The 114,942-nt window shown below is 43.8% G+C and overlaps 1 protein-coding gene across 3 annotated transcripts; it reads left to right on the top strand.

The window, feature by feature from the left end:
• Positions 1-51,581: 51,581 nt before the first annotated feature.
• DCLK3 (doublecortin like kinase 3) lies at positions 51,582-108,933 on the top strand. Of its 3 annotated transcripts, none has more exons than XM_055321712.1 (5): positions 51,582-51,592; positions 81,668-83,487; positions 103,105-103,237; positions 105,946-106,113; positions 108,331-108,933. In XM_055321712.1, exons 2-5 carry the CDS (start codon positions 82,093-82,095, stop codon positions 108,522-108,524), a joined length of 1,890 nt encoding a protein of 629 aa, XP_055177687.1. In that variant the 5' UTR covers positions 51,582-51,592; positions 81,668-82,092; the 3' UTR covers positions 108,525-108,933. The 3 variants fall into 3 exon arrangements, with proteins under 3 accessions (XP_055177687.1, XP_055177685.1, XP_055177686.1); XM_055321710.1 differs by lacking the exon at positions 51,582-51,592 and adding an exon at positions 57,534-57,616; XM_055321711.1 differs by lacking the exon at positions 51,582-51,592 and adding an exon at positions 58,796-58,830.
• Positions 108,934-114,942: the final 6,009 nt, after the last annotated feature.

Below are 114,942 nucleotides of genomic sequence, written 5' to 3'. Positions count from 1 at the left end.
GTTTTGTCAGACTTTACCTCTTGAGACTACCCCAATAAGAAAATAGCCCAGGGAGGCAGGAGACCAGCAGGGAATCATCTCCTGCCTGCATTGGGGGGCTTAAGCTGGGGTGGGTCAGATCACTGAGTGCCTAGATGCAGCACCCCCTTGGGGGCTCAGAGTCTGCTGTGAGAGGGAGGTGGAGACATGGAAAAGCAGCAGTGATAGAAATGCATATCCCATGGCGAGGCAGAGTGGGGGGCAGCAGCTGCATTTACATAACCCAGCAGGGCCTCAGTTTCCCCTTTGGGGGAATTGAGTGGTCCAAGAGCCTTTGTGCCCTGGTGCCTAGTAGTCCTATAGGTTGTTGCCATGGGTTTGAGTTCCCTCAGGCCTTAGGTCTGTGATCTCAGGGTTTGCTTACATTGGGTGAGCAGGACAACTGAATCTTAGGAAACAAAGTGTTCTTTGATCCTAGACTTTGAGGTCCAGGAGGCTCAGGCCAGATGAGGCTGCTGTCTTCTATATCAACACCATCTGATAGAACTCCCTGGAGAGAACCACTCCCAAGATCCACCTCCTCAACTTGTAGAGGGATTTAGAGTGTGGGTGTGGAGGTTGGGAGAGAGGAATGAGTTTCAGCATGAAGCACCAATGACTTCAATTCTCAGGCCTTCCTAGTAGCAGGGACTTTGGTGTCCCAGGCCTTTCCTGGAAATCCAAGACAGGGTGTGTGTGTCAGAGGTCCTCAAGACTACTCTCAGGTTCAGTAATTCACTAGGAGTGCTTGAAGGACTCTGCTTGTGATTGTATTCATGGCTCTGATTTGTTACAGCCCAAGCATACCAAGCACCATCCAGAAAGGGAAAAGGCACATGGCCAGTTGTTGAGTAGGTGCAGGCTTCTGAGGGTCCTCTCCCAGTGGACTCACACAGGATACGCTTGGTTCCCCGACCAATGAGTGTGACAGCACACATGAATTGTTGCTGATCAAAAATTATTAGAGACTCAGTGCTCAGAGTTTTAAATGGGGTCTGGTCATGTAGACATCTTCTGCCTAGAACACCAAAGTCACAGAGTATCCGGAGGAAAGCAGGTGTTCAGCATAAACGACATTGTTTGTACAGTTTGAGCACTGTGAGCCACGGTTATCAGTTCTGGAGATGGCAGGAACCCTCCAGAAATTCAAGTTTCCAAACACCAGCCAAGGGTCAGCCTTGAAAGGAAGCCTTTCAAAAGATATCCATCAGGCCTGCTGTGTTAACTCTGTTTTGCAAGAGGGGTGCCCTCAGGCTGGAGCTCTGTCGTGATCACCCCCCACCCCGCCCATGTACCCAGGTGCTGGACAAGCACGTACACGCTAGTGTCTATATCCCGAGCTGAGAGGGTGAATTCTCAGGTTCAGTTCCTCCTTAAAAACTGATCATGAAGAATCAGCTACTTTCCTAACTGTCTCAGTCATTAATTCTACTTTTTTGTAGTCAGCATTAATCATTCGGAATGATATTTCAGTCCCTTGAAGGGGGGAGGGCAGATGGCTCCTACCAACCCCCACAAGCTTTGGCCTGACTGTTCTTAGCTAAGAGCCCTTGTTCTCCTCAAATTTTCCCTGGGGACAATGATCCAGTATTCTAGTGATTGGAGGAAGGAAAGACATTGACATGGGAGCTGACACCTCAGTATGTCATCTAATCCCTGGCGAGGAAACAGGCCCAGGTGATGCATCTTACCCTGGGTCACAGAGCCAGTCTGAAGCGGGGCTGAGACTTGGACTGGGTTATCTATCTGAGGGCAGCCAGCACTCTCTCCATCAGTACATAGAGTGTGCTGACTAGCCCCTGGGGACTGACGCTGCTCCCCCACTTCAACTTCTCACCCAAAACAAGTATTTTCCTATAGGAAAGTGGAATGGCTGGCAGGGAAATGAATATATCTTCTCCTGCTATCCACTCAGGGTGGCCTGGCCTCTGAGCCCCAAGAATAGAACAAAGCAGCTGCCCAAGGTCATTCCCAGTGGATAGCAAAGCACAACACTGCTCCCAAAGCTGCCAGCTTTGCTGTCTCCTGAGCGTGCCCACCCCTCACCCTGAGTACTGAAGTTCACACACGGAATCACATTTCATCCTCTTCCTCCAAACCCAGAGCTGTAGATATCGTGTTCACCTTTCCCTTGCTAGCCTGCCTCAGTTGCCCCAGAGAGGCCACTTGTAGCTCAAAATGAACCCCATATTTGCTGAGCACCCTGGCCAGCACTGGCAATGCAAGAGCACCTGCTCATGGAGCTCAGTACAATTTACAGCTTATGTCACACCTGCTCTCAGCACAGAAGGAAGGAATAGTAATGCTTACAGGTCCTGGCTGTGCCTAAGGTCTCCTGTTAGCTGGAGTGCAGCAGCTGTTAATTTCTCTAGAACCATGACCTGGGCTCTTCTAGGTTCCTTCCAGGGGGCTGATTCAGTGTTGCTGGATGGGCACATGGCTTGTGGGGATGTGTAAGGGATGCGGCCAAGAGATGGATGAGGCTTGTACTATGCCCTCTCTCTGGAGCTCATAGGAAGGGTTCTTCAGGCTCAGATGGGGAGATCACTCCCAGGGCCCAGGAAAATGACCAAGGCTATAAACACTCAATGTTAAATTCCCAGCAAAGCAATTACCAGGTTTCACCCAATATGTGTATGAGGTATTTCATTTTAATTTTTGAACGTGAATAACAATCAATGTGAATGTCCTGTTTCTACCTGATTTTAGTATGGCATTGATAATCCTGGGATTTAATGATCTAGCAATAGTGTGATACATGAATTTCAGTTGTACAAGAAGTGTCACATTTATTTAAATTAATTAAAATGCTATTCTGAACTCTCTTTGGTGGTAAATTCAGCCCAAATCACTATGAAGGACCCTTTGCTATTTGGGGTCTCAAGTCTTAGGAGACCTATGTGGCATGGTTAAGAGGAGGATGGCTCTCTCTCTTTGCAGTTCATAGTGGCCAACACCTGACACACCAAGCTGGCAGGGGGTGTGAATTGATGGGTGACTTTTCTCCTTCTGAGCTGAGCTTCATAAGGCGAGGAGCCCTGGGACATCTGGTCCAGCATCTGTAGATGAATCGCTCAACCATCATCTCTGAGGTTTTCTCATCTTCCCATTGCTTTGCAATGAGTATGAGTGCAGGTCCCAATTGGTCATGACATCCTCTGGTCCGGTGTGTCACTCCTGAACAGAGGAGTCCTAGCTACTGCCTTGGAAAAGAGGGTGGAACATACTTACAGAGAGGAGTCACAAATTCACAGCTGATTAAGAGTTGAGGGCTATGGTAGGTAGATTTCAAAGACAGCCCCTGTCTATTTCTCCCTGTCCTTGCATGCATGTGTCATTCCACCCATCAAGAGGTGGAGTCTGTTTCCCTTCCCCTTATGACTTGCTTTGGCCAATTGCTTGCAGCAGAAGTGACATTATCTGATCTTGGTCTTTAAGAGGTCTGGCAGCTTCTCCTTTTCTTTGGGATAATCCAGCTGCCATGTAGGAATTTAGCTACACTGAGACCACCATGCTGTGAAGAAGCCCAAGCTAGCCAGGTGGAGAGGCCATGTGTAGGAGCTGCATGCAGGAACCTGGGGCACCATTCACGTGAGCAGAGCTTTCTTGGATGTTTCAGCTCAGGGCCTGCTCAGTGAGGCCAAATCAGTGACCCTAGCACCACCACCACCAGCTGAGACTTGCCCATATTAACTGAGAAATAATGAAGCATTATGGCTTTAAGCTGCTAAGTCTTGGGATTGTTTGTTACCCAGAAATAGATAACTGAGACAAGGTCTTACTCCACATCAGGATGTATTAGGCTTGTTACATCTGCGATCTCCAAATCTTACAACTACCCAAAATATAGTGGTTATCACAAATATGTGTCAAGTGACAAGGGGGTTTGCCTGAGGTCAGTGAGCAGATCTCCTTATTGGAGCTCTTGCTATTATATAATCTGATCTAGGGAGGAAAGGATTTCATCTACCTGTTTCCTTGGCCTAGAGGGGATCCTAGAACCCTAGCACCCTGAGGAATCCTAGAACTCATCCCTGGAACCAAACATTTGTTGTCTTAGCCACCTCCCCTCTAGATGCTGATATCTGGCTGGCATTGCAGCCTTCAGCAGCAGCTAACACTTGTTTGCCAGGGCAACCTGCAGGGGGAGTTACTATGACCAGCCTTACAGAGTTCTTGTCAATCAGCTCCTGGGTTCCTTTCCCCTGAGACACTGGCAGCCAATACTGTTGGTTGTCATAGAAATGCAGGTCAGCCCCTAATATTTGTGAGACCTAGGGTAAGAATACAAAGACAGACGTCTCTCCCATCCCTTCTCTTCCCAACCCTTTGCTTCAGTCTATACCACAAAGGGTCTCCTGGCATGAGTATGGGCATTCTGATCATGCAAGCTCATGACATATTTGTACCCCACTTCCCCTAACAGTCACTCTTGGCTTCCCCCTTGGATCCAGCATATTGATGGGGAAAAGGCTCAGGGAGATTTGAACAGGATGCTCCAAGTACTGGAATATATACTGTGCATATGTATTCTTTTTGCAGGTTTGGGGCAAAGTATGTAGCTAACAACAGAACTTCATGCCACTTCTCTTGGTCATTTCTCCTCATGCATTTGTCTCATTCAGGGTCCTTGCAGGATAGAAATCCAAATTCATAGATTCTCCTGCCATAATAACCATCTTAATCTTCTCAATGCCTAACGTCTCAATCTCTTTCTGTCTCTGTCTCTCTCACACACACACAAAACACACACACACACACACACACACACACACGTCCCTGCTGGAGGCTGATCTGGAGTCTGGGATGCCTTGAAAGTCCTCCTGGATCAATACTGTATAATTGTCAGACATCTGTGTCCTGGGAGTCATGCTTAAGGTTATGATCCAGAGGACAGGTAAACCAATGCAGAGGGTGACTACTCTTCCTTCTGCCACAAATATCTTTCTAAGCAGTTGAGGCTGGCTTTGCCTGATCTTGTCATTGTAAATATGCTTTGGAGCTCCTGGCTACAGAGCCCAAGGTCAAGTAGGTAGCCAGAGGCCATCTCCTCACCTGCAACCCCCATAACATCACAGAGGTTAAGAGCTCATGGGAAGCTTCCTTGTTTAACCTGATAAACTTTCAGTTCTTACCACAGCAGAGAAACCAGGTCTGCCAACAACAGTAGACAGCTGATCCTCACTCCCACCCACCACCCAGGAAAATGTGTCTCCCCACTTGCTAAGGGGGAGGGAGAAGCCATCAGCAAGGTACCGGGCGTTCTTTAGGTGGGTTGTTGTCTAGAAATGTCTCCTGGTGCTGCAGAATTCTAACCCTATTCAGAATTTTGTTTTCTGTGTAAAACACATCATCTGGACCTCCTCAGTGGTGGTGTGACCTGAATACCTGATAGGACCTTTTTAGGGGATGGATTGCACTGGGGAAGCAGGTTACTGTCACTGTGGTTTTTGAAGTGAGACATAAGATTGAAATTTGGCTCTTTGTACCAGTTTGTGGGAATTCAGACACGTTATTTAAAGTCTCTGAGCCCATTTGGGCTTTTATAAAATGGAAATAAGGACATGAGCTTATAGCTTGTTTATAATTGCATTATCCTTCCTTTTTCCCTACTTTTCTTCCATAGATGGACCAAGAATGAGAAAAGACTTCAGGCAGAGATCCGTTTCCAGGGCAGGAAGGGGTGGTCACAAGAAGAGACTAGCTCTGGGGACAGAGCTGGGTCAGCTATTGTGTGCCCTTTACGGAGGTGGGGACATTTCTAAGAGGGCTTTGTTTCCAGGGACTCAACCTTCTTTAGAGACTGAGGCTATTTTTAACCCAAGTTTTAGTGATTCTGCAGGACAGCTGTTTCAGGGAAATATGTAGGCCAGTCCGTGATATTTGGAGTCATGATTTTAAGGTTAGGGAATGGGATGGGTGGGGGAAGAACTAGAATAACTCTGTAGTTTCCGGAGGCACTCGAAGAGATCTACACCTTTCCTGTAGAACTCTGCAGCCCAAATTCACTTTGTGGCCACTCAAGTGTCTAGATGGGCTGAAGAGAAGGACATTCTCTTGTTACACTTTGGGGTAAGTGTGAACTTCTGCCCTCTTTCTGTCCCCATCTGCCATTACCAAAACCTGATGGAGGACAGATTGTCAATGCCTGTGTTGGAGAAGCTGTGAGAGAGGAGATTTCTCACATATGCAGTAGAAATAAGACCAGTGCAGCCCTTCAGGAGGCAGTTTCCCAGTATCTATTAAAATTAAAACTGGAATCACCTTTAGAACTTGGCATTCCCACTTTTCGTTTTTTGGGATTTAAAAAATTATTTATTTTTAAATTTTAATTGTGGTAAAATACACATAATGTACAATTTACTATCTTAAACTTTTGTGATGAGAGCTCAGTAGTGTTAAGTTACATTCACATTGTTGTGCAAACAATCTCCAGAAGCTTTTTGTCTTATAAAACTGCAACTCGCAGGGCACCTGGGTGGCTCAGTGGTTGAGCGTCTGCCTTTGACTCAGGTTGTGATCCCGGAATCCTGGGATCGAGTCCCACCCACATCAGGCTCCCTGCAGGGAGCTTCCTTCTCAATCTGCCTCTCTCTGTGTCTTTCATGAATATTAAATAAAATCTTAAAAAAAAAAACAAAACAAAACTGAAACTCTCTACTTGTTGAACAATACTTCCCTATTTTCCCTCCCCTTAGCCTCTGGTAACCACCATTCCACTTTCTGTCTCTACAATTTTGACTACTCAAGGTGATGCATTATAAGTGGATTAATGTAGTATTTGTCTTTTTGCAACTGGCTTACTTCACTTAGAATAATGCACTTGACAGGATGAGCTTTGGGTGTTATATAATGTTGGCGTATGAATTTAAATTAAAAAAATGTAAAAAAAAAAAAAGAATAATGTCCTCAAGGTTCATCCCTGTTGTAGCATATGTCTGAATTTCCTTCCTTTTTTAAGGCTGAATCATATTCATTTATATGTAAATCACCAGCATACCTACTTTTAGGGGCTTGAGTTAGAGAAACATTACTGCAAGTGTTCAAATAAATGGTCACATCAGGAGCATCTGGAAAAGTGCAGAACTAGAGACAACTCCAGTACTCAGCAGGGGCATGGATAAATACCATGAAGATGTATTTCAAAAAGTTTTCAAAAAGAGCTAAGTGTCCTGGCATGGAAATATGGCAAACATCATTTGTTCACTGAAAACTCAAGCTCAATAGGATCTGCGTTTGTAACTGAGGTGTTTTCCTGGAAGAACACTAGTCTTCTTCCTATCTAGGGCTTTCAAATAAAAATTTTAAAGCAGCAGAAATCCTGTTAGAACAAAAGTAGGCTCTGGAGATGCTGGGCTGTCAGGCTGTCTATGCCGAGGAGGAGGAATGTGGCCTGGGCCCAGAGGGCACAGCTTTTGAGTAGGCAGGACACTTACCAGGAGAAGAGAATAGCATCTCTGTTTGCATGCTTGAAAGTGTGTGTGTGTGTGTGTGTGTGTGTGTGTGTGTGTGTAGAGGGACTGGGCATAAAGAAGAAGGTACATGTGGTTGAATTTCTCATCCCGTCTGTTCCTCTGCCTTTAATTGAAAGGAAAAAAAAAGTGCACAGGCTGCCTGGGGGTGTCCAGGTGGAATTAAGCCACTGCTGTTTAGTTCAAGTGAACCTAAATCCACAAATATATCTTAGAAGGAGTTTTTGCCAAGGGACAAACACTGTCTTGTCTACTCCTTTTACAGGAGACTGTTTAAAAAATGAAGTGGGAGCCAGCAACCTGAAGGATCTATGAATCCCTTTCTCATCCTGCAGGGATGGGAGCAGGTGTGTGGGGGTGGGGTAAGCAGGGAGGCAGCAGGGAAGCTCTGTGCAGCAGTGGGGCTGTCTGCCCGGAGAGAGCTAGAGGCCTTTCCAAGAAGGCCCGCCCTTCCATGATAACCGAGTCAACTACTTGGCCAGGGCCCCCATGACAATGTACCACAGGCTTAAACCAACAGAAATGTATCTTCTCACAGTTCTGAAGGCTGGACGTCTGAGATCAAGGTGTCAATGGTTGGGTGTTTCTGGAGGCCTCTCTCCTTGCCTTGGAAATGGATGTCTTTCCTGTGGATCTTCACATGGCCTTCCCTCTTTGTGTGTCTGTGTCCGAATTTCCTCTTTTTCATGAGAACACCAGTCATACTAGACTAGCGCCCACCCTAATCAAATCATTTAGCTTAATTACTTCTTTCAAAAAGACCCTATCTCTAAATACAGTTACATTCTCAGGTAGTGGGGGTTAGGACCCCCAACCTATCAGCTTTAGGAGACACAGGTCAGCCTGTAGCAGCAGATAAAGGCATCAGTTTTCTGAGCCACACTTGAGGGAGAACAACTTTGGTTGGCTCTATGAGCCCCAGTTGCCCAGGGGCAGGGAGCAAAGCCTGTTATGGGGAAGTGTGCACTGAGCAGAGGGGACCCAGGAATGATGCCAACTGGTTGACCATAAAACGCTGAAGTTGAGGTGTGGACTCCTGGCCAGCTGCAGGGGGCCTAAAGGCTGTCTTTGAGCGTTGTCTTCTGCTTCTGTTTTACCTTTTCTGATCCTACTACCTAGACATCTCCATCACTCCTGTAGCCTCAGTTTCCCTGCTGTGCTCATGGCTTCATAGTCTTCCCACCCCAACATCTCTCCCAAGGATGTGCTGACCTGTTCTACCTTGATGTCTCACCAGCACATTGAACTCAAGTGCCCCTCCCCCCAAAATTCTTTGCCCCCTTGGGATACTTTTTTGTTCTGACTTCTCAATTTCCATTAAGGGCCATCTTCCCTGTCAGTTATGAGTTTCAGAAGAAGCTGGTTGCACCTCTCGACAAGACTGATCTCCCCAGGGCAGGACTTGGGTTGTGTCACTGTGGCATCCTCCTTGCCTCTGTGCAGCCTTTAGGGGGCTTATAGTAGCTATCTGGAGACTTCGGGAATGAATTTATCCCCAAATCTAATTTATAATCCATCACAGAGCCCGAGAGATTGCTCAATTTCATTTGTCTTTCTGCAAACAACTCTTGGACACCTACTATGCACAGTGACAGTCTGTTTTATGGGCTGAAATGTAGCTGGGTGCTAGGGAAGCAGGACAGAGTAGGAGGTGCTAGGAGTGTCATCAAAGGATAAGTTCACACTTTCCCAGGCCCCAGCTGTTTCCCCTGTCCCTACTCAGGTCTTGGCTCTCTCTCATCTGGACCATGGCACCCTGTTGGAGGAGGTCATGGAGAGGATGACTTGCAAGTTGGACCTGGGGAATTGGAGGTCCCTCCCGTCTCCCCTGTCCTTGGAAAGCCTGTTCCAACCACCTTTCCCATGGTCGGAGCTGTTTTCAAGGACACAGCCTTGAGAGAGCAACATGTGGTTGAAATCCTCCGGACACTATTTGTCACTGAGCCCCTTTAAGTCCTCTCTATAATCTTCTAAGTTTCTAGTGGTGGGTGTGGGAGCCACTCATCTTGCCCCTGCCCAAGACAAGCCTGTAAGTCAGTTGCCTTGCCTGTGAAAACTGCCACCTGCCAACCTGCACGTCCAGCATCTGAATTTTGCCCAATGCTAGTTTCTCCCACAATCCCTTTCCCAGCCAGATGCACCTTGTTGAAAAATTTTCCCTCCCTTAATCTTCTTCTCCCAGGCTGCCACCTCCAGGAAGACTTCCCCTACTGCCCACGCATAGTGGGCATTCATTTATTTTTTTCAGGTGGTCTCCGCACCTCCACTGCGGCATTTTAGCAGAGATGGAATAGGGCTTTGGTGCACATGCCCGCCTCCTTCTAGTCTGCACTATTCCATAGAGGAGTCACTAGCCACTTATGATGATTTAAATGAAAATAAGCTAAATGTAAATGCAGCTGAAAATTCAGTTCCTTGGTCACAGCAGCCACATTTCAAGTGCTCTGTTGCCACATGTGTCTGGTGGTTCTGTAGTGGACAGCACAGACCTAAAACATTGCCATTGCCACAGATTGTTCTACTGGACAGCACAGCTCTAGATATGGACCTTCTAGATGTCTATCCTGGTGGTAAGCATGTGCTTGGGCCACAGCAAGTGCTCAATAAATGTTTGTTGAATTAAGTTGGGCATATACTTTGGATGAAGTAAAAGAATCAGAAGACCATTAAAAGAAAGAAGAGGGAGAATCTTTGGTGTCCTTGAACCAGCCTCGCAGTCTTTCAGAAAGAAGTGGGAGTCGTCCCTGACGGGCAGAAGGATGGGGAGAACGGAAGGGAAGGCTGGGGAGCTGAGCTCCTACTACTTGCCAGACCTAATGTACAGCCCCAGAATTTGGTGGGGCTGATGGGGTGTATGTGTGTGGGTGCAGACAATTGCTATTCTAGATACATTTTCCCATCTGGATGAGATGCATTTTTGGCTCACAGCTTAAAACAGAATCGGGGCCAAGACTGTGCACCCGAGCATGTGTGTCTGGGACTGCCACAGTGTGTGAGTGCTGCCTTCTTTGTTCCCTGTCCTACTGTCCTGCCCTGCCCTGCTCCACCCCCGCCAGCCAGGGCTTGCAGCAGAGTCAGGCCATCCTGAGCCTAAGCCCCTGAGAAAGGATGGGGGGAGAGAAGAGAGAATGCAGGGAGGCCCATGTGGTGGGGGAAGAGCAAGCCTCCTGGATTTTTTCCAGCCTGAATCTGGGGCTGTGTGTCAGTCTTCGCTTCAAACAGAGGCACTTCCCTTGCAGCAACAGTGAGCTGGTTTCTCTGGGAAACCCAGGCTGCAGGCCCTCTGGCTGTGAGTGGGAGGCTCTGAGCTCTGTCAGGTGCAAATCAAGAACGGGGCCATCTCCCTTATCGGACTTGATTGCCTTCGCCCTAAATGCTCCCAGGCATTAATATCATAAGATCATTTTGACACCTGGGAATCAATCTATATCTGGTCAAGGAATGGACACTTCATTCCTTTTCCTTCAAAAATGTTCATGAGCTATCCAAGCAGAGCAATTGTGGCCTCTGTGTTGACCAGCCAGTGACTGGCAAGTGTCTCATTGCTATCATTGTGCTTAATCTTCCTGGTTACCTTGAAAAGCAGGCAGTGTCCACTGTGCAGATGTAGAAACAGAGGTGTGAAGAGGTGAGGCTGCACGCTGGTGCCATTCGCTCAACCCCCTCCCTGAGCATGGCTCCGCACCTTGTTAGCGCAGTATAGACACAAGGGATGTTATGGGCTGTCCCATGTCCTTGGCAGCAATCAGATTTGCCTCTCCTGCCAGCCAGCCTGAGCTATGCACCCCATCCAGGACCTGATCAAGCACTAGGTATCTCTGACTCCCTCATCTCCTGTTAACCATTACTCCCCACACCACCACATCATTAGCACAGATGCCCCTAAAGAAAGATGATGGTGTCAGGCAGGACATGAAAGCTTTTAGCGCCTACCATGTCTCCCAGGGTTGTTTCCATCATGTGTGGGGTGCCAATTGCTCGCTTCTTCTCTTGGGCTCTTTGCAGCTGAGCTTACTCATGCCCCTCATCAGGTTCACACCTAGGAGACACCCCCACCTCATCTCTCCTGTGCTCCTCTATCGTCTTCAACTTTTCTCTCTCAATCCACCCCCATGGCAGATTATGTTTTCCAAAAACTGGCACAGAAGTATTTCTGCTAGTCCACGTGCTCTACCAGCACTTTGACATTCTTCACCAAGAGAAGGGTTTATTTCTCCTCTCTTTGAACCAGTGGGACTGTGTCACTACCTTAAAGAAAAGAATATAGTCGAAGGAAACTTACTTCTGAGGCTAAGTCATAAGAAGTGATATGGCTTCTTCCCGGCTCTCCTTCTGAGAGCCCAGCCACCATGCAGTAAGGAAGCTTGAGCAGCCATATAGAGAGGCCATTTGTAGGTATTCCAGCTAACAGCCCCAGCTCAAGTCTCAGCTGACGGGAGATACCCAATCACTAGACACGTGGGTGAGCAAGCCTTCTGATGATTCTAGCTCCTAACCTTTGAGCTGCCCTACCTGATGTCAAATAAAGTAGACAAGCTATCTCACTGAACCCTACATAAACTGCAGATCTGTAAGCAAAATAAATGCTGTTTGAAGGTACTCGGGGCTTTGGGGTAGTTTGTTCTGCAGCCATAGTAACTGGAAGAACTCCAATGGACTTTCAGTCCCAATAATTAATAATAATTGTGCAGCTTTTTTTCTGATTATTTTTCCCCTCAGGATTCTTGCTTCTGGTTGCTTCTTAGCACATATCCTATACTTAAAGCCCAGAAGACCACAGGGACTATGGCTTTGTGTGTAGTAATTTTGGTTTTTTTAAAATATTTTATTTATTTATTCATGAGAGACACACAGAAAGAGAGAGAGAGAGGCAGAGACACAGGTAGAGAGAGAAGCAGGCTCCATGCAGGGAGCCTGATGTGGGATTTGATTCCAGGACTGCGGGATCACACCCTGGGCTGAGGGTGGCGCTAAACTGCTGGGCCACCAGGGCTGCCCTGTGTATTGTAGTTTTAAAAAATATTTCCCTGATCCAATTTTGAAGTCCTTCCTAGCTGGTAAGTTCTCCTTCCTGATTAGCTAAGTCCACACCCCACCCTATCAGGTTTTTACACCTAGACAATCACACACATGGGTTACCATACAGATTCCCTGATCACCCAGGGCCAGGTATCAAACAACTAAGGATAGCTTCTATGCCCCAGAAATTATTCATACTGGCCAATCCTAAACCTGCTCATCCTGCCTATCCATTCTTTCCCTTGGAAGCCACAGTAAAAACACTTGCCTACAGTTCCCCTTTCCCCTTCTGCCTCCTGACTAACCCTGGTGCTTCGCTGAGTGGTCCTGTGTGATGTGCTATATTATTTATTATTCCAGGAAACTGTAAGTAACAAAATTGTAAAAGTCTTTCAACTCTCTCTCTCTCTCCATTTGCTTCTGGTCTCACCATATATAACCCAGGGTAATATTTAAAAGACCTTGACCAGCCCTATTGGTTAGAAGTTGTTGTGTAACAAACCACCTTAATTTAGAACATTTAGAACAGTAGTCATTCATTATTAGAGTTCACAGGTCACGAGGCTGGTCTTAGTTGATCTTAGCTAGGCTTGCTCATGTGTCTGTGGGTCACTCGGGGTCTCCGATCCATGCTGAGCTTGGCTACTCAGTCTTAGCTCGAATAGATCTGCTTCATATGTCTTTCATTCCCCTCCTGGGACCATTGGGTGAACCTGGGCATGTCCTTTTCATGAAGAAAGCAGAAGCACAAGGAGCAAACTGAAACATAGAGAGTTTCTTGAAGCCCAGGCTGGGAGATTATACCCATTCCTTCAGTTTCATTGTATTGGCTAAAGCAAGTCGCATGGATGTTAGGAGTGGGAAATTATGTCCCACCCACAGTAAGAGATCTCCAAACAAGTTACCTAAGAAAGGCAAAGGACATGGATACAAGGAGGAGTGAAGAATTGGAGCCTTTAGGAAAATCTACCATTTTCCCTAAACAGTGCTGCATCTGGAGAGTTAGATGGGTCCTCATAAAACCACCTTTTATTATTTATCATTAAACAGAAAATAGCTATTTTAGATAATGTATGGTGAAATCAGTTGTTTTTGACTAGGTTTTTACCTATAAACACAACAATTATACACACAAGGTAAAACATTAAAACTGCACAAGAGTATACTATGAATGTTAAGTCTTCTTTCCTCCTAACTTTTTAGTTTTTTTCAAACACTATTGCCCTTTCTCTTTTTCACTTAATAACATACTTTATATGTATTAGTAGATAATAATATGTATCTCTCTCCTTTTTTTTTTTTTTAATAGGCTCCGTGCTATGCTATGTGGGGTTTGAACTCATGACCCTGAGGTCAAGGCCTGGACTGAGATCAAGGGTCAGATGCTTAACTGACTGAGCCACCCAGGCACCCCTCTTTTTAAATAATTACAACATATATAACTTAAGTCTCATATTGATGTTTAGATTTTTTTCCAATCTCTTTCCATCATGCAGTTGTCCATGAATTTTCATACATATGAGAGCATGTCTGTAGGACAGATTCTTAAAAATGAAATTGGCGTGTTAAAGCGTGTGTGCATTTGAGAGTTTGTCAAATTGCCATAAACTGATGGTTAATGTATTCTTCCTTTTGCAATGTCTGATAAATGTATTCTCCTATATCCTTATCAATGTATTATTATACTTTATGGCCTTTGTCAATGGAATAGTTATATCCAGTAATCTGAGTTTTAATATTCATTCCTCATATTACTAGTAACTTTATGAGAACTTTTTCAAATATTTAAAATCCACTTGTGTTTACTTTTCAGTGAAATGTTTATTCATAATGTGATAACTTTGTGTGGTGGCATATAGCAACTATCCTTATTGTCATGAGCATTTTGTAATATATACAGTTATTAAATCAATATGTTGTATACCTGAAACTAGTATAACATTATGTGTCAACTATATTTCAATTTAAAAAAAAGATGCAGTAATGGACTGGGTTTGCCTTTCTGCTTTAAAACAGCAATAACAAATGGGCAAAAATAAATGACACAATGGCACTTAAAATTCTAGTCATTAGGAGAGCAATTTTTGAGAAACGGGAAACAAATAGGGGTGAGCCCTATAATGGCCACAGCTTGCCTGGAGGATGTTCCCAGGACATGATGCATGGAGAGGGAATCTAGGCAGAGACCCACAGTTTCCCCAAGTTGAGATGGAGCTGGAGTCTGGTGAAGCCAAAATGGTTAGAAGTCTCAGGGTATAATGCCAGAGAGAAGTGAATTGCACAAAGAGAGAACTTTGTGCAGTGGGCGCTGATCAAGTATTCAGCCTAGAATTGTATATGAGGAAATTACCAGAGGGATTTCCATTCAAAAGGAAACCATTGAAAAGAATTGGAGAGGATGGTGCAGAAGTTCACCCAGGGCTTGGAATAGTGCCTGTTCTCAAAAACCAGAGTAGAATACCTCATAATTCAAAACACATCCTAAAAGTACTAAGAAAGGTCTTGCCTTAGCAGTGAGAAAAATTAATCCTAGACTAGATGAATCTCCAGTCCCACCTAACAAAGCTTAAAAGCAAAACATGAAAGGATCAAATTGTTTCCAGTTTACTTAACTGTGTTCCAAAACAGTGTTTGAGGGCATTTGTAAGAATGCAAAATGTCTAACAAATTAAATTCATAATGTGTAGCATTCAATAAGAAATTATCAGGAAGGCAAAGAAGAAGAAAAACACAGCCCATATGAGGAGAAAAATCAATCATTCCTGACCCAGGAATGATATGGTTGACAGCAGTAGTAGATGAGGACATCAAACAGTAGTCATGACTATATATGTTCAGGAAACTAGAGGAATGATTGAATATGCTAAGTAGAGGCACAGAAGATATATTAAAGATCTGAGTTGAAGTTCTAGAGATGAAAACTACATTGTGTGAGATGAAAAATGAACTGGATGGGATTAACAGCAGATTAGACATTGCAGAAGAAAGATTAGTGAATTTGAAGGTATAACTATCAAAACCCCCCAAAATCAAATGCATAGAGGGAAAAAAGAATACCAAAAGACAAAGACTAAAGCACCAGTGAGTCCATTAGTGGCACATATTCAAGTAGCCAAATGTAACTTTATTTGGAGACCTTAAAGGGAGGAGCAAGCCATATATGTATGTATATGTATATGTATATCTATACACACACACACACACACACACACACACATATATATATAACTAACAGATGAAAGATTTTCTAAGTTGATGAAAATGATAAACCCACAGATCCAAGATGTTCAATGAAGCCCAAGTAAGCACACACACACATACACTCTTACTCCTCTAATCAAATCAAGCCAAGTCAAAAATCAACTACAGTAACAACAAAAACACACACACACAAAGAAAACCACACTCAGGTACATTATAATGAAATTTCTTAAAATCAGTGATAAAGATAAACTCTTAAAATAACCAGAGGGAAAAAGGACACATTGTGAACAGAGGAACAAAGATAAGAATGACAGCATATTTCTTGCTGGAAACACTGCAAGCTAGAAGACACATCTCTAATGTACTGAAAGAAAAAAATATCAGGCTGGAATTCTACATGTTGCAAAAATATCTGTTGAGAATATGGTGAGGATATCAGCAAAACAGTGGAGTAAGGAACTCTAAATTCCCTCTTTCTATAAAAGCAACACAAAATGGGCAAAATCTGTGAGAATCAGTTTTTTTGAAACTCTGGAAATTAACCAAAGGCTTATAGCCACTCAGAAAATAGTTATTCAAGAAAAATATCTGGGGGCACCTGGGTGGCTCAGGTGGTTAGGTGTCTGCCTTCAGCTCAGGTCATGATCCCAGGGTCCTGGTGTCCAGCCCCACATCAGGCTTCTTGCTCAGCAGACAGCCTCTTCTCCCTCTCCCCTACTTGTGCTCTCTGTCAATAAATAAATAAAATCTTTTAAAAAAAGAGAAATGGCTGATTCTCGGTAACAATAGTAAACTTTGTGGTGTTTTAACTTATCCCACCCCTATTTTTTACTCCCCATTTCAGTAGTACCTATTCTTAGTACCAGAGGGAGTGGAATAGACCTCATCCACAAATAATTATAATTCATTATCTGTTCTGATTTTATAGTGGTTTCCTGGAAGTCTGGCTCAAAAGCTTGTTTTTATTTTGCCTTACTTGGACCTGGCCCAGTGCTAAATCTGCTTCCTGAGGCACATTTGTTGAAAACCTTTATAAACTAACAGGCTAGTGTCTTAGTTGCTGCTTAAGGTGATAGGTAACAGTTGGAGACAACAATGGATTCACCTAAAAGTTTGGGAGAAAAGACTGGGTAATGAGATAACTACAAGGATTATGAAAAACTGTGATATATCTCTGGAGGGATGGAAATCTACATGCATGCTTAGGTGTGTGCGCATGCTCTTAGGAATGCCTCAAGAGAGTCCTAAGGATTCACCATCTTCTGACCTTGAGGTTCTGAAGAGGCAGGAAGTGAATGTTAGAACAGGGTTGTATGGCTGAGTGTTAAATGTATGCCTCAACACACACACAGAACTTCTCAGCAAACATTAGAGACTTAGTGGTTCTAGCAATTTAAGGAAATCTGTCTTATCATTAATGGATTGTTGGAATGGAGAACTCAGACCACACATGACAAATATTACAGACTTAAATTAGTTCATTAAATGAAGAACTATAATAAACAGCAGCAACAAAAATACTGGTGAGGGGAGAGGATCAGATTTCCAGGGTTATCAATTATAATATTAAAAATGTATGGCTTTCTATAAAAATTAAAAGACATGAAAAGAAGCTAGAAAGTATGGCTTATTCATAGGAAAAGAGAAATTAATAGAAATTGTCCCCAAAGAAACCCTGACATTGCAATTACTGGGCAATGAATTTAAACCAACTGTCTTTTTTTTTTTTTTTAAACCAACAGTCTTAACTATGCTCAAAGAGCTAAAAGAAATCATGGACAAAAACCTAAGGACAACCAGGAGAACAAAGTCTCATGACATAGGGGACATTGATAAGAGATAGAACTTTATAAAAAGGAAACAAATAGGAATTTTGGGGTTGCAAAGCACAACTGAAAATGAAAAATCACACTTAGACATGTCATATTCAAACTGTCAAAAGCCAAAAGCTGAAGAGAGAATCTTGAAAGCAGCAACAGAGAACTGGTCACATACAAGCCATCCTCAGTAAGATTTAAGACCTGATTTCTCATCACAGGGAGTTGATTGATTGTCAGTAGGAAGAGATCCTCTGAGTTGTATGCTTGTACCTTCCTCCACTGGGGCTAAATAAATGTAGCTAATGCTTGTGGTTGGGGAGTATCAGAATGGGGCAGGAGAGACATCCCTCCTGCCCTATACAGGTGTCCACATCTCAGAGCCCTTTGGCTTTTCAGGGACAGCTCCTGCTGGTAAGTGCCTATCCTACTGAGTGTCAGTTTGCCAGATGTATGGTGGAGCCAGGGAGAGTAGGGAAGACATAGGCCAATCAACTGAAAAGGGGAGACAGTGTAATCAAAAGTGATAGGCAGTAATCTTTTTGGCCAAGATTTACTTAGTTCACTGCTAAGCATTGTTGTTGTTGGCATTGTCCTTTTTGAAAAGATGTTTCAAGCTTGCCTCTTCCATGGACTAAGAGTTAGGACCTCTAACTCTGCCCCCTCAAAATAGCTTCTCTTCCTCTCTCTCTTTCTAGGACCTATAGGGAAAAGCCACCTAGATACTAAGATGCTTTGGGTGAGAGCTTTCTTGCTTAGCAGCAGTTGACTTTGCTTACCTGTGTTCTAAACTCATGGCCAAGTTTGCTTGTGGCATGGATGGGTTGTCTGGCAACAGGGTTCAGATGCCAATAATCTGCTGAAGTGACAGAGGGATCCACCCCCACACCACCCTTACTCCCCCAAGGTGCTTCTCTTCTTTCCATGGTGGATGAGGACTGCAGTCTTCAGTTGCCACCAGCATATTAACCCAGAAGCCACTGAGAGGCCCACCTTCCCTAGCCCCTTAATCTCTTTCCATCATGGCTCCCTGCTTTACTCTCCTTATAAAATTTCCCACAATTAGGATTTATCTTGTTATCTTCCTTAAGAGTTGGAATTATTTGCTTTATTCTCTTTTGCCTCTTCTGTACCATAGGGCTCTAATTCATATTTCTTGAACAAATTAAATGATTGAAGGTGCAGAGGTGGGGTGATGGGCCTCCTGGAGCCTGTCTAGGCTTCCCTTCCTCCTTTCCCAAGGTGGAGAGAGACTGGATTGTCAAGGCTTCAAAATGAGAGAGAAGGGGGAGGAGGTAGGGCTGAGGAGTGCATCCTAGACCAGCCAAAGGGTCTGGATTGGCCAGGATGTGAGGACCGCTAGGCACAAGGGTCACAACCATGGCAGTTGACATTCATGCAAATAATTCTGTATTAGCTCCTCAGAGAGCTTACTTTTCTAAAGTCCCCATTTATACTTGGTCCCCTCCTGCTACTTCTGATCGCTTTCCATGGGAATAGATTAAGCCTGGACCTCAGGAACACACACATCTCTACATTTTTCCTGAGTAAGTTCTCATAGAGATTTTAGTGCCTATACTTGGCATGCTGGCCCTCCAAGTCCACTGGACTGGGACCCTTCAGATAAGTATAAAGGCATTTAGGGTGGTAGGTCTATCACAGCTAACTTGGGTATGGCCCTACATTTTAGACTGATTTCTCATGATCTTAACTAGGCACCACCTAGCATTCTAGCTGTATCACACTTCCATGTATGCAAGGCTCTTCTTTAACATAGCCTTGTGGGCGGGAGCCCACTCAATCCCTTACATTTGGGATAGAAAGGAGGAACATCTTTCCTCCAACCTACAGGGACTCAGGGTTCTTTTACAAGCTCTGCTCCTCTGAGATGTTGGGGTAGATACTGCTTGATCAGTCCCACCAGTATACAGTATATAGTCTCACGAGTATAAATTGCTTCTAGGCGGCCCCAATGGGTCCAGCCCAATGTCACACCTAACAAAAAAACTCAGATGGCCTTGCTGCTGTAGAAAAAGTCATTCAGTCTTATCTTCTTCCACTGATCAAGGGTTAGGACTCTGTGCCTTAATGCAAAATGAGGCCAAGATCCTATAACCTGGGTTGCAAGATTGCCCTAGGCATGCTCCAAGCAGAGAAAGGCAATTTTAAACGTAGGTAGGACATCTAAAAATCTTGAGTTTATGCTGATTCATGCACAATTAACTCCTTAGATTCATTAAGCTTTAACTTATTTCACTACAAAAAAGTATCACTTATATTACTAGTCTCTTTCCCAAATAGCCCTGGCTCTTCCTTTTTGAGTTCTTTCACATTTGAGTCTCTGTAACATCGTCTCAGCACAGAACCTCCTAAACGTCCAGTAAAGCACAGCCTCCATGGGAGCAATATTTAGGGGAGCATGAACACCAGTAAGCAGGTCAGTAAAAGCCAACTGAGAGGCAAACGTTAGATAACTGCCTTGTTTGGTTGTTGTCATAGCAACTATTTATAAGGCATTGCAGTTAAATCCCCAGAGTTCCTGGGATGCCTTGCTTTGTCACTTTTGGAAGATGGTTTTTGGTTTAACACCCATGTCCACCTCCATGGGATGGGAGAAAGAGTGAGTCTGCTTTATTGAGGGTTGAACAGTACCTGGAGAGACATCTCCAAAGGAACATCGTTGCTCTGCTCAAATGCTTGCCACGTCAGAGTGTTGATTCCAGGAGGGGCTGACATTTTAGCATTAACTATCCCTTGGGTCAGATAACACATGAAACATTTTAACATATTCCTGCAAACACTTCAAATCGCCTTCCTTTCTGGCTTTTTGCTCAGTTTCTCTTTGGATCTTTTTCCCTTTGGGAAGACTACATACATCATCTCCAAAATCTGGGTTTGAGCACTTGTTGAATGCATCCATTAAATATGTTGCTTTTGCCTTTTTACTTGTCTATAACCCCAGCTACCTCACTGACTTCTGTAGATGGAGGACTGTGCCTATTTTGCTCACTCTGGTATCCTCAGGGCATAACATTGACACAGAATATATTCAGACATAGGGAATATTTATTGTATGAATGAATTAATGTAACCTAAGCAGACTTCCTTCCATTTTAGCCAAACCACTGAACACAGAGGTGGCCTCTAAGAGCAGGTGTGGTTCCCCTTTATCCCTTTTGTAAATCAACATGCTGTGATTTTTTTTCCCTAGCCTTCCTCACTCTGGCTTTATTTTTCACATTTTTTATTTTGAACAATTTCAAACTTATAGAAAAGTGAGGATCAGGTCAGTCTCCCCCTAAAAGAGCCAAAGTGGCATATTGATTACTTTCAATTAAAACTACTTAAGAAACAGCTAAGGTGAAAAAGGACACTTAGACTTTCTTTTGTCTCCCGGAAAGCAGGACATAAATTTCCCATGTGGATGGTACCCTCCCTGCACTAGGAGCAAAGGAGACACTCTTATTGGCAGAGATGGGGAATTAAAGGCCAAGAAGGCATAAAACACAACTTGCTACTTCTTTACTAATTTACTACTTCCAAGCCCAAACTTCTTTTCTTGGCAGGTCTTCACAAATTTATTGTGTCTTTGTCTAAAAAAGAGTAAAAGCTACTCACCTACTTTGGTCACTTCTTTAGTTGCACACCTATGAGACTTCTGTATGAATACATTTAAGAGGTGTGCCTGGGTGGCTCAATTGGTTAAGTGTCTGCCTTCTGCTCAGGTCATGATCTTGGGGTCCTAGAATTGAGCCCCAAGTTGGGCTCCCCACTCAGTGGAGAATCTGTTTCTCCCTCTGCCTCTCCTCCCCCTCACCTCCACTCATGCTTGTTTTCTAAGAAATAAATAAAATCTTAAAAAAAAAAAGAATGCATTTAAATTTTTTTCTACTGTTAATCTATCTTCATCAATTTAATTATTAGACCAGCCAAAAGAATCAGGAAGGGTAGAGAGAAATTTCCCTTCCCTGACAGTTTGGGCACAGTTGCAGGACCTGCACTGATTAGATATTGTTTGCTCCTGAGACTGCTGCAGACAAAGAGATCCTGGGGCCTCTGTCACAAAGCTGGCAGAAGGTAAAAATTCTGACTATATCAGCCTCCTGAATCTCTGTCTGAAGGGGCTGATGGCACCAAAAATGCCAGAGTGCTTTTTCTTTTTTCTGAATTTAGATCAGCAGGAGAAAATATTTGTGCAACTAATTCCTTGGATATGGTGACTCTGCTAAAGTTTTGGTGTGAGTACTCTTGGTTTTTATTGATCCTTTTACTCCCAGAGAGAGTTGCTGTTTTTCTTTATCTCTGTCTGTTGTGTCATTTGTCATAAGGAAAAAAAACCCCAAAGGGTAGGGTATAGGCATAGGACCTATCAGCCTTGCTGTTCAAACCAGTCTACCAGACTAGTGAGTTCACCATTCTCATCAGACGGACGTTTGTTTAGACAAACTTCCTGGGGAGTCCCTCATGTAAAAACTGGTTGGGGTTTGAGCACTTGTCCTTTTGTCTTGTTCTGTGTCTTGAGAGCTCGGCTTTGTGACCACTGAGAATATTTTCCCTGGCCTCTGCCATTAGAAAGGCTCAACTATTGGTATGCACTGGTAGCCTGTCACATAGATAGGGACTCGGAGACTCTCAGTTACAAGCAGCATTCTCTTTGTGTGGCTGTGCCAGCTTACAGAGGAGTTTGTCATAAGAGGTCTCAGCCCATAAGGGACCTTGTCATCTCAACCTTCGTGGTCTTGTTAGTGCTGGAAATTCACATTCCAGTAGCAACTGCCTGGTGTCACAGATTAGTGGTTCTGTGACTAAAGACGTCTTGAGCTCCGGTGAGAGGCTGGAGTCCGTTTTTCCTACACAGTTCTTCCCACCTGTGACAACAGAGGGTTTTGCTTCTCTGGGTTAACTCTGGGAGTAAACTTTCTGCATCTTGTAAGAGCTGTATCTTTTGCACCCTCTCTTGGTTTACCTCTCATGTCCATAGTCCAGTTATAAAAAGGCCTGAGGCACTATGGAAGTTTGCAAAACCCAGGAAACCCATCCTTTTATGGGATGGATTAAATAATGTGTCAGTTGGGGTCGCTGAATTGACACTTGTTGAGAATAATGAATATGGAAAAGTGGAGATCCAATAAGAAAAAGGCCGAGTGAAGAAGCTAGAAGCATTCATGGGGACCATCCCTCCGGAAAAGGTCAAAAACCCTTTCACAACCCCATGGGAGCTTCAGGTGAAGTCTGAAACAAGCAGAGGGCAGGGGAGTCAGAAGAAAGAGGCCAGCCACTCTAGGTTGGCAGGTGGCAGGTTAATAAGGAAGGGAATTTTATATACAAGGCTTGTCTTGGGTAGCTCAAGACAAATGTATCCCTGCACCTGCTGCCAGAATCTTAGAAGTTCATAAAGAGGCCCCCACTGGGCATAGTCATGTATATTGTGCGGGTGTTCTCAACACCACATCGCTATCTCAAGGCTGTGTCCTTAGAACAGCCTCTAGGAGCAGGAAAGGCAAATTGAACCCACATTCTAAGGATGAAGAGGGAGTAAGGAGTCTCTCTGAGACCTTGAGTTCAGCTCATGGGCCAACCTGTGGCTACATCTTTTCGATGACCTTTCCCAACACCCTGCTCTGTTTCTCCTTCAAGTTTCCACTACTTTGAGATTGTCCCAACCATTTGGCATAGAAACTTATATGTGTATGTTGTGATGCTGTGGTTTGGTTTGGGTAGGGGCTAGCAATTCAGGATGACTCAAGGATAGATGGATAGAATTCACCCTAATTATATTGTGGGGTTCTGGAAGCAATGGGACTGGAAGAACAAGACTACCCTGCTTCCTTCCCCATCCACATACAAACTAACACACAGCTGCGAGGATTTCAAGGGGAGTCACCAGTAACTATCAGGGACAGTGGGTGGAACCAGGAGTGGGTTGTGTTAGCAGGGCAGACACATATGAGTGAGAGACAGTAAGCCTGTACTTCTTGACTGCCTCCATAAAGGTGAGGGACACTGGTGGGGGTGCTCTGCCACTTTGGGTCATATGTACAATCAATAGCCTATCTATGGAAAACTGAGAATGGTATATTGTGCATGGAAATTGTCAATCTTAGGGTAAGGGGGCGGAGATACTGAAAATTGTTGGTTTATGTTATGTATCCAGTTTAGTAGGCTAAGAGGGATTGAAGTTTCTGGCTCTAAAACCCAGATGGACCAATAAGAGGGTAATATAGAGATTGGGGTGCGACTGCCAAAATAAGTATCAAAACTGGAAAAGAACTTTAGAGGCTCAGTCCTCCCACTGCTCTTCCTCACCCCTCATCTACACACATATACACACAGACACATACACAGAAACACACACTTTATGGCAGAGGAAGTGAGGTCAGAAAAGGAAGAGCTGAGGCAGAACTAGAGAACTAAACACCAGTTGTGGTATATTTTATCATTCCCAATTGTTAGTTCCTGCTCTTCACCGGGTGAAATCTGAAACAAGCAGAGGGCAGGGGGATGAGGGAGGTTTATCATTTGGGTGATCAGGTTTATCATTTGGGTGCTCCTCCCTGGTGGATGCTCCTACACTGTGGATGGAGTACATTTCCACCAACGACATCGAAGTTGGCCATTTTGACTTGTTTTGGCCAATGTATGGTGCCATTTACCACACGTAATCATAAGCTTTAAAGGCGTCAGAGTTCCATCATTGCCTTTTCTTCTTCCATGAGAGTGGTATGTCACAGGGAAGGGCTGCCCTTTCAGCCTGGATCCCAGAATGGAGGAGCTATGTGGAGCAGCTCTGTAGCTGACACAGTCCACATGTAACATGAACAAATAATAACCCTTTGCTGCTGTAAACTATGGAAATCTTCAGGTGGTGTTGGTGTTTTCCATGGCTTTCCATGGCTAAGTTAACCAGAGTTGACTGGTACAGGCATGATATGTTGTATATTTAGGGGATGGTCATATCAAGAGGAATCACCTAGGAATCTGATGTAGAGACTATCCTCAATTAGCTTTTGCTGTATAACAAACTACCCCAAAACTTTATGGCTGAAAACAACAATCCTTTACTGATTTATTTATTTATTTATTTATTTATTTATTTATTTATTTATTTATTTAAAGTAGGCTTCATTCCCAGCGTGGAGCCTAATGTGGGGCTTGAACTCATGACCCTGAGATCCAGACCTGAGCTGAGATCAAGAGTTGGTCACTTAACCAAGTGAGCCCCTGAGGCACCCCAACAATCCTTAATTTAATTCATGGTTGTTTGGCTCCACAGTTTGGGCTGTGTTCCGGTGAGTATCTGCATTCAGCTGGCAGGTTAATTGAGGGCTAAATGGTCAAAGATAGCCTCACTCACATGTCTGGTGTTTGGTTGGTTGCTAGCTAAGGCAGGGATACCTGAATTATTTACCTCTCACCATCCAGTAGACAAGCACAGGCTCATTCACATGATGGTCTCAAGGTTCTAATTCAAGTGCAGTAACAGGTCAAACCCCAGTGGTCAAGTTCTCTTGAAGCCTTTGCCTGTGTCATGTTTGCTAATGTCCCATTGGCCAAAGCAAGTCCCATGGCCAAACCCAGATTCAATGGGTGAATAGATAAACTTCTCCTTTAATGGGAGCATCTGTGGATCTGCAATATCCCTTTGCAAGGCTGAACATGCAAGGAGGGGCAATTTTTACAATCTGCGAATGAGATCCGAGACTCTGAGCCTGGTCCTTTGATTGGAATGGGTTTCTCGCTTGTTTTGTTTTTGTTTTTTAGAGTATCTCTCTCTCTCTCTCTCTCTCTCTCTATATATATATATATATATATATATATATATATATATACACTCTTTATATATATAAATGCTCCCATGGCTTGACTATCAACACCTCACAGCACCCCATCACTCTAACAACAGCTCAGCTCTCAGGAATAAACACCTGCTGCCCACTGGACTCCCTATCTTGGTGGCTTATGGCCACTTCAGACTTAACACCTCCAAATTCAAGTGTAATTCCTGGCCCCAGGTGGCCTTCCCTCATCCTCCGACCCAGATTTGGTGGCTGGGATCACCATCTGCTAAGGCTGAAAGCTCAGCTCCTACTGTGCTGCTTCTTGTGAGAACCGAGATCACTTTCATCCATACAGCTTAGCAATCAGGGCAGAGAACTAGATCACTATCCACTCCAGAAAATTCTTGCCTGGGAATTAAGGCTTTGAACCAGTAAGTAGCTTCCTCATTTGCTTCAGGAGATTCCTATGACCCGACTTGTTCACTTTGCAAAGAGCTCCCTTCTCCTGACCATGTATGCTTCACCCAGGCAAACATTCACTTGTCTAGCTACTATTTATTTATCAAGATTATTTGAAGACCTTCATCTTGCTGTGCTCACTGCAGGTAGCAGAATATGACACCCCAATTATGCCACATTGGGATAAGGACTATTTTGAGCCGGAGGCAACTGAGTAGAAGCAGATTTGAGAAAAGCTCTTTGACTTCCTCCCATATGCCTAAATGCAGGACATAAGTGACTGTGTCTCCTCTCCCCTCTGGACCAGGAAGGACAGAAGTTAATCACTGGGGTCAACTCTAGATCCTTTACAGCCCAGAGAGGACACTGGAGTAACCTGCATAACAAACCTTGCTAATTAGCTCTAGTGTACCATTAGTTTCCCAATATATTCGCCTTCCCACAATTTGCTGCCTTTAGAATTCAAAATCCTTTTCCTGTCTTGCCACGTCTCTAAAAATGTATTATTCCTTTTTTTAAGCCCAAGTTCTAACTGTTCCTTTGAGCTGCTCATCACTGTGTATGCTCATCTGTATGAGAGATACATATGTTAATAAACTTCTGCTTATTTTTCTCTGGTGGATTTGTCTTCTATGAGTCCACTTTATAGGGCCCCAGGGGAGAAGCCATGTCTGGTGGAAGAGAAGGATTTCCCCCCCTTTTTCCCTTACACTACCAAGTCTAAACTGTAATGTGTTGGGAAAATAGATCAAAACCAAAATCTTCTGGACCAAAAATCCTCTCCACAAGGATAGTAGAGAAAGAAAACATTGTTATTCTTTAAGCAAAAGATGATGGAATAACCAGAATGTGATACACGTAACAGGCAATTTGCCACGGGATTACAAAGGCAGAAAGAAATCACAACCCTTCTTCCAGCCACTTAGATGCAACCCATGACATACATGTTTTCAAGATAAATGCTAATTAGTCCTCTGGTCAGGAGACCTGACAGCGTCTTGTGCTACACACAGTCGTCCTAACTAGCATGGTCATTGTGGAGACTTCCAGGGTTGGCTTTATTAAAGGAGAAACAAACTTCTTAAATCTTTATGACAGGAGATTGTTTTGCAAATTGGAGCAAGATGCCCACAGAGCTTATGAACTTAGTCACCTCAGGAATTGGGAGGCAGGGGTTGCTTTCTCCCTTGATGTTTTTGCATTTTAAAAAAATGGCTCTCAGGCCTTTGAGGAAACACCCCTGTGCTGTGAGACTGGCAAGAGGCTTATTTAGCCATTATGAAGTATGTACACATTTGAAAAGCACAGAGAAAGAAATTCTGAAAGAAAAACAAGAAGGGCAGAAGTCTCCTTATTTTTGAAAAGGAGAATTAAGCCTCTTTAAAAAAATTTGTATTTGCCTTTACAAAGTCACAAGCTTTGCTCAATTCTAATTAGCTCCTGGCCAGCCCTGTGGACCCCTCCTAAGCCATTGACCCCAGACCCAAACCCTCTAAATATCTGTCCCTGATCTCCTGCTGACACACTAGTAAGAATATGTTCAGGTGGCAGTCTCCCTTCCTGCAGTGCTGCAGTGGTTTTCTTGCTTATCAGCTTATCCTGAAGGGCTTTGTAGGATGTTGGCGTTGCATTCTATAGTCTGTCATTAAGTCCTTTTGATGTCTACCTTCAAAGCATGTCCAGTGTCTCCTCCTAATCCCAAGCACTTGGGTCTGTTTTTTTTTTTTTCTTTCTTTTTAAGGTTTTATTTTTAAGCAATCTCTACACTCAGTGTGGGGCTCAAACTCACAACCCCAAGATCAAGAGTGGCATGCTCCCCTGACTGAGCTAGTCAGGTGCCCTGGTCTTTCCATCTTAAAGGCTTTCACCACTTGCACTTACTGAAAAGTTACCCTAACTTTCTAAATTGACTTTGAAAGGATTCTTGTTAAGATCAGGATAGGCAGGCCAAAGACAGGATGAAGGTCAATGTTGAGGCCTAGTTGAAAAGAGGGCTCAGAGGAGCCTGACTAACATTTGGTTAAGGGCAAATTCTTTATCATTTTATAATATAACAGTAAGAAAGACAGCACAGACACTATCATTGCAGACATTGCTAATCAATTATGGCACTTTTCCTCCAGAGTCTAGATATGATTTCAGAATTCTTAGTGAATTACATATTAATCAGTGTTTCAATTATGATTGAAATATTTGTTAAGGGCATGGACTCTGAGGTCAGACTGCTTGAGTTCCAATTCAGACTTTACCACTAACTAGCTATGTGTGTTTAGGCAAGTTACTTAGCTTCTCTGTGTTTCTGATTTCACAGTTATAAAATGAGGACAGTAGTAGTACCTACTTCCTAGTGTTGTTGTGAGAATTGAGTTACTATTGTCAGGGTGCAAGAATTTCTGTCCTCCTCAGGGTCCTTCTGGCTAGAGTAAGAATCAAATTGCCATATGACAGATTAACAGGAGAAAATCAAATTTTATAGTGTACATATGGGAAATCCACACAGACATGGAAATTCTGAAGACAGTCAGGCAAAATGAGGTATATATGACATTCTGAACTAAAGAGAATTGGGTATGGGTCTGGATCTTTAAAGGGAAGGAATGAAATCCTCAGTAAGAATGAAAAAGAATACATGTTTGGTAAACAAATATTTGCTGGGCCATTCAGAAACACTGGGGCAAAGGCATTTTGATCAAACAGGCCTTTCTAGGCTCCTCCCTGTCTACCATACCTAGTTCATATCATAATGTAGTTATCTATGGCAATAGCTCTCTTCCTGGAGCAGGTCTTCTATCTAAATTCTTTTAGGCAGTTCTGGGGGTAAAGAGCTTTCCCCAAATCTGCTGGGTCTTGATTGCTTTTACCTCGAAATAATCTTTATGCCAAAGTGGCTCATCTTGGAGCAGCCTGTTGTTGGTCTCTACAAAATATAAGTTCTTAGAATAATGTCTGGTACAGATAAGGGCTCTGTGATGTGATGATGATGATGGTGATATTGGTGATGATGATGGTGTTGATGGTGATGATGGTGATCATGATAGTGATGTTATGGTGATGATGATAAATCAGAGAAGAAGGAACTGAGACCAAGCCATTGGCAGAATCTGGCCTGGCTGAGTTGTGGCTCTCTCCTATCCTTCCTACTCATCTTGTTAGCAAGGGGTGCTGGGCAAAGCCCAGGCAGTGAGGGAGAGGTGGTCCCCATACTACTGTGTCATAGCTAAGGACAGTTAACAAGGTCAGGGAATGATATGTAGGCCTAAATATAGTGAATTAAAATCATTAAACCAAGTCAGGATGATACCTAGAATGGATCTTAGTTTCCTCAGCCTCAATCTCTCCCCCTTCCCGGAGCCATCTTTTCAGGTTGAAGTCTCCTGATCCACTCTAGTTATCTGTCATTTAATAATACAAGTGCATCCTCATTTCCTCATCTCCTGGTCCTTATCTCCAGGCTCTGTATTAGTCTCTTGACACCTGTTTTGCCTGCCCCTTTGCTGCTCAGGCTGAATCTGCTTATTAGTCTCCTACTGGTGGAGCCCACCAAAAAGCACCCACAGCTTGAGGGAATGACTTGTGGACAGCAAGGCACTGCATTTTTCCCAAGGGAGAAGCAGAATCCCCTAGTGATGCAGGGGATAAAACAATGCAGGTGATGAAAGAACTGAGCCTGTAGGCGTGCTCTTCTATAAACTTTCCAGGCTTTGATTGGGAAACTATTGTCTGGGTCTGTGTGGGAGCCACCTCAGCCCCTGGGGAGAGGTGAGGTGGTGGCATTTGCTCTTATTTTTCTTTCTTTAACTCTGCTCTTTTAGGAGTGGTAAATGTGGAAAGGTAAATATATGGGGGAAACTACTGGAAGATAAGGATTATTTATTTAGTAAGATGCGTTATGCAGATTCAAGTCCTCACTTCTTCTACTGATAAGAGTTGGTGATTAAGAATCTAAGGCTGGAGATGCCTGGGTGGCTCAGCAGTTGAGTCTCTGCCTTCAACCCCGGGCGTGATCCTGGAGTCCCAGGATCGAGTCCCACATCAGGTTCCCTGCATGGAGCCTGCTTCTCTCTCTGCCTCTGTCTCTGCCTCTCTCTTTCTGTGTCTCACAAAATAAATAGATAAATAAAATCTTTTTTTTAAAAAAGAATCTAAGGCTGTCCTTTTCTTCTTAGTAGGGGAGGAGACACCTGTACAGAGAGAAATTTTTGTTACCTTAACAAAGGTAAATTGATACCCTGCCTTTAGGCAGATAGAGGGAGGGTAGAGAGCTTCCTTTGTGTCTTTGGTCTCTCAAATGTTTTCAGCTCAAAATAATCCTTATGCCAAAGTAGCATATTTTAGGGTGGCATATTCTGACCCCCTTCTAATATTATTTTATTTCCTATAAGATTGTCTGTTTTTGCTTGTGTAAAGAAATGAGATTATATATTTTAAATATACCATACAGAGAAATGAACATATCATAAGAGGACAACTCAATGAATTTCTACTAACTGAGCACATCCATGTAACCAGAGCCCAGATGGAGAATCTGGACATGACCAGCACCTGCCTGTGCCTTCTTGGAGTCACAACTCCCTCCGTGATAACACTATTGCCTTGACTTTTAACTTCTTATGTTAGTTTTGCCTATTTTTATACCTTGTACAAATGGAGTCAGACAATGTGTATCTGGCTTCTTCTTTTCAGTTTTGTGTTCATGAGATTCATATATATTGTAGCTTGTGGTTGTAAATCATTCATTTTCATTGATTGTAGGGTATTTCAGGATGTGAATGGGTCACCATCTATTTAGTCTTTTCAATTATTGATGGGCAACTGGATAGTTTGTGGGCTATTGTGAATAACGATGCTTATAGACAGTTCTGCACATATCTTTTGGTGAACATATGTACATATTTTGTAAAGTATACACCTAGTTGCTGAGGTGTTCCATCATAGGGTTTGCATATGTTCATTTTCAGCAGATACTCAACCAAAATGATTGGATTGCTATTGATTTTTTTCAATTTTTAAAAATATGGTAAAATACACATAGCATAAAGTTGATCATCCTAACCATTTTAAGTGTACAGATCAGTGGTATTAAATATATTCATACTGTTCAACTATCACCACCCTCCATCTCCAGAAATCTTCATCTTGTAAAACTGAAACTCTATATCCATTAAATAATTTCCCCCTGTTCTGTCTCCCCCATTACTGATTTTTATGTATTAGCTGCTTCTGAAAGCATGATGAGCTCTGTTACTTATTTTAATAGTTGTTTCTGTTATATTTTGTGCATGGAAACTTCCCCTTCATTGAAAAGTTTTTAGATTAGAGAGCAGGAACATTTTTGTGTTCCTATATGATTTGGTGTGTTTGTTACATGATTTTTTTTAATGTGGATAATTTATTTTTATTGGCAAAAAGCAATGCAATAATAAACTCTCAATGTAAAATGTTCAAGCACATAGAAATACATAGAATCTCTTCCTTAGAGCAAACCATTGTTAAACAGGTGTATAATTAGCTTCTTAGAACCACCATAACAAGTTATCACAAAATGAGTGGCTTAAAACAACAGGATTTTTTCTCTCTCACAGTTTAGGGGGCCAGAAGTTCAAAATAAAGTATTGGCAAAGTTGGTTTCTTCTGACACCTCTGAGGGAGAATCTGTTCCATGCTTCTCTCCTAATTTCTGGTGGTTGCCAGTAGGCCTTGTCATTCATTGCTAATGTCATACGTCTCCATCTTCACATGGCCTTTTCCCTGTATGTCTTCATATGACCTTTGTGTATCAATCATTGGAATGAGGGCCCACCCTAATCCACTGTGACCTCAATTTTACTTAGCTGATTATCTCTGTGAAGACTGTTTCCATATAAATTCACATTTTAGAGTTCCAGAAAGACATGAATTTTTGTGGGACACTATTTAATACAGTACAAGGTGTGTATGTCAACAGGCTGTTTTCTTTTTCTTTTTTTTTTGTATATTTTTTTATTGGAGTTCGATTTGCCAACATATAGAGGATAGAAAATGAGTGCGAAATATCAGAGAGGGTGACAGAACATGAGAGACTCCTAACTCTGGGAAATGAACAAGGGGGGGAAGGGAGATGGGCAGGGGGATGGGGTGACTCCTTATATGATTTGGATGAGAATTACCTCACCTTTTAGAGTTGTCCATCAGTCTTTTAATGATCTCTAAATGAATCATACTTTAGATTTGTGAGAAAATAAACCATGCTAAAGATATCTTTGCCTTAACTGACTCAAATGTTGTATTTCCTTAAGGTTCTTCACAATTTTCCAATTTTCTTGTTTTGTTTTCTGATTTCCATAGCGCTGTTATTCACTACGTAGTTGATACCAGAGGCTTATGGCGGGTGGGGGGGGGAGAACCTGGCATTTATTAAATGCCAACTAAATATGAGGCACTATACAAGGTATATGACCAGTGTATCTGGTATGCTAAATTAGCATAGCTCATATTTTTTACTGCTAATGTAAAGTTATGCAGCCGAGCTTGTTTTTCCCTATATTGGTCCTTCGTAGGTCAAGGAAAATCTGAAGTTCAGTGTTACCAGTCTCATAATAATAAACGAAACTCTCCTTGCAAGAAAGCGGCTATTCAGTCCTTTTTAAATTATTTTTTTATTGGACTTCAATTTTCACATATAGCATATCACCCAGTGTCACTCCATCAAGTGCCCCCCTCAGTACCTGTCACCCACTCACCCCAACCCCCGCCCACCTCCCTTTCTACCATCCCTTGTTCGTTTCCCAGAGTTAGGAGTCTCTCATGTTCTGTGACCCTCACTGATATTTCCCACTCATTTCTCTTCTTTCCCCTTTATTCCCTTTCACTATTTTTTATATTCTCCAAATGAATGAGACCATATAATGTTTGTCCTTCTCCGATTGACTTACTTCACTCAGCATAATACCCACCAGTTCCATCCACGTTGAAGCAAATGGTGGGTATTCGTCCTTTCTAATGGCTGAGGAATATTCCATTGTATACATAGACCACATCTTCTTAATCCATTCATCTTTCAGTGCACACTGAAGCTCCTTCCACAGTTTGGCTAATGTGGACATTGCTGCTAGAAACATCCGGGTGCAGGTGTCACAGCGTTTCACTGCATCTGTATCTTTGGGGTAAATCCCCAGCAGTGCAGTTGTTTTCTGTCTTGTCAATTTTCACCATTCTCACTGGTGTGAGGTGGTATCTCATTGTGGTTTTGATTTGTATTTCCCTGATGGCAAGTGATGCGGAGCATTATCTCATGTGCGTGTTGGCCATGTCTATGTCTTCCTCTGTGAGATTTCTGTCCATGTCTTTTGCTCATTTCATGATTGGATTGTTTGTTTCTTTGCTGTTGAGTTTAATAAGTTCTTTATAGATCTCGGATACTAGCCCTTTATCTGATACGTCATTTGCAAATACCTTCTCCCATTCTGTAGGTTGTCTTTTAGTTTTGTTGACTGTTTCTTTTGCTGTGCAGAAGCTTTTTATCTTGATTAAGTCCCAGTAGTTCATTTTTGCTTTTGTTTCCCTTGCCTTCATAGATGTATCTTGCAAGAAGTTGCTGTGGCCAAGTTCAAAAAGGGTGTTGCCTGGGTTCTCCTCTAGGATTTTGATGGATTCTTCTCTCACATTTAGTTCTTTCATCCATTTTGAGTTTATCTTTGTGTATGGTGTAAGAGAGTGGTCTAGTTTAATTCTTCTGCACGTGGCTGTCCAATTTTTCCAGCACCATTTACTGAAGAGACTGTCCTTTTCCCAGTGGATAGTCTTTCAGGCTTTGTTGAATATTAGTTGATCATAGAGTTGAGGGTCCATTTCTGGATTCTCTGTTCTGTTCCATTGATCTATGTGTCTGTTTTTGTGCCAGTACCACACTGTCTTGATGATCACAGATTTGTAGTACAACTTGAAATCTGGCATCGTGATGCCCTTGGCTCTGGTTTTCTTTTTCAATATTCCCCTGGCTATTCGGGGTCTTTTCTGATTCCACACAAGTCTTAAGATGATTTGTTCCAACTCTCTGAGGAAAGTCCATGGTATTTTGATAGGGATTGCATTAAATGTGTAAATTTCCCTGGGTAACATTGACATTTTCACAATATTAATTCTTCCAATCCATGAGCATGGAATATTTTTCCGTATCTTGTGTCTTCCTCAATTTCTTTCAGAAGTGTTTTGTAGTTTTTAGGGTATAAATGCTTTACCTCTTTGGATAGGTTTATTCCTAGGTACATAATGCTTCTTCGGTATAATTGCAAATGGAATTGACTCCTTAATTTCTCTTTCTTCAGTCTCATTGTTAGTGTATAGAAATGCCACTGATGTCTGGGCATTGATTTTATATCCTGCCACACTGCCGAATTGCTGTATGAGTTCTAGCAATCCTGGAGTGGAGTCTTTTGGGTTTTCTATATACAGTATCATGTCATCTGCAAAGAGAGTTTGACTTCTTCTTTGCCAATTTGAATGCCTTTCGTTTTTTTTTTTTTTTGTTGCCTGATTGCTGAGGCTAGGACTTCTAGTACCATGTTGAATAGCAGTGGTGAGAGTGGACATCCCTGCCGTGTTCCTGATCTTAGGGGAAAGGCTCCCAGTGTTTCCACATTGAGAATGATATTTGCTGTGGGCTTTTCGTAGATGGCTTTTAAGATACTGAGGAATGTTCCCTCTATCGCTACACTCTGAAGAGTTTTGATCAGGAATGGATGCTGTATTTTGTTAAATGCTTTCTCTGCATCTGTTGAGAGGATCATATGGTTGTTTTTTTTTTCTCTTATTGATATGATCTATCACATTGATTGCTTTGTGAGTGTTGAACCAGCCTTGCATCCTGGGGATAAATTCCACTTGGTCATGGTGAATAATCTTCTTAATGTATTGTTGGATCCTATTGGCTAGTATCTTGTTGAGAATTTTTACATCTGTGTTCATCAGGGATATTGGTCTATAATTCTCCTTTTGGGTGGAGTCTTTGGTTTTGGAATTAAGGTGATGCTGGCCTCATAGAACGAGTTTGGAAGTACTCCATCCCTTTCTATCTTTTGGAACAGCTTTAGTAGAATAGGTATTGTTTCTTCTTTAAACATTTGATAGAATTCCCCTGGGAAGCCATCTGGCCCTGGACTTCTGTGTCTTGGGAGGTTTTTGATGACTGCGTCAATTTCCTCCCTGGTTATTGACCTGTTCAGGTTTTCTATTTCTTCCTGTTCCAGTTTTGGTAGTTTGCAGTTTTCCAGAAATGCATCTATTTCTTCTAGATTGCCTAATTTATTGGCATATATCTGCTCATAATATGTTTTTAAAATCGTTTGTATTTCCTTGGTATTGGTGGTGATCTCTACTTTTTTCATTCATGATTTTATTAATTTGAGTCTTTTCTATTTGGTTTTTAATAAAGCTGGCTAATTGTTTATCTATCTTATTAATTCTTTCAAAGAACCAACTCCTGGTTTTGTTGATCGGTTCCACAGTTCTTCTGGTCTCTATTTCATTGGGTTCTGCTCGAATCTTTATTAACTCTCTTCTTCTGCTGGATGTACGTTTTATTTGCTGTTCTTTCTCCAGTTCCTTTAGGTGCAAAGTTAGCTTGTGTATTTGAGTTTTTTCTAGTTTTTTGAGGGGTGTTTGCATTGCCATGTATTTCCCTCTGAGGACTGCTTTTGCTGTATCCCAATGATTTTGAGCAGTTGTATCTTCATTTTCGTTACTTTCCATGAATCTTTTTAATTCTTCTCTAATTTCCTGGTTGACCCTTTCATCTTTTAGCAGGATGCTCTTTAACCTCCACGTGTTTGAGTTTCATCCAAATTTCTTCTTGTGATTGAGTTCTAGTTTCAAAGCATTATGGTCTGAAAATATGGAGGGGACAATCCCAATTTTTGGGTATCAGTGGAGACCTGATTTGTGACCCAGTATGTGGTTTATTCTGGAGAAAGTTCCATGTACACTTGAGAAGAATGTGTATTCAGTTGAGTTTGGATGTAAAGTTCTGTATATATCTGTGAAATCCATCTGGTCCATCTGGTCCAGTGTATCATTTAATGCTCTTGTTTCTTTGGAGATGTTGTGCTTAGAAGATCTGTCATTTACAGAAAGTGCCGTGTTGAAGTCTCCCAGTATCAGTGTATTATTATCTAAATATGCCTTAACTTTGGTTATTAATTGATTGAGATACTTGGCAGCTCCCACATGAGGGGCATAAATATTCATGATTGTATGATTGTTAGGTCCTCTTGTTGGCTAGATCCTTTAAGTATGATATACTGTCCCTCTTCTTACTACAGTCTTTGAGATAAACTTTAATTTATCTGATATGAGGATTGCTACCCCTGTTTTCTTTTGAGGACCATTTGAATGGTAAATAGTTCTCCGACCTTTCATTTTCAGGCTGTAGGTGTTCTTAGGTCTAAAATGAGTCTCTTGTAGACAGCAAATAGATGGGTCTTGTTTTTTTATCCAGTCTGAAACCCTGCATCTTTTGATGGGATCATTAAGGCATTCATGTTCAGAGTTACTATTGAAAGGTATGAATTTAGTGTTATCATAATACCTATTCAGTCCCTGTTTTTGTGGATCATTTCTTTGGATTTCATCATTCTTTTACAGAGTCCCCCTTAATATTTCTTTCAGAGCTGGTTTGGTGGTCATATATTCTTTCAGGTTCTGCCTATCTTGGAAGCTCTTTATCTCTTCTTCTATTCTGAATGAGAGCCTTGCTGGATAGAGTATTCTTGGCTGCATGTTGTTCTCATTTAGGACCCTGAATATATCCTGCCAGCCCTTTCTAGCCTGCCAGGTCTCTGTGGAGAGGTCTGCTGTTAATCTAATATTTCTCCCCATATAAGTTAGGGATCTCTTGTCTCTTGCTGCTTTAAGGATTTTCTCTTTATCTTTGGAATTTGCAAGTTTCACTATTAAATGTCGAGGTGTTGAATGTTTTTTTAAAAAGATTTATTTATTTATTTATTACTTATGATAGACAGAGAGAGAGAGAGGCAGAGACACAGGAGGAGGGAGAAGCAGGCTCCATGCCAGGAGCCTGACATGGGACTCGATCCTGCGACTCCAGAATCGCTCCCTGGGCCAAAGGCAGGCGCCAAACCACTGAGCCACCCAGGGATCCCCTGTTGAACAGTTTTTATTGATTTTAGGCGGGGATCTCCTCTCTATCTCCTGGATCTGAATGCCTGTTTCCCTCCCCAAGTTAGGGAAGTTCTCAGCTATGATTTGTTCAAATATGCTTTCTGGTCCTCTTTCCCTTTCGCTGTCCTCTGGAACCCCATAGATTTTTCCTTCTAAGGATGTCATTTATTTCCCTTAACCTTTCCTCATGGTCTTTTAATTGTTTTTCTCTTTTTTCCTCAGCTTCCTTCCTTGCCATCAACTTATCTTCTATGTCACTCACTCTTTCTTCTACCTTGTTAACCTCGTCGTTAGGACCTCCAGTTTGGATTGCATCTCATTTAATTGATTTTTTTTTTAATTTTTAAAAATTTATCTATTTATGATAGTTACAGAGAGAGAGAGAGAGAGAGAGGGGCAGAGACACAGGCAGAGGGAGAAGCAGGCTCCATGTACCGGGAGCCCGATACGGGATTCGATCCCAGGTCTCCAGGATCGCGCCCTGAGCCAAAGGCAGGCGCCAAACCGCTGCGCCACCCAGGGATCCCCATTTAATTGATTTTTAATTTCAGCCTGATTAGATCTAAATTCTGCAGTCATGATGTCTCTTGAATACTTTTTGCATTTTTCCAGAGTCACCAGTAGCTTTATAATTGTGCTTCTGAATTGGCTTTCTGACATCGAATTGTAATCCAAATTCTATAACTCTGTGGGAGAGTGGACTGTTTCTGATTCTTTCTTTTGTAGTGAGTTCTTTCTAGTCATTTTGCTCAGTGCAGAGTGGCTAAAAACAAGTTGTACTGGAAAAAGGAAGAAAAAAAAAAAGGGAAAAAAACAAAAAAACCCAAAACCAAAAAACAAAAACTAAAAAACACAGAGGGGAATCCTCTGGTTCTATATACTGTAAATCTCTCAATTTCCCCTGGAGATTTCCAGCACTACTTGGTCAAGAACTTGCTCTTCCCCTGTCCTTCCAGCTGGTCTTCTGGGGGAGGGACCTTCTGCACTGATTCTCATGTGTGTGCACCTGGGGGAGCTGCCCTGCCCCCTCCCAGGTGCATGGCTCAGTGGGAGCTGTTTATCCTGTGAGGCCCTGTTCTTCTTTATTGTTCGCTCTGCCTGGAGCTTCCTCGCCCCTCCCCCTCCGACTTCTACACACTGTTTCCATCACCTCCCTCTGGACTTTGCTCAAATGTCATCCTCTCTGGGAGGCCTTTTCCAGACCACTGTTGGTTCCTTCTACCTTTCTAGATTCGCAGCTGGGTCTCTCTTGGACCTTGTCCATCTTCTGATTCCAAGCCACAGGATTTGAAACTGGAGAAATCATCAGTCATGCTGCCAACACACTGATCAGTAGCATCGCAGGCCTTCCAGATCCTTCTACAACACATAAAAATGACTTGATCCAAGCATTTGATAAGCAGAGGTTACTTCCACCAGGTTATCCCCAACCAACGTTGCCCATGTACATTCTCTAGTAGCTCTCAGAAAACCCCCAGCAAGAATATGCTGCCGTCCTTCCAACAGATAATTGATTTTTACTTTTAGGAGGGGGATCCAAAGTCACAGGACTCAGTCCTTTTTTAATACAGGTTTATTGAAATATCATTTAGGTATGGTAAATTTTCCGTCTTCTAGGTATAGTTCTGACAAATGTTTTCAAATGTATAACCACCACCACCACCACCACCACCACTATTTGTGTCAGGATACAGAATGTTTCCATCAGCCTGAAAACTTCCCCCTTTGGAGCCAATCCTGCCCTCCATTTCCATCCTTTATATGGTTTCTGTTCGTACAGTTTTGCCTTTTCCAGAATGTCATGGAAATGCAATCATACACTTGAAGGTTTTGTGTCTGACTTCTTTCATTTAGCAAATGAGTTTGAGAATCATCCATGTAGCACCACATATAGTAGTTCATTTTACTGCAGTAGCAGTCCATTAGATGGATGGACTGTAGTTAATTTCTCCATCCACTAGTTGATGGATTATGTGGGGGTGTTTCCAGGTTGGGGTGATTAAGAGTAAAAATGTAGTAAACATTCAAGTGAAGGTCTTTGTAGTTTTTATTTCTCTTGGGTAAATACCTAAGAGTTGGAGAAGATGTGTATGTTTAACTTCATAAGAAATTGTCAAAAAAAATAAATAAAATGAAAAAAAAAAGAAATTGTCAAACTCTTTTCCAAACCATTTTGCACTCACTAGCACAGTATGAAAGTTCTAGTTGTTCCCCATCCTTACCAGCATTTGATATTATCGAGTTTGTTTTTGATTTTTGTTTTTTTTTTTTAAATTCATGCTCATATTTCTACTACTCTCCCTGCCTAATAACATTGATTTTCTGGTCCTTCCAGAGTATAATAGGGAAAGAAAGGATAGAGAGGACCTAGGACCATAATAAGATGTCTTTGTAGCTCTGGATGTGGCAGGCATAAGACACTGATTCTTTTTCCTGCAGGGTACTTTCTGAATAAAGGCCCATTCGTAGGTGAACATAGAGTTGTTTCTAAACAGGTCAAGTGTTCTTCTTTAAAAAAATTTTTTTTATTTGTTTATTTGAGAGAGATACAGAGAGCGTGAAAGGGGATGGGATAGAGATATAAGCAGACTACGCACTGAGCGTGGAGCCTAATGCAGAGCTCAATTCCCTGACCCTGAGATAATGACCTGAACTGGAATCAAGGGTAGGACACCCAACCAACTGAGCACCCCAGGTCAAATATTTATTGTAGCTGCTAGCTCTTGGTTTCTCAAGGTCAGCTAAGATAAGGCAGGTCACATATTTAGACCCTTAGGCAGTATCCTCAGAGCTAATTTCCATTTTTCTTTTTGGTTGTCTTCCTAGACAATATCTAAGGCAACTCACAGACTGTTTTTTTCTTGTGTGTTCCTCAAATTCAGTCTGTGGGGAATACTCTCATGTTCTCTACCTAGACACATTTAAGGAGTACAGGATAATTCCACCACAGTGTAATCTCTCCTCTGTCCACTTCATCCTAGCAAATTCCTTGCCCTCTTGATTTCCCTCATGGGAATCATGTAAGAAGCTATAACTCATTAACTGTAGGACAGTCAGCTTTATGAACCCCTCTTTCCCATTTCAAAACAAAGTGAAAAGTACCACTTGCCTTTATCTGTAAAAATGAAGCATGAGTGTCGAAACTACTCTCTTTCAAGATGTACTCAGCAATCATATTTTTTATAAGCTGATGTGTGAGGGATTCTAAGGGTCCTGCAGTCCATTTTGGGATAGCTACTTTGAAAGTACTGCCAGGTGCTCTGTCTTTCAATTCAATTTGATACCTCATATTTATAGCTTTGGGATCTCATTCCCAACTGCCATAGTAACATTGTGTCGTATAATGTAATTTCTATTAATCCTAGAAGCAAAATTGCAATGAAGATATTATCAGTTCTGTTTGATGAGGAGGCTAGAAATTTAAATTACTGTCCCAAGTCTACCTAGCCGGTGTGTACCAGTGGTAGGGTTCAGGCCTAGGTTTGTCTGATTCCGCATTCTGCATTCACTCGGTAATATCACATAAATAAATGTTGTAGGCTGGGTTCTCTGGAAGGAGATGCTGAGATAGAGTACGGGGTTCAAAATGTTTATAAGAATCAAAATCTGGGAAGGAAAGGGGGTCCAAGAAGATTGGGCAGAGAGAGAATGCTGGCCTTGCAAAGTGTTGGCCCTCCTGGCAGGGTATCCCAGAGTGAGTAACCTGAGGTGGCCTGAAATGTCTGGACCCCAAAGTCCTTACCTCAGTCAGTCACCAATGTGGACTGTCTCAGGAAGGGACTGACCTCAGCTGAGGCAACTTTCTGCAGCTGATCCTGCAGGAAATGATGATATAGGCAACATGTCTTCTCCTGGTGGGTTCCCTGGGTGACTCATCTGTACATCTGAAGCACAAAGAAGACCCAGGGCCCCTCCTTAAGCACAAAGAGATCCAGTCCTCTTCCTAGTGAGAGGCATAACTGGTTCTACGGTAGGACATCAGGCAAGATATCATGGGAGCTACTTCTGTGAAGGTCATCTGCTGGGAGAGGCATCCAGGAAAGGCCCATTCTGAGGAGCCAGGAGGTGGGCTCTGTGTTAGGAACTGTGGTCTGAGGGGAGCTTCTGCTAAGGGGAGCCTCTGCTAAGGGGAAAATGAAAGTAGGACTCAAAGGTGAACGTGGGCAAGGTCAAGAAGGGGCTTGAAGTTGGAAGGTGGTGGGAGCTCAGGGACCCAGACTGGATGAGGTACTCCCAGCATTTTGTGGCACTAAACCCATTAAGCAGGCAGCCTCTCTTATAACTGATCTTAAGCTGACATGTGAGGAAGGAGCAAATATTGTCTGCATGAGAAGCTGGGAAAGAGCATTTGAGGTAGAGGGTACAGAATGGGCAAGGACCCTGAGGTACAGAAGGACTTGACTGAGTCTTGGAGTGAGACCAAAGTAAGATCAGATCAAAATGAGGAAATGTAGGGGGGAAAAAGCCAGAGAGATATATGTGGGCCAAATCATGTGGGTTTATAGGCTGTGAGGAACTTCATTCTGAAAGGTGATCAGGAATTAGACAGATGAAAGTAGAGCAGGCATGTGAGACTCTTTGGGGCCAGGGATTGCCAAGGTTTTCTATAAAGGGCCAGGTAATAAATATTTTCAACTTTGTGGGTCATACAATCTCTGTTGCTATTGTACTACCAAGCAACTATAGACGATATATCAATGAATGGACATGGTTAGCTGCCTTCCAATAAAACTTTATTTGCAAAAACAAGTAGGACACAGGATTTGCCAATGGACCAGCCATAGATTGTCAACCACACTATTCTAGACCAAGAGAACAGTAGGTGCAAAGCCACTGAGGCTGAAAGAAATGAAGTACAATCAAGGAACTGATTCCAGGGTAAGTGTGACTGGAGTTAGAATGCCAGGGGTGAGTGGTTCACAAGAAGGGTGAAGGTGTGGGCAGATACTAGATGATTTATGGTCTTATAGGCCACGCTAAGGATTTGGAATTTCTTCTTAATGGGAAGTGATTGAGTAATCTAAAGAATTTTCATTTAGCCATAAATGAAATATCCATATATTCAGCACACAGATCAGAAAATAGAATGTTGCCAGAAACCAAGAACTTCCTTTGCACCTGCCTCCAGTTTTCACCCCTCCTTCTAAGAGTAAACACTATCTGAACTTTCAACAGCATATATTGTAATTATTTGCCTGTTTTTGTACATTATATAAATGGAATTACACAATATGTTCTCTGGTATCTGGCTTTCTTCACTCAAAATAATATCTATGAGATTCATCTGTTATTTTCATAGTTGTAGATTGGTCATTGTCATTGCATGAATATACCATACTTGTTTAATCTCTTCTAATGTGGATGAACATTTGGAAAGTTTCTAGTTTTTGGCTGTTACAAATTGTGCTGTGTGGAACTTGTGTGAATAAATACATATTTGTGTTAGATACATATACATAATGGCAGGGTTATAGCATGGATATATGTTCAGTTTTAGTAAGTACCATAAAATTGTTTTCCAAAGTGGTGGCATCATTTTACATTCTCATCAGCAAGTATGAGAGTTCCAGTCTCTCACTGTATTCTATATACTTCTATTTTGCATCTTTTTCATTTTAGCTCTTCTGGTTGTTTTGTAGTGGTATCTCACTGTGTTTTAATTTGCATTTTCCTAATGGGTAAGCAGGGGAACATCTTTTCAAATGTTTATTGGCCATTAGAGACTTCCATGCAGAAGCATGACCCAATTATATTTGCATTCTAAGAAATCCTCTCCAGCTCCTGGTGTGGAATAGCTGGGTAAAGAACGAGAATCTAAGCAGGGATATGAATTAGGAGGTCATGGCAGTAGTCTAGGCAGGTTGTGATGACAGCTTGGACAAGGGTGGTGGTAGTTGAGATGGAGATGGGTCGTTTTAGAGCCACTTTGGAGGTAAGTTGACAGGACTTGTGATGCACTAGATGTAGGGGCTGAAAGAGAGGGAGGTATAAAAATTGTGTCTAGAAAATTTCTGGTGCACCCACCAGCCCTTCCTACTCTATATTTAGGTTGCTTTCATTACATATATTTTCTTTAAGACTTCTTTTTTGGTTACTTTCCAAAGACTGAAGAAGAAAGTTTTAATTAGAAAAAAGAAACAATACAGTAATTGAATATGACCTTTTTGTTATTCATTTTTTTGTGTGATGTTTCTTTCCTATTCTCTAGGGTTTCTAAAATTTAAAGTTTCAGATGACTCAGAAATGAAACAATGCAAGGACCTGGATAAACATTATGTTGTTAGTGAGAGAATTCTCAGAAGCACAAAGACCTTTCAAAACTGTGGATCTGGCTGGTGGGTGAAGTGTTTTGGGAGACTTTTTTTATGACCTGCTCTTTCTGTGGCTTCTCTTCATGTAGATTTTGGGAAGGATGCAAATCCTGTGGGAATCACTCAAGATCTTAAGTGTACCCATGCTGAGAAAGCCCTCCTCCAAAGCTGGCAGGGCTGAGAGGGCTTCCAAAAGCCTGAGAAGCAGTAAGAGAAGTGTGGCAAATTGGGGAGGGGAGGCAGTATCCTCATTTCTGGCAAAAGCGCAAGCAGGCTATTGTCATGAGTGACCATCACTTTCTTTCCTATTTTTTATTCTTTTAGAAAAGCCAAAAATTACTGTTTACTTCTAAGGTATAAAGCCTGATCTTAACCAGGACAACAAACCTTATCCCTGGCTTTCAACAAGGCAAATGTGCACCTAAGTGACCTTGGACTCCATCCCAAGACCAGAATGACAGACATCAAGCATTGCCCATGATGCTCTTGTCCACAAAGTCCATATTGGAATGAAGGTTGTGGCACAGGAGCTCCATCTATGAATTCTTTCCTTAAGTCTTTGGGGGAGCATCTTCTTCCCCTGACCTGACCACCCAGAGCACTCTAGCCTAATGGACCTCGTCAGCCTCACATAGGCTGAGTAGAAAGAAAGGGCTTTGGGAATCTTATTAGCTATTCCCTAGAATGTCTCTGAGTTATGTTGGATGTTCCACGATTTAGGTCTCAGGGGAGTTCTCAATGACTATTAACAGCAGCATTATTTTTAAGTCTCCAAAGGACATTTTTTCCATTAAGTGGATTTCTTGTGGGCAATTCCCATGACACAGTAACATCTTCTCTGTGTGCTTAAAGATAGACTTTTCATTGAGAATTAAGAATTTTCTGATGAGCTCCCACACTTGCACTCTTGGGTTTCTTCCAGAACTTCCTTTCAATACAGATGTTTTCCTCTAACGATTTCCCAAATGTGAAAAGAGCAAAATTTCATCTGACGTTTATTTGGAATCTGATCATTATCCTCCAGCTGAGGGCTTCAGTTATGTCTCTTGAAACCTCAAATTCCCACTCAGCTTGTAATAGCCATTGTGACTCTAGGTAAGAAAGAACGAAGATGAGATGGGATACCAAGAAGTATGAGGAATGATGGTTCTTCTGAGTACAAGTTGCTGATAATCAAGACATTTCAAAGAATTGTAGTCTTCAGAGTTAGATCAAGTTGGACTGGAATATCTGTGTGATGTTAGATAAGTTACTTAGATTTTGTATAAAATGGAATCAATTAGTATCTATTTAATATCTAACTCATGGTTTTCCAGGGTCAAAAACTCCTAGTAAAATGTCTAACAGAGTATGTGTGGAGTGAATATTAGTTTCTTTGATCTTTCTGTATCTAAGATTATTTCTCCAGCACAGAGTCTTAGAAAGGAAATTTCTGAGGAAAAGAATGCAAGCATTTTTTAGAGTCTCAAAATAAAATCTTAAAAAAATACAACTCTCAATAATTGATGGATTAACCAGTAAAAAAAGTCACTAAAGATAATGTAAAATTTGAAAACACAGTTAATAAGTATTATCTTTTTAAAAAAAGATTTATTTATTTATTCATGAGAGACACAGAGAGAAAAAGGCAGAGACATAGGCAGAGGGAGAAACAGGCTCCCTACAAGGATCCCCGCAAGGATCCCAATATGTGACTCTGTCCCGGACCCCAGGATCATGCTCTGATCTGAAGGTAGATGTTCAATGGCTGAGCCACCAGGTATTCCAATAAGTATAATCTAGAAGACATGTATAGAGCACTGTATTCAGGAGTTGATGAATCCCCATTCTTTTTAAGGACATGTTGAATACATAAAAAGTTGAGCACATGTGAGGTCATAAATCCATCCTCAGCAATTTTTTAAAAATTGTATATTAATTTAATATACAATTAAGTTAGAAAATAGTAATAAAAATATAACTAGAAAACTGATTATGCTTGGAAATTAAAAATAAAGATCCCTCCCCCCTTTTTGGTAAATATTAAGTAGGCCCCATCCCTAATATGGAGCTCAAACTCATGATCCTGAAGTTACATGCTCTACCGAATGAGCCAGCCAGGCACTCCAAAGACTCCCATTTTTAAAACAACTCCTAGGTTACAAAAGAAATCATAATGGAAATTAGAAAATACTTAGAATGCAACAAAACCTATAAGTAGAAGTACTTAGAAGAAAATGAGGAGCCTTCAAATGCTTATCTTAGAGAGGAAGAAAACCTTCAAATAATGAACTAATCATATAACTCTAAAAGACAGGAAAAGAAAGACAGGATAAACCATAAAGTAGAAGGGAGTGGAGAAAAAGGTAAGCTCAAGAATTAATGAAATATGAAAAAAGCATGTAATAGATGTTGATCAAGCTCGAAGTCATATTTTTAATGAACAAAATATACAAAAAGAGGGAAGTCTCAAATAAATAGTATTCAGAAGAATAACATAATGACAGTACTGAAGAGATTACACAGAAATTGAGAGGGTGTGGGATGTCTGGGTGGCACAGTCAGTTGAGCACCCAACTCTTGGTTTTGGCTCAGGTTGCAAATCTCAGAGTTGTGGGATGGAGCCCTGTGTTGGGCTCCATGGTGAGTGTGGAGTCCACTTGAGATTCTCTCTCCCTCTCCTCTTGTCCCTTCCCCCCACTCGTGCTGTCTCTCTATCTCTCTAAAACAAGTAAATAAATCTTAAAAAAAGAAATTGAAAGGTGTTATGAATCAATTTATATCAATAAATTTAAAAATTAGATTAATAAGTGAATTTTAGATACACACAACTTATGAACATGAATTCCCAAAGCTGCAGAGAATCTCAAAGCCATATGATGAATTGAATCAAGCATTCAAAATCTTTCTACAAAGAAAATACTAGACCTGTCTGACTTTGTAGGCAAATTTTTATGAAACATAGAAATAATAGCTAGCTCTAATGTTATATTTACTGTTATAGACAATATAAGAAAATGGAATACTTTTGTTCATTTTAAAAGGCAATCTAGCACAACCTTGCTATCAAACTCTTACCAGGAAAGAACGAGGTAAAATAAATCATAGATTAATCTTATTCATAAATACCAAAGGAAACATCCTAGAGAAAATATTATCAAACCAAATTCTGCAATGTATGAAAAAAATTAATTCATTATTATTTAGTTGGGTTACTCTAAGAATACAAAATTGTCTTTAAAAAAGATTGCCTTAATTCTAGGAAATCATATAAATTAACATATGAAGGAATAAAAACCATATGATTGTTCTAGTAGACACAGAAAACAATTTACAAAAATTAAACATACTGAGGCATCAGGGTGGTTCAGTCAGTTGAGTAAGCATCTGCCTTCAGATCAGGTCATGATCCCAGGGTCTAGGGATTGAGCCCTGCATCAGGCTCCCCATGGAAGCCTGCTTCTCCCTCTCACTCTGCCTCCTCTTCACTCTGCTTGTGCTCACCCTCTCTCTCTCTTTCTCTGTGTCAAATAAATAAAAAATATATTTTAAAAATTCAACATTCAAAATAAAAATAATTTTTATTTTTAAAAATAAAAAAATATTTTTAAAAATTCAAATTATGAAAAGCCCTTAGTAAACTAGGAATAGACAGGAATTTCTTTAATCTAATAAATGCCATCAATTAAAACTATAGCAAATATCATACTTAAGGATGTAATAGAGAAAGTTTTCCCTTTAAGGTTAGAAATGAGTGGGGTAACTGTATAATTTTTCATCCAAACAGTACACTTTACTTTTTAATAAAACCATAAGTTTATTTGGATTTCACCAATTTTTCCACCAATGTCCTTCTTTTGTTTCAGGATCCAACTCACAAACCTATGTCACTTTTAGTTGTCATGTCTCCTTGGTTTGCTCTGCCAATCTCTAATGGTTCCTCACTTTTTCCTTATCTTTCATGATCTAGAGATTTTTGAAGACCACCAGCCAGTTATCTTAAAGAATATTCATCAATTTGGTTTTCTCTGATGCTTTCTCATGGTTAGAGAAAGGTTATGGATTTCTGGGAACAAAATCACAGGGGTGGTGCACAACGCTGCTTTGTAGCTCCTCTCTTCAAGAAGTGAAGTCTATGTTTCCTCTCAGGAATCTGAGCTGGTGTTGTGACTTGCTATGGACAATAGAATGTGATGGAAATGATGTGATGTCTAGGTCTCAAAAAGTCTCACACACTTCCGCATGTTTCTTGAGACACTGAGCAGCTACTATACCTACAGACCTGAGCTAACCTGTTGTGTGACTAGAGACCACATGGAGCAGAGATAAGTAAGCAACGCCGGCCAAGGCCACCCTGGGCCAGATGGCCTTCAGCCAATGTATCAGCTGACTATAGGTGTATCAGTGAGCCCAGCAAAGATAAGAGGAACTGCCCATCTGAACCCAGCATAAACCATTAACTCACAAAATCATGGGTTGAATAAGTGATTATAATTTTAAGTCACTAAGTTTTGGGGTTATTTGTTACACAACAAAACTAACTAATACACTCATTTCCCAGCCTATAACAGTGTGGTATAGTAAGCAAACATAGACTTTGGTGTCAGACAGACCTTGGTTCAAATCCTGTTTTTGTTGCTTATTAGCTGTGTGGTCTTGGAGAGTCACTTCATCTGATTCATTTTCTTCCTATTTTTGAAGTGGGAAGAACAATTTCCACAAATAGGTTGTTGGGAGGAGTAAATAGGACAATTCATACAAAGCTAGCAACACAGAACTGAATACATAATAAATGCTCTATAACTGAGGTTCTAAGAATCAAGGTGATATCTTCTTAAAGTTCAAGGTGTAGGAGGTGCCACCTTTCTGGGAACTAAGTCTTCTGTCACTGATGTGTGTCATTTGCTTTCGTTTTTCAAAGAAAACATCCTTTAAACCATACCTTGACTGTTTTCATTACCATTATTCCATTTGATTTCCATTTGCACTTTTCAACTTCTGTTTTCCTAAAGATATTTCCTTGGTGATAACCTTGTTCTGCACCAGAGATCTCTGGAGATCTGAGGCACAGAGTTCTGTAGACATGAAGGAACAAAATCCCACCCATTCCTTTAAATGAAAGTTATCATGCTGCCAAGTGCTGTGAAATTATATAATTATCAGTTTTGCTTTGTTAGATAATTGTCCTTTTTAAATGCTTTCCAGAAAATAGCTTGAAAAAAAATCTACATTATTCTACCTTCTCTGAAACTTAGGGATAATGTGAGGGGGTTTTGTCCAATTTTCTTGGTGCTAAATGCCCCAAGAAATGATGTTATTAAAAGTGAACCAGAACAAAGTTAGGACATTTTTTCCCCCCAACCTTAATTTTTTTTCAGTGACACAGAAAAGGCTGTTTCATTTCTCTGGGTCTCATGTTCTCCACCCACTCTCACTGCAAGTGGGATGGTCTAAAGATTCATGGAAGACTTGCAGCATTCTTGAAATTTCAAACCAGGAAGATTCTATGCAGCTGATAAACTCAAGGACTGCATACAAAAGACAATAGATATCCAGACCCAGCCATGACTGTCTGGCTTTCATATTGCAAATATTTGCTGCAGCATGTATTTTTAACATGCTTATCGGGAATTTATTCTGCTTTTTACTTTAGACCACTCATGGGGATTTGGATCATACCACTCACTTACCAACTTTAAGTTAAAAAAAATCATCAAATTTTCAAATATGACAAAGCATGACATTAAAAAGTGAAGATGAACAGCAATAGTTCCAGATCACCTAGAAGAAGAGAGTTGTTGTTTTTCTCACAAGGCTATCTCTATCTGCCAGCATAAACAAAAGGTCAGGCTCACGCTCTTTCTAGCTGTTTTCTTACCTAACTCCTTATCTCTACTAAATCACAATTGTAGGCACTTGGGATACTGGTGGGTATTTGATAGCTCTGTTAGTTTATTTGGATATTGAAATTGGACTATCATGCAGAAATTGCATGTTGAAGACTAAACCTCAAAGTCTGTTTGGTTGATGGTGGTATTGCACTTGGAGCCCCAGAGGGTGGATGTTTGAACTTGGAAGAGATTCCTTCCTGAGTTCCAGTTCTGCTCTTGCTTGACTTGGCCCAGGAAAGATTTTTTTCTTCATGATCTGGTGCAGTGTTTGAATGTGGCCTTTAAACCTGCTCAATAATATGATTATGACTTTGCCCTGATAAGTAAAGAAAAAAGAAAGTGTTGAATAAAAATCCTACTCAGTGATGGATTCATTTGTGCCACAGATGAACCTTCCTCTGGAATTATGCTATGTCATCTTTGATATTTCCAATTGTGATATATTTATTAGTTTTGAGGTGAGACGTTCAGCCTCTCTAAGATTCTATGTATGTCACTGACACCACTTGGAATTATAGAAGAGATGTTTTTTATGTGATCAATGACATGAAGAAACTACTTTTATAATCTCATCTTTATCTTTGTAATTCTCTGTAACACTTCTTGAGTGGTCATCCTTGAGAGTGGGAAAAGCAGAATTGTTTTTGGTGCTCACTGCTTCTCACAGCATGCTGAGAGAGCAGACCCTGAGTTGCTGTACTTTGATCATGTTCATGATTTTAGCTGTCTCCTTCAATGTGATACCAGGGCCAACAGGCATGCTGTTGACCACTGACTCTCCTTTTTGTGTGGATTGGCTCTGAATGTTCCTTTTTTGTTTCCCATGTGGTTGAGGCCCCATCAGTCCTGATCCCAACACTTGTTTTCCAGTTTATAGCACAGCTGCCAAAATAATCTCTTCTCCCGGAGCGTGAGAGTCTTTGAGAATTTTTCCCTCATGTTTGTGTCAAGAGCTGGATTACATTTTGCAGCGTTTTTGTCCAAATCTAGGCTGAAGTAACTTCTATCACACACGCACATAATGCACATGGCCCTTTCGTCTTGTATCCCATTCATTTTATGTGACCCCCTGTCTCGTCATTCGATAAGAGACTTTTGCCAATAGCCCTCTCTGCTTTCTCTTTAGGCATAATTCTGTCTTCCTTGTTGTGGCTGGTTTTACAAGATATTCAATTCACTCTTGTTTTTGCTGCGAGGAGTACAGGATGGGGTGACACACCTTGCTCTTTTTTTTCAGCAATTAATTAACAATTTCTCAGTTTCACAGTGGGGCACAGAACATTCTGGTGAGAGCCAGGAGAAACTGGCTAACCTATAACTATGGCTCTGTCACTGTGTTTAGTTTGAAAATGATGAAAAGTGTAGATGACTTCCTGCTATTTTTTTTCAATGGGGGTTCAAGATAGACTGCTTTTGAGCTTTGGGGTTCAGTAGATTGATGACCTGGTGATGTTCAGATTTTACATGTTCACGGTTGAGCCTCCTACTTGCTTTTAAAAATAAATAGCAAAAAACCCCACCTGTGTGTGTGAAACTGCAAGCCAGGCCCTAGCATCATTCACTTGTCACAGTACAGCCATCACATTTGATGCTTCTACTGGAGTCTTCACTACTTACATTGCAAGCATTATTTAAAAAAATTATTTAGATTGGTGATGTTTAAAATACTTTTTTCTTTACCACACTTTTAGGCTTCTATGAAAGGCTTCATACAACTATGAAGAGTCAGTGGAAAGAAATAGAAATAATTATCTTAAGAACCCAGAGCTGCCACTAGAAATTTAAGATGCTCTGTCAAGATTATAAAATAATTTCCAATATTTTAAGTTCTAGACAAGAGACATTGCCTATGACCATACTGAAAGAATAATAACACCCAAGTTAGAGAGCACAGTGTAGTGAATGTGTCTGACTTACCACAGTCTGATAGATTCCATGTCGACAGGACAATAGAATTATGTCTGCTGTAGTAGTGAATAGAGATTCAAAGATAATCTAGATAAAAGAAAAACTGTATCATCTTGAGAAATTGCATCAGATTTTGTGAGCTACTTCTCTGACATCATGCCAATAGTCTATACCCAATGGATACACTTCAAAGGTACGACCTAATTACTCAACACCACATCTTTTAGAAAAACAAAATCGTGGAATTATCATAAGGATATACTTACTCTTATTATAATTATTTTTTGGTTAGATTGTGGATTGAGGGGGATTCTGAGGTGGGAGGTCATAGCAATCTTATTTGAAATGTATCTTATTGTGGCATCAGTCACTTTTCATTGTTTTTGAGGATCTCTGTGTCCTCATTGCCTGGCATGGTGACATGATGACTGAACATATTGCCTCATAATTATTTACTGAATGAATAAGTAGATAAGTTCATCAGGCAGCAAGACATGGTGGAAGGAGCATGGGCATTAGAGTCAGACAGACCTGGATTCCAATTTGACCTCTGCAACTGACAAGGCTGCTGTGTGACTTTGGGTGAGTTTCTTAAGCTTTCCAATTCTCAGCTTTGCTAAGTGTTTAAAAATAGGGGACAGGCTCAGAAAAATGGTAAGATGACCCATCTCACAGAGTTATGAGGTTTACAAGAGGCATCCCTCTGTGGAAGCTCCTGATAGTTCAGAAATGTTTGTTTCTCCTCTTGCGTTGGACTTATCCCCTTGGTAGGGATTTTTTTTAAATTTTTATTTATTTATGATAGTCACAGAGAGAGAGAGAGGCAGAGACACAGGCAGAGGGAGAAGCGGGCTCCATGCACCGGAAGCCCGATGTGGGATTCGATCCCGGGTCTCCAGGATCGCGCCCTGGGCCAAAGGCAGGCGCCAAACCACTGCGCCACCCAGGGATCTCCATAGGGATTTTTTTTAAAAAAAGATTTTATTCATTTATTCATGAGAAACACAGAGGGAGAAGCAGGGAAACCCGATGTGGGACTCGATCCCAGGACCCTGGGATCAGGACCTGAGCCAAAGGCAGATAGATGCTCAACCACTGAGCCACCCAGAGGCCTCTCCTTGGTAGGGATTTTGAGAATGTTTAGAGAGGGGGTAAATCTACTGAGTGGTTAGACACTGAAAGGGTTAGATTACACCAGAATGACTCACTTGAACCTGAGAATGAGGAGCTTTAGTTTTTTTCTAGAAAAGTTTTCATCATTATTAAACATACAACAAATAGGTACACTTAGTGGTTTGCTTTTCTCTGTTTCATCCAAGGACAGACCACAGAAATGTTTTGACAATACAGCAGGGGTCTGCAAACTTTTTCTGTAAAGAACGAGGTAACAAATATTTTTGGTTTTGTGGAATACACAGTCTTTGTCACAACTATGTAAAAGCTGCATAGGCAATATGTAAAGGAACAGATGTGACTGTATTCTGATAAAACTTTACTCACACACGCTGGCAGGGGGCCAGATTTGGCAGTGAGTTCCATACAGTATATGCAGATCTCTGCCCTAGAGCAGCAACCTTTCAGATAAATATAAGAACCTGGGAAGGTCTGTCCACTTCCTGCTTATCTTTGAGGATAGCGCCCATATCCCAGGTAATCTATCCTTTATATTTGACATCTAGATGAACAGGAAAAATTCATCTAAGGCCAGCCTAGTCATTGATTAATTTAAAATTTTATATAAGAGGATCTTAGTTCCTGATTTAGGAATTCCTTTACAGCTTTCTCAGTTTCAGTATATCCCATACATAGGCATGAATCATATATATACGTGTGTGTATGTGTGTGTGTGTGTACATTTTGCAAATGTGCATGGACCTATGTACGTTTTTATCTTGTGTGCCTACATGTCTTATTCTGGAAACTTAGGACTGGATATCATTTACTATTTCTTCTTTTTTTAAGGGCAAGTATGGTAATTCAGTAGAGATTACACATATTTTTGTACTATGGTCTAGCTCTCTCAGACTTTTCTCAGTTCAGTTTTCTAGCTATTGTATCCAGTTATAGGCATAGTGTTTTGAGAAATGCTCTTTGTTTCAAAAGTAACCCTGTATCCTATGATCCTTGAAATCTTGTCTTGAGTCTACTGCTCTACCATAAGGACTTGAGAATGTTTTCAACTTTCCATTTATTACTATTCTACATTTGAAAAATGATTAGGAGTTTTGCAAATGGGTTTATTGTGAGAGTACAGAAACAATGATCTGCGTCTTACATTTATAGCACTGAGTGCCATATTCTTGGGCATCAGGAGGGCCCAAATGGCAATTTTAGCAGGTGTTTGTATCCAAAAAAGGTGGTAACATTTTAGATATATTCCTTCAATCATGTCTACACATAGCTGACACAAAGTTATCTGAGCTAGCGTGAGAAGAGAGATTACATGCATGAAGGATATCCACAGGAAACCCTGTAATTTATCTTAGGCAGTAGTTTTGACTTCTTCACTTTTGGCACCTTTCATTAGTGTTGACTCAAGCCAAACTTGATGAGTCTTTCAAGCCAGACTGAGGCATTTGGGCTGACTTTAAGTAGATAAGAATCACGGGCTGGATGGAATGTGCCAGTGACTGGGTCAGTTGTCAGCACTGGGGAGAGATCAGATTGGCCATGCTGCAGTCACTTCAAATACCCTACTTTCTTTTCTTTCTGCTGTTAGTGAGTATGAATGAGTTAGGGCTTGAATCATGGCTTGGCAATTTATTTACTGTGGGGAGGTGATGCTGGAAGGGCTGTTCGGGGACAGATGGAGCAGTGTATGGAAAAACATGGCAGCCAAGACAAAGCAAGGAATGTGTGTGAGCTGGAGCCCAGAGTGTCCAGGAGGGAATGGCAGGAGATAAGGGATGACAGGTAGATAGGATGAGAGGTTGAAGAGCCTTGAAAATCATTCTAAGGGGTTTAGAATTTAACTCTCAGGATACATGGAGTCATTGGGGGATTTTTAGTGGAGAAATTATATAACATAGAGAGAAATGTTGAGAAAGAGTTCCTTGAGTCCAGTAAGGCTGATGATCCGGGAATAAGTATGGAAAGGATATAGCAGTGCAAGGGAGAACTTGTGGTGGTCTGGATGGGCTGTAATCAGAGTGTGAACAAGGCAATGGCAGGTTGACAGGGAGAAGGAGTGGGGGAGAGGAGAGGGTTGGGTGACTGGATGTGGAATTGACATTCATTCCTGGGTTTATGGCGTGGGCAACTGAATTAAACCACAAATCCAGTAGGAGGAACAGATCGGGGAGGGGGGGGATGGATGATGAGTTTTGTTTTGGATATACTATGAGAGGTGCCTAAGAGAGGCCTCACAGGAGCTGTGTAATAGGCCACTGAGCTGATCTTGGGAGAGGTGAGATGAAATTGGTCTGAAATTAGAACTAAGGCATTGGAGGATGAGATGAGCCAGAATGCGTCTACCAAAGTCAGAAGCAAAGCCCTAAGATGTAGCAATTTAAGGCCTGAATGGAGGAAGAGAGATGCACAAAGGAGTAAAAATGAGAAAGTGGGGTAGAATGAAAAGCAACTGGTACCACAGAAGCCAGGAGAGGAGAGAATTTCAAGACTGGTCACGTGCCATGATGCGATGAAATAAAACAAGGACTGTATCATGCTCACTGAGTCTGGCAGATAAGGTTGTTAGCAGCGCAATTAAAGCAGTGACGCAGAAAGATAGGACACAAGTGCCATCACAGCAGGTCTGAGAAGCTGGGAAGAAGGGAGGGACTGGAGATGGGGAATTCACAGTAATCTGTCAAAAGGCTGATTTAGGGAGGGATGGAGAGACATGGGTGAGGAGGCACCTAGAAATGTCCTATCCATATAGTAGGGAGAAATGTAAAGCATCACTGGAGAAAGTACATTGCAGATTTGTTAGAATAGTGGTTGGTGTTAAGATTCTGAATTTTTCTTCTTTTCCTTGATCTCAATCTGGAGTGATCCTGGGCAATGCTGGGAAGTAGAGCAATTTCTCTTAAAAGCTTCATGATCCCTTTATGTAGGTCTTTCCAGAAAGCTTCTCTGGCAGTTTTATTCCACCTGGGCTTGACCTCCTGGAAATTTTCTAGCTGTTTCCTCAACAAAGCCTACCTGGTGTCCTGGATACCTCAGTCATTTCCCCTGCAATTATCAGTTTCTCCTCTAGGCTTAGAATATCCTAGGCACAGCCTCTGAGAGGCCCTCATCCCACCCATCAGGCCTCTACTTCCATTCTACTTCCTCTGGCTGCTTTCTCATGGAGCCATGGCTATTTGGACCAGGGTTGGACACCTGCCCCAAAGCAGCTGATCCAGTGATTGGCCAATGATGAGAGTAGCCTGGCTAGAATAAATTAGTCGGGCTGAGTATACTCTTTACTGGAGAAATCAGAGTCTCAGATGCATCAAATGCATGGAACATTTAAGAGTCATGTCATGAAGTAGTAGCCAATCTGCTTTTGGATGTTTGTGAGATTTCTTCAGATATCCTTCAACTATCCTGCGCTCCCCTGAGCTACTTGAGTGGATTTTGTTCACTCTCATCAGATTAGCTCTGATGCCTTGACTAGACCAATGGGAGTATTACTCTTTCTCTTTAGCTGTGCTCAGTGAGTTGCTTGTTAAGTGGTTCACTTCAAGCATGATGGTTCTTTTCTGTTTTGTATTTGACATAAGTAATTGCAAATGTATGTGATCAATACTTCTATTAACATGAAAATAAAGTGATTTCCTTTTTGAGTGAATTGATACAAATAATCACTTAGCAGCTAATAACAGCAAACTCCTGACTATGGTGACTTAGGCATGCAAGGATTACTCCCTTCAAAGGGAAGTCCAAAGTTGATAGTCAAGGGGTGGTATGGTAACTCTATGAGGTTGTAAGAGACTCAGGCTTCTATTTTTTGAGCTCTGCAATTTTTAGGGCTTGGCTTCCATCTTCAAGGTGACGGACCACAAGACCCAAGATGGCTGCTGCAGCTCCAGCCCTCATCAACCATCATGTTAGCTAGCTTTTGCCATAATACTGAGAAACAAACCAGCCCCAAACTCAGTAGCTTACAACAATGGGCAGGTCTTTGTCTCACTCCTAGTTCTGCAAGTCTGGCAGGGTAGCTCTGCTTTAGTCTGCAAGTTGGCTGAACTCAGCAGTAGGTCCACATTTAGGTATGCTGCATGTTGTTTGACATTTTGCTTGGACCAGTAGCTACCCAGAGTGTTGGCAGGAGCATACAAGCGTTAAAGCAAATCACAGGAGTACATTCCAAGCCTCTATTCACATTATGTCTGGTAACATCTCATGGGCCAAAGTCAGGAAAATGGTCAAATCTGAAATCAAGGCTTGGGAAGTACAGTCCATGTACCATAAAGGATGAATTGTCTAATTTTATTAAGGGATAAGGTGAAAAGTTGAAAACAGTAATCCAATCAACCAGAGACATTATGTGTAAAATCCTGGACAAAAGGAGGAGAAGGACAAAGGAATGTACCTATTAACCACATCAGAGTCTGTAAAGAGCTTATTAGAAACTCCCACACAATACATCCTCTTCTATTTCATTGGCCAGAAACTTTTCATATGACCATTCCTAATTGCAAGGGAGCCCAGGGAATGTTTTCTTTATTCCAGGCTGCAGGGTGCTCAGCTAAACACTGGGGTCTGTTTCTAGGTCAGAAAAAGGGAAGACATATTTAGGCAACTAGTAACGTCAACAAGATGCATCATATTTTCCCCCTCACTGTTGCAAGGTCATCTGATAAACTTCAGTTAAGATATTCATTACACTAGTTTAACGTGTATCTAATTAACATAAATGATTATCTAAGCAGTAATTTTCTTAAAGATTTTATTTATTTATTCATGAGAGATACACAGGGAGAGGCAGAGACACAGGCAGATAGAGAAGCAGGCTCCTCACAGGGAGCCCAATGTGGGACTTGATCCCAGCACCCAGGGATCATGACCTGAGCCAAAGACAGATGCACACCCACTGAGCCACTCAGGCGTCCCAATCTAAGCAGTAATTAAACACTGCTGGATTGTAGCTTTTGGAAGGAGGAAAATACAAGTCATCAGCATTCTCTTCCACAAGTGAAATGTTTTTCTCAAACTCCATTTCAGTTTTATTTACTCCTAGGATATAAGTGATAGGGTCAGGAGGAGTGGCTGCTGAAGGCTTCTAAAAAGAAAATATTTAAGTAGCCGAAGGGCACTTAAGATAAATTTCCAAATAAGCTCTTCCTGATTCAGGCTTTTGCTTTGAAAGTCACCTTGTCAGGTTCCTGACTACCCAGCTTGAAGATAACCACTTTCTTCTTTCCTTACTTCCTTTTTCTCCATATCATTTGTAACCATACTTGATTATTTCATTATCTGCCTCCCTGCCACTAGAAGGTGAGTGACTTGGAGGCAGGTCATTTGTCATCTTGGTCACTGTTGGTGAATGGGATTGCTGACTATAGTCCTCCAAGATCGCTTTGGGTTGTCTGATCATCATACCAGCTAGAAGTAGAAGTTTCTTTTTCACGCAATGGCTTAAGAGGCTGAGTCTGAGGAGGAAAAGGCAGTCTGTTGAAGGTGGGCATTTAGAAGCCTGGAGAGGTACCTGGTCCTAAGCTCATCCACGAGAGGTGGAAACAGCCTTCTTTTAGACTTGTTCTGTGTGAGAAAGAAAGACAGATGCTGCCATGTGGGTCCCGGCCTGGTACTCTTAGCTCAGCCCCAGTGTTCTGTGGAACCTGAACAATTTCACAGATCACCCACATTGGACAAGACGGCTCGGTGATCTGCTGGATTAGGGCGAAATCAAGAGCACTTCTGTAGTTTTGTCAGTGGCCACTTGGAGAGGTGTGTGTATGGGTGGTCCCCTGCCTTCACCATCTCTCCCAGAAGAGGCCTGGGAACAGGTGCTTGAGGATGTGGGTCCCCTGGGCCTGGTTCCCTGACGGCAGGCCTGGGATGTCTGCACATAGGAGGACTGAGCGGGTGGTACTCGTTAGGAGTGTGACAGTACGGGGCATCGAGCAGCCCTTGGATGAAGCATGAAGACCTGGGTGGAGCTGAGGGCTGTTCTGCAGCCTGTGCCTTAGAAGCCAAGGCTGTGGTCAGAGCGCGAGCAGGTCTCTGAATCTGGGGGTCCCAGGGTGTAGGTGGCTGCAGGACCCGGGTCATCGTGCCAGAGCAGCGGGGATGCTGGGACGGAGGGACCGGCCGGCCGGGAGGCGCGAGGGCTGCGGGGTCCCGAGGCTGTCCTGGGTTGGCCACCTACAGGGAGCGCGGGCGAGGCGCACGTTCCAAGCAGGACCCCGCCAGGCTCCAGGGCGCGCAGGGCGGGGAACGGGCGCGGGGAGGCTGGGTCCGGGGGCCGCCCTGGGCCCCAAGGTGGCGGGCGCCGGGAGCAGGGGTGGGGGCGCCGGTTCCCCGCCTCCAGGGCCCAGCGCGCCGCGCGCAGGGCGGGCGCGGAGAGCGAGGCTGCGGCGCCGCGCGGTTGCTAAGCCCGGCGCCCCCGGAGACGTTGCCGGTGGCTGTCGCCGGGCGCGGCGCGGGGCGGGAGGCGGGAGGCGGGAGGCGGGAGGAGGGAGAGGAGAGGAGAGGAGAGGGGGCGGGCGCGGGCGCGGGCGGGTGGCTGCTGGGTCGGCCCCGCCTCCCCGCGCCAGCCCGGCCGTCGAGCCGTGGCCCCGCGCAGCCACCGCCGCGCCCCGGGTGCCGGAGCCGCCGCCCAGCCATGCCCGCCGCCGCGCCCACCCCGCGCCCGCCGCCGCCCCCCGCCCGGCCCGCGCCGCCCGCCCCGGGTAAGTGCCGCGCGCCCGGGCCCCCGCGGGTCGGGGACGCCGAGACCCTGCTCCGTGCGGGTGGCGCCGCCGAGCCAGCCCCGCGGGGGTGCCCGAGCGCTGGTGTGTGTGTGTGTGTGTGTGTGTGCGCGCGCGCGTCTAGACCCGCTGGAACTCGCTTGCTTGGGGACCCGGGATAACGCTGTCCGCAGCCGCTTCCTCGCCCTTGCCAGCCAGGGGGACCTTGCTGGGGAACGCGTGGGCGTTCTTCGAGGTGCGGTGGGGCTGCGGCAGCGTGCAGGCCACCGGCAGGCAGCTGACGTATACTGAGCATCTCAGGGTGCCAAGTGCTTTGCCTGGAGTTGACCACCTTCCATCCTTTTCATAACCTGGAAGGAAGGTCGCATTATTCCCATTTCTCAGAATAGCAACAGCCATGCCCGCAACTCTTGACTTGCCCGAGGTCAAATGGCTTGGTAGCGGTAGAGCTGGGATTTGAACCCAAGTCTCCGGAGCTCTCCCACCGAGCAGAAAGAAAGGAAACTCCTTAGAACTAGATAAAGAAACACACAGGAGAACTAAAGACCGGCAGGATAAAGGCTACAGGCAGGGCATCTGGGAATTAACAGGAAAAAAATGAGTTCTGTGAAATCTCCCATCACTTAATTTCAGATCTAGGACCACATTTACACTGCCTTCCACATCTGGCTCTGGGGCCAAGTGTTGGGAGGTGGAGAGAAGACAGTACCAGGGCTGGGCAGAGGAGACTGGGGGCACCTTCTCAGAGGATCTGCCTGCTGGGAGGGGAGGGGGGAGAGAAGTTGTGGAGGGAACTCACTTGTTATTCATCCCCAACATTAGTCATCTCTCCACCTCACCCCTCCCCGCTAATTCTGTTTCCTTCCTTTACTCTGTGCATTGTCCAAGATGACAGTGATCAAAATAAGCTGGTTCTATTGCCATCACTGTATTTCACGAAGCATCTTGGCATACGGTGGTCCTGTGCTTCGGTGACTGTGTTAGGAGCTATGAGGTCAGTCTGGGTTACTGCTAGGAGGGGTGGTCTGGTGGGCTGGTGTTGAGCTGACAACCACCATCACAACCAGTAAGGCATGTGGAGCCGTAGCCAACCACTGTGCTTTCCTTAAGGGGCAAAGTAGTAAGAAACCGGGGCCTTGAGAAGTCAGAAAGGGAAGACATGTTCAGTTTGCCCGGCAGCCCAACTTTAGAAAAGCACTTCATTAAAAAAAAAAAATATATATATATATATATATATATATATATTTATTTATTCATGAGAGACACACACACACACAGAGGCAGAGACACAGGCAGAGGGAGAAGCAGGCTCCCTGCAAGCAGCCCGATGTGGGACTCGATCCTGGATCTCAGGATCACGCCCTGAGCCAAAGGCAGATACTCAACTGCTGAGCCACCCAGATGTCCCTGGAAAAGCATTTCAACTTAATATTCAGATTGCTTTGGGTGGTGCCATAAAATGCTCCACTGGAGAAGGAACAGAGAGGCAGAAAATAATTGCTGAAAGATGCTCTGTAACTCACTTCATTTGGCTTGGAAAGATCTTTCTGAGCCATATTCTTTGATGGTGAGCTAAAAAAGTGTGAGAAGGGAGAGTCTCAGCATGAGAACCCCATGAAGCCCTCAGAATAACTGAGATGAAGTCTTAGTTTATTGTGGCCAGGCTGTGGGCAAAGCTTGGAGAGAGCGATGCTGGACTGTTGAGCTTCAGTGCTAGGCTCATTGTATGTGGGACACACAGTTTCCCCACCTTTTCCTTTGGTGGCCTCCTGTTAAATGTCTAAATTTGGGCCTTTGGGTGGTGAAGCAGAGCCCCTTTTGAAGATGCATATGTGGAGGTGTTCTTTGGAAAGGATGTTTTGTTAACTGCCTACTAATATAGGTCAGGAGAGGGAAATGCAGGGGAAGAGGAATGGTGCGGAAGAAGACATTCGTACTGGGAGTCAGGGAGTGGAGTTCTATCCGTGGAAGTCTGGGGCTTCCTGGTGACCTGGGGACAAGTCACTGAACTTCCCTGGGAATGTCAGCATCTTCAACTTTCTCTCTTTAAGAGTAATTGTCAAGCTGATCTCAGAGGGTTGATGATCAAAGGGGAAATATTTTCTTTGACTCATCAATTATTGATTGAGCAAGTCCATAAAATCCCAACCCAGGGAGAAGGGGCAGTCTCTCGGGGACGGTGGTATATGTGGAGGCTTCATGGTATATGCAGTTAGTGATGGGATAGAGAGAAGCACCAGTTCAGTGGCTTATGAGGAGACAGGGGGGTCTCTGGGGGTGCTTAGGCTGGTCTGGAAAATTAACTTTTACAGAACTTTGCAAATGGCAGGGTGCCTTATTGTGTGTAGTTATGGGGGGTGGGTAGAGCTCTTGACTCCATCAGAACTGCTTCCAAATACTTCCAACCTGTGTGATCCTCAGCAGAGTACCCACTACTCTGAGCCTTAGCTTCATCATTGGTAAAATGGGCATGATCAAATTATTCTGGGGATTTAGTGATGTAAGGCACTCAGCAGATATGATTACAAATGGAAAGTATTATTATTAAAGTTACCTTTTAGGCTGAAGAGATTCTATTTGGGTGCCTTGAGCCAGGGCTTCTCAGATATTCTCAGGCACGTGACTCATCTGGGGTTCTTGCTAATGTGCAGATTCTGATCCAGGAGGTCTGGGGTGGGTCTGAGATTCTGCTTTTCTCACTAGCTTCTAAGTTCTGTAAGTGTTACTTGTTTGGAGACCACACTTGAGAGTACTAGGACCTAGGCCCCTCTTAGGGCTAAGGAGCACTGTGCTTGGGGAGATGCTGGGGAGGGTTGGGGCCTCCTGGGCAGACCTGGTCTGGTTCTGGGGCAGAGACAGCTGGGACTTATTCCTTGCAGGGGCAATGGATAGAACTTCCTTCAAATGCCTTAGGCCAGCCTCCTGGAGGAAGATCTTCCTGGTCAAACAACCAAATGGTGCCTACACCACCTGCATGCTGGTCTTGAAGGTGTAGAGATGAGTAAGCCACTGACCCTGTCACAATGTGGTTGTGGGTAGGATGGGGACAGACATGTAAATGTATGATTTTTACATGGTTAAGACAGGCATTCTGTACAGTTCATGGGTAATGGTGATGGGGGTCAAAGGGAAGGAAGAGGGAGGAAGGCTTCTTGCTGGTACTAATACCTGATCTGAGTTTGGAAGGATGAATCATGGTGGTGGGGTGAGGGAGGAGAGCAGAAGAGTAAGAACGCTGGCATTCTAGGATTAAGGAACAGCATGTGCAAAGGTAGGGTGTCATGAAACAGCTTGGTGCATTCAGGTCATTGAACTAAGAGTTGTCTGGAGCAGGAGTATGATGAGAAGGGCTTGGGCAGGGAGGCTGAGCTCTGTTTCCAAAGATGTATTTGTCAGGATGAGCTAAGCTCTGTTGCAGTAACAAATTAACTGCACCGGCCTCATAGCTTAACCCAACCAAGTTTATGTGTCACTCACACTCTGTGTCCCTCACAGTTCAGCAGAGGGCCATGCTGGCAGGCATGCGGGCAGTCCCATCCTGTAGACACACCACTGGGAAAATGTGGCCTATGTAGTCACCAGTGCAGGAGGAGATCATGGGAGAGCTGCTCTCTGGCTCCTCTGTGCTGGCTTCACTCTGGAACTGATGCATTGCTGCTCATGCCCGCAGTCCATTGGTCAGAACTCACTGTGAGGGGGCTGGGGAGGGAGGGGGAGGTGGCGTGTGTGGATGGAAACTTCGGAGGACATCACTGTCTCTCCTACATATGCCTTGGTATGGACCTTAAGCCTCAGTCTGAAGGCCAGAGTTTTTCAAATGGGAGTGATATGTGAATTCCTTTAAAGGAAACAAAATGTTGTAGATTCCTAGTGGTGGCTTACATTATTTTTATTATAACGCAGTTCAAACACGGAGTAGCGTGAAATAGGTTTATACTCTATGCTCAGAGCTCTCATCTGACTATAAAACCCAAACAGATATATACATAAAATAGCAACACAGCTACAAATCGGGAAATTCAGATTAACTTGATGAATTTTTGTGTGATGGATGAAGTTATTTTAGCTATCATGAAATCACTGTTTCTGATTCTAAAAACAACTGTTCAGGTCTTGCGAATTTGGTATGCTATGTGCTGTGCCACATGGGTTGTCTGATGGCTCAGTTCTCATTAGTGCTCTCTGTGGTAAGTCTGATTCGTTATTTTCTTATTAGCTGTGACAGTTAAAATATTTCTTGTTGCCAACTGTATCATAAATGTAGGAATACACGTGGTGAAATGATGTGGCAGCACTTGGTCATAGCATGATCCAGAATATGTTTCTGTTGATTTTCTGTGGATAATCTTTAAAAAAAACTTATCATGGAAGTGCAAGCACCAAGTTAAACAAACATAATTTGAGAGAACATGCAAATCCCCTGGAATGTGTCTGAGGATCCTCCAGAATTTAAGAAGCAGGTCGGGGGATGCCTGGATGGCTCAGTTGTTGAGTATCTGCCTTCGGCTCAGGGAGTGATCTTAGAGTTCCGGAATCGAGTCCCACGTTAGGCTCCCTGCATGGAGCCTGCTTTTCCCTCCACCTGTGTCTCTGCCTCTCTCTTTCTGTGTCCCTCATGAATAAATAAATAAAATTTTTTTTAAAAAAGAAGCAGGTGGAAAAACCACTGGAGTGTTTAATGAAGGAGGCAGATGACCAGCTTCAGGTCTCAGAGACATCGCTTGCCCAGGTGTGGGTAGGGGGGAGGTAGGGAGGAAGGCCCGAGACAGGTGGTTCAGGTCCCACGTGCCAAGGAAGTAAGTAGTAAAGGGAATGGAGAGGAGGTGTCTGATTTGAGAGCTATTTGGGAGGGGGAATCCACAAGATTTGGAGGTGGACTGGCTGTGTGGGAGGTGAAAGTAGGGAAGAAGAGTCAGAGATGGCTCCTCGCCATGGGGTCAGGGTGGCTGGCCACTGACCAGGGTGAGGACCACATGTGTCCAGGAGAGCACAGAAGAGCTCCAGGCCAGAGCTGAGCCGCCCATATTCATCATCCCATCTTACTTGACTCACTTGAGCTTTCCTGAACCGATTTCTGAGGAACTGCAGCCTCTTGTGGGGTCTCTTTTCCTCTCCAGGACTTTTAATTAGTGCTCATTTGGATGATGTGATTGGCGTTGTTAGCCTTTCTGTTGTTCCTCCTGCTTCTGACCCGCTGGAGTAGGTTCTGTGTGGCCTAATTAGGCACATACTTTTTGTCTTCTATGTGTTTCAAGAGAGTGAAAAATATTTGAGAAAATCGTGGATGGTTCTGAGACAGAAGCTGTCATACCATATAAGGTGAGATTAGTTATCTGCCTTCAGTTTTTAAGAGCACCAACTCTGTTTTTGGACGGAGATACTCAAAATTCTCTGAGGAGAGAACAGGCGAGGCGTGGTGCAGGTTAAATGATCCTAAGGTAGTTACATAACAAGGAAAATGGAAACTCTGCACTTGGGGGAAGCCGAGGGCACCCAAACAGACACACAAAAATGTCACAAACTGAGGGCAAATTTCTGTGGTGGCCAGAGTGAGATCTTGTTACTGGCACGAAATAATTTAAAACATAACTTGATGTTTTCTTTTTGTATGAATTATTAACCTAACATTCCCTGCTGGAAGCCCCAGGAGCAAACTGCTGGAAGAGGCTTCCATTCTGTTTGTTCTCATTCATGACAAACTGCTACTTGTCTCTAGGCCTCGGCACAGCCATTACCTTCATGGCAGAGTTTCTGAGGTCCTCCAGGGGACTCGCACCCCACTGCATCTCTCTGGAATCTGTGATAAATGGTCTGGAAGCAAGTGCTGACCTGTCATCCCCTAGAGACCACATGCTCCCGGTGGACAGGCGCTGTGTCTTTTCATCTTGGAATCCCCCCAGACTAATAGAGCATTTTTCCTAAGAGTTGTCCACATACCCAAGAGCTAGTCCAGGGCACCTTTAAGAACTATTGTTAGGCCTCGGGGCTGGTTGGAGGAGCAGATGTCCCAGCAACAATGGCCTGGTTTTTGGAATGTCTCTTCTAGGAATGAATTGGGTGAAGCTGGTTGTTCAATTTAGTTCAGATGCTGTGTTGATTTTAGATTGGTTATAGCCAGAATCCTTGGGTCTCTACATCTGTGGCAATTTGTGCTCCCCAGATACCCATGTGCTCCCCTCCTTTAGCAGATGCGATCAGACCTGTCCTTAGTTCTTGTTCTTATGGTTCCCCTGCAATCCACTGCAACCCTGTGTGAGGGCTTTCTCTGACTGTAGGGGAATGGTCTACCCATTCTTGGAGAATTCAGAAGTTCTAGGGAGTTAATGCCCCTGGGAGCCACCCTCACCCCCTAATGGAGTGCAGCAGGTGGATAAATATCACAGTTACCTTGCCCCTGCGAGACAGCCATCGGGCATATTCTGTTCATTTTCCCAGAGGTTCCTCTCTGAGCGGAGCCCATAGCAGCAACCAGCTCTTCGCCTATGCTGCTTTACTGCCTCATTTCTTCACCCTCCTCCAGCACTTCCCAGGATCACCTCCTAACTCAACTCAAATCCTTACCCCAGGCTCTGTCTTGGGAGAGTCCAACCCAAGACCTTTTTGGGTTTACTGGGGCCCCTGGACTATGGTTGGAAGTGCTGTGTGTCCCTTCTCTTACAGAACAGGTAAGAGCCACACTGTTCTTGTGTCCGTCCCACTTGGAGTCCCTGAGATGGAGGAGGGCTGCTTAATCCACATGGAATTCATATGGGCGAGAACTCTTCTTGTGGTAGCTGCCAAGCTTGACATGTATTGGTTGAGGCCCCTACCTACGGCCATGTGGCACCAGCACTGTCCCTTGGGGGTGCCAACACTGAAGTCAATCTACCCTCCATTTCCCCATCCTGAACTGATGCGTGAGACCTCGGGATCTTAATACTTGTGACCTCCTTTAATGCTTCCAATGTCCAAACTCGTTCTTGCTCCGGTGGTTTGATTAATATTCAAGTACAGTTTATTTATGTGTTTCTGTAGCTTTTGAATAATCTGGAATCTAGATTCATTTTGCTTCCAATTTATTAACCAATTGTTTCAATATTGAATAAAAATGATTCTTATCTTGCTGATTAGTTTGTAATGATTTTGTATCACACATTAAATTCTCATGCGAAGTGGTATCTCTTTTGAGGCTACTATTTTCTCTTTTCCTAAAATCCAGCTATTCTTGTGTAAGTACCAGGATCTTAAAATTGTAGCTCCATAATATATTTTACTATCTTCATTACTCATTCTTGTCTCCTGTCCTCCTTCAAAAATTGCATTGGTACTTAAATGGCATCAGACCTACAAATTATAATCGGGAAGAATGGATTTTTTTTTATTTTTATTGAGAGAGAGTATGTGCAACTGGAGTGGGGAGGGTAGTGAGAGGGAGAATCCCAAGCAGACTTGATGCCCAGCATGGAGCCCGATGTGGGGCTCGATCTTGTGACCCTCAGATCATGACCTGAGCTCAAATCAAGAGTCAGACACTTAACCAACTGAGTCACTCAGGCATCCTGGAAGAACTGATATGTTTAATTGACTAATACTTTACATTCTGGAATGGAGAGTCATTTAAATTTGCTTGTCAGTGTCTCTAACTGGCACTAGACATCACTAGCCCCAACATCGTAGTCTTCCCTTAGATAATTGACACTTGTTAGTAATAGCATGCTTACATTGTGAATCGGGATAAAAAGATAATGTCAGAGGGCACCGGCTCTTCAGTGCTACTAAAGATAGGCCTAGTACGTCAGTCATTAATGTAGAACAAAATAAAAGGGCACAACAGCCCTGGTCAGGGTTTCACCTTGTGTTTGAGTTAAGAAAACCAAAATCATTGGACATACTCATTTGAATAGGACAAAGAGACAGAAAGCAATTAAGTGCATTCTATTGAAGCTCCTTTTTTCTTTTTGGAACTTGGAGTGAACCTGTGCGCAAGGGTTTGCAGACTTCCCCATTAATGTAATTTTGAGGAAGCTCCTGAGTTAAGGTTTTAAGTCTGCAGTGCGCTGGCTATTTGAACTTTGGAGTGCTTTCTCTTTAATGCCGTTACTATCAATTTGGAATTCAAAGGACTTGATCATTTTCTAGAAGAATGGCACAGCTGAAGATGTCTTACTGGTTTTGAAGATGGTATTTTCCAGGGATGTCCCATCGTGTGAAAGGGAAATGGGTCCACAGTCATATTAAAGGAGAAATAAAGAGTAAATGAAAAAAAATCTGAGAACCAGTTGAGAGAACCCCGCGGTTCCCATGTTCCCAGGAACATTTGTTAGTTATCTGCTCCCCACCCCCCACCCCAGTTGCTTTGTCTACATTACAAAGCCAAGACAGCAGAGGCTGCCTGGTTCTCTTTTTTAGCTTGCTTTCTTCATCCGGAGTACGAAGTAGGTGTCTTTGTTAAGCTGTTTTCTTAGGAAAGTGGAGTGTTGGTGGAGAGGTGGAGAGGGGATGGGTAGGGAGACAGACTGATATTTATCTTTATCTTACCCCGCTCCTTCCCCGTCCCCCCTGCCCCAAATATTTGCATGACCATAAACACTGTGTGGTATGTGGGCTTTTAAGTAGTCTTAAGTTAGGATGTTAACAAAGAAAAAACATACGTGATGGGTTTTTATTCTATTGGGGGAAAAAGCGGAGTTTTAAATACCTGCCCATCCTAGGAGGAAAAAAAGGAAAGTTTTATATTCTCCATTCTGCCTTGAATAACTGTCAGAAATTCTCAGCAGTTCCTGGCTAGCCGGCTGCCTCCATCTGGAGGCTGGCATTGTGTTTTCTTAACCTACAATTAACTACCATCCGCTCAAAATTCAACCAGTAACACTCATATCCTTTCGTGGCTTTTTAAGGAACTTTTTCTAGAAGCTTCTTACAGTTCTTTTAATACCCTTGAGAGTATCAGTTTTTTTTTTTTTTAATTTATTTACGCATGACAGGCACAAGCAGAGGGAGAAGCAGGCTCCCTGTGGGGAGCCCGACGTAGGACTGGATCCCGGGACTCCAGGATCACACCCTGAGCTGAACTCAGATGCTCAACCACTGAGCCACCCAGGTGTCCCGAAAAGTATCAATTTTTAGTGTAAAGGTTACAAAATTCGAGACTGGGAAATCACTGATGATCCCTATAAATTACTCTTTCATTCACTCTTTCATTCTTTCTTTTATTTAGTGAGGGTCTCCTATGCCACTCGTCTGAGGCAGGGTAATCTTAGTTTAAATTGAAATTGCAAATAGCCCCTGGTGGCTACTGTATTAGCTAGTACAGAGCTGGTGGGCTGGATGACGGTGGTTAGAGCATCGGGTAAATATTGTAACACCAGTAATGGTAAACTAGGAGGGAAACAGCTACAGGGTTGGTGAGTGAGGGAGATGGAGTGGTTGAGGGCCTTCATGGAAAGCTGCTTGGAGAAATGATTATCAGGTGATCAGTTGCAGACTAGACCAAGAGTAGGAAGGATGGTGTGTATGTGAGAGAAATAGTTTGAAGGCACTCTAGGCATTTCTGGGTAATTAATTACGTTTTGTTTTTAATGAAACATGAAGGATGGGATGTCTTCTATGAAAGACTTTGAAAAAAACATGCCACTAAATGCTCAGTGCTCATTCTTATTTTGAGATTTAAAGGCCTTTCATCCTTTTAGGCAATGATGTGGGTCTGTGTTCCCTAGAAATAGCACCTGAGCAGGGGATTCTTGTGTATGTGATTTTGAGGGGAGAGCTGTCGGGAGCAGGGGACACAGCTAAGCAAGGATGTGGTCTCAGCTGGAGAGGACCTCAGCCTGAGCCCACAGGAGTTCTGGAGCATTTACTGCACGCAGAGGTGGGCCCCCCTAAGCGAGGGACTGACTGGTCCTTGGTACCCTTCCCTTTCCCTATCAGTTACTGATTGTGGGCTGTGCTTGCGAAGGTGGAGGTGGGTATGTAAGCTCCTGGGTGGGGGACTCCAGTCAACAGAGGGTAATTCTGGAGACTAGAGTAGCGGTGGCCCTTTCACAGCCAACAGTCATAAAAGCTGGGGACCAATGCCTGGTAAGGGGATTGAGTTGGACACCGGCATCCGTGGCTGTTCTGGCCCTATGGGATATGGATGGCTGAGTAGCTTTAGATGGACTTGGGGGCAGAAACATGGAAAGTGCAGGATTGCTTTAGTCATCCTGGAACTTCCTGATGTTTGTGGACTCAAGCGATAGGTTGCTTTCATTAACATTATTATGGATCTGTTGGATTCTTTCACACAATACCTGTTTATTGCCAACCTGCCACCTGCTTGGCATTAGGTCTGTATGCTTGGAGTCTTGCCAAACGAGGTCTATTATTTATTTATTTATTATTTATTTATTTATTTATTTATTTTTTATTGAGATTTTATTTATTTATTAATGAGAGACACACAGAGAGAGGCAGGCAGAGGGAGAAGCAGGCTCCATGCAAGGTCCCTTTATTTAGTAGATGCCATCCCTGCCAATGATATATTTTTGGCAAATGCCAGGAGAGCGCATTGCAAGGGTTCCCAAAGAGGCTTAACCATAGAAACTGCAAGGTTTACTCCTATCAAGGCTCTGAAGGCACCGAGCTTTGCTAAAACATTTATAAATGATGCTCTCAAAAGACCTACACGCAGCAGTTGGCTCTTTGAGGGAACTGTATACATTTCTGCCCACTGAGGCTGGCTTCTTCTTTTTAAAAAAGAGTTCTTTATTTTATTGACAGAGAGTGAAGGTGTGTGCACGCTTACGTGAGCGGGAGGGCAGCAGAGGAAGAGAATCTCAAGCTGACCCACCTGCTGAGCATAGAGCCCAGTGGAGGCTCTATCCCATGACCCCAAGAGTGAGATGCCCAACCGGCTGAAGCCATCCAGCTTCTTAGTATCCACCAAAGCAGAGTTGCTTTGGTGCTACTGTTTTAAGTGTGATTTAACGATGATGTACCAAGTACTTACATATGCAGGTGACCTTATGCCTGTCATCTTGTTGCAGCCTTCACAGCCATCCTGTGAGGCCAGGCTGGTGGTGGCCATGCAGGCTCCCATGGCAGCGAGGACCACTGGTACTCTGCCAGCAGAGGTGAAGGCAAGGTCCCTCTTGACTCTGGCACTCAGGCTGGTACTGGGGCCACTGCCAGAGCTTTATGGTGCCTGTTGCAGCCAGGGTCTTGGCCTGGTGACTTCCCTACTTTTCGATTAGAGGAAAACCAAACTCAGTTTGAGCAGTTTGAATTCCCTACAGGAAGAAAAGTTTATTTCTTAATCTGCTTTATACTAACATCACTCTTTGTTTGGAATCTTAATACACTTTGGGGAGTTGTGTTTTTAGATCATCCTGTCTATGGGGATATCAGGGAAAAGCTCACTTGTTTATTGCCAGCTGCAGGAACACTGTGTGACTTCATTTTGCCCAGTTGGGATGCTGGCTGCCTTAACAATTAGGGCAGAGCTAAACTGAGGCTGTTTTGCTTAGGTCCTGTTGAGTTGGCGTCCTGCTCTGTTTCCTCTCGTTGATCCCATGAGCTTTGCTTTATTCCATGGTTACAAATGACACCCCTAAATTTGTCTAAAGCCACTGATTGTATTAGTTCTTACTAATTGGCTGTGTGGCATTGGGCCCATTGCTTACCCTCTCTTGTCTACGTTTGTATCTGAAAACAGGGTGTTGGGCTACTGGCCTATCAGCTCTAACATACAAAGAGTTTCACCCACACAATCTCTGCTCTCACAGCCTCCTTAGGATTCCCTTTGCCTCCTTCTTAGAATGGATCCAAGGCATTACTTTTGTTTACAAAGGATGCATATTTCCACGTAAGCAATTTCTGAGAATGTTTTACCAGTAAACCTAATCAATCAAGTAATGATTATGTCTTCCATATTTATGGAAAGTTATTCCTCCATCTGATTCACCCAAACCTCAGGTAAAGAGCACAGTGGAGCCACTCAGGCTATTTATTTCTTCCAGAGAGATCTTTGGTAATATGCATCTTTCATGGAATCCATCCATTTTATTAAGTTGTCTTATTCATTGGCATAAAATAATTCATAGTATTCCCTTATCATTATTTTATGTAAAAGGCCCCTGTATTTTTCAAATATGTCATCACTCCTGAATATGAGGGAAAACTGTGTATTTTGGGGGAAACATTTCCTCTTAAGTCACCTTACCTGTTTGCTATTTAATTGTATGTTGTACAAGAGGTCAAAATGATTTAAATAGTGCTTTTTAAGGAATCTGCAGGGTCTGTGCCTCCTTTGTCCTGTATGATACTGCTTAGTGGAGGTGTTCACCAGCCTCACAGATGAGCAGCTGACAAACGAGGCGTCAGAGTCCACAGGGATATGCACTTTCAGATGGTTCAGATATTTTCAGTGTCTCCCATCAATCTGAGATCCATCCAAACCAAAGCATGAAGACGTAGAAATGGGACAGATGTGCTTAGTCTCTTTAGAAAAAAGAAGATGGAGTTTGCCCTTAGAATTATTTATGCAGGGATGCCTGGGTGGCTCAATAGTTGAGTATCTGCCTTTGGCTCAGATCATGATCCTGGGGTCCTGGGATTAAGTCCCCCATCAGGCTCCCGTTGGGGAGCCTGCTTCTCCCTCTGCCTCTCTCTGTGTCTTTCATGAATAAATAAATAAAATATATAAAAAAAGAATTATTTCTGCAGCCTCACCTATAGAAATGGACTGTGGTGTAGCTCTACCTGGCCCAGTGTGTTTAAATGTTGTTAGGACACAGGCCAGTGGGGACTGGTGGTCTGAAGAAGGCCCCTGGGTGCCATAACCAGTCAGAGAAAGGAGATATGAGGTCTTGGAGGTATTAAGTCAGCTGGAGACTATACTTTCCCCTTCCAAATGAAAATACCCAGAGAGCCTCCCTGAACAGCACCGAGAAAAGCAAAATTCAGCCCAAATCAAGTTTCTTGAGTTGCAACAGACAATTGGGATGAAAAATCCAGGTCATAGACAACAACAGTCTGGGAGCCATGCTCCATTGGAATTTTACTGAGTGAGAGGTGACACCCCGGGGATGAGATCGTGGGTGAGTTGGAGCATGTTGGGAGGAAACATTAAACCCAAGGGTGAGACGGGAAGATAAGCTGTCCCCAGGGGAAGCTTCATCAGCATTGGATGTTGCAAAGAAGGGCAACAGGAGTGACAGGGTGGCATCTGATGAGGTTCAGCAAACATGGAGTCAAAGGGGAAAAGAGGAGCATAAAAGCTTCCTGTGATGAAATAATTTGAAAGCAGGAAAAGGGTTTCATCTAGAGGAAAAGCTGTTGGGAGAAATGGTTATTCTTGTGGTCCCTGGAATGTCTGAGGCCTCACCAGCCATGGGAGCAAATGAGACCACGTTAATATTAATGCTTAGTGTGGAGTTCCAGTGGCCCCACCTGGTTACACAGGACCTCAGTGTCCTCTGAGTCCCCAGGACAGGATGTCACCTGTGCTTGGGTACACTGTGGCTCTTTTTCTTTCTCCAGTGGTTAGGTCACTCCTCACTCCCCCACCCCTGCTGTCTGTGCGTCCCCAAGGCTGTACTTTGCCCACTTCTGCTGTGTTGCAGAAGGCAGGGCTGCTGCCTTTGCTTCCTCTAGGGCCTCATCACCTGGATCCTAGAGCCTTACACAGGCTTTTGAAACACAGCTTCTTTAGTGTCCCTCATTGACCCTGTGCTCCGAGGATCAGGAGGGCGGGTGCAGATGTCATTCCACTCACTGCCTCTTTTGTCACTATCTCTTATCCTCTTACCTCCTCCCAGGAGTTCTGATACCTGTGCATGAAACACCTCCTTCTTTCCCCTTTTCTCACTCCGTTGCATGCTCATTTGGCAGCTGGCGCATGTAGATTCCAGAGAAATAAACCCACCCCTGGGCCAGAGCTGCTCCTGGATCCCACTTTGGATCTGGTTGGGTCATGCTGCCATGCTTTCAGGGTTAATCAAATGGATATACACTAGTCTAAGGACTTTGTAATCTCTCCTGTCATGGTCTGCATATTTTGGTCCTGCTAGCCATTTTGATGATGCAAGAGGTAGTCTGTAGCAGTGATTCTTCTTCTTTTTTTTGGTTAAGATTTTATTTATTTATTTGACAGAGAGAGAGAGAGAGAGAGAGAGAGAGAGAGAGAGAGAGAGAGAGAGCACAAGCAGGGGGGGAGCGGCAGGCAGAAGGAGAGGGAGAAGCATGCTCCCCAGTGAGGAAGGAACCCCATGTGGGGCTCAATCTCAGGACCGTGGGGTCATGACCTGAGCTGAAGGCACCTGCTTAACTGACTGAGCCGCCCAGGCACCCCTGTAGCAGTGCTTCTTAAACTTGATATGCATCAGACCACCTTAGGATTTTGTTAAAATGCAGAATCTGATCCTGGAGATCTGGGGTGGGGCCTGAAATTCTGCATTTCCACGAAGCTCCCAGGTGAGTCCAGTGCTGCTGGCCCACTTTGGGTGGTCAAAGTGGTCACTCCTCCCTTCATTTCTGTGTGCTGTACTTAAATGAAAACTCTAGCAAGGAAATCCTGACTGGACTTTGTTTCACTGTACTGGTGATGTAATGTCTTAATTACATTCCATACGTTCATTACTCACATTATGAAAATAAAGGTTCTGTTGGTTATGTACTACTTTAAAGAATGGTTTATGGACCACTTTGAATTTGCTCATAGGTGACCAGCATTCCCGGAAAGATACTCTGGAGCTTGTCTCTGTATCTGTATGTCACAAGGTGTGGTCCATGAGCCATCAACATAGGTGCCACTTGGAACCTTGTCAGAGATGCAGAATCTTAGGACCTACCCTAGACCATGACTGGCTGAATTAGTTCTTGCACGTGAACACAGTCCCCAGATGGTGTGTGTATGTACGCTAACATGTGAGAAGTCCTGCCCTATGGGACACAGTACATCAGGAATGGGAGCTGCTGGCTTAGCCAGTTTAATTGGACACCAAAGGAGGCACATTAGCGACAGTGGGGAAAAGTTCATCCCTTGGTCACTGGTCCTCTCTGTTATCCCTTGGTCACTGGTCCTCTTTGTTGTGGGGTGTCTTGGGATGTTTGGGGAGAGAGGAAAGTGCTTTCTGCTAAAACCAGCAGAAGAGGAAGTGAGAAGTGTGATATGGTGATGAGGTGGGTATCGTGTGCAGGATGGGATCGGAGTGCAGGGAAACGCAAGGGCAAGGGGAGGAGCATTACCAAAGGGGTTGGGGTGAGCTTTGAAATTGAGGAGATATGTAAGCTTGTTCACTTAAAAACCCTCCTGGGGCACCTGGGTGGCTCAGTGGTTGAGTCTCTGCCTTTGGCCCAGGTCGTGATCTTGGGGTCCTGGGATTGAGTTCCACATTGGGCTCCCTGCAGGGAGCCTGCTTCTCCCTCTGCCTCTCTCTCTGTGTCTCTTATGAATAAATAAATAAAATCTTAAAAAAAATCATTAATCACAATTCCAAAGTAGCTAGGACAATAAAGTTCTTTTTTGTTGTTGTTGTTTTGTTTAAACAACAGAAATACATTGTCTCATGGTTACGGAGGCTAGAGGTCTGAAATCTGAAATTGGCAATGTTGGTTCCTTCTGATGGCATGAGAAAAGGAGCTGCTGTAGGCCTCTCTTCCTGGCTTGTAGATGACCGTCTTCATGTTCACACAGCATTCTCCCTGTGCAATTGTCTGTGTCTAAACTTAACCTCCTTATAAGGATACCAGTCATGTTGGAGTATAGCCTCTTCCATGGACCTCATTTGAACTTGACTGCCTCTGTGAAAACCCTGTCAAAATCCTATCACATTCTGAGAGACTGGGGATTAGGACTTCAGGTTAATTTAAGGGTCGGGGGAACACAATTCTACCCATAACAAGGTTGTATAGGCAACTGTTAGTTTTGCCTGGTCAGTATCCATTGAGCTTTCTTCTTTTTCTTCATTGACTTTTTTGTTTGTTTGTTAACTAAATACAGTTGACACACAATGTTACATTAGTTTTGGGTATACAACATAATGATTCAAGTAATCTATATGGTTTGCTGTGCTCACTACAAGTGTAGCTCCCATCTGTCACTATATATCACTATGACAATATCATTGACTATATTCCCTGTGCTATGCCTTTCATATCTATGACTTACTCATTCCACAACGGGAAGCATGTACCTCCCCCTCACACTGCCCCATTTTGACCATCACCCTTAACCCCTCCCTTCTGGCAACTACCTGTTATCTGAATTAATGGGTCTGATTCTGCTTTGTGTTTACTTGGCAAATTCCTTCTTTAAATCAGTGAGTAGCTTAGGCAGAAAGTATCAGGCATCTGTTAGGAGGGCTATAACAAGGACTGGCAAATATCCTTCACTCAGAGATCATACAAGGTTCTTGTGCCAATACGCTGGGAGGCATATAGGAAAATTGGCATGACTAGGTTAGCAGATTAAAAGACAGCCCTGACCAGGGGCACCTTTGAGATGAGAGCTGGAATTACTCTGTTAATTACTCTGTTTCTGATGTCTCAGTTGATGTGCTGTTGGTAATAAAGATTAAGTAGTGACAGCATTAATTAGAGACTGAAGTGTCATCAGCAATGATGGCCAATAAATAGCAGGACAGGTTCATCTTATTACCTTACCTTTATTAAGTTCTCTAGCTTTGATCAATATGTACGTTGACCAGGCTTGCAAGTTACAAAACAGTAGCATTTTTGAGGCTTAGTGACGGGAGGCTGCATTCCAATTTTTTATTCATTTAGAAAACCCTCCTTGGGATGTTTGCATAATCAAATGTAAGTTCACAAATGTTTCTCCTGCCTCATCATCTGCATATGAACAAAATGAATTTGTTCCCAAACAGCCCCTGGAAAAAGCCCAGGACAAACGATTACTCAGTGAAAGGGAAAATGATTCCAGCCTGTCCTCTCCATCTTCTACAAAAGAATGGAAGTGAACAGTCTTTCAGCACTGTGTCCTGGGGCTGCACGTGATCAATCTGGTGAAACCACTCAGAAAAATGAGGTTAATAAAAGGGAAAGTATTTTAGGAGGAGTGTTCCTGCCAGGAAAGGGGGTTGGTTATAGGAATTTTTTGGTTGTTGTATTGCATATTACCAGATGTTTTGAAATACCAATTTTTAAAAAGATTTTATTTATTTATTCATGAGAGACAGAGAGAGAGAGAGAGAGGCGCAGAGACATAGGTAGAGGGAGAAGCAGGCTCCATGCAGGGAGCCCGATGTGGGACTCCATCCTGGGACTCCAGGATCATGACCCGGGCGAAGGCAGGCTGGAATCACCTGAGCCACGCAGGTGTCCCTGAAATACCAATTTCTGTCTCTTTTAGTACTCATAATTTGTAAATGCTTAACAAGTGATTATGTATTACTTATGCATGACGTATTACTTAATCACACCTGTGAAATCCCATTTCTTTTTCTCATGTGTCCTTATAGCTCTCTAGGAACCAAGGTGAGAATTCCAAAGTTAGTGCTGACCTCAGACATAGGTTTCTTTTCTTTTTCTTTTTTTTTTAGGATTTATTTATTCATGAGGGGGGCGGGCAGAGACACAAACAGAGGGAGAAGCAGACTCCCTGAAAGGATCTGGATGTGGGACTCAATTCTGGACCCAGGGATCACGCCCTGAGCCAAAGGCAGATGCTCAACTGCTGAGCCACCCAGGCGTCTCAGACATAGTTTTTCTTTGTTAGACATATGGGTTAGGATTTAAAAATGACTAGGAAGAGGTATACTCTTTTTGTTCTGATTTAAAAAGGCAAGTAGAAGATTAATTTTAGCAGGGTACTTTCTGTTTTTCAATTCTTGATCCTACACTCCATGATTAGCAGCCTAAACAAAGTATTATTAAATGATCACACAGGAAACTGGATTGATGTGACTTCCCAGCATTGTGGTAGGTAGCCTGGTCAGCATGATAAGGTGTAGATCTGACCCTTGTAGAATCAGGTTATGTTAGCTCATCTGAATCATGGCAGCAGATATGAGACAGGATTGCCAGGGGCCAGAGCTGTTAGAGGCAATCAGAGCAAAACGCCTGTGTAGTTCCTGCCTGTCCTGGCTCGCACCAGTTAGAGAATCCTAGGATTGGTGAGCAGGAAGTTCATTTATCCTTCCAGAATTGCTGTATGCTTCGATTTGCTGGAGTGTTCCTCTTATGATCCTGTCCTGAACAGGTTTTCTATTTCAATCACTGCATGGATGACAAATTCACCTGCTGAGTCACATTTAGCATCGTTTCCTCTTTGCTCTCGAGATGTACAATGGATTTGGGGGAAATACAAGGTTACAAGACCTGTTTTCTTTCAGAGAGGGAAGAAAAAACACATGCCAGCCACCTTCAGCACAAGTGAGGTATCGTGGGTAGCAGGTGTGGAGACTGAGAGATTCTATAATTCTCCTAGGGTCACATGGCTAGAACCAGGGTTTAACTGAGGTCTCTGACCTTGTGTTCGGTGTTCTTTGCACGCCTCTAAAATGATGCTATCACAAACTCTGAAAAAATGTACTGCTCTCCCCTACTTGCATCAGCCCCTCTTTATAAACGCTGCTTTGGCAGATTTCCTTGTAGTAAATGGATATCTGTGATGATGCTTTCTTCCACCTCTCTTATTTAATCTCCTTGGGAGATCTGGGGTGTGATGTTTACCAAAGTTGAGAGGAGTAACACTCAGTTGTCTACAAGGAAAGCTGGCAGACCGAGACTTGGTTCTTGTGTTGGATGTTAGGGTTGGAGTCTGGTTCCCCAAGTCTGCAGTGCCTGCTATCGTTATTAGGGTGCAATAGGGGGGATTTACACAATCCATGATGTCTGTCTTCGGGGGAGCTTATGTACAGTTGAGAGGGAGAATATTTATATCTGTGAAGATGAATTAACAATGAACTGAGATGTACCAAAGGGAAGACCAGAGGTCCGGCAGCCAAGTGCCAGTATTGGGTCTCAAGCATTCGTGTGAAGTGTTGGTTTAAGGAACAGAGCTTCAGAAGAAGAGCTGACTGTGAAAATGATGTCAGGGAAGGTTTGGCAGTGGATGTGGGTCCCAGGTCTTACAAGATGGTGAGGCTTGGGTGGGTGTAAGGAGTGAGGGGTATGTGGGTTGGGTTGGGTGGGGGCTACTGGATTATGGAGGTTCTTACATATTGAGCTGAGGAGTTTCGGTTTGGCTCCCCAGGAAGATAATAAGGAGCCACGGTAGGTTCTTGAGCAGACGAGTGGCTCAATGAAAGCAGTGTTTATTCTGCTGTGTGTGTGTATGTTAGGGGGTTAGATTGGCTCTGGGGTGAAGCCCTATAAACTTTTGTATTTAGGGTGCATGAGGCAAAAGCAGCGGTATTGCCAAGTTAAGGCCAATTTATATGTTGCTGTAGGACTTAAAAAAACTGAGTGCTACAAGAGCATCTTTTTCTGTGTCACTTTCTGGGAAAATGCAGACTTGGTGACTGAGGACTGGGAATTAGTGTATTTACTTTTCACTGTCTTGGCACCTGGGTGGCTCAGCTGGTTAAGCATCTGCCTTCGGCTCAGGTCATGATCCCTGGGTCCTGGGATTGAATCCCGCATCAAGTTCCCTGCTGGGCAGGGAGCCTGCTTCTCCCTCTTCCTCTGCCTACTTGTGCGTGCTCTCTCATTCTCTCTCTCTCTTCCCCCTCCCTCCGTCAAATAAATAAATAAAATCTTAGATTTTCCCCCCACTATCTGTACCTTCTTTAACTATTTGTGGTTGATGTAGGGACAGAGTGGGGATTATTATCCTATATCATTTTAGGTTGAGCCACATGAAATTTCCATTTATTTTTGCAGGTCAAAATGGACATACCAACAATTTCACATGATTCCATTTAATCAATTTTGTAAATTGTTGGAGATAAGTAGACACAGGCTGGTCTTTGGCTTTCTGGCTGGCTTGATAGGGGTAGGCACCAGGACACTGCTGCTTAGAGTTAGCCTAAATGCACACTGTGCTGTTGTCCTCAGGAGGTGAGGACTCTTGCTGGAGACTGAGACCCAAAGGTTGTGCTATATTCTTCCTCTCCCTAGTGATTGCTCTCTCTGCTTAAAGACCAGGCTTTCAGAGTCTCCTGATTTTATTCTCTCACTTTTAAAGATGAAAACTTTCCTCTGGACTAAGGATTTTTAAGGTGGGGAGGAGGAGGGCTTGCACCTTGCAGTTGTATTTTCCTAGTACTCCCCAGTAGTCTGAGACAGACATTTGAATGAGTTTGTGATTGTCTGTGCAGTGGACTGAGCGTGCCTGATGGTGGTGGAACAGAGCTACTCTGTCTTCACATCCTTTGTGCCTGTGCCCTGGAATAGGGGCCACTCTGGTGGAGTCTCTCCTGGGTTTAGGGGTAGGGTGTTCCCAGTTTACTCTCCTAACCACCAGGAATCAGGGCTGGATCTGCGGTCAGGTCTGCTGAATCTGGCTGGGCACTGTAATCCCCAGAGAGTGTGACCCTCCCGCACCTAACTCTGGGTACCACAAGGCAAAGTCCTCTATCATCATACCCAAGTCCATAGTTTCACTGTGACCTTGAGGCCACAGGTCCCATCACGACTCACCTCACTCATCCTTGGTCACCATTCAATGTGTGAGCACTACTAGTGTCTGTCCTGTTTTATGAGTACGCTTATATGGTTCCTTGGCATCCCATGTTGGACCCCTCTCAGGGACCATCCTGAACCCCCTTCCATGCTAAATTCTTCCTGCAGCCCTAATGTATTCATCAAATCCTCTCTGGTCCTTCTCATTTTCCCCTGAAAAATTCCTCTCCTTTCCCTTCCCTGGAACAGTGAATTCTTTTCTATTGACTTAGCCTGACCAGTATAGCAGGTCCTACTCTGTGAGAAGTGCCACAAGGGAAACAAATGACAATACCAGTCCCCTTGTACACGCACATTGGTAGGTCATCCTCCTTGTTATCCTTCCGTAACTGTCCCTGTGAGGAAACACAGACTAGTATTACTGCTGTAGATCTTTCTTTCTTTCAACTCTCTCAGACAAAAATGGAGGCAGATTAGAGATTATGAGAAGGAAAGGAATAACAGATGTCTGTAAATAGTTGAACTGTAAATGAGAGTGCTAAGCTCATAAATTTATGGCATGTGAGATCAGTAGCAGCCACTACTTGTCATCTAATCTGACACCTGTCTCTAGATGGAAATCATCTCAGAACAGATTGTACGTTATAATTAAAAAACAAAAAACATTCTATGTAAATATGTTGGGCCAAATTGCGCATCCTGGCACAACTGGGGTTCTTGCTACGATTCAAATGCACATAAAAATAATTATCTTTAACCTCTTTTTAAAGGAAGCCTAAATGCAGATTCCTACAGGGAGGGTAGGACAGATGGATCCTGTGGGGGTTGCGGGGGTAACGTAAGTAATCTGCAGGCGACCCTCATGGTTTAACTTAGTGACACATTCTGTCATTTTCCTGTTTCTTGACCTGGACCGAAATGGAAATTGAACCACTTTTGCCTGAACTGCTTTATTCTGGCTGGGCACAGCTGATCAGGAAATACATCTTGTTTTATTCATTTAGGCAGTTTATTAGGAAATACATTGAGAATGAGTGAATTTTCATTATAAAAGCTCTGAACATTAATATGACCTTGGTTTCTTTCTTTCCTTTTTTTTTTTAAATATTGGGAAGACAAACCATTTGGAGAAGAAAGTTTCTGTACCTACAGTTAAAACTTCATTCAACTTCCTTTTGTTTTCTTTCTTTTTTTTTTTTTTTTTTTTTTGCAACCCATTCAGAAATACCTGCCATGTTATGCTGGTCCATGAGTTCTTCTGATGCCAAGTGAATTTTGCCTTACCAATATATTACTACCAAAATGATAATTATCATACAAAAGAGATATTGAGACTGTAAGGACAGTGTTGATAACTGCAATTACTGTGCCCTTACCGGATCCCATACATTCCTTGAAGTGAACTGTAATTATTTTCCCATTTGCTCTTCACAAAAGCCCTGGAAGGAAGGTGTTTTCATTCCTATTTCTAAATGAAAAAACAGAAACATGAGTAATTTGCCCACATTCACGCAAGTAGTCAGTGACCACGTCAGGATTCAAATCCAGAACTGTCTCAGAGTCTGTGGTCTTCACCTTTTCACATCATCACCTCACCTTGAATTGAAAGTCAAGCTTAGAAAACTCTTGGCAAAGAGGTGGGTGAGATTTGGGTTTCTAAAAAATTCCAGAATGTTCTGACCTCCTGTTGGTATTTCCTGAGCGGTAAAGCTTGGAATTTTTCTTTTTTTTTTTTTTTTAAGATTTTATTTATTTATTCATGAGAGATACAGAGAGAGGCAGAGACAAAGGCAGAGGGAGAAGCAGGCTCCTTGCAGGGAGCCCAATGCAGGACTCGATCCCAGGACCCCAGGATCACACCCTGAGCCAAAGGCAGATGCTCAACCACTGAGCCACTGAGGTGCCCCAAGCTTGGACCTTTTATCTTAGTTGTGTGTCCTTGAAAGATAGCTCACTTTAGGGTAGCAGAAGCTGCATTCCCAGGACTAGGCCTCACCTAGTGAGGACTCCCAAGCTCCCAAGGTGTAGCCCATACTGGGGGCTCCTACAAGGCATGGAGGAGCCACTCAGGCACAATGCTGACTCAGTCCTGCATTCCCGATCTCTTATAGGGGAGACTGAGGATTAGACCCATGGTGCACAGGCTCCATGGTTTCAGGCAGATCCTCAAACATCACACTTATAAACCACAGTAGAATCAGTGGCCTTTAGTAAAGTTTTGGTGAAGCCTCTTTGAACCCATGACAACTGACACCATGTTGTCATTTTCTTCTTGCAGGACATCGAGGCCTATGTGACCATCCTCTAAGATCTTTAAGCTCGAGAATCACGGAGCGGAAGCTGCAGGGCACGTGGCTGCCTGCTGGCCGAGGGAATCTGGAGAAACCTCTCCTGGGGCCACGTGGCTCTGTTGTGCCTGTGTTCAGCCCCCAGAATGGCCTGCACTCGGTCCATGTTGAGAGTAGCACGCCGAAGCCCAGGGTGGTGACCGTGGTGAAGCTGGGTGGGCACCCGCTCCGGAAGATCACCCTGCTCCTCAACAGACGGTCCGTGCAGAACTTTGAGCAGCTCTTGGCGGACATCTCCGAGTCCTTGGGCTTTCCCAGATGGAAGAACGATCGCGTGAGAAAACTCTTTAACCTCAAGGGCAGGGAGATCAGGAGCGTCTCTGACTTCTTCAGGGAAGGGGATGCCTTCATAGCCATGGGCAAAGAACCGCTGACCCTGAAGAACATTCAGGTAGCTATGGAAGAACTGTACCCCAGCAAAGCCCGGGCCCTGACACTGGCCCAGCACAGCCGAGCCCCTTCCCCAAGGCTGAGAGGCAGGCTTTATAGCAAGGCTCTGAGAGGGGGTCACCACTGTGGGGAGACCGAGGCTGCCAAGGGTTGCGGTGAGGCTGCCCGGTCCAAGGCGGCCGTCAGACATCAGGGAAAGGCCCCGGTGGAGCCAGCTCTGGAGGACAGGGCGAGGCCCCAGAAGAAGTGGGGTGGGGGCAAGTGGGAGTCTGAGCTGGGTGGCAGGCCGCCCAGGGAAGCCACCCTGGAGAGACCTGCCAGTGGAGAGAAACACCTGGGCGTGGAGATTGAAAGGACCTCGGGTGAAATCATCCGGTGTGACAAGTGCAAGAGAGAAAGGGAGCTTCAGCAGGGCCTGCAGAGGGAGCGGCTGTCCCTGGGGACCAGCGAGCTGGACCTGGGGAAGTGCCACAGGTACGAGGCGGCAGCGGCCGCCGCCGCCACCTTCGCCGCCACCTTCGCCGCCGCCGCCGCCGCCTCCGAGAAGCTGGGGAGGACCCGGAGCTGCAGGCGGTCCCCCGAGGCCAGCCCTGCGGCCGGGGAGGGAGGGCGGCAGGGCGAGGGCCCCAGGAGCAGCCCCAGGACCCCCACTCAGGAGCGGCGGAGGCCCGCGAGAAACCCGGACAAGGGGGACCGGGGGGACAGAGACCCCGAGGGCCAGGAAGGTCACGTCCCGGCGGCGGCCCAGGCCAGGAGGGAGCCCGGGGAGGCCCCGCCGGCCCGGGAGGAGGGGCAGCGAGACGCCGCCGGGAGGGAGGCCCGGGGCTCCTGCCGCGGCCGGCGGGCGGCCTGGCGGTGCCGGGAGCAGGCGGCCGAGCCCGAGAGGAGGCGGCCGCCCCGCGGGGACAGGGAGCCTCGCGGCGCTGGGCGGCGGCGGCCCGCGGGCCTCGTGGCCGCGGACGTGCACCGGCGCTACGAGGCGGGCCGCGTGCTGGGCGACGGCAACTTCGCGGTGGTCAGGGAGTGCCGGCACCGCGACACGCGGCAGGCCTACGCCATGAAGATCATCGACAAGGCCAAGCTCAGGGGCAAGGAGGACATGGTGGACAGCGAGATCCTGATCACCCAGAGCCTCTCCCACCCCAACATCGTGCAGCTGCACGAGGTGTACGAGACGGAGGGGGAGATATACCTGATCCTGGAGTACGTGCAGGGCGGGGACCTCTTCGACGCCCTCACCCAGAGCGTGCGGTTCCCCGAGCGCGACGCGGCGCTCCTGCTCCTGGACCTGTGCCGCGCGCTGGCGCACCTGCACGGCAAGAGCATCGTCCACCGGGACCTCAAGCCCGAGAACCTGCTGGTAAGCCCTGGCCGCGCCGGCCCTCGCGCCACTCCCACGCGCCTGTACCGGGGTCGGCCCAGGTGTTGATAAAGGGCCTCCCAGGGTGAGCGAAACAGAAAGTGCTGCTTCGTTCCCGGGAGAAACACACGTTCGCCGCCTGGACGGTGACCAGTTGACCGGTGCACGTGATTCCTTGCGCATTGGCCTGGCCCATCCTCTGGCCTAGGGCCCGCGGCAGCCTCCCCTGCGGGCTCTGTCTCGCCCTCCCACGGCCTTTTGAAGAGAACCTCTTGTCAAGGGTATTCAAAAGGCTCAGCCTTGCAGGGGCCCCTGTGTGAGGTGTGTAGGAGGCCGGCTCTGGAGTCACCTAACCTGGCTTTCTTAGTTGCTCGCCGTAGGATAAGTGTGTCACCTCTCTGGGCCTTTGTTTCCTCATCTATGAAAGAGAAAGAGCAATAGTACTTGTCCGGCAGCGTTGAAGGAGGATGCCTGGGAGCTGGCCTGGCATTCACAGCTCAGCTGTGGCCTTTTCCTGGTAGACAGAAACAGTCTCACAGAACACCAACATCAGATGAGGACACTCTGTGACCATGACGGATCAAGACAAAAGCATAGACCCCTTTATAATCATGTCCAAATGCAGATAAAGCCAAGATTGTTCAGGGCACCTGGGTGGCTCAGTGCTTCAGCGTCTGCCTTTGCCTTGGGTCGTGATCCCAAGGTTCTGGGATCGAGTCCCACATCAGGCTCCCTGGGGGGAGCCTGCTTCTCCCTCTGCCTCTCCCTCTGCCCCTCCCTCTGCCTCTCATGAATAAATACATAAAAATATAAAACAAAAACAAAAACAAACTAAGATTGTCCAAACCACAAATATGGGCACACATCCCCTTTTGGCTACTATGAGTGACTGCCTCGCTTCATTCCTCTTGCCTTCTTGGTAAGAATTACTAAGACGCCTAGTCTTAGAGTTACCCTCACTTTCTGACAGTATTCGGAGCAAGACCCTGTTTTCTTGAACCCTCCCCCCAAATCACCTGACAACCCAAATCTTAAGTTTCTTAAAAGATTTTTTTTTATTTATTCATTTGAGAAAGCAAGTGAATGAGAGCACAAGCAGGGGGGACAGTCAGAGGGAGGGGGAGAAGCAGACTCTCCACTGAGCAGGGAAGCCTGATACTGGGGCTCAATCCCAGGACTCCAGGATCATGACCTGAGCCGAAGGAAGCTGCTTAACCGACTGAGCCACCACCCCGGTGCCCCTCAAATCCTACAGTCCGTTGAACACTTCTTATTTGGATGCCCTGATCCCAGGGGTGTGTATTCTCTCATGTTGCAGTGAGTCAGTAAACCCAGTGTTTCTGAACTGCAGGTGTGTTCCTGGTGGTCTGTGTGAGGACTGCATGCTTCACACGGTCACCCTCTGGCACCTTTATCCCACTTTCTTCATAGCCCTGATCACCACCAGATTCATTCTCCATTTATTCTTCTGTTTTATTTGTCCTCTTACTGGAAAGACAGTTCTGCAATAGCAGGCACTTTGTTTTATTCAGACTTTACCCTGAAACCTAGAACAATTCTGTCATATGGTGGGTCTTCTTTAAATAGTAGTTGGATGAATGAATGAATTCAGATCATAGCAGGCCGCCTGCAAGACGGCAAACATGGCATCAGCGGTGGCCACCATCATTATTAGCACTTTAGAAATGATTCTGATGTTAAGGTGGATATCACGAGCAGGAATCCAAAGCCAGATTTCTGCAGCTAGAGCAACAGTGAATGGGGAAGATGATCTCCAGGAGCCACATTTTCTTTTTCTTTTTGGCAGGGCTTTGGCTTGTTTTCTTAAATTTCATGCCTATAGACGCAGGTGGGGGAGTATTCATCTGTCTGTAAGCTGCTCCCACAAGCAAACAGAAATACCGAGTACATCAAAATTAATCTGGTGAAATGAGGTCTATGTTCACCAACTATGTCGAGCAACCTTGTTTTTACCCAAATTTGTAGAACTGAAGAAGCCATTTGCCTCGGTTCCTGAGAGGTCTGAATTATCATAAGACGTCTCCCTTTGAAAAAATTTCCTTTCTGCATTAGCTGAGTGTCCTCATCCTTTCTTCACCTGCTTTTTTATTGTTTCTGGCTTTTGGGTCCGTCCGAGCCCACGTGTTCTCCGTGTGTGATGCACGGTGCACTGTTTGTTATGGACACATTGGAATGAACCTCTGATATTTCAGTGAATTGTCTAACCAGAAGAGGTTCTGATCAGAGGCCTGGGTGGGTTCTCCTGAACTGAACATTTTGGGCAGTTAATGCTAAATAAAGCATTATAACGGTTATACAAGTTCTTAAGTATGTGGAATGAGATCGTGTATCCTCTAGGATTGTTTTCTTTGGGGGACAGTCATCTAAGTTTGCATTTTCTCAACAAGGTCCCAGAATCAATAGGTTGAGCCTGTGTATCTCGGGCCATGGAGGCTCTCACTTGTGTTAAGGGACTTGTCAGCAGTTTTCAAAATGGAGAAAGCACCAGTTTAGATTTCATAGAGAAGTTTACTTGAAGAATTGGGAAAACTGCAAGGAATATGTTGTTTAGTATGGACAAGCTGACTCCCTTTGAGTGGGCATTTGACAACTCTGCATGGATTTGAATGTCAGTACATGTTTTTAGTGCCCTTAAGGGCACTGAAGTGTGTGTGCGTGTGTGCGCGTGTGTTCTGAGAGAGAGAGAGAGAGAGAGAGAGAGAGAGAGAGGCACAACTGCAGAGGAGCTGTAATTTTTCACCCTACATATATGAGTTATACATTGGTGTTGATTATAACTTATATTTAGATCTTTTTTTTCTGATTTCAAAGGAAGCCTACTTTTTTTTTTGAAATAAAACCTTTTTTTTTTTTTGTGGTGGTAATGGCTCCTTTCAGAAGCTACAAAATGCGACATATTTGAGCCATCTTTTGTGAAATAGGTTAATATCTTTTTTTGTCCCATGAATAGTTTGTCAGCTTGCATTTATCAAAAGGAACAGGTCTGTCACATTTATAAGCCACACTTGTCAGGAGTTCTGGGTAAGTAAAGTTCAACCTGTTATGTCAAAAGTCTAACTGCTCTTTAAGGTCAGTGTTTTTTGGCTTTTCAGACAGAGTTCTGGATAGTATTCGGTTTGGCAGTGGGCTCCATTGTCTGTGCTTAGAAGATTGGCATCTTTCAACTTGCTGGTCTGACAAACACCTCACAAATTTGCTTGGTCTTCTAAGACTTACTTTTCCTAAATGTCACCTTGGTGACCACTGTCCCTCAACTAATGTTCTTCTGTGTCCTTCAGCAGATGGCCACTGTCCGTATTAAGACCTGACTTTGCTAAACTTAAGAAAGTGATTTCCCGTTAGAACTAATTTCTGGCTACATGAGTGATTATAACTGTTGCTTCTTTTAGAGACTTTCTGAATGTGCTGAGAGTTCCTTATGAACATGGCAAGTTTATCATGTTATTTTAATCAACAGAATTATTCCTGTCTAATAATTGGGCCCCGGGGCACAATTTCAGGCCTGTATTACTGAGTTTATCTATTTCTACTGATCACATTTCCTGAGAAGATGCCAGCGCTCTTCTTCCCTTTGGGTTATTTCGACTCCTGAGATCTCGCAAAAGAAGTTTTAATTATGAGAATTTTCAGCTTGCAGAAATGTTAATTGCTTCTTCTGCCAGTATGTGCTCCCTTGGTGGAGCTGGAATGTGCTGTGTGGTAATGCCTGGGCCCTGGGAGGAGAGGAGGGGACAGACAGGAGCCAGAGAGGTGAGGATGATGAGAGCAGCAGCCCGCACAGGGTGGGAAGTGGACATCACCAGGCTACGTATGAGCAACAGCTTTACCTATAGCAAAGAAGGCTGAGCGAGTGGTTGGGGGAAAACACTGAAGAGAAGTCAGACAGGAGCAAGGTCATTTGAGACCATTTGTCCCAGAAGAAGGGGAAGAGAAGAGGCAGGTTCCTGCTCTGGAAACAGGCCGCAAGAAGGAGGATAGGCAGCAGTGAAGTGCTTGGAAAAGAGACTGTCGGAATCCAGGGGAAGTGGTGATGGGGAGCTGTGGAGACAGGTCACAGCTCATCAAGAATAAAGGTTGTACTCTTTCTGGCCTCTCACAGGTTCTGGGAAGGGACAGACTTTTCTAGGTTTTTAACTGCTGAATGCAACTAGGACAGGGCAGTGACCAGCATCCCCAAGGGTGGTGAGGAAAAGCTGGAAGGCTAAAAAATGGCCAGGCGCACTCCTTGCCCATTCTTCCTTGAAAATAAACCTATCCAATAATTTTGTTCATTTCAATTCTCTAAATTATTTTCTTCACTTCTACTTGGATATATAGGAAGGACTTAATGATTCATGCTGTGAGCGGTTCTGCGGCGCACTCTTCTCCCCGACCATCATGACTTCTCTTTTTTCCAGCTCCAGTTTCAATTTTCTTTCCCCTTAGCATCCAAGGCAGAGGTGTCCAGGTCCTCTCCTTGACGGTCCAAGTATTCACGAATGTATTTATATACCAATGGCATTTGGTATATATTTAATTGCAATTACATTCTTAATTGCAATTAAAAAGTTCATGACTATGAAGCATATCTTGTTGAGGTATGCTTAATAAAATCAAGAAATGGAGATTTCAGCAATAACATAAAGTCACTAAAGAAAAAGTGCATTGATAAAGCCTTTAGGTCATTGGTCAATATTGATCAAGTTTGTGAGAAGATAAGTTCATAAGGGATCATCTCAAGAACCCCAGGGTGAATTCTAGCAGGAGACATCAGAGTTACGATTTCAGGTTTATGTCAGTGAGAGTGGCTGTTGGTCTCCATTTCAACACTTTCCAGGAAAATAGAAAGCATCCATATAGTCCGTGAACCCACATATTGTTTGTTTAAGGCTTGACCACATAGCCAGAAGTTTCAGTGAATTTCGTAAAGTCTTCAAAATTCTGGGTACTGGGTCATTTTGATAACTGAGGTTTTCTTCTGTTTATTCCTTTTGAAAGAGACACCTACAAGGGTGGATGTCTGATAATTTACTGTAGACAGTCTGCAGTAAATTATCAGCAACAGAGACAACGTTAAAGCATGATTCAGAAGGTTGTTGAATGTTGTTCAATCTCTTCTAAAATTGTGACTTCATTCCCCCAAAGAGTCCTGAAGCTCAGGTCCTTTATAAAGGTAAATAACTGCGATCTGCCTTTGTCCTCTTAATACTTGTGTTCATGTGCATTGCTGCTGCTCTAAGAGAATTATTTCTAGTGAGGCATTTGAGGATATAAGATTGTCTTAAAAATCTGTGTTTTCAAAATGCCCTTAATCTGAGGAAGCAAATTGGTAGATTCCTTCCACAACTGTCCAGGGTCGAAAATCTAGTTGTCTCATTGCATTAATAGGAAGCCTCTCACTCTGTTTCAGCTTCTTCCAGATGTCCTACATGTTAAGGTTTATGTGAGGATATGGAGAAGAAGGATAGAAGGAAGAAAGGAAAGGCGGAAAGAAGGAAGAAAGATAGGTAGAAGGGGGAACACTCAGCCGTGGCTCTCATTTCTCCCACTCTCTCATGTATTCAGCTTTGCCAACATGACTGTCATGTTTTGATGGGCCTTCTGGCTAAGGACAGGAGAACTGGGCATTCTCTGTGGATGCGGATACATTGTTGATCCCTCCCTAACCTTTAGTTTCTAACTAGCATTTTGGGAAAGGAGACTTCATTGTTCTGCATCGAAACAAAACTCTTAAAATCCCTTTCAGTCAGTCAGAATATATGGAATTGGGCTAAAGGGTTATTTGTTTAAGAATCTCTTGTGGGCAGCACACCCAGGCATTTGATCCCAGGTGCCTTTCCAAGATGGTAAATTTCCCCTATAGGAACCGTCTCTGATGTTTTGACCTCATCAGATAGATCGCAGGGCACCACTGGAGGCCCATGAATAGGTAATGGTGACCATAACAATAATAATTCTGTTGGTAATAACTTTGGCTTTCCTGGGTAGGACCTTGACCTTGGGAATTTTGATAAATTTCCTGCATGGCCATATTGTGGTGGGCTTGGTGTTTTATGTCAGGTCTGATGCGGAATGTGGACTCTGGTCCTTTGGGAGTGGGGGAACTGGATGAGTTCCAGTATCAGGGAGACTGAGAAGCTGGTGAGGAGGAGCACACTCTTTGGGTTTCTACACAGAGAGATAGGAAAGTATGGAAACCACACCTACACAGATGTGCTATCGCCCAACTAAGAAAACAAACCTCGTTTTCTCCACGTCCCCCTTCAGCTAGTACCCCACATTTATGAGCTACACATATATGCACACTCTGAAAGAGGTATCTGTATGCATTGTTTGCAGTTTCCCAACTTCCATCCCATCCCGAACTTCAACAGGGCTCTCATCCCCATACTGTGCTGTCACAAAGTTGGGGCTGCCACTGGTCCAGCTCCTTGTGGCAGGGGCCTGAGTCACCCTGGAGCCCCTGTCCTCACCCATTCGAGACTTCCCTTTGCCCTTAGGATGACTTCTCTCCACTTCCACTCCACCACCCAAGACCAAGCCACCATCATCTCCTGCTCGGACTGCGGCAGTGGCCTCCTCACTGGTCCTCCCTCCTCCTCTAAATGCCATCTTCCTCACAGGAGCCTGAGTGATCCTCCAAATGTAAATGGGACCTCAGAGCAATCACTGGCTTTCTGTCATACTGAGAATAAAAGCCAAATTCATTTCCCTGGCCTCCAAGGTGCTGCATGATGTGGCCTCTGGCCTCTTCTCAGAGCTCCACTCCAACCACTTACCACCTCATTCACTCCACTCCTGCATCTACTTGCTGTTCCTACATCGGACCAAGCATGTCCCTGGACCTTGGCACTTGCTGTTTCCTCCACCTGAAAAGCTTTCTCCTCAGATGTGAATACGGGTCACCCTTGACTTTTTTCAAATATTACTTTCTCAGTGAATCCTGCCTTAACTACCCCATTTAAAATAGCAACTCCTGCCACTGTCAATTCTAGCACTGTCCAGTAGAACTTTCTGTGATGGTGGAAATGTCCTATCCCTGAACTGCCCAGTACAATAGCCACTACAAGATCAACACTTAAAATATACCTTGGGTGTCTGAGGAACTGAATTTTAAATTTTACTTAAAAAAAATAGCCGCATGTGGTTATTGTAAACTATACCAGACAACACAGCCTTTATTTCACTTTTTCTTTTTCACACACTTATCACTGCGGGACATTACATATTCATTTGAATATTATTTATTAATAGAAAGAAGGCTTTATAAGAGCAAGGACTTTATCTGTTCCATTCACTGTTCCTGGTACCTAGAACAATACCTGGCACATGGTAGGCATCTAAGTATTTGTTGGATGAATATCAGATGTTAATTAAGTAGAAAAGTGTTGGGAAGAAGGGCTGTCATAGGTCCCAGGGAAGACTTTGTTTCCAACGATGTTTTCAAACATTTTGTGTTATGGTATCTTTTGCTATTAAAATATAAATTGATTTGGGGCATTGGTATTGTAGTGTGAGCTGGTTTCTAAGATCATAAAGTCCTCATAGCTGGCTGGAAGGAAAAGGCCAGAAGGACCGTGAAGTAAGGAATAAGTAGAAAAAAAGAAGAAAAGTGGGCCTAATCACCTCTGAATTTTCCTTACCTTAGCTGCTTGCTGTTTGGTCTATACTCTGCTGCCATCTGCTGCTCAGAGATGAACATTGCAAGATCATGTTTATTTTTATTAAATATTTTATTTATTTATTCATTCATGAGAGACTCAGAGAGAGAGGCAGAGACATAGGCAGAGGGAGAAGCAGGCTCCCTGCAGGGAGCCCAACGTGGACTCCATCCTGGGTCTCCATGACCACGTCCTGGGCTGAAGGTGGCACTAAACCACTGAGCCACCCAGGCTGCCCCGCAAGATCATGTTTAAATTGAGGTACCGTTGAGGGAGAGGAGTTTAATTGTTCAGAAAAATAGATTCCTTTTGAAGCTTTGAGACCCTTTGGGTGCTTATGTAAATAATATAGACCACCTGGATTCAAATCAGGGAACTTTGGTGTGACTGGAAAAGGGGGTGTTGGATGCAGATGGATCAGCAGTCCTAACAGTGCCGTGGGAATCCATCTCTAACACCCTTGCAGTTGGGGGGCAGCTGAAAACAGAGCCCCAGAAGGAAGATGACCTGGAACAGTGAGTTTCGATGGACCAGAAGATAGAGAAATGGAAATGTGGGTGAAGCAAATTGAGATGTGTACATTGGGGCTGCGGGTGTGCCCTCAGCCAAACCTGGCCCACGAAGGTGTAGGGGAGGACAAAAACCCTTTTGTCTCCATCCCTCTTTGGTAGGCCCTGGAAAGTAAATCTACAAAAGACAGACCAACAAGCGAAAGTGCAGTGGGCAGCACACACACATGGGAGGAACTCTATGATGAGTGACCCAAACGGGTAGTTAGAATTTGGGGCTTATAGAGCATCTTAAAAGAACAATACATTTTTAGAGAAGAGACAAGATAAAGGAAAAGTGTCTTTAGGCTTTTAGGCACAGCAAATTGTGGAAAGTAAAGTCATGGGAGAATGAGTGGAAGATAAGAGTTGTTGAATAAGTTTTGCTATGCAGATTCTTCTCTCAGTGCATCTCTGCCTGGCCAGAGTGTCTGGTGATTTCCAGTGGTCTCGAGCCCCTTTCTGGAAGGGACAAATGACTCCCAGATCATAACCACCCCTGGGGCTCCGTGTCTGCTCTGTGCTGTGAGGACGATCCCGAGACACAAGGGGTGTCCGTGGGGATGCTGTGGAGGATGCTGAGGGATGCTGTGGGGATGGGGTGCTGTGAGGGTGCTGTGGGGGATGCTGTGATGGGGATGATGGGGATGCTGAGAGGATGGGGGTGCTGAGGGATGCTGTGAGGATGCTGTGAGGGTGCTGTGGGGGATGCCGAGGGGATGGAGGTGCTGTGGGGGATGCTGAGGAGATGGGGTGCTGTGGTGCTGCCGTGGGGGATGCTGAGGGGATGGGGTGCTGTGGGGGTGCTGTGGGGCTGCCATGGGGGATGCTGAGGGGATGGGGTGCTGTGGGGATGCTGTGGGGGTGCTGTGGGGATACTGTGGGGGATGCTGTGAGGGTGCTGTGGGAGGTGCTGGGGGTGGGGGTGCTGTGCGGATGCTGTGGAGGTGCTGTGGAGATGCTGTGGGGATGATTCCAAAACACAAGGAGCAAACATGAAACCGTAAAGAGACAAGGAGCAGGATGTTACCGAAAGGCCACAGAACGATGTAAAACACGGATTTGGTATTTGAAAATGTGTGCATCAGCATCTGGACATTTAACCTAATAATTGCGCAAAACGAATGACTGAGTTTCCACCGTGTTGAATATGCTGGTTCTTCGGTGGAGCCGGGCTTTGGAGCTGGGGGGTTTCTCTGAGGAAGGGAGTAGTTTGTTCTCATGGGGGTACATATTTTATTTTGGTGCATCAAAGCAGCCAGATGCTTTGATTGCTGATCACTTGGTTGGGAATATTTACCAATATTTGCAGGGGGCATATTTTTTCAAAAATTACCCAGCAAATGTGATTAATGTAGATGATCCAGCTGTAAACTCTGGGCACCACACTATTTTTTGCCCTTCCCTTCCAAACTTGATTTTCTAGTCTGAGTTATTCTAATCTTACCTCCCTGTCGCCTTCTGGGCTGTATCTGTCTCGCTATGCAGACCAAAGCTGAATTGCACTTTCCTTTGCCTCTGTGACTGTCCCTTCAGTTGGGTTAATTAGGGAGGCATCGATGAGGTTGCCCTGCGGTAAGACACATTCTGCTTCCTGAGATGTTAAGCTCACTGGTAAGATGCAAAGCAAGTTCAGAGAACTTACTTTTGTCTGGGGAAACCGGGTAGTTGGCTGCCTGTCCCGTATTTTTGGGTGTTGCTGTGCCCATGGCTCTGTTGGGGCACAGGGAGAGCCAGTCTTTCTGTTGCCCCCGCCCCCCGCCCCGGTATGGTGGAGGCATTGGGAACCTTTGTCCCCATTTCGGTAGAGATGTGAGAGCATGTGCCTGCAGAAAGCTGATCTTAGCTCCCATAGCTCTGGTGGTCCCAAGGAGCCTCTCCCCTGGGGTGATCTCCGCCAGGCTTGTCTCTGTTTTGCCATAGCTCAGGAATTGACTGCTCAGCTCACCTTTGCCCTGAGCATCCAGCTTCTCTGATGAGGTGTAGGGCAGGTCAGAGTTGTGAGGCGGTGGAGTTGGACAGCAGAGGATGGACCAGGGCCCCGTCTGGCTAGAGGGCCTTTGGTCTGGACGAGGAAGGTAGCAAGGACAACTTCCCATACTCCTCATTTTGCCTGAAGTCAGTCCTGCTCTTCAGAGGTTACAGAGGCTAAAACACTTAGGGTTTACTTAACAAACACGTCGTGCTTCTTAGGTGCCAGGTACTGTTTATCACACCTTACAAATGTTAATTCATTAAGTTCTCATCACTCGTATCATTCACATCTCCCTTTACAGGTGAGGAAGTGGAGGCAGAAGTGAGCTGGAGTCTGCACCTGGCAGTTGGGCTTTAGAGTCTGTGCATGTAACTGATACATGAGGCTGAATCTTCCTGCAAAGGGTTATTTCAGTGCAGGATGTGAGGAAGCTGCCCAGAGGCCCCCACCAATCCCCCTTCCTGGCAGAACCAGAGGCAGGGGGACCTGAGGCAGACCTCTGCCAGGAGGAGGCAGAGCCAGTCATCTTGACCTTGATTTCACCAATTTGTTACAAACAGGCCATTTGCCATGAATTCCTCAGGTGGTGCTGGGTCCAGGAAGAATCTCTCCGGGGGTGGGGGGTTGGGGGTGGTGGTGGCTGTGTTCCTGGGGGCACTTCTGCTGTGTGGCCAGGATTCCCAGAGCACTAGCTGGCTGGCTGGATTTCAAGATAGCAATAGGGGCTGTAATTTTTTTTAAGTGAAAAATAAAAGTTTTGTTGAGAACTTGCCTTGGAAAAACTCCCAAGTATAAATTTACTTAGTCTTATATATAACAAAATTTATGTTTTAATTAAAACTCTGCATTAATTTCTTCCTCCCAGTTTTATTGAGGTATAATTGACAAAATTGTAATATATTTAAAGTGTACACCATGATGATCCAATACACGTATACATTATGGAAGATTTCCACCATCAAGTTAATTTCCACATCCATCAACTCATAGAGTTGCCTTGTATTTTGTGGCTTCTTTTTCCTTTCCCTTCCTTTCCTTTCCTTTCCTTTCCTTTCCTTTCCTTTCCTTTCCTTTCCTTTCCTTTCCTTTCCTTTCCTTTCCTTCCTTTCCTTTCCTTTCCTTTCCTTTCCTTTCCTTCCTTCCTTCCTTCCCTTCCCTTCCCTTCCCTTCCCTTCCCTTCCTTCCCTTCCCTTCCCTTCCCTTCCCTTCCTTCCCTTCCCTTCCCTTCCTTTCCCTTCCCTTCCTTTCCTTTCCCTTCCCTTCCTTTCTTCTTTCTTTCTTTCTTTCTTTCTTTCTTTCTTTCTTTCTTTCTTTCTTTCTTTCTTTCTTTCTTTCTTTCTTTCTCTTTTTCTTTTTCTTTCTTTCAAGGATATTTAAGATCTACTCTCTTAGCAAATTTCAAGTATACAATGCAGAATTATTAACTACAATCACCATGCTGTACTTTGGATTCCCAGAACATATTTGTCTTACAACTGAATGTTGGTGCCCTTAGACCACCAGCTTTCCCAGGGACCCTTCCTCTGATCCCTGGCAACCACCATTCTACTCTTTGTTTCTGGGAGTTGGACTTTTTCTGTTTGTTTTTTAAGATCCTACTATTTTCTCTACCCTCTGTGGATAAATTCCCTTCTGGGCCTGAGACCTTGACAGTCCCCAGGCAGGATGTGCTGTGCTTCACTTCCTGCCTCCTGGAAATGAGGGACTGTGCAAATCCTTTGACTTGTGCCTTTATTTCTTGACTGTCAAGGTGAGACTGTTTTGGGGAAGGCAGCTGTTCTGAGTCTTAACACTCTCTGACGTTTGGAGGCCGGACCTCTCATGGGCCACCCTTCTACCTTACTTGAAGACAATTGGAGTTTTGATGTGCCCAATTATTTAGCCTTTCCCCAGAGAAAACCAATTCATCTTTCACTTACTGCAAAAAATGCTAGATTTTCCCCCTCACTGTTTGTTTTTATGTGAAATATGTCTTTACTTTTATCATATCTTGCATGGTGATCTAAATTCCTGCTTGGCTCACTTCTTGAGATTAATTTCTTTTAGGTGAAGACCCACCTCTTCGTAACACATCATCTAGCATGCAGATACCTTGAGGGTGAAGCAGGACAGGACACATTAACCAGGCAGTGGGAATTAGCTTACCAGTGATGAGAAAGCCAGTCGCTAGGATTTATTTGAAAGAATGATAATCAGGTGGGATCTATTTTGATGAGGACAAAGGAGAACAGTGCTTCTCTGTATTCATTTCAGAGGGAGGGTAGCTGTCTTTTCTGTGCTCTAAAAAGGACTGATTTTTCCCCTTTTCTAAAACCTGGTGGAAGTGAGGTCTAAAGAATCAGAGCTAACTTCTTTCACCTTCATGCAAAAGCATTAATAGAACCCAATCTGTCAGTTCTCATATATAGGAATAAATCCCAGTTAAGTAGCATTAATTCTGTATTATGTGCAAACAAGGACAACCACCTCATCCTGGTTTGTCTAAGACCGCCCTAGTTTTTTATTTTTATTTTTAAGATTTATTTATTTATTTGAGAGAGAGGGAGGCACAGAGGGAAACAGAGTGAGAGAGAGAATAGCAAGCAGACTCCCTGATGAACACAGATCCTGTATAGGGCTCGATCTCATGACCCTTCAATCGTGACCTGAGCTGAAGTCAAGAGTTGCATGCTTGCCTGATTGAGCCACCCAAGTGTCCCAGAGATTGTCCTAGTTTTATTTTTTTTTTTAACTTAAATTCAGTTAGCCAACATGTACATCATTAGTTTCAGATGTAGAGTTCAATAATTCATCAGTTGTGTATAACACCTAGTGCTCATCATCATGTACCCTCCTTAATGCCCATCACCCTATTACCCCATCCCCCCCACCTCCCCTCCAGCAACCCTCAGTTTGTTTCCTGTAATTAAGAGTCTTATGGTTTTTATCCCTCTCTGATGATTTCCCATTTAGTTTTCCCTTCCTTCTCCTATGATCCTCTGGGACTATATGATAATTGCCTTTCTGTGATTGACTTATTTTGCTCAGCATAATACTCTCCGGGTTTATCCATGTCAATGTAAATGGTAAGTATTCATCCTTTCTGAAGCAATACTCCATTGTATATGTATACCACACCTTCTTTATCCATTCATCTGTTGATGGACATCTGGGCTCTTTCCACAGTTTGGCTGTTGTGGACATTGCTGCTATGAACATTGGAGTGCCCGTTTGGATCAATACATTTATATCATTGGGGTAAATACTTAGTAGTGCAATTGCTGGGTTGTAGGGTAGCTCTATTTTTAACTTCTTGAGGAACCTCCATACTGTTTTCCAGAATGGCTGTACCAGTTTGTATTCCCACCAACAGTGCAAGAGGGTTCCCCTTTCTCTGCATTTTTGTCAACATTTGTTGTTTCCGGTCTTGTTAATTTTAGCCATTCTCACTGGTGTGAGGTGGTATCTCATGGTTTTGATTTGTATTTCCCTGATATCAAGTGATGCGGAGCATTTTTTCATGTGTTTGTAGGCCATTTGTATGTCTTCTTTGGAGAAGTGTCTGTTATGGCTTCTTTCCATTTCTTAACTGGATTATTTGTTTTTTTTTTTTTTTTTTTGTGTGTGTTGAGTTTGATAAGTTCTTTATAGATCTTAGATATTAGCCCTTTATCTGATATGTCATTTGTTAAATATCTTCTCTCATCCTATAGGCTGCCTTTTGGCTTTGTTCACTATCTCCTTTGCTGTGCAGAAGATTTTATCTTGATAAAGTTCCAATAGTTCATTTTTGCTTTTGTTTCCCTTGCCTTTGGAGATGTGCCTAGCAAGAAGTTGCTGTAGCTGAGGTTGAAGAGGTTGCTGCCCGTGTTCTCCTCTAGGATTTTGATGGATTCTTGTCTCACATTTAGGTCTTTCATCCATTTTGAGTTTATTTCTGTGTGTATGGTGTAAGAAAGTGGTCTAGTTCATTTTTTGCATGTGACTGTCCAATTTTCCCAACACCATTTATTGAAGAGACTGTCCTTTTTCCATTGGATATTCTTTCCTGCTCTGCCCATAGAGTTGAGGATCCACTTTTGGGTTCTCTATTCTGTTCCATTGATTTATGTGTCTGTTTTTGTGCCACTACCATACTGTCTTGATTATCTCAGCTTTGTAATATAGCTTGAATTCCAGCATTGTGATACCACCAGCTTTGGTTTTCGTTTTCAACATTCCTTTGGCTATCCAGGGTCTTTTCTGGCTTCATACACATTTTGGGATTATTTATTCCAGCTCTGTGAATAATGTTAATGGTATTTTGATAGGGATTACATTGAATGTATAAATTGCTCTGGGTAGCATAGACATTTTCACGATATTTATTCTTCCAATCCATGAGCATTGATGTTTTTCCATTTCTTTGTGTCTTCCTCAATTTCTTTCATAAGTGTTCTGTAGTTTTTAGAGTACAGATCCCTTACCTCTTTGGTTAGGTTTATTCCTAGGTATCTTATAGTTTTTGGTGAAATTGTAAATGAGATTAATTCCTTGATTTCTCTTTCTTTTGTCTCATTGTTAGTGCATAGAATTGCAACTACAATTTTGGGATTTTATATCCCACCAGATTACTGAATTCCTATATGAATTTTAGCAATTTTGGGGTGGAGTCTTTGGGTTTTCCACATAGAATATCATGTCATCTTTGAAGAGTGAGAGTTTGACTTCTTTGCCAATTTGAATGCCTTTTATTTCTTTTTATTGTCTGATTGCTGGGGCTAGGACTTCTGTGCTGTTGAACAACATTGGTGATGGTTGTTCACTGTCCCTGTCGTGTTCCTGACAGGGGAAAAGCTCTCAGTTTTTCCCCACTGAAGATGATATTTGCTGTGGGCTTTTCATAGATGACTCTTATGATATTGAAGTATGTTCCCTCTATCCCTACACTGTGGAGAGTTTTAATCAAGAAAGGATGATGTATTTTGTCAAAGGCTTTTTCTGCATCAATTGAAAGGATCATATAGTTCTTTTCCTTTATTTTATTAATGTAATGTATCACATTGATTGATTTACAAATGTTGAACAATACTTGCATCCCAGGGGTAAATCCCACTTGGTAGTGGTGAATGATCCTTTTAATTACTGTTGGATCCTATTGGCTAGTATCTTGGTGAGAATTTTGGCATCCATGTTCATCAGGGATATTGGTCTGTAATTCTCCTTTTTGGTGGGGTCTTTGTCTGGTTTTGGGATCAAGGTAATGCTGGACTAGTAGAAAGAGTTTGGAAGTTTTCCTTCCATTTCTATTTTTGAAACTGCTTCAGAAGAATAGGTATCAATTCTTCTTTAAATGTTTGGTTGAATTCCCTTGTAAGCAATCCAGGTCTGGATTCTTGTTTATTGAAAGATTTTTGATGACCGCTTCAATTTCCTTACTGGTTATGGGTCTGTTCAGATTTTCTGTTTCTTTCTGTTTCAGTTTTGGTAGTCTATAAGTTTCCAGGAATGCATCCATTTCTTCCAGGTTACCTAATTTGTTGGCCTATAGTTGCTCATAATATGCTCTTAAAATTGGTTGTATTTCCTTGGTTTTGGTCATAATCTCTCTTCTTTCATTCATAATTATATTAATTTGTGTTCTTTCTCTTTTCTTTTTATAAGTCTGGCTAGGGGTTTATTGAACTTATTAATTCTTTCAAAGAACCAGCTTCTAGTTTCATTAATCTTTTCTACTGGTCTTTTGGTTTCTATTTCATTGATTTCTGCTCTAATCTTTATTATTTCTGTTCTCCTCCTGGTTTAGGCTTTATTTTCTCTCTTTCTCCAGCTCCTTTAGGTGTAAGGTTAGCTTGTGTATTTGAGACTTTTCTAATTATTTGAGAAAGGCTTGTATTGCTATGTATTTCCCTGTTAGGACCACCTTTGCTGCATCCCAAAGGTTTTGAACAGCTGTGTGTTTTCATTTTCATTCATTTCTATGAATTTTTAAAAATTCTTCTTTAATTTCTTAGTTGACCCATTCATTCTTCATAGGATCCTCTTAAACCTCCAAGTGTTTGCAATCCTTTCAAATTTCCTCTTGTGATTAGTTCAAGTTTCAAAGCATTGTGATCTGAAAATATGCAGGGCATAATCCCAATCTTTTGGTACTGATTGAGACCTTATTTGTGACCCAGTATGTGATATATTCTGGAGAATGTTCCATGTGCACTTGAGAAGAATGTGTATTTTTTTGCTTTAGGTTGGAATGCTCTGTATATATCTGTGAAGTTCATCTGATCTATTGTATCTTTCAAAGAACTTGTTTCCTTATTGATCTTCTGCTTAGATGATCTGTCCATTGCTGTGAGTGGGATGTTAAAGCCCTCTACTATTATTGTATTATTATCAATGTGTTTCTTTAATTTTGTTATTAATTGGCTGCTCCCAAGTTAGGAGCTTAACTATTTATAATTGTTAGATCTTCTTGTTGGATAGATCCTTTAAGTATGACATAGTGTCCTTCTCCATCTCTTATTAAAGTCTTTGGTTTAAAATCTAATTTGTCTGATATGAGGATTGCTACCCCAGCTTTCTTTTGTTGTCCATTAGTATAATGAATGGTTCTCCATCCCCTCACTTTCAATCTGGAGGTGTCTTTGGGTCTAAAATGAGTCTCTTATAGACAGCATAACAGTGGGTCTTGCTTTTTTAGCCAATCTGATACCCTGTGTCTTTTGAATGGGCATTTAGCCTGTTTACATCAGAATAACTATTGAAAGATAGGAATTTGGTACCATTGTATTACCTGTAAAAATCAATGTTTCTGTATATTATCTCTGTTTCTTTCTGGTCTATGTTACTTTTGGGCTCCCTCTTTGTTTACAGGATCCCCTTTAATATTTCTTGTAGGGTGGTTCAGTGATCACAAATTCTTTTAGTTTCTCTTTGTCCTGGGAACTCTTTATCTAACCTTCCATTCTGAATGAAAGTCTTGCTGGATAAAGTATTCTTGGCTACATGTTTTTCTAATTCAGTACCCTGAATATATCATGCAGCCCTTTCTGGCCTGCCAGGTCTCTGTGGATAGGTGTGCTGCCAGTCTAATATTCCAGTAAGGATCTCTTGTCTTGGGCTGCTTTTAGGACTTTCTCTTTATCTCTGAAATTTGCAAGCTTCACTATTATATGTCAGGGTGTTGATCTATTTTTATTGATTTTGAGGGGGGTTTTCTGTGCCTCCGGGACTTGAATGCCTGTTTCCTTCCCCAGATTAGGGAAATTCTTAGCTATGATCTGCTCAAATATACCTTCTGTCTGTTTATCTGTCTGTCTCCCTTTCTTTCTACTTCCTCTGGGACACCAATACTTCTAATACTGTTTCACTTTATGGTATCACTGTTTTTTCAAAGTGTCCCCTTATGGTCCATTAGTTGTTTTTCTCTCTTTTCATCAGCTTCCTTTCTTTCTATCATTTTGTCTTCTATGTTACTGACTCTTCTGCTTCATTTACCCTAGCTATTAGAGTATCCATTATAGACTACATCTCAGTTAAAGCATTTTTAACTTAAGCCTGATTAGATTTTATGTCTGCACTAAGAGATTCTCTAGTGTCTTTTGCCCTTTTTTCAAGCCCAGCTAGTAATTTTATAGTTGCTGCTCTGAATTCAATTTCTGACATTTTACTTGTATCTTTATCAATTAGATCTATGGTGGAGAGTATTACCTCTGGTTCTTTCTTTTGTTTTGAATTTCTCCTTCTAGTCATTTTGTCTGGAGAAGAATAGATGAATGAGAAGAAAATAAAAAATATCAACCACAACCCAAGTGAAATATACACCAGACAAATCCAAAGAGGTCAGAAACCAAAAAAGAAATCATAAAAAAAAGGAAAAAAGAGAGAATGTAATCTCACAGGTGGACAGAACAGGGTGATCCACTTAGTCCTGGGTATATTTTGGTCTGTTTCTTAGAAGACACTAAATCCCAAAGTTGTAAAGAAAAAACTTATATACAAAAAAAAAATAAAATTGAATACTGTGAAAGGAAGCCACTGTGAAAATATATCTCTGAAATTTAAGGGTAAAACTGAAAATTAAAAAAAGACTTAAAAACAAAATTGATAAAAAACAGAATTGATAAAATAAGAAACTAGATGAAAAGGAAAAAAGAAGAAAGAAAAAGGAAATTTTAAACTGAAAGGCTATAAAGACTCATAAGGAAACCCCTTGAGTTCTATATACTATTTTCCCCTAGCTCTGGAGATTTGCAGTCCTGTGTGCTCCATAAACTTGGTAATCACCTGATATTCCTGCTGGTCTTCTTGGGGAGGGCCCTGCTGCACTGATTCTCAGGTCTCTTTGCCCTGGTGGTGTAGCACCACCCCTTGCCAGGGGGCGGGCTCAGTGGAAGCTGCTTCGGAATGCTCTCTGTGGCTTTTGTTTCCTCAAGGCTTTTCCTGTTGCTTTAGAGGATGAAAGAAAAGTAAAAATGTCCAAATCTCCAGCCCTGGAGCTGAATGATCACTGCCCCTACTCTTCAGTAAACCCTCAGGGAAAAGCAGTCTACAAACTCCTGCAGTGCACACCTGCACCGATCCTCCCAGGGGAGCGAGGGGGGTCTCACCATGGCCTGCCGCTTGCTGAGCCCCACTGGTGGCCCTATCATGCTGTGGTTCCTGGTTTATGGCACTGCCAGCTAAGAGCCCACTCCTGGGCTCACCGACTGCAGCCAGCTTCCCTGCTCTGATGTTTGGGACCTCTGCTGACTCAGGTACCCCTGGTCTTTCTGTGACCCCAAGAATCCTGAGACCACACTGTCCCACCTAGGATTCTGCCTCCACTTTGCAACCTGAGCACCTTTCAGGCAGGGAAGTCCCACACCAGAAGCAAGTCTTGGATTTGGAATTAAACACTTCTGGTCTGTGGGGTCTTGATGCCTACCTCCTGCCTTCAAAGTTAGTATTTCTCCACTACTTGTTTATTTTCTCCTTCTAATTTCTAGTTCTTTCCCTTTTTTTCTTCTGCCCAGATTTCACATTACTCAGAGGCATTTTCTAGTCCTTGCTAATGCTAGTCAGTGCTCAAAATATCATTGATCCTTGTTCTCAGTGGTGCCCAATAGAAGTTTCTATGATGATGGAAATGTTCTGTATTTGCACTATTCAATATGGTAACCATTATTTATCAATGGCTCTTGAGCACTTGAAATGTCACTAGTGCATCTGAGAAGCTAAATTTTAATTTGATTTAAATTTTGATAGCCATCTGTGGCAATATGGTGCTACCACAGTAAATAACACAGTAAATCTAGCTCATTGGTTTTTTTACTTGAAAATGTGAGTACCTATCACTGAAATCAAGTTGGGTTTATCAACTATAAGCTTGAGTAGGTTTATCATTTGTTTATCCACCTTACATGTTTATTGTCTCATTAATTTTTCTTCTTTGTTCTCAGCACAATTTGGGTGACTTGGAGATTTTGTTTTCTTCCAGGTTCAGCGAAATGAGGACAAATCTACCACCTTGAAACTGGCTGATTTTGGCCTTGCAAAGCATGTGGTGAGACCTATATTTACTGTGTGTGGGACTCCAACTTATGTAGCTCCTGAAATTCTTTCTGAGAAAGGTACGTATTATACATTGCTCCATGGGACTCTGGCTCATTTACTAACAAATAGCTTATTTTTAATATTTAATGTTTGTATTTTTCAATGTGGAGCAATAAAAAGTCTCAGGTTTGGCACTAGGCTTGCAGTTGGATTTTAATGGGAATATTTGAAGCAGATCTTGACCAAAGCATGTGGACTTTTTCCTCATCTGGACTGCTTATAGAGGAAGGATGGGAGTGTGTGTGTGTGTGGTGTGTGTGTGTGTGTGCAGGACAGTGAGATAAAAGATGATGGAGAATTAGCCAGGGAACTCAAGCAAGCAAGGCCATTTGTGCCACTGAGCCAAGGCTACCTCTAATGGGAGAAATTTGAAGCAGTTCTTATGGTAATTTACTTAAAAATACCTCCACCAACTTTGCATTTTGAGGAAGAATGTGTCTCATTTAAACCCCATGAGTAATATCTATTACCAGTTTGCATATTGTGTAAGGATCCAATGGATTGTTTTTGTTTATTTTTAAAAAGATTTTATTTATTTATTTATTCATAAAAAACACACAGAGAGAGGCAGAGACATAGGCAAAGGGAGAAGCAGACTTCCTGTACGGAGCCTGATATGGGACTCGATCCGAGGACCCCAGGATCATGACCTGAGCCAAAGGCAGATGCTCAATGACTGAGCCACCCAGGTGCCCCCTAATGGACTGTTTTAGTGACACATTTTGTAAAGTACATAAAACAGAAACTAATATTATTATTACATGGCTCCAAATATATGAAAGATTGCTTAGTCACAGTGCCACTTTGGGAGAAATCAGTTTAGGCACCATATGTAAAATGGAATAGTTCTGGATGGGTTGTGGGGCTGGTGGGGAGAAGGGAGAGAGTTTCCCAGCAGTAGGAGCATCAGAGAAGGTAAGATGGGGAGATGGGAATTTGCATGGAGGTTGGGGGTGGAGCCATTGAGAAGACTGGTCTCAGTGTTGCAGAGGGAAAGTTAGTTGGCTGACCAGGTTGAGTCTGGATTCCCCACAACTGAGGAGGCTGAGCAGAGGAATTTGGATTCAGTGTGGACTGGGTAAGAGAAGAAGGTAAGCAAATAGTCTATCTGAATGCTGAGGGAAACCACAGCACTGGTGCTAATACCAATTATGCTAAGGTGTCAGAAAGCTCTTTTGGTAGAAGGGGTGGGTGGCTTAAAATTTTAAACACCCTGATTTGGTAGAGATATGAGGGTGGACCCACAGAGTTGTCCAGATGGCAGGGAGGTGAAGCCCTGTGCTGAGCATGTGCTTGTGAGATGCCTCGACTCAGAAATGGCAGCCCAGGTGGGTGAGATAATGAGCTCCTAGTGATGCAACAGGGCTGCCAGGGACAGACTCTGGAGGGAGGTCCACAGTTGGGGGATGAGAGAAGGAAGGATGGGTTAGCAGGGGACAAGTCAGCAGGGGCAGAAAGAAGACGAGGAAAATACGGTGTCATAAAAGTCAAGGGGCAAATATCAAGATGGGAAGCCCAGCAAAGCCAGACCCTCTCGAGCGTGAAAGGTAGTATAGCGCTGGAAAGAGGTCAGCAATGATTTTTTTGTAATATTTTTCTGCTAATTTGCCTTGACAGCATTGCTCTGGGGCTTAATGATGAATATCTAACTTCCATATTGCAGCTGCTGAGTGGTTTCCTTTTCCGAAGGTAAAAAGTTACAATGTGTTTCAAGATGTCTATACTGCTGCTGTAGGGTTTTGTGAGGATGACTGGGCGGTATGTATCAAAAGCCTTTATTGCATTTAATTTCTGAAAAATCGTTTCAAGAATATAGTCAGAGACATCACAAATATTTAACAGATAAGGATGCTCATCATAGAATTACAGTATGAAGAGTTAGGAAACACATTATAACACAGAGGATTCATCTATAAAGGGAATACTGACAGCTATTAGAAATCATATTTTTTAAAGAATTTTTATACTCTTTATAGGAAATTTCTATATAGGAAATGCTATACTATATTAAGTGAGTAAAATGTCCAATGTGATCCTAATTTTGTTACAGGAAGTATAAAAGTATGTGTGTGTGTGTGTGTGTGTGTGTGTGTTTATGTGCTCACGGGGGATATAGCTAGTAATGTCAGTCTTTTTATAATCATAGGAGAGAGCCAGTAAAAATATTTTTTAAATGTGAGAAGACAATGAATGAATAGGATGGAGAGGCTGCTGATGTAGATCAGGGTTCCTTGAACTCTCTCTGGTGAAGTTTTTAAAATTTCTAATATGGTGCAGACACACACAAAGCTCTATCACATGTGACTGGGTCACTCACCGTTCATGCCACGTGTGACTTACCATATATGTTCGACGACCCCTGAACTCTGATGTATTCTGTGTTCAGCGAGATGTGTCCTTGATCATGCAGCTGGAGGTCATGGCCATGCCAAATTGCTATGAATTTCCAAATATTTACTTTCAGGTTCTATGCTCATTTTACCCCAGACCAGTGATAAAGGATTACAAACTGGCAGTTGTCGGAGGACCAGACTTCAAGTAACACTGCTGTGGGCCCCATGTTTGTAGGTGTTGGGAGCAAAGCCCACCCATGTGTTTGGAAGTGGCTCATGCTTACTGAAAACTGTGGTCCTCTGTGATCTAGAACTACAACCCCCTACATTTGTCTCCTTCCATCTGATCCAGTCTGGTCTCAGTTTCATTTGTGTCTCTGCATGTCATACAGGTTACGGGCTGGAAGTGGATATGTGGGCTGCAGGCGTGATCCTGTATATCCTACTGTGTGGCTTCCCCCCCTTCCGCAGCCCAGAGAGGGACCAGGATGAGCTCTTTAACATCATCCAGCTGGGCCACTTCGAATTCCTGGCCCCTTACTGGGACAATATTTCTGACGGTGAGATGGGCTTCCAGAAGCTGGAGACGAGGGGATGATAGAGCTGGAGCCCATCCTGGGTTCTGATGGCAAAGTGGGTTTTAGGTCAGCTGTGTGATAAGACGTGCAGGGGGCCCACCTCAGAACTGGGCATGGATGTGGGCTGTCCACTTGGGCTTCATCCTTTGTTAACTGTGAGCCTCATGTAGGTTTATTTGCATAGCACACTGGGAAACATGACTTGCTTTAGATTCAACGAAAAAGTCTGACCGCTGGTTGCAGTCATTAGATACTTTTCCTTAAGGCAATTAAGGGAGTTCAGACCTGAAGAATATCAGAAATATAAACCTTCATTTGGAAAGATCACAGTCATCACGTATGTAGAAGTACTGTGAATTGAAAAGACGGGGAATGCATACCTTACTCATGAACAGCCAGGGGTTGTGTAGAGGTATATTTGGAGCCCAGAGGCTCTGGAAGGTAGGGGGTGAAGATATTAGTTATTTTCAGTGGAGCAGAGGTATGTGGGGTCTTCCTCCTTTTTGTACCTTTCAAATGCAATCTTTCCTCTCTGTGCTACTGATTTGTTGCTACCACCCACTGTCCTTGTAAAATTGGGAACTAGATATTCTGGGGTTTTGAGACTTTGAGTCTTCAGCTTGAAAAGTAGAATAGGAGTGATAACTTTATTTTCCCCCATTTTCCCCTAACCATATCATCTAAGATTAGTTGTCAAACTACCTTCATCCCCAGCCTCAGTCTCCTTACTTGGGGTTGGGGGGTGAGGGAAGGAGAAAGCTTCATTTCCCCCCCCCCCTTAAATAAGGTAGAGAGAGGAGTGGTGTGATACAGGTAGAGTGAGAGTCTTGAGCTGATCAAGCCAATGGTGACTTGGGAATTGAAAGTTTGAAAATCATTTTAGAAAGCTCTGTGCAGCATTGTCCTTAGATTTGGGTATGGTGGCCCCTGCCCTGAGCCCCATGCATTACAGGGCCCTGTTTGGTCACACCTACCCCACAGAGTGAGGAGACTCTAGGGCCAAGGAGAGGTGCCCTCCAGAACCCAGCTCCCCCCTTCTAGATCACTTCAGTAAAACCCCAAAGGTGCAGGCCCATTTCTAAGACTGGGGAGACCTCTTTTCCTAGACACTTCCCGTTGGGCCCTAAGGTAGCCAAGGAGCCTCTCTTCAGAGGGGTAGAGAGAGCTTGGACATGTTTGTGGGGTGTCCAGTTGTCCACACATGTACATGTGAGTCTGAAAATTCCCAGTGTAAACCTGACATGCTCCCCACTGAGTCTTTTGAAGATCTTGATGGAGTGAGGCTGGTCAGGGTGGGCGCCAGCACCTTTTGTGGGCAGAACTCACCCAACTTGAAGTGGGCAGGGGTAGGAGAAATCCTGTGGCTTCCATGCTCAAGAGGTGGCTGGACAGTGGTGTAGAGGTGGGGCTGATTGGTGGGTGAGCAGCTGATCTTGAGCAAGAGTCATCCCCCAGTCAAGGTGGAGAAAAGTGAGTGCTTTTGTTCTCACGTGATTGAAAAGGAGGCTCAGGGAGCTGGCCAGGGAGAGCCAGCAAGCCACAGAGAAATCTTTTCTCTTCCTCGCCTGCCACCTGGCCCACCAGTTGCCACCCCATCTCTCTAGAATCACTCACGATCTTGGACAGGAAATGAAATTCATTTTGAATTTGTGCTATTTTTTACTTAGGTTTCTTTCACATGTTTCTCAATTTTGTCAGTGTGAAGGCATATTTACCAACTTAGGGAGGGGATTGAACAGATTTTATTTAACAGCCTGATGATCGATTTCAAAATTTAAGATCTGTAGGCAGATGGCATGTAGCCTCCATTTGTTCTCCTGCATGAGGCTGTGGGTGTCAGGGGTGGGCCTGGGCCTGTGACTCTAGAAATGAACGGACATCCTCTAGACCTGAGCTGTCCCAATGCAGTAACCTGTGGCCACTCGTGGGTCTTGCAATTTAAACGTAAACTAGTTGAAAGTAAATGCAATACAAATCCCGTTCCTCAGTCTCAGTGGCCGTATTTCATTGGGCAGTACAGATACAGACGTGGAGGGTCCCCAGCATCGCAGATAGGTCTGTGGGACAGCATGGCTCTGGGGTAGCACGTGGTGATCACACGGAGGTTTGTGTTGTCATTCCATGCATGGGGATTGGGGCGGGCAAATTCAGAGCCACCTGCATTCATTTCGTTTCCTCTTCTTTCTTGCACTCTAACAGCTGCCAAAGATCTGGTGAGCCGGTTGCTGGTGGTGGACCCCAAGAAGCGCTACACCGCTCACCAGGTCCTCCAGCACCCCTGGATTGAAACTGCAGGAAAGACAAGCATGGTGAACCTACAAAAGGAGGTGCCCTCCAGCAATGAGGGCCATGTCCGGAGCCAGCACAAGCGGCCTGCAGAGCAAGCCTTGTAGCCACCACCTCGGGTACCTATGCAGCCCCCTTCTTCCCCACAGATGGTGAACAAGACAGAAATCCAGGAGACAGACAATGAGGAGGGCTTTGGCACATAATTGGAGAATCAGGGGAAGGCGAGAGATGCTTAGGATATTTTAAAGCATATTTTAAAAAATAAACTTGAGTCTTAATGTTAAATGTTGTAACATATTTTTAGATTTGTATATTTGAAGACTTTAATACCTTTTTTGGGGGGGCAGGGCAGTCAGTGAGGACTTTTTGGTAATAATGCTGGGTTTTGCTTCTTCCTCATAATCAAGTTCATGGTGTACTACACGAGTGGTGCTTACCAGGATCTAAACTCCCCCTGTGAGATTAACAAAGTGAATTGTGGTCTTTCTGTACTAATAAAACATGCTCTGATGAACAGAAGTGGGCTGTATTCTGATGACTTCTTAATGCTGGTGTTGGGAGCCAGGGAGGTATAGTTTAGACACGCTTCTTCCTAGAACGAATATGACTACGTATAAATGTCATGCTGAACACTTGATGAACTGGCAGGACCCGTTTATTTGGGATGTGCTGGTCTTGCTGTCCAGCATTTACTGAAAATCCATTCTGGTGCAGTTGGGAAAATGGGAAGAAGAAGTTAGTGATGTATTCTTGCCCCTACAGTACCCCTCTCTACTGTTTATCAGCCGATTATCTCTGAGCCGGAGTCATCTCCACATGAAGTTAGGCACTCAGGCTGTGGCTGTGTTAACATTTTCAGATTTCCAGGGAGCCATTTAGTGCATTGATATGTCGGCAATGCGGTAAGTGGATTACACTCAGGCTCTAAGTTGCTTAGAGAATTCAGGCACGTTCCTACCTGCAGGGCAGACACACAGAGGGCTCAGGATGCATGTTCTCTGATTCATTCCAGATTTCTGTATGGAAATGTTGGTCTTTTCAGATATTCGGGGGTATGCATGAGCTGAAAGCAAAACAGAATCCTGATATTTCCCAAGTGACCTTTCTGGGTTATATATGCAATCCAGCCAGTGGGACATAGCCAGTCCTCAAGTGTGGGCTTCTCACCCTGCCTCCTCCTCCCTAATGCTGTTCGAGTCATCTGGGTGGAGGAGCACATCAGGACACTGGGAACAGTGAGAGTGTTTAGGGTAGGGAATCCCTTAAATGGGTGTTGGAATGTGCAAAAGTGCACCGGAGTTTCTGAAGTAATCTAGCAACAGTAACTGCAGGAAATGGCTTCCAATCCTAGGTGGAGAGCCAAAGGAAGAGGCTGGAAATTTGGAGGAGAAACCCTTTGTAGTGGATGCTGAAGGTACTACCTGATTCCCCCTTGAAGACTAAAGGAATAGGTTGCAGAGCTGGCAGCTCTCAGCAGTAACTATCTATGGGCATCACTGTCAGCTGAAAGAGTCGCCTCACCCAGGATCACACCTCCCTCCTGGGGCAAGCTGTGCTCAGTGACTGGTCCACACAGGGAAGGAAAGCTTAGCGTCCTTACCCTCAATGGGGCTAACGCTGAAGGGCCATCTCAGCCTTAGTTATTAGCATCGCAGCATCTGCCTTGCCTGGTTTTGCTTCTTTCTGTTCTCAGAGGTGACCAGCTTGAGACCACTCCCTAATAAAACTTCTGCATGCTAATCTCCATGTCACAGTGGGCCTCGCAGGAGACAGAGCCTGTGACACCCCCCCCTCCCTGCCTCGGAAACTTGGGACTGTTGCAAAGTGGTGCCAGCTGATGCTTTCACCTCAGGGGCTCTGAGGAGGGTGCTGGGGTACAAATACCTGAGGAGAGGGTGCCACCCAGCAGGCAGTACCATGGACTCTTGTCCCGCAAACATGGAGAAAGGCTGGAAGCTAGGACCAGTTGCTACTGGAACGTCACCAAAAGCACTAAATCCAAATGAGAGTTTTCAGTCCACATTAGCATCATTTGATTCTCTTGACCACTCTCTCTGAGCCATTTCCCCTGGTGACCTCTGGAATGCCATGTTTTTCTGCTCTTCTTCCTGCATCTCTGTCTTCTCCTTTGAGTCTCCCATTATAGATAGTTGATAAACTATCTTTCAGTTGCTAAAGGTTGTTTCATCATTAGTCACTAGGGAAATGCAAATTAAAACCTCAAGGAAATAATACTATACACCTACTAGAATGGCTACAAGGAAAAGACTGACCATATCAAGTGTTGGTGAGGAGTTGGGGAACTGGAATCTTGTGTTTTGCAGCTGAGGATGTTCAGTGGTCCTCTCCCCCTGGAGAGCAATTTGGCAGTTCCTTTAAAAGCGAACCACATGCCAACTGTATGATCCAGCCATTCCACCCCTAGATAGTTATGAGAGAGATCACAGTATATGTCCATACAAAGACTTTTACACAGATATTCATGGGTGCTATGCTCGTAGTAGCTCAGAAGTGGAAGCAGTCTGAAAGTCCACACATTGGTGATGTATAAACAAATTGTGGTGCACCTGTACATTGAATACAATTCAGCAACAATAAGGAATGAACTCTTGATATAAGTGGCAACTTGGACAAAATGAAAAAAAAAAATAAAATTAGAGTGAAAGAAAGAAGCCAGACGAAAGCAGATTACATTCTGTGTGCTCCCATTTATATACAATTCTAGAAGATGAGAACTAATCCTAGCTACAGAGCAGATCAGGGGTTGCCTGAGGATGGGAGGGAGGAGCTACAAAGGAACACCAGGCAACTTTGGAGGTGAGGGATATGCTCATTCTCTTGAATGTAATAATGGATCTGTGGGTATATACATGTCCACACTTATCAAGCTGTACACTTTCAATATGTGCTGTTTATTGTGTGTCACTTACACATCAATAAAGCTGTCAAAAAATATAGTTGCAGTTCCTTCAAGACTAATCCCAGACCCCCTTCCTCCCCCACCCCCCATACTCTCCCTTGGCAGTTTTACCTGCACCTGCCATCAATTTGCAGATGATCCTCTACCTCCCTGCTCCCAGTATATTTCCAACCCAGGCTTTTCCTCTTGGCTCAGAATGTTTGTCCAACTAGCCATGTGGGCATAAATTCCTCCAGACCAGAATGTGTAATCATCACCCCACACCTGGTTCTCCTCCACTGCTCCCTATTGCATGGAACAGGTCTATGGAGCAAGTTCAAAACACAGGCATCATCCTTGATACCTCTGTCTCCCACCTCAAATCCAGACCAACTCCATTAGATTTATTTCCTTAGTTTCCCGCCTGATGGACACTATAAGGTTGTTTCTTGCTAATTCTGTATTGTTACAAACATGCTGTGTTCACCATTATAAATACATCTCCCATCTCCTTGTGCACATATGGAAGAGTTTCTTTTAGACTAGAAGAACTTCACTTATAGGGCATTGCCAACTTGATTTTGAATTGATTCTCACAAAAAGCCATGAAAGTTTCCTCTTTTCTTTTCTCTCAGGGATTCCCTCATGATTTTGTTTTTTATTGCTAAAATGTTACCATATGGATATACCTGAGAAGTAGCAACATAGAAGCTGCTTTCTACTCTGGCACTCTTGTAGCACTTTATAGCTTTCAAAGGGAATTCCTGCAAGTACCTCATTTCCGCCTTAAAACAATGGCATCCAGAGGTGTATTTCTCAGCCCCACTTAAATAGATGGGGAGACCGAGGCTCAGAGAAGTGATCTTACTTGCTCATTGTCACTTGGTTTACCAAAAATGCTATCTCCCAGATAGGAACCCTAGGGCAAAGTGGTACCGTTGCTTTTGTTCCCAACCTCTGCTCTTCTCTGATCCTGCAAGACTGAGTCCTCAGTGCCTATGGATGAGTGATTCAGGCAGACTCCTTTCTGCAACATAGGTACTCATTCAGAGGCTTCATTAACCCCTCCCATTCCTGCTTTGTGAGCCAGAAAGGCTGTGTTTGAAATCTCTGCCCATGCCTGCCAGACCTGGGCATCTCACGCAACCCACCCACCTGCGGTCTAGGGGTGGCCTAGGGGAGGCACTTCCAGTGCAGAAGCCCAGTGATGGCTGTCGAGTGATCTGTATTCTTTTCTTAGGGCTTCACTCCACCTCCTTTCACGTTATCGTGGGATCGTCACTCTATGGTGCTCATCTGTTCCAGGTGGCAGAGCAGTTGCTGAGCATGCCTGCCTCTGAATGTTAGAACACTGCTGTGATGGGTTTCTGTTGCCTTTTCAGCTCTGCTCCTGGACTGAAGCACTTGCTCTTCCGAACTTGCTCTCAGATGAACTGAGTGTCCTGACTCACATTCATGGGCCTCTCCAGGGCAGCTCACATCCAACGACTAGTCATTGTGGATTACAAAGGCCCGATCCCTTGCTTCAACCCTGGAGCTCTGGAGGGCCATCCCGGAGCTCCTTGTGGGACCAGACAATACCTTTGCTTCAACTGTGACACTCCTTTTACCCAGTCCTGTGTGATTGACACCCCCTTCCCCAGCAGGTGCTGATACCGAGGACAGTCCTCAGTAAACTCCACTCCCCACATCTCCCTCTGAGTCTGCTTTCTTGGGAAATAGCCTGTGAGTCTCTTGTATCTAGTTAGTGAGCAGGAGGCAGCTGCTTCCAGGGACCTTCCTCAGGCCTTCCAGGGGAGGTACTTCCAGTCCTTGTGGACTGGGCCCCTCCATGTCTGGAATGAACCCCCTACCCTCATGCTTGGCTGCCCAGATTGAGGCTAATCCTGAGGAACCACAGCACAGAATGGCTCTGGGTCCAGGGCTCCCTGAATGGGTAGACCCTGGTGATTTTGGTGAGAGGATAAAATCCGGGATCCAGCAAGCTCAGAGAGGGGTTACAGACTCACCTGTGGCTTCCTTTCTTCCAAGAGGGAGATTAGAAGGAGTTCCGGTGTGTCAGCAAGACTTTCAGGGCCTGTGGGAGTCACTGGGCTCCAGCCCTTGTAGCTGGGCTGGGCAGTGGAGAGAAGCTCCAGCAGGTGGTGCTGGAGGTCTCTGGCCAGGAGATGAGGAAGCTAAACCTGCCTGGGAATGTTCTAGGGACATGGGGTTCTTCAGAGCAGAGGCTGAGACAGTGACCTGGACAGTTTAGGGGAGCCAATCTCAAGAAATGTGGAGAGAGTAAGGAAGGGAGTCTGGAAAGGGAAGAAAGCCGAGAAAGCATGGGTTCATGCCTGAGGACTGTGGTGGGCAATTGAGGCTTGCTCCCACTGTGTATGTGTGTGGGGGGGACGCCTCCGAGACACGTGTAGAATACACATCAGAATCCTCCCACTGCTGGGCAAGAGAGCTGGGGTTTTAACCACCACCTCTGTCCTTCGTTGGTGGAGTGATTTTCCTGATGGGTTAAGTCCCTGCCACTTCTGGCCTATTTTGGGATAAAGCTTCCCCATCTGGGGGATGCCTTCATGCAGAGAGTCACAGGAATTTGGGGGTACCTATAGCAGGTAACCTCTGGGGAGCTGATGGGATAGTGGGGGTGCTGCTACACACGGGATGCTAAGAGGCAGGAGCTCCAGGATTTGGGGAAGGTATGTGCAGTGTTGGTGTGAGGTTGGGGAATGTAGGAGCTGCTACACTGGCACACTTGCTGTGGTGCTGCCATTGCCCTTCAGTATCCCAGAGCCATGGGGGCAGGGGAGGCAGGGACGTTGTAAGGATGACAAAGATGACAAATGGGATCAAAGTGATTCTGGAGAGGTTTTCAGGCCCTTGTGAATCCATGGCATGACAGTCTCCTGGCATTTGGGCCTTGCTCTTGGGTGCTGTTACATTATCCTCTGGCTGGGATTGTCACTCACTGAGGTTGACAGCATATTTTCCCAGATGTGGGGAGTCAGAGGCACAAGGGATCCCTGGAGGTGGGGCATTTGGGTGACAGCTTTTAAATGGCCCAGAGATGGGATGCCTGGGTGGCTCAGATTGAGTGCTTGCCTTTGGCTCAGGGCATTATCCCAGAGTCTTGGGATCGAGTCCCACATCAGGCTCCCCACATGGAGCCTGCTTCTCCCTCTGCCTATGTCTCTGCTTCTCTCTTTCTCTCTCTGTGTCTTTTATGAATAAATAAAATAAAATAAAATGACCCAGAGAGCCTGGGCCCTTAGGCTTCTGCCTGCATACTTTCCAGAGGCTGATTTGGAGACTTGGGGAAACAGATGGCTTCCATACCTTCCCACCTAGTGAGGCAAGGAGCTCCCATTATTGGGATGGGCAATAAAAGTGCCACCAGCATCTGTGCCACCAGCAGCATCTGGTGCCACCAGCAGCATCTCACAATGGATAAACCTCAGGCTTTTAGAGAAGGGCAGCCTTTTTATTTTTTAATTATTTACAATTTTTAAATTTTTTGCATTTTTTTATTGGAGTTCGATTTGCCAACATATAGCATAACATCCAGTCAAGTCGTGCCGTCAAGTGCCCTCCTCAGAGGGCAGGCTTTTAGATAGGAGGGGCTGGCAGGG

The sequence above is a fragment of the Nyctereutes procyonoides genome, unplaced genomic scaffold, assembly GCF_905146905.1.
Source record: "Nyctereutes procyonoides isolate TBG_1078 unplaced genomic scaffold, NYPRO_anot_genome, whole genome shotgun sequence".
Classification (NCBI taxonomy): domain Eukaryota; kingdom Metazoa; phylum Chordata; class Mammalia; order Carnivora; family Canidae; genus Nyctereutes; species Nyctereutes procyonoides.
Note: the sequence above shows the minus strand (reverse complement) of the source record. Positions and strands in the feature narration are given on the sequence as shown.

Coding starts and splice junctions, on each gene's coding strand:
- DCLK3 (XM_055321712.1), top strand. CDS start 82,093: ATGGGCAAAGAACCGCTGACCCTGAAGAACATTCAGGTAGCTATGGAA. Junction 103,238..105,945: donor TGAAATTCTTTCTGAGAAAG/GTACGTATTATA, acceptor CATGTCATACAG/GTTACGGGCTGGAAGTGGAT. Junction 106,114..108,330: donor CTGGGACAATATTTCTGACG/GTGAGATGGGCT, acceptor GCACTCTAACAG/CTGCCAAAGATCTGGTGAGC.